This window comes from Neopsephotus bourkii, unplaced genomic scaffold (assembly GCF_033783945.1).
Source record: "Neopsephotus bourkii isolate Nb327-2 ecotype Australia unplaced genomic scaffold, CSIRO-AGI_Nbou_v1 NB_1825, whole genome shotgun sequence".
Taxonomy (NCBI): domain Eukaryota; kingdom Metazoa; phylum Chordata; class Aves; order Psittaciformes; family Psittacidae; genus Neopsephotus; species Neopsephotus bourkii.
The window spans coordinates 8,222,176-8,365,151 of NW_026902298.1; the positions used below are offsets into that span (position 1 = coordinate 8,222,176).

At 44.7% G+C, this 142,976-nt stretch overlaps 3 protein-coding genes across 3 annotated transcripts; 2 read left to right on the forward strand and 1 right to left on the reverse strand.

Annotated features, from left to right (window-relative positions):
- Nucleotides 1-402: 402 nt before the first annotated feature.
- FADD (Fas associated via death domain) lies at nt 403-1,596 on the reverse strand. The gene is made up of 2 exons (XM_061343517.1): nt 1,267-1,596; nt 403-828 (listed from the first exon to the last, which is right to left on the reverse strand). Exons 1-2 carry the CDS (start codon nt 1,565-1,567, stop codon nt 470-472), a joined length of 660 nt encoding a protein of 219 aa, XP_061199501.1. The 5' UTR covers nt 1,568-1,596; the 3' UTR covers nt 403-469.
- Nucleotides 1,597-15,460: 13,864 nt separating this feature from the next.
- API5 (apoptosis inhibitor 5) lies at nt 15,461-31,763 on the forward strand. Its single transcript, XM_061343717.1, has 14 exons — nt 15,461-15,679; nt 19,059-19,220; nt 20,379-20,472; nt 21,574-21,639; nt 21,972-22,123; nt 23,423-23,629; nt 24,167-24,271; nt 24,970-25,059; nt 25,637-25,818; nt 26,011-26,104; nt 26,598-26,654; nt 27,477-27,553; nt 27,915-28,051; nt 29,653-31,763. The coding sequence occupies exons 1-14, from the start codon at nt 15,611-15,613 to the stop codon at nt 29,730-29,732; spliced, it is 1,572 nt and encodes a 523-aa protein (XP_061199701.1). The 5' UTR covers nt 15,461-15,610; the 3' UTR covers nt 29,733-31,763.
- Nucleotides 31,764-33,083: 1,320 nt separating this feature from the next.
- TTC17 (tetratricopeptide repeat domain 17) lies at nt 33,084-94,360 on the forward strand. Its single transcript, XM_061343598.1, has 25 exons — nt 33,084-33,314; nt 48,061-48,150; nt 49,657-49,826; nt 50,824-50,935; nt 52,024-52,155; nt 52,669-52,778; nt 53,042-53,186; nt 53,473-53,612; nt 53,833-53,993; nt 54,295-54,407; nt 55,844-55,984; nt 56,123-56,238; nt 57,245-57,419; nt 58,247-58,324; nt 60,538-60,762; nt 63,164-63,350; nt 81,145-81,315; nt 81,943-82,193; nt 82,829-82,994; nt 85,267-85,387; nt 85,720-85,879; nt 87,025-87,108; nt 88,755-88,874; nt 91,144-91,287; nt 93,273-94,360. The coding sequence occupies exons 1-25, from the start codon at nt 33,099-33,101 to the stop codon at nt 93,402-93,404; spliced, it is 3,660 nt and encodes a 1,219-aa protein (XP_061199582.1). The 5' UTR covers nt 33,084-33,098; the 3' UTR covers nt 93,405-94,360.
- The last annotated feature ends 48,616 nt before the right edge of the window (nt 94,361-142,976 follow it).

Sequence of the window (142,976 nt, forward strand, 5' to 3'; positions counted from 1 at the left end):
GTTGTGGAGCCAAAGGTTACAGTGATCTTCGTATCCTTTTACAAAGAGCAAGTGTATTTGACAAATTATGGAAGACATTATCTTATGCTACTTAAAGAGAAAACCCAGTACAGAGCTAAGCTATTCCTTCCCCTTTTCATACTACAGTTGTAATAGGCCACAAAAAAAACAACCTCCCCATGAAATTTTAACTACAGCTGCCTCAGAAGTGTCCCATGGATGCATTTTCAGAGCAGACGCATCTGACAGTTACCAGCAGTCAAGCAGATCTTGTTTTCAGGTGAGTGGTAGAAGGAAAGTGTGAGAATTTCTACAACACACAGAGTTCAGGTCTTGTGAAAGTTCAAATCTCTTAAAGCATAAAATTACAAAGCATTACCTCAAAGTTATTTGGGTTCAGAAATCAACATATTAAGGCATGTAAATTATTAGCAGAAAAAGTAACTGAACCACCAATTCTGAGTTTGGTTCAGAAGAGTGGAAGGCACTCGGTACTTCTCTCATCCTCTCTGGGGGACGTGGGATTGTTTTGATGTTGATGTAAGCTGGTTCCAGCATCCAGTTGTGAGAGCTTCTGTTCAACTATGTCTGCCACCAAATTCTTATGGCAGCCCCGAAGGGCTTTCAGTAAGTCAGCCACCTTTGCATCTTTTCCCTTCCATTTCTGCCAGGCTCGCAGGGACTGAAACAACTGTTCATACAAGCTAAATGGATACTCTGCCACTATTCTGTCAATTTTCACTTCAGAAAGGCCCAGTTTTCGTGCCAGCATCTTCCAGTCCCTCCCGATGTTTTCACATATGACTTCAACAGCTGCGTTCTGAAGACCTGAAATAGCAGAAATGTGCTTAGTGATGGATTTACTGAGAAATAAAATACAACGTTTAAAAGTTGGTTGACGGTGCTTTTTGTTAGCAGAACACTACTACTCTTTCTGTCTCACACCAAGTTTTGGAAACCCACTGGATATACTCAGAATCCCAGGCACACAGCATTAACTGCAATGTACTGTTGTATGTATCACTTATTGCAAGTGACCGTTTGGTAAAAAAGGGAAGAAATTTCCACCCCAGAAAGCCGTTCGCAGCATCTGCTGCCCTCAAGGCCCATTTACAGGGTACAAAAGACTCCCAAGTACCAGCGGAAGCACCCTCAGCAGTGGGCGCAGCTACAGCCGCTGAGGGCAGCCGCATTCTGTGTTGCCTCTGAACACCCCATAACGGGGTTGCCTGGGGGGGTGTGTTAAAAACGAATAAATCCACCTACGTTTTTCATGCGCATCTGGTTCATTATCAGAAGCACTAACTTCTCCTTGCTCCACGAACTCCTTTAGTTCTGCGACCAAGTCATCTCTGTTAATAGCCTTAAACAAGCCGTCAAGCAACGCCGTCCGGTCGCTTGCGATCAGCTGTTGCTCGAGGAGTATGCTGAAGAGCTCCCCGCCGCTCTCGGCAGCCTCAAGCTTCCTTTTCCCGATCTCCCCCCTCAGGAGGAACTTGAGGGAAGAGAGCTCATCTTTCGACAGCCTCGAGGAGAAAGAGTGCAGCAGTATCAAAAACGGATCCATGGCGCCGAGGCCTGCGCCGCAGCCACCACCGTCCGCACCCTCCGGGAAGGAAACGCGTTCCTGTTACCACACAGCGGATTCCCGGGAGGAGGGGGAGCGCGGTCCCGAACCGGCAGAGATCAGATCGGATCGGACCCGGCGCGGCCCGGAGCCGGCAGCGCCGCAATGGCGGAACACTGCCCCGACCCCCAGCCCGCGCCTGCTCTTCTCGGAAGTGACGTAACGCCGCCGGCGGGTTTCCGCCACGCCACAAAATGGCGGCCGCGCGTCTGTTCTGTGGTGGTGTTGGGTTGTGCTCTTACTGAGGGTGAGTTTAGGGGTAGCTCGGTGCGGAAGAAGGCTTCGGAGGCGAACGGGCTTGTTTTGTAATGGGGGATACAGAACCGTGTGTCAGGGCGGAGCTCGGGCGGTCTCCTGCCGCAGGAGGAGCAGGGTCGGGTCCTGCCCCCTCAACCTGGCCAAACCTTAAGTTGGGGGAACTGGAGGTTCCCCGATTAATGGAGGATTGTTGGATTCTTGTGAGCACCTACACCTACAAAGGTTAGTTTTGCAAAAGGAGAACAGTATATACGGATGAAAGGATTTGCTCATTGAAGAGCAAGAAAGGTCACAGCAGAGCTCTGCTCCCAAAGAGGCACAGTCCCCATGGAGTCTCCCCAGAAAAGCTGCATCTGCCCTCTTTGCAGCCTCGGCTGCCCCCGAGAACTCCATCTTTCCCTGAAAACACAGGGCTGCAGCCTGGTCGTTGTTCCTGACGGAGATTGGTTGTGACATACACTAACTGCTGACCTTTAAAAGGGAGGAAACAGGGCACATCTGAAGTGCCTGGATTCCAAAGGCTATTTTTATACAAGCTGAAGGGTGAACTTCTCATAAATGGGAAAGATCAGGTTCGTGCCATTGTTTTGTAGGTCCCCAAAGCTCAGGCAAACCACGATGTTTTTTCTCCACATCACATGTAGGTAGTGCAGAGATCTCTCTGTTCCTGGTGACCACTGGCACGTTGATTCCCTAAGCTACCCCATTGCCAATAGTTTCCAGTGCATCCTTTAACTTATTATTACTGCCACACACAAATACACCCATGGTCCTTGTCATAAACAGATTGCAGTGTCAGGCACACAAGTGTAAGTGTTATCTTCCGCATCTCCAGTCTCACATTCCAAGCGAGGAACAACTCCTACTCCCAAAACACTTCCCTAACTCCCGTAGGCACAAGACCAAGGGACCCAATATATGGAGCTGGCTACGCTCATGGAGCCCATCTGTGCATCCTCAGCAGTGGGCATGAAGTAAGAAAATGTGTATTTCATATAGAATATAAGATTTGTTTCCCATATATTCCTCCCAGGATATATGAACATTGGGCTGCAATGTCTGCTCCAAGTATGCATTCCCTTAAAATCATTTCCTTTCCTATGTTATAGCATTAGCAATATTTTCTTTGATTTTTAGCTGGATAATCCTAAAATTCACAATAAATTTGGGGCTTCCAGCAGCCTCCTTCCCCCCCCCCCCCCCCGATGCTACTTATCCAGGAAAGGCAACAGGGTGTACCTAATGCCAACCTTGAAAAGCAGCCAACATGCATATTACTCTCAGTCTCCCAACCCTAATTATTCTATGATTCTTTGATTCTATTAAACCTGTTTAGAAGAGAGATCTTTTTTAGTCCCTAAATGCTGCAAATAAGAATCAAAGAATCATAGAATAGCTAGGGTTGGAAAGGACCTTAAGATCATCCAGTTCCAACCCCCTGCCATGGGCAGGGACACCTCACACTAAACCATGACACCCAAGGCTCTGTTCAACCTGGCCTTGAACACTGCCAGGGGTGGAGCATTCACAACTTCCCTGGGCAACCCATTCCAGTGCCTCACCACCCTCATAGTAAAAAACTTCTTCCTTATATCCAATCTAAACTTCCCCTGTTTAAGTTTTAACCTGTTACCCCTTGTCCTATCACTACAGTCCCTAGTGAAGAGTCCCTCCCCAGCATCCTTATAGGCCCCCTTCAGATACTGGAAGGCTGCTCTGTGGTCTCCACACAGACTTCTCTTCTCCAGGCTGAACAGCCCCAACTTTCTCAGCCTATCTTCATACAGGAGGTGCTCCAGTCCCCTGATCATCCTCGTGGCCTCCTCTGGACTTGTTCCAACAGTTCCATGTCCTTTTAATGTTGAGGACACCAGAACTGCACACAATACTCCAAGTAAGGAAATGAACCTATTGCAGGGTCTCATGGTAAAATAAATAGTGAAAGGAATTAGCACTAAGAATTTGTGCTGGGGTGAGATATGCCTGTTTTAAGAGATGTATTTTCCATCTGCAGCTCTGAATATACTTTAAGCTGAGGGAAAGAACATTAATTACAAGGGTAGTGTGAGGCCAAGGAGAATTTGCAGTGTGGGGCTTAATTTATAAAGCAGACGTAAGCCTTAGTAATGATCTAAGAAGTATAAAATCCAGTTGAATAAAATCTCATTTACATTTTGCCAAGGAAGGTGACTGCACAAAACAGGAGGAGCCAAATCCCATCGCGCATAGTTGCGCCTGGTGATGGCAGCCACCCAACTCAGAGACAAATCTACGTGAAGGAAGTCTAATCAGTGCCACTTATAGCTTTATTCTCTATCCCTTGAGATGCAGTTGAAAGCAACATCAACTGAGATTTTAACAGGTTCATATGAACTTAGCAGCCAGATTCTGCACTGAAGTACGAGGAGGTGTGAAAGCAATTCCACACAAGTGTAATTCTAAAGGTGTCTAAATTAGTAACAAAAATAGAAGTAAAAGACACAGATCACCATTTTATTAAGATATAAGTCATTGCTTCAAGGCTTTTAAACTCAATCCTAATGCCTGGCCTAGTGATTTAGTAGCCCCGTTTATTATGTGTGAATCTGACCTGTTAATGCTACTTTGACCCATTCACAGATGAAGGTACCCGAGCAAAGTGCTTTCCTCCAGTTATTTCCTTTGAAAGCAGTTCATGGGGCTTTAGGAAAGAAGGTATCTGCCAAGGTGAGCAGATCCTAACTGCTCCACATCAGAATAAAACTTAATAGAATTGATTTATTAGAGCAGCTCAGATTTCAGTGGAGGTTTCCCAGATATTGAAGTGCTATGAATGATCCAGCTCCTAACCAACGAATTCGGAGGTTTCTTGAGGTGAGATGATTCCTTACAAAATACTGCAGAGGGAGCTCGAAGCCTGGGAGTGTTTCAGACTGAGCTCTTTGACTTCATGGTGGAAGAGCAGGGTAAAGAGAGCAAGCATTGATTCATTTCTGCGGAGCTTTAGGTGATGTGACCAGGACATTCAGGCCACAAACACCCACTTAGAGACTGGGGACATGAAATGGTGAAGCCCGTGGCTGCCCTTGGCAGGGCCTGTGCACTGTCACACTGCATGAATAAACATGGCGTGGGTGGCAGGTTGATGGGGAGGGTTCATGGCTTATTAAACCGCTGCTTTAAAAAGCTGTGTATTAACCGTGTGCCCTGAGAAGTCAACGTTTTGGTACAATGTATGCAGCTGTACACAGGTGTGAACCACGGGTGACCAAGGTAAGTTTGCATGGAAACTCTGGAAGATGCTTTGTGTGTTCCAGCTGAGGGAGCCCACATTTCTGGCTGGCTCTTCGTTGCTCTGCTGCGGGGCTGTGGAGATGTCTGATGGTTCTAATCCCTCTGATGTAGTCTGATTTGCTGTTAGTGCTCATTAACAGGTATACGAGTTGCTAAATTCACTTTAGCATGTGAGGCAGTTATTCTGAGCAATTTCTTCCTGAAGATAAACCTATGCACAATATGATACAGAAATGCCAAATCTCATGCTAACTTACACCTCACACTTGTCTTCTGCCGTACCATACAGAGATACCAGTGTGGGTCTGAAGGCAAAATATCTCTTCAGGGTGAGGAAGAGCCATGGGACTTAAGTAATTTGTGAATCCAACACTTGCTTCAGCCCATTGACGCTCAAACCCGTAGTGGGCACCCATCGTGCAGTGATGGGCTCTCTGACTGGCTGAGAATGAAGCAACCAAAGTTAAGATAGGACTGGAAGGTGCTATTCATCCAGGGAAACAATCTAGCAGTTCTGGTTGCCAGGCTTGAAAGCTAATACTAACCAGTTTCTGAAGAGTGTATAGATTTGTTCTTTGTTTTTCGAGTTGCTGTATTGCTAGTTCCCAAGCCCAGTAAACACATGAGAAAGTACATACTTCCAACGTTAAGATTTATTTTCTTGGATACAAGATAAATGGAAGTGGTTTTCTGCAGTCTCCTTCTTTGCATTGGAAAATACAACATTCAGAGCAGCTATCAAAAAAGGTTAAGATAACTTAAAATTAATTATTTTGCAGGAAATGGATCCTTTTTGCACTAGTTTACATCATTTGGAAGTACAAGCATGCAAAGGTCTGTAAGTTCTATATTTGGAAGTAGAAGCCTGCAAATAGTTCTATACCACAGGACTTCATCTTCCCTTCCCTTACTGAGCACAGCAGTACTCAGTTGCCTGCTACACAGTATTGCTACACAGAGTGGCAGTGATTATTTTGTTGTGTCTGTGAATATTCCAGATCTAATCTCTTCTGCATTAACAGACTATGCTTTGGACCTGGTTGTTGTCACCAAAGAGAGGTGAAAACTGCAACCTTTCCCCAGCCATGCCTCTGCATCTGGCCTGCAGAATGGCCTCTTCTCAGACCAAAATATATCTTGGCCTCTAAAAGTCTCCCAGAGTTACTAAAATTTCACTTTAATAAATATAAATGAATGAATCTGGCCACACTTGCTTGATTTCTGGGTTAAACAGCTCACTACAGTGACTGGAGATAATGCAAGCTCAGAAAGGGGGAATACATTTCCTTAAAACAAGTATTACCTTACATACCTGTGCTTGGCAGTAGAATTACTCATTAGAGGAAAGATCAGTGGGTTTTTGTTCTTCCCCTCAGGAATGTGCCAATACAATATATTCTGGCTGGGGTATTACCTCACCGTCACTGAAGCTGGAAGGTGTAAGGGTTTTTCCAGATCTCAAAGAGAGGGAGTGCCTTGTCTGCTCAAACACAGCACAGTTATTATCCAGAGCGCTCATTCATTTCCTTTTAAAACATGAATAGTTTTATGCAACTAGTAAGTGACAGAGGGTATGAGTAGGTTAGTTACTCATAGGGGTTTTAGATATAATAAATAAGAAAGCATGTCTGGTTTTGTCATTGCCCTCTCTTGATGCTTGGGGAGGGAAGTATTGTTTTCTGCTCTCTAAGAGACACTTTAATTCGAGCTAGTCCACAGTTTTGTAGACAGAAGCAGATACAAGTTAGTCTTAAGCCACGATGTGGAGTTCATTTTCATACGTAAACAGAATGGACACCTATTGCATTTATTCCCAGAGATGAAAAGTCTAAGGAGGAGCTTGACTTAGAGAAGAATGGATTAATATAATACAATATATAAAATATTACAATAATACAACATATACAATAGAAGTAACGAAGTTGCACACACCACGGTTTTGTCTGTCTGCTCTCAAAAAATCACATACTACATTTTCCTTTTTATTGAGAAGCTCTTGTTTAGAGATACAACTGACACTAAATGACGTGTAAGCACAGATCAGACCCAGGCTCACCCTCTCATCTCTCAAATCTACATACAAGCATATGGGTTTGCTGTTATTCACCAATTCCTGAGTGAGGCTTTTCAAAGCAGAAGTAGCCTGTATTACATCTTTGTCAAGTACCTGAACCTGGAAGTGATTAACTGTCATTTCTTATCCCCAAGGAGACCCTGAGATGATTACCAGCTTAGCTCTACAGCTCTCTGGTCAGAGCTGAAAGAAAAGCACTGTAAAGAGGTAGAGAAATTTGGCTTCAGAAGTAAAGTTCAAACAGACAAAAGTGCAGAGGTTTAGTAGAATTTCAGAGCTGACTCTCACTTTTACTTCTTTCTGTCTTTGAAGCCAGGAAGAAGACCTAGCTGAAATTCACATTAATTTACTCTCAGGACTTTCACTGTTCCTTCCCTGTTCCTAAGTCCCTCCAACTCCTAATGGTGCCTGAGTGGAGTAAAATACCTCAGTAACTCTAGGAGTGTGGCCCTGAACCCAGCAGACTTCAGAGCTATTCTGTTTTGCACCCTGTCTCTTGCTCACCTGAGAGGTCGTGCAGGAAACCTGGAGTAGTGCAGCCTGCTAAGATTTATTACTTTCCTACTTGATGGTTAATTACTTGCAGTTACCTACCTTCTTTACCTGCAGATGTATTTGAAGATTAATACACTAAGAAATGTGAGCTGCTCATCTAATTACATGCTCCTAGCAGGACAGATGGGAGTTCCATGCTTGTGAGCACTTGCCACAGTGGCTCAGTGCTGCCATCTCAGTTTAAAACATCAGTTCAAGATCAGCTTGCACATCACCTTTGGGGCTTCAGAGACTTACCTACTACAGAAGCAAAGGCCTGGTACCAACTGGGACCCAACTGCAATGTTGGAAGCTGTGTGAGAGCTCATAAATTGTTCTGATCAACGTTAAAAATAAGTGTGTCCCTAGAAGAATCGTTTCTTTTTGATTGTCAAAGATCATGGTATTATTTGAAATTCATAGAATCCCAGAATCCCAGACTGGTTTGGGTTGGAAAGGATGTTAAAGCTCATACAGCTCCAACCCCCTGTCATGGGCAGGGGTGTCTTCCACTAGAGCAGGATGCTCCAAACCCTGTCCAACCTGGGCTTGAGCACTGCCAGGGATGGGGCAGCCTTCTCTGGGACCCTGTACCACTGCCTCAGCACGCTCACAAGGAAGAACTTCCTTATATATGATCTAAATCTCCCCACTGTCAGTTTAAAGCCATTTTCCCTTGTCCTATCACTTACATGCCCTTATAAAGTGCCTCCCCAGATTTCTTGTAGGTCCTTTTAAATTCAGTACAACAGTGGGAGAGGCACAGTCACCAAGCACTCACTGATGCCACAGAAGGACTTCTCTTTCTTACTCTGTTTTCAACCATTTCCTTACACAGGACCAAAGCCCTCCAGCTTCCATCTGAACGTAAGGCCAACAGTACTGCACTTCTCAGGAGGATGAACTGGCACATCACTACAAGAACATGCGCAGAGGCTACCTGATGATAGCCTCACCTCAGGAAGTGATTCTTTCTCCAGAAAAGCAACTTTTGTGGCTGATCTGCCAGCTAACTTGGGTCTGAAACCATCAGTCAAAAGCCTTTACTTCCTCCCTTCCCTATCTGCAACTTTTCCCTAGCCTCCATCTGTATATTTCAGCTGGAGAAGACAGCCACTCTTTTCATTTAGAAGTAAAAACTGGGAATAACCTTTTCTTCTGCTCTAAGGAGGATTCCTTAACCACCTGTATTTCACTCTTGCTTTGGAAAGCAGACTTTGTTACGCTTTTGAGTTTGTTCAGCACAAGCACTCTGATGAATATTATGTGTTTTGATTCTGTTTCTCATGAGCATCCAGATGGATCCATTTCCCATTTTGGCATGGATTTTCTCTCACAGGTGGCACTAAGCAAGATGAAAGCTGTGACCTCAAAACCTTCAAGCTTGTGTAACGAAGTTCATGTGACTGTGTCATGCCTTTGATTTTCTTGGTCTTTTACCTTGTGGAAACTAGCACAACAGCATGCTCACTGCTCACACAACCCATCTGAATCAATACATTTTGGCTTTACCTGACACTCTGGGTTACAAAAGTACTGTACAGTGTAATAAATTTCCATTGTAAGTTATCAATAAGCAATGCTTAGTCTCATGCAAAGTATGATGCTGAATAGCTCCTAAATAAACATTGCTGGGATGTATTTGAAGACACCATTTGCAATTCACATCTGATTTACTTTCTAATTGAACAGTGCTTACAGAAGTACCAATAATGAAATCCACGTAAAATCATCTAGTACAAATACCCAGAGTGATACATGTCTTCACATTCCCCACTTACATTCAGAGCATTTAGGAAATCCTGATCCTTCAGCAGCTTTCTTCATACTGTATTCAACTGAGGGATGGGGGAGTGAAACAACATTAATAGAATCATAGAATAGTTAGGGTTGGAAAAGACCTTAAGATCATCAAGTGGGACCTTGTGAAATTATTTTAGTAAATATAATTTTAAACAAAATTCAGAATTATTTTCTAATATAGAAAATACCTCTTTAAATGTCACATACACCTGCCAGAGTCAATCATTTGTCCAGAACTTATCCTGCTGATACTGCACACAACACGTAGGATAAAACTGCAGCTTTCATTTTAGGAACAGAAACTCAGGAAGTTGAAAGATGTGACCTTGCTGGGATTTGAATGTGCTCTGCAGCAGCTACATCATCCCCAGGGCCTGTGCATGGCAGTTGGCAGGAGTTCAATGGAACTTGGTTATTTTTTACACTAACCACAAAGCACAAGTGTTAATTATTATAAAGGTTTATGTCTACTAAGTGCAAATATCTTTTCTGATTTGCAGTTCATACATGAAACAAATACACTGAACAGACAGAACAAGCCAAACACAAAGTGTTGGACACACTTTGAATAAAGTCTGCCACTGATGCAAGCTGAGACAAATCATCACATCCCTTTCTAAGTGAGTGGTAAAATGGGGTGATTCTTACCCACCTTCTAAGGCACTGCAGTGGTAATCGTTCTGTGACTAGGAGGCTTAATTATTTGAACCACTCTGAGATGGAAGGTGCTCTGAAAGTCTGAAATGTTATCATTAATAATAAGAATGAAAACACAGAATATTAACACAGAACCACAGATCAGTTCCAATCTTGTGGGTTGTTAACACAGCATTTCTTCCCAAGGGCTGCAGTAGGATCTTCCCCCCCTTCATTCCTTTCAGCCACAGCTAGCTTCAGATTGCCTTTTAAATATTTAACAACTGCTTGGGACATTTTATTTATGGTAATTCCAGATCATGCATCCCTGGGCTTCTAAATTCAGGGCCAGGTTTTAGAACAAAAAAAGCCAGTTGAATCCTTTATGTGCAGATCACACAACCTTCCCTTGGCGTTTCCTGAAGGTCAAGTGAAACCTCCAAAGGAGGTTCTGTTATTTTTCACACCCTTCTTTCCACCCACCATCAAATCAAGCAAAACTTCTCTTTATCAGGTAGACAAAAAGTTACAGTGTGGAGCAGTGGGGCAGGATTTCACACTCCGTTTGCACAGTAACTCTGAGGGCTGCTGATGTGCTGTTTGCTTTTAGCAGGCATCTCTGCAGCCATCACCACAATGCATGTTGGTGGTGCTCCCAGGGCAGCTTAGCTATTTATGACAGCTTGTCTCAAGGTCCCTGAGATGTCCATGGCAATCTGCAAATTGACCTATCCATGTGGGATTTGACATGGAAAGAGCTTAATAATGCTGTAACTGAGAACAGAATCCAGCTTTATTTAGCACTGGTCAAAATTTCTTCATTGTAAATGTGTGTGCCAGTTGTGGGTGGTCCAACATCTCCAGAGTCTCTACCTGCACCACAGGATTCCTGTTCTCAGTACAGAACTAAAACTAATTTGAGGTTTCTGAAGCATCAGTATCCACCTGCTATCCCTGTACAGGAATCATTGCTCTCCAGCTGACCTTAGGCTTTCTCTTTCACAAATAAATGTGAGCCAGCAGCCTGTTTTCTCACCTTCTGCTCCACCTTCCTTCTGCTAATCTGTGAACGTACAGTAGGAAATCCAACATGAGAGAGCAATGCTAGAAACAGACTAACAAAGGGAAGTTCTGTGGAGGCTTTGAGAGTAAGCACCAGAATACAGGGCAAGTAACAAATGCTACAAGGTTCTGTGTCTAGGAGGAAGGAACGTGGCCAGGATGCACTGGATACCTCACCCCAGAGCCTGATTCACTCTAAAATGCCTGAAAGAACTTGCAGTTGTACAGCAGCTGTGATGCTCCCCGGACAGATGTCCTATAGCACAGCCCTCTTCCTGTCATTGTGTACATGCTGCTCTGCTATCCCGTTGTCTACCATGAGAGGATTTCTGTCGCATGTGGGAGCTGCATACCTGGAGTATCTTCTGGGTAAGGAGATGTTGGAGAGAGCCACTTGGAAATGATTTACCAGGTGCCTGCTTGATTTCAGGGCTAGCATGTGAATATTTTGTTTTGGTTGGTTGGTTGTGGAGGTTTTTTTGCCTAGCTGCTGGAAAAAATCATCTTATAAAAGAGAATGGAGCTTATTCAGCTTTGTGAAAATCCATTGACTTATGTTAAGAGATAGATTTGCCTCTCAGGACTCACAAGAAAGCAGTCAGAGCATTTTGGTATGAAAAGAATTGTGCCTGCTCCTAAAATCCTTCCTGGGGTAGAGCATATTCTTCTTCTCACCCACACAACTAGCAAGCTCTGCCAGCTGGTGCAGAGTAGGAAGCAGAACAATATCTCTGCATCTTCTCCCTCTCACCTTGCTTTTCTCCATCACCATCCCACCTGACTGCATGGGAGCTGCCCTGCTGAGTGTTGCTCAGCCCTTCCTATGATATATAGGAAGGAAACTCCTGTTCTTCCTCTGCTTTTTCCCTCAGACCCAGTTACCCACCACCTTTAGACTGTAAAACTGTAGAGGTCCTCCCAGATGACAGCGGCTGTGGAAACAGAACATCAATCTTAATGGCCTCCCATTGGCAGTCTCTGGTATCACCTTTTCCTGCCCACAAGCATTTACTGAGGTCAGTAAAACCGCCCTGATATTTATGAGTTGTTTGCAGAAGGAAAGGGGTGGGTAAAGACTGACACTGGGGGCTGAGTCTGTTGTATCAGGAGCTATTTGAAGAGTGCTGTTTGAAGAGTCAGACTAGATTTAGTGAGGGGCTTCAGGAGGGATCAACAAATCGACTTTATTTCATATAGTCTCAACTTGAGAGGCAGGATTCCTTCACCTGAAGTTGTTCTTGAGCTGTTTCTCAGCAGAATACAAGTGGATTTTATGCAACCTGCCCCATCTTCTCTCCTTAAAACCCTTTATGTGACACCTCAAAATTGCAGCCTTTGGGGATTCAGTACTTGACTTCTCTTTGATGCATCAGGGTGCACACAGAAGCCTGATAGCTGCAAAAAGCCCCAGAGCAACAGGAGCTCATCCATATACAATATTGAGTGTCACAGAATCTTCACCCTTTCACCGCAGTGGGTATAACGAGGAAGTGAGTGTCCTGTAACTACAAATGAGCACAACCCCCTGGCAGTACCAGGTGCTAACTGGCCTTCACTTGAATAAAGGAGTTTTTAGGTTGCTTATCCTATTCCGTGCTGTGCTGATTCTCCTCACCGTTACAAACACCATCAAAGTCTCACTGCCGGTGCCAGAACAGCAAATGAAGGCGAGGAAAGCAGTGCTGTGACCCTGAGGCAGCACTCACCATCGCAGGGGCTGCGCAGCAGGCCAGGGGATGAGCAGACAGGCACCGCTCCCATGAGGGATACGCGGCCAGATGTGAAAGCGCATCCCACGCGTAGTGCTTGACACGGAGGAGGGAGGGCAGAGAGCCCGCTGGAAGCTTGTAAAAGCCCCTCTCCAGGCTGCTAATGGCGGCAGACACCGCTCCAGCACACCCCGTCCCCTCACCTCAGGGCGGGCGCCTGGGCCCGTCACCGGGCTGCATCTGCGAGGGCAGAGCGCCGCCTGCTGGCGCGACGGGGAGCGGGGCCAGGGCCCGGGGACCTGGGCCGCGGCATCTGAGCGGCGGGGCCTGGGCTCAGGGGTTGGGGCCGCGGGGACGGGACCGACGGGCCTGAGCGGAGGCGTCTGAACTGCGGGACCTCCGCTGAGGGACCTGGGGCCGCGGGGCCTGGAGCAAAGGGGTCTGGGCTCAGGGGCCTGCGCTGCTTTTCCATGCACCTATTGCAGGGACTGATGCCCCTTGTGGGAAATAATCGAAGCAAAAATAAAATAAAAATATACAAAATATTAAACAATCTAAAAAAAAATTAGAAAGACAGCCTTCTCACAAGAGGAATTTTGCAGGAAAGTGACATTGCACTAGAAGGAATCTGGGGGATATTGCACATGGTTGAAGGCAGCCTTTAGATGCTTATAAGCACACAAGACAGCTTTAATGTGTGCCAGTGAAAGGCATCTCTGAACATTTGTATGCATTTACTGGATTCCCCACTGATGAGCAGAGATCTTTTTCTGAGAAACAGAGAAATTCTTAAGGTGGATGAGGGATAATTGCTGTATCCATTTGTAACGCTGGGCTCTGTTAGCAACTGGATTGGACAGAGTGAGAAACAGACCATAAGAAGGATTCAGGATCAACTGCTCCTCTGGCATAAAATGGACTCAATTTCAGACACTTTATTACCCCCTGGGTACTGAAGCAAGCACGCAGTGGACAATAAGGTACCTCCCAGGTTTGGTACCTGAGGGTTAAACCGCTGTTCCAGTGTGGGACTTTCATTGTGTCCTTACCTTCTGTCATAGTATCATAGAATTGTTTGGGTTGGAAAGGACCTTAAGATCATCCAGTTCCAACCCCCTGCCATGGGCAGGGACACCTCACACTAAACCATGGCACCCAAGGCTCTGTCCAACCTGGCCTTGAACACTGCCAGGGACGGAGCATTCACAGCTTCCTTGGGCAACCCATTCCAGTGCCTCACCACCCTTACAGGAAAGAACTTCTGCCTTATATCTAATCTAAACTTTCCCTGTTTAAGTTTTAACCCATCACCCCTTGTCCTGTCACTACAGTCCCTAATGAAGAGTCCCTCCCCAGCATCCCTATAGCCCCCCTTCAGATACTGGAAGGCTGCTATGAGGTCTTCAGGCTGAACAGCCCCAACTTTCTCAGTCTGTCTTCATACAGGAGGTGCTCCAGTCCCCTGATCATCCCTGTGGCCTCCTCTGGACTTGTTCCAACAGTTCCATGTCCTTTTTATGTTGAGGACATCAAAACTGCACACAATACTCCAAGTGCAGTCTTACGAGAGCAGAGTAAAGGGGCAGGATCACCTCTTTCAACCTGCTGGTCACACTCCTTTTGATGCAGCCCAGGATACGGTTGCTTTCTGGGCTGCGAGCACACACTGAAGCTGGCTCATGTTCATTTTCTCATTGACCAACACCCCAAGTCTTTCTCCTTGGGCTGCTCTAAATCTCTTCTCTGCCCAGCTTGCAGCTGTGCCTGGGATTGCTCCGACCCAGGTGTAGGACCTTGCACTTGGCATGGTCAAACTTCATGAGGTTGGCATCAGCCCACTTCCCAAGCGTGTCAAGGTCCCTCTGGATGGCATTCCTTCCCTCCAGCGTATCAACCGAACCGCACAGCTTGGTGCCATCGGCAAACTTGCTGAGGGCGCACTCAATGCTACGATACAGTATTTACCTAAATATGATATAATATATATGTGTTATGATACAATATATAAGAATATTCAATAAATTCATGCTATGATACAATATATATAAATATTATATATGTGTTATGGTGCAATATATATAAATATGATACATTCCAACCCCTGCCACAGGCAGGGACACCTTCCACTGGAGCAGCTTGCTCCAAGCCCCTGTGTCCAACCTGGCCTTGAACACCGCCAGGGATGGGGCAGCCACAGCTTCTCTGGGCACCCTGTGCCAGCGCCTCAGCACCCTCACAGGGAAGAGCTTCTTCCTTGTATCTGACCTAAATCTCCCCTGTTTAAGTTTTAACTCATTACCCGTGAAAACAGCCTCCTTCTGACACCAGGAGCTCAGTGCACCACACAGTGCTTGTATACAGGAGTCAAAAAGGGATAGAGGAAGGATTAGCTGGGGGGAAACAGCCATAGCTTCATAAACACATGCAGGGGGAGCTCCCGCCTTTATCCCTGCCCGCAGCTCCACCGCCCGCCGCCTGGGGGCGCTGTGCAGGCGCCGCCACACGGCCGCTCTGGGACTGCGGCCTCGTTGGTGCTGACGGCGGCGGCCCGAGCGGGGAGCAGCGGCCTGAGCGGTGGCGAAGTCAGCGGCGGCCTCGGTAGCAGCGGCGGTCGCGCCCGTTCCCCGCCGCACCATGCCCACCGTGGAGGAGCTCTACCGCAACTATGGCATCCTGGCGGACGCCACCGAGACCGTGAGCCAGGTGCGGAGTGCCTGCGGCCTACAAGGCCTCGCTAGGCCCGGGGCTTGAGTAATGCCGCGGCGCCGCCGCCACGAACGGCTCCAGGCTGGGCGGGCGGGACGGGGTCCTGCTGGACGGGATGCTCGGGCCGCAGGACACCCGGGCAGCCCCGCGGCTGTTATCCGCGTAGGTTCCCTCACGGGTGGGGGCGGGAAGCAATGAGCTTGGCGCTGGCGGCTCTGCAGGGTCGGCGGCAGCGTCTTTAGTCGCTTTTGCGGCATCTTCCTCCTCCCGTCCTATGGGCAGTTCTTTTAAACGTAGGCCCAAGGGCACTAGCTAGTTATTAGCTAGAATCAGGCTGCGTTTTGCATGGGAGCGGGGAGTTTCGCCTTAAAACACCCGTAGTTGTCCATGTTTGATTTGTGCACTTGCAGTTCCGGAGCGCTCTCCTGCTGAAAGGGTTGTTGGAGGAAGGTGAAGGCTGTTACGGTTTGATAATTGCCCGTAGCCCTTTTGTATTTTCCTAAGGCAAGCATGGAAGGTTGATCCTCACGGATAAAGGAGGTTTTTAGCTGAAAAATCTTGGAGGGATGTGCCAGTTTTCATAGCGTTACTGAATTAATCAAAGAAATGATGCCTTCATGTGTTACCAGTACAAAGTATTATGGTTACTTGAAGCTAGTTTTTGAATTGCATTGTGTGCTCATTTTACTGAGTGGCTGCCTGAAAAAGCAGATTATTTTGTAATTATTATTTTGTCATAATGTATGGTGTCCCTGCCTATGGCAGGGGGGTTGGAACTTGATGATCTTAAGGTCCTTTCCAATCCTAACTATTCTGTGTAAGTTGGAAAGTAGCTTTGCACATAGCTGGCAATGGGTTTTAAACGGGATACTACTATGCAAAGTCATTTGGAAAGTTCTTCAGGAGAACAAATAGTATAGTAAGTGGCTGGGTGTTGTGGTTTTGGGTTTTTTTTTAAGCTTTTAGATTCAAATCTGTTTGCTTTGCATGTGTAATTCTGCACTAGTGAAACAAAGCAGAATCCTTGCAGACAGTTCTTAAAAAACATCTCGGAGACAACCAAAATATACACAGAAAATGTTGGAAACGAGGGGGAGAGATGCAGAATAAAACAGGTGCTGTTACAGTGCTGCTCTATGCATACATAGTCCGCCATCATTTTGACAGTTGTGGGTAGCTTTTATAAGGCAGGGATGGATATCTCAGGAAGAACAAACTGCAGTGTAGTTAAGAAATGCAGCTTGTGCAGATGGGTAAGAAACCCCAAGGGTTCCAGCTTGTAGGATTATGGAGCCAGAGCTAGTGTATTTGTAATTACTAGGTCTTGCGAGATTCTTCTTCAGCAAACTTTTCTGATGCCATTTTTTAAACTGATATTTGTGGCATGCAGATGATCTGTGGCAAAATATTCCATTAGCCTTTGTGAAGAAGTTACCCCCTTTGAACTTGTCGTTTCATAATCTTAGTTGATGTCTCCAAGTTTTGCACTCTGGGAAGCCATGAGCAATTGTTCCTTATTCATCAGTTTTATCCCACTTATGCCTTTATTACCTCTGAAATTCATAAACATGATCTCTCACTACAAAAAAGTCAGTCACCCTGTCTCAAAAATGAAATCTTTTGAACACAACAAGAAGAGCAAGGGGACAAACAGAAGTATGACATTAAGAGAAGTCATTTAAAAGACTGGAAATGGTGAGCTTGTAAAAGTGTGTTTCAGCTGAGAAAGGGGCTCAGGTGTGATAAGTCTACTCAGGAGCGAAATGAAGGTGAGAACTTGGAAAAAACCTATTAGTAAGCAGGCTTTGAATAAAGAGGAAGTCAAACTTTTCTCCATAACACATTGTGCAACTTGTCACAGGATATTACAGAATTGGTTCAAGAAGTAATCTAGAGAAATTAATGTTCACTTGACAATTATTGATGCTGTCTCTGGTTTAAGATGTTCCTGTATAACAGATTGGGAGGAAGCATGGAATACTGAAGGATTACACTGCTTCTGCAGTTGCCTGCTCTTTTCTTGAGCATTGCAAGCTCCTGCCTGAGCTGCACTTTATATGAAGGCATATAAATTCATGGAACACAAGCTACTCTGTTCCACTGCTATATGTCTGCTATTTTAACATGTATTAAGTAATTTGTTCCGCAGAAAAGTTATTCTTAATGTGCAGTCTGAGAACCTGTGACTGTAATAATGTGTATCCCATTGTTAGTTTGTGCTGGCTCGTTCTGCCTTTGCTGTTGAGTGCACGGTGTTGGCACACCTGCAGAGCAGACTGGTGGGGATGTGGATCAGCTGAAAAGCAGTCATTTTATTCCTTGGTTGTTTTTCTTCCAGATCCATGTCCCAATCCAGTTCAGAATCTGGCACCAAGTACACCTATCAACAAGGTGTAGAGAGTGTTGAAGGAGCATTGGTACTCAGTGTTTAAACACAGCTTCCTTTAGAGAGAATTAATGCCCTGTGCTGCTTTGTAAATTAGGATCTGTTTGCTATGGGTGAACTTCTATGTGGTGTAAGAGTGACCATGTATGTGGCTCTGGGAGATTTAATGTAAATCAAGTGTCCTGTGCTGTTGTTGCTGTTAAAAGTTGCCCAAAACATTTTCATAACCATAAGGAAAATTAATGACTGAACTAATTTCTGCTGTTATCCTAATACTACTGACTTCTCTTTTTGCAAGCACATAGCTAACCACAGGAAAGACTTCAGTTTATTCTAAAGTTTCAGTCCTGCAGGCACAAAATTGGTATGTCTGTGTGATTCTAGTTGGAGCAGGTAGACAATATTCTATTCTGTTCCTGAAGTGTTTATTTCTATATTTCAGCTGGAGATTTACCATTTTTTTTTATATAGTCTCTATTCAACACATCTTTTAAGAGCCGTGCTTTATCTCAGGTTAACTGCTTGAATAGATGCCAAAGATGTTTTAGCCCTGTGTATGTTAAAAGTTATGTTATTTGTTTCATTGGCACGGTTTTTATGAGAAGTGGCCTCTCCTTGAGAGATGGTAAATAGGCAGAAGGTAGAAATCCCTTGAAAAACTGCCCAAGTTTAGTGAAGGTGACCATGTCATTCCTTGAGTCTGCACTAATGTAATAGCAAGAGCTGTTAGCCTTAGGGCTGGCAGTTTGAATGTAGGCATTTGATAGGCACTTGAACAAAGGAACCAGAGTAACAGTGAAAACCAGACAATAGAGGCAAATTTTAATAAACGGCACAGTTTTATAGTGGCCTAAGAGATAAATGTATTTCTTTGTATGAAGCTTGTATAATATAATTGACTTATATAGCTGAATAGTGAGAGAAAAAAAAATTCTTGTCTTGAGAATAAGCCAAGATTTCTCTAACTGTGTTCTGTTTCTCCTCTTCCAGCATAAGGATGCGTACCAGGTGATCTTGGATGGCGTGAAGGGAGGTGCCAAGGAGAAGAGACTCGCAGCCCAGTTTATTCCTAAGTTCTTCAAGCATTTTCCTGAGCTAGCTGACTCGGCTATCAATGCCCAGCTGGACCTCTGTGAGGATGAAGATGTTTCTGTAAGAATTAAGAACCTTGTAGCAAGTTGATACCTTGAATTTATATTTTTATTAGTCTTTTGGGAAGGGTAGACTTGATCTTTCCGAAGCTTAAGAATACTTAGTTATATTCCTGTTATATGATGGTATGGGGAAATACGTAAGTTTCCATTTGTCTTTTTCACTCAACTATTGATCAAAGGTATAGCTCTGTAGAAAGAAAAATAGAAAGAAACAGTTTATTTGCATATCTGTTACATTTTTTCTTTTCAAAAAGTGCTTTGTGGTAATTGATCCTAATAAAATACAGTAGGGAGGCAAGAAAACTTCCTTCACAACCAGGGGCCATGGGGATGTGATTCTGAATGTAGTATTCTCACAGAAGTCTTGGGATGCTTCATGCTGCTTTTGTACTGTTGCTAGAAGCTGTACCTTTGAAGTGTCTTTGATTGTACTTTGATTATTACTGTAGTGATAGGAGAAGGGGTAACGGGTTCAAACTTAAACAGGGGAAGTTTAGATTGCATATAAGGAAGAAGTTCTTTAGTATGAGGGTGGTGAGGAACTGGAATGGGTTGCCCCAGGAAGCTCTGAATGCTCCATCCCTGGCGATGTTCAAGGCCAGGTTGAACAGAGCCTTGCGTGACATGGTTTAGTGTGAGGTGTCCCTGCCCATGGCAGGGGGGTTGGAACTGGATGATCTTAAGGTCCTTTCCAACCCAAACCATTCTACGATTCTGTGATTATCACATGTTAAATGATTTGGGCAGATCATTCAAGGTTTTTTCAACCTAGAGTTCCCCTCTGCCATGTGCACCACTGAGAACTATCCTTCCTTTTAGCAAGTAAGACTCCACACTAACACAGATTCCAGCCCTTTATTTCGTTGGTTGAATGATTTTGTGAATAGAGGTGCTGCTTGAATTTGTTTTTTCTCCAGTGCTGCTTAGATCTGAGAAAAAGACATCATAATAGTTTCATAGCAAATAGGAAGTTTAAACTGCCATTAACGTCTGAAATTTGTATTTCACTTTCTGAATATGATACTCCTGTTAAAAGAATGTGGTTCATTTCTCAAATTTGACTGTTTTTTTGCTAAACTTGGTTAGTTTAATTGCCTGAATTATGGTTTATTATTATCTAAATTTATTAATTCCATAATACTGACAATTTTGGCAGATTCGGCGACAAGCGATCAAGGAATTGCCTCAGTTTGCCACTGGAGATAATCTTCCTCGGGTAGCAGACATACTGACCCAGCTCCTGCAGTCAGGTAGGAGACATTGGTAGTTTCCTGATTGATCTCCTTGTGGCATACCTAAAAATGTATACAGTTTTGTTCTAGAAAATGTTTTCTGTTGATTCATAATTGGTTACAAAGCAGTTTGCCCCAGTGCCGGTCATGGACTGCTCTTTCACCCCAACCCCTTTATATTTGCCGTACAGTTAGGCTGCTACTTCTGCTGAAAGGTCTCTCATTATCCTAATCTAAACTGAAAATCTTTCTTTAAAGTTGACCTTTTTTGGTTTTATTCAAGTTCTCTTAAAGTACCTGTAGAAAAAGGGAAAGGGAGGGGAGAGGGACACAACAACAAAATCCCTTCCAGTTACAGACTGGAACAAGTTGCCTTCTGAAAAAGTTATTGGGTTGCTAATCCACTCAGGAACTTTAAAAATCCTGAAGGCATATTCTTCCATACAGTGCATTTTTGGTACAAAATAAATCCCAAATGTAATATACAGTATGTATGGGTTTTTTTAACCTCAGTAAGTTACAGAGTGCTAAATACTAGATCTTGAAATTGATGTTAAAAATGCATGATCAATTCTCTTCTTACTGGAAGAGTTGGAGTTCTTTTAAGACTTAACTTGAACATTTCTCTAGTTCAGGAGGAAAATTGTTTCTTCCACCTAGAAATACTGCAGATGACTTAAGAATTTAAAAAGAAATAACTATTTAACCTTAATAAACAGGAGAAGTTTATTAGATGATCTTAACATCTTTTCCAACCCTAACTATTCTATGATTCTAATTTACTAGAAGTCAGCTTGTTTACTCATATGTTCCTTAAATTTACTAAACATATTTAATAATAACTGCCCTTCAAGTTTTCATTCCTATCAAGTTTGTGATGTTAAAGTTTTGGCAGGGAGGCTGAAGTGGCAAATAACGCCTTTGTTTCGCTTTCAGCTTTCATAATTGTGGCTTTCTACTTCCTCTGTCTAGTAGTCATTAAAAATACAAGTTATATTGTTTATAATCAAATGCTGAGGGTGGAATACTTCTTGTGTGATACCAGGGATCTTTCTTCGGTTTTCTGCTCTAATGTTTGCATTTCAAGGATATGCATATTGTTCTTTTTGCTCTCTTCAGATGATTCTGCAGAATTCAACTTGGTGAACAATGCTTTGCTCAGTATATTTAAGATGGATGCTAAAGGTAAAGGACATATCTTTTTGTAAGTGTATTTTAGTAATAGTTCCCAGTCTCTAGTAGCATGAGAACAGGACTCAGTTTTGTATCTTCTTAGTATCAGAAGTGAGACGCAAAGTCACCACTTGGTTTTTACAAAAGATACTGAATTTTTTAATGATTTTGTATTGTAATTGTACAACCCAAGGAAAAAAATGTGGATTCTTATGTCAATTACGATTTTTCATCGAAGTTAGTACAGCAGATGTTTCACAGAGTCTTAGAGGAGAAAAATTCTTTGCAGGGAAAGTTCAGCTCTTCTAGAATCGTTTGTGTTACCTGATTTATTCTCCATTCAGGGACTTTGGGTGGCTTATTCAGTCAAATTCTTCAGGGAGAGGATATTGTGAGAGAGCGAGCCATCAAGTTCCTCTCTACGAAGCTGAAAACCCTGCCTGAGGAGGTGATGACAAAGGAGGTAGAAGAGTTCATATTGACTGAATCAAAGAAGGTGAGTGTCTTTTTTCAGTACAACCATAAGGATTATTAAACCATTCCTTATCACTGGCATTGCTTTGCTTAAACCACATTTAGGGTTAAGCGTTGTACAAATGCTTCTAGTTATCCTATTCTGCTATGCTCCAAACTTTGCAGCAGTTTTTGTAGGAACATTAAAGTAGGCTCTTCTCATTTTGTAAGAGTGACTTCTATTAGAACCATAGAATCATTCACATGGTAAAGGGACTTTGGGAGATAGATGACCTCAGTGAATTGCACTCAGCTGGATTCAGATTGGATTTCTCAGTCCTTTGTCCAGTGGATTTTGAACGCCTCTAATATATACACCTCTTTATATACACCTCTATTACACCTCTTTATCCAGTTGAAGCTCCTATTTCAGTTTTGTATCATTGTGTCATTCTCACCCTGTCCACCTCAGTAAAGAACCTGGCTTCTATTCTTGGTGCCTTGCTCTTCATTACTGGGAGATGAGTGTTAGGTTGCCTCATCCCATTATGACATTTTTCCTTAAGGCTGAAAAAGCCCAGTTCCTTAAGCTTTCCTCACAGATCACGTGCTCCAGATATTGGTAACCTTGGTGGCTAGGCTTTCTGCAGCTTATCAGCTTCCTCATACAGAAAGACCCAACACTAGGTGCGGTATTCTAGGTTTGATCTAATAAGGGTATAGCAAAGGAGAATCCTCAGTCCCTTTGCTTCTCTGTCTACTGGCCATGCTCTTGTCATAGCGCAGGAACACAGTTCATCACCCAAGGAATGCTACTGACATATTTATCCTGCTGTCCCCCAGAACCCTCAGGGTCTTTTCAGCAGAGCAGTTCCCCAGCCACTCAGTCCCCAGCATGTGCTGATGCAGGAAGTTGGCTCATCCTTGGTGCAGGACTTTGCATTCGTCTATACTGAATTACATGAAATTCCTATAAATTCCACATGCTGTGAAAGATGCAAAAAGTACTAAAACAATTAATAAGGAGTAGATACTTACTTACTTTTTACTCTGCCTGAAGCGTACAACTTTGTTAGATAAGAAATTTATTCTTAAAATTAGAGTCCAAGAAAAATTATGTTTCTTATGCACAACTTGATGGTAGTTAACCTTGATTTGGGGGTGCATACACTTATACTGCATGTTTTCATGTGTTCCTTTAAACTTTTCTATCTTTGAATAACAAGAAGCTGAATTTAAATGCTTAATATTTGCCTACTTTACCTTTTCAAATCAGTTGAGTTTGACTTGGAGGTTTGCAAATTACCAACTTAACAGCTATGTTTTCTGGAATTCTCTTAAGGTGCTGGAAGATGTAACGGGTGAGGAATTTGTTCTGTTCATGAAGATATTGTCTGGATTAAAAAGCTTACAGACAGTAAGTGGGAGGCAACAACTAGTGGAGCTGGTGGCTGAACAAGCTGACCTGGAACAAACATTCAATCCATCTGACCCAGACTGTGTGGACAGACTTCTGCAGTGTACCCGACAGGCAGTGCCACTCTTTTCAGTATGTATTTGTTTGCTTTGCACGAGGAATATTGTGGAAAGTTAATGGCTGTAGTTACTCTTTGGTGTTGTCAATGATTATGTTAGAATGAGAGTGTATCAGTACCTCTCCACCTTCAGTTTCTAATGCATTAAAATGTTGGAAACATCCTTAAAGCCTCTGAATACAAAGAGTTTTTGTGTTATTCTCTGCTCTTGACCTTTTCTTTCAAATTTAAGGTGTTACAGTGAATTATGATAAAATTCTCACATTAAGTTCATACGTATATGAGGTTTAATTCATTTATATCTACTACCAGGCAATTGCAGTGTTTAAAGACCTGTTGGGTTGTAGACAGTTTTCAGCCCCTGTTGCAGACAGCCTCTGAGTTTAAGCTACTTGGAAGAGTTTATGTTGTAGGAGTTGCAGGGAATTCAGTAAAGCTTTAAGGTGTAGCTATGCGGTAGGCACTTATGTATAAGGTTGGTGGAGTGATGGGGAGAAACATTTAACTCCTTCAAACTCAGAGTAACCTGAATAATGTGTTGTTCTCTGCAGAAAAACGTTCATTCCACAAAATTTGTTACTTACTTCTGTGAGCATGTTCTGCCAAACCTCGGTTCTTTGACTACGCCAGTAGAGGGTCTTGATATCCAGTTAGAGGTAAGCCAAAGCTAAAATGTCTTTGAAATCATAGAAAAATACAGGCACCTTAGATGAAGACAGCCATTTACAAATTGAGAACTCCTTTCTTAGGGGGGTTTCAGTTCTTGGCTAGGAGAGAAGGCAGTTAAACTAGAGAAAAAGTTTGCTGTACTGAGGCATGGCTGAGCATTGCCTTTTAAAGCATGTGTCATTAGTCCCCAGCTTCGAGGCACGACTGGACTAAGTAGATTGGTATAATCATTTTTATATTGCTGTCAATCTTTTTTAAGCACATAGCAGTTACTGAATTGATTGTTGCATAAACTAGATGTGGCTTATGTTAATTCTGCCTCCTAAGGGAGTGGCTTCGTGTCTGTAATTCTGCTTACGTTAATCAGTGCTGCAGCTTCAGGTACATTTCGGAGTCTCACTTTGAAGGTGAGCTGCGTTGCAGACGTGGGACAGGAAGCTTTATTTACTTGTTGACTAATGATGCCTGTTGGGATTAGACACACAAACCTGTGTTTCTGTTTGAGGACATGAAAAACAGACCAGACATGTTCCTCCTTGTTGTCTTGCCTGATGATTGGGTTTCACTGTAATAGGTGACCTCTGCTCTGCAGCCTTAATGATGTGAGGTTTACACTTTTAGGTTTAAAGTTAAGCCTTTGTACTTTTCTGTTAACACACAAAAACCCAGCTGTCCTTACATGTAGGTTTTGAAGCTGCTTGCTGAAATGAGCTCATTTTGCGGCGATATGGAAAAGCTTGAATCAAATTTGAAGAAGCTGTTTGATAAATTACTGGTAAGACTCACTCAATTTTTACTGTTTTTAGTGCAAAACACTAAAAAAGTTCTCATCAAAACAAGTTATTTTTATCTCTTAATCTATTCATGCTTTTTCTGAAGCGGCTATTTCAAAGGTAGCTCTGTCCATGATAAAGGTCAAACATCATTTTGCAATTGAAAGCCTTTATAGGGAGCTGTTACCTGTATCATGTTTTTAATCCAGTAAACTCATGTGGTTTTGTTCTTAGTATTGTAATTATGAGAGACTCATGCTGATCTCATTAAAGGCTGTATCTGCACTGACAATTTCAAGCAAATTCAGTGCTGTTTCAGAAGCCCTGGTGTAGTACATTGTTGCTTCCTGTGGTAGCAGTGCTACTGTAATGTTTGCTCTTAGAGGTGTCAAGTCACATAAGTATAGGTAGACTACCTGCACCAAGACTTCATGCAGCAGTTCATCACATTAGTATAGGGATCAGGGATACTTCTTAAAATGTCAGCATAAATACATCCTCCAGTTTCATACACTGCAAAAGATCAGTCAGAGTGTGTAAATGTATCTCATGTATTTGGTTTTCCTTTCTGTTTGTTAGGAGTATATGCCCCTTCCTCCAGAGGAAGCGGAGAATGGGGAAAATGCTGGCAGTGAGGAGCCCAAGTTGCAGTTCAGTTATGTGGAGTGTTTGTTGTACAGCTTCCATCAGCTGGGACGTAAGCTTCCGGACTTCCTCACGGCCAAGCTGAATGCTGAGAAACTGAAAGACTTTAAAATCAGGTAATCATTGAGAGATATGTGTTAAGGGTTCTGTTACAAAATATGGATTATTACATGCTAAAGAAGCACAAATCAGATTGGTGAAAGACTTTGAGTGTTTTTCCTAAAGGGGAAAGAGATTCCAGCTTCCCTTTGCTTATGCTTCTATTTTATGGGAATATGTTATTAACAGATAGCTTTTAAATCTTTTAGGCTACAGTATTTTGCTCGAGGCTTGCAGGTGTATATTCGACAGCTTCGTCTCGCACTTCAAGGCAAAACAGGAGAAGCTTTGAAAACAGAGGAGGTAAGTATTGCTCGGGAATGCTGATTTTTCTAACTGAGCCTACCAGAGTAACCATTGGCACATATTAGTGGGCTGCAGTCTGTTGTAAGCGGGCAAACAGATGAAGGCTAACATCTATTGCAAATGGATCTTAACCAATGCTGAATTTTGCAAGCTACGGTGATATTTTAGTTTCTACTATCAGCTGCTCTATGCATCCCCATGTATTTGGTGTAACTGTGCTCTGGTTCTGTTTTGAAGGGGAAACCTTCATATATGGGGAGGGATTTAGTGGGAAGTACACTGGAACATGAAAAGCAACTAGTGTAAAACTGCAAGAAACCTAAAAATAGTTGTAATGAAAACTCAGAAGTGTACACACCTTTCACTATTACTATTGCTGTAGCAGTTCACTAGGAAGAGCAGTCAGTTTAATGGTGCAACTTCATCAAGTGCAGTTGATGTAATTTAAAGCTACTGGAATAGGTACTCAGTGGTGTTTCTTTTTTTACAGAACAAGATAAAAGTGGTTGCCTTGAAAATAACCAACAACATTAATGTTTTAATTAAGGTAAGTCCTCACATCCTGAAGGAGTAAATACACAGTAGAGTAACATGTACAAAGAAAAGGAACAGATTTTATCAAAGTTGTACTGTGTTAAATTAGTGTTTGCCAGCTCAGGGTTGCTGCTGCTTTACTGTGGTGAGACCCTTTTTTACAGCAGTAGTTGCCCCAGGAGCAGAAGACCTTGCTGTAGGGGTCTTTGGATTTTGGCCATGCCTTTTTTCCTTGCAGTTTCCCTTTCCTGCAGTGACAGGGACTGTAAGGAATAGTTTGAAGAAGTGCAGGAGATGTAAAGGAGGGAGGAGGCAAAGCAGGTGCCACACAGAACCTTTTTCTCCAGGGAGTCTAGGAGAGATGGGTTGCAGGAAGAGACTTCAATCCAGAGCGCTCAAAACCATTCTGATTCCTTCTAACCACCTTTTCTTCTCTTTCTTCACTTCCCATCTAACTTACCACAATGAACCAAAAACTCTGGCCACAGTATTGAGAGGCTTATCATTTACCATCATAGGGTTATCATAGGTTCCCTGCAGGAACCACTGTAGTTCATTATAAGGTGCTTGATGTGCAAAGGGAGAAAGAGAAAGCATATAACATCTGTATAAGATATTACTTTGTTAGTATAAATCTCATTTGAATTTCCTAGTGAAGTCTCAGGTAGCCAGATAAGGCAGTAAGGCACCTTCTCCCTCTGCCATGGGACTTCAGAAAGGATTTGAAATCACAGGAACATAACTGTTATTATGGTGTCTTAGTAGGTAGCTAAAGTTTTGAAGTGCAGTCAATGTGAATTTAACTGTAGAATAAACTCTGATTTTGCCTCCATAGGATCTCTTCCACATTCCTCCTTCCTACAAAAGTACAGTTACACTGTCCTGGAAACCAGTGCAGAAGGCAGATGCAAGGTGAGAGTTTTTCATTAAAAGAATGAAAACAGTGGTGTTAATTTTTGCTGTTTACAAAATAAAGATCCCAAGCTATATATATATATATGTAATCCATAACATGTGAGCTAAAAGTTTCACTATCCAAAATAACATCCGTCCTGGAAGGAGTTAAGGCTGTGGAGTGATAATCTTACTCTTCTGTTAGGGATATGATAGACCAAATCACCTGGAGACTACCTTATTTCCTCTTTTGAAGTGTTATTCAGGGCATCTTCATTAGCTGCTTCTAACTTCTAGTGGTTTATCTTTCAGGCTGAACTGCTATTCCTGCACTTGTCACCACAGGGGTATAATGATCTGTTTGTGTTTTTTCTGTCAGTCAAAAAAGAACAAGTGAAGATACAACCTCAAGTTCACCCCCAAAGAAAGCTTCGGCAGGACCAAAAAGGGATGCCAGGCAAATATATAATCCTCCCAGTGGAAAATACAGCAGTAACCTGGGTAGTTTTTCTTACGGTAAGTTAGGCAGCTTGGAAGCAACTTTGTGTAGTGACAGTTGTGCCTTGGGTGGGGGGAAAAAACAAATTAAGCCAAGTTACTGTCACATTCTTGTTAGATCAGATTGTGCTGTCATGTGGTTTTGCGTGTAATGGACTCTTTCTAGCTCATTGATTTATTAGTGTTTGAGTGTTACCAGCCTATAGACTTATGTCCTTTGTGTGTTTTAATACATACAGTTAGTAATTGAACTATTGTGTTCTTTGTTATGACATACAGCACTTGCACCCTAAATGTCCCATTGGACAGAGCAGTTGCTGCAAGTGGCAGAGCTGGGCCACTTTGTGTCATACAACTGGACTGGTGTTGAATTCCTATTATAGCCACTGCTGATGTTGCAGACCTGATCCAGAACTCCTAGGAGCTGCCAGGTTCACTGTGCATACACACAGTTATGTCCTCATGCTTCCAGAGTGACTCTTTCTCTCTGCAAGTCATTTCTGGGCAAAGCATGAGAGTAGTTGCAGACTGGATGAACAGGCCCGACAATGGCAGCACCGTATTCTTGTTGCCTTCCCTGTGGGCCCATTGGTCCTGCCTGTATCAGGTAAACAGTCTAAAAATCACCTGTGCCCATAGGCTGAAAAACTGATATAAAACACTGATTTTTATATGAAACAAAGTGAAAAGATGAAATCTATTGCAAATTTCTTACTGCATACTCCAGGTGATGCACCTGTGTCTTTTAAGATAAGCTTGTAGTCCTACAGTTATAAAAATCAGGTTTACAACCAAAAATGTTTTACTGCTTGCTGCTGTTTCTTGTTAGTGAGATGCTTAGGTCTCTGATCAGCTTTTGCTTTTTATACTCTTTAAAATAAGCACATAGTTCTCTTTCTAGATTAATATGAATTGCATTTTAAGACTCTGCATAAAGAGAAAGCATGGAGGGGAAATAAGATTTTGATATCAAACAAATCCAGGGAAACTTTAATAAAGTGGTGTTGGGGTTGCATTTGCTATGATCAGATTGTTCTTAGTGAAGGGAAAGGGGAAAACTTCTATAACATACAAATAGTTTGTGTAGTATCTATTTAGGTCTGAAATTTTTGATTACAGTTAAGGTATCAGCCCACCAAAAGAACTTCATTGTATTGCTCATAACTCAATGTTAAGGATAGAAAAGGACAGGCAGACTGGCAAAGGTGTGGTTTTCCATCATTTTATAAAGTCATGAGGAGCAAATCCTTTCAGACCGACACCTCATCGCAGACAGGGTGTTACTGGCCAGAAGGACAAGCTAAGTAACGTAATGAAGTTCCTTACAGATCAGTTTTCAATCCTGTGACAGTAGATTGGCCGAAGTATAAATAATGGAAGTTTTTTATCATAATGTCAGTATGCAAAGGGCTACATTTAATTTATAGAAGCCAATTCTCTTGGCCTCCTTTTCAAAATAGTGGTGTCCATTGTCCATCAAAGCATAACTCTGAAGTCTCATGGTGTTTAAGCAGGGTTAACCTCAGAGGCTTCAGTCAGCCCTTCAGTACCTCCAGTTATTGCTATTTAACCTGTATACGGCACAAAACCTGCATGAAAAGCTTTGACTTCTATTTCAGAGCAAAGAGGTGGTTTCCGGGGTGGCCGAGGAAGAGGCTGGGGAGGACGTGGCAATCGTAGCCGAGGAAGAATCTACTGAGTAAATCGCTGAAGTCTTCCATGCCCTGCAGGGGCTAAAATGAAAGTGCTACTCAGCAAGTTTGCCTGCAGTACTGCTTCCTTCAAGGACTGCCTTCCACTGAGACTGACTTAAGTGTTCTTTATACCTTTGTATGTATGATCTACTTTTCTAACGGACTACAACTTGTCCATAGTGAAACTACAACTGTATTTTTGGATGCTTCCAGTTAGCAGTTTTGGGTTCCTTATTTTTGAAGTGTCTTCAGGATTCAAAATTGGAAAAGAGTGTAGAATTTTATCAAAAGCTACATCTTGACAGTTTGTACATTAACCTAAAAATTAGCTAGTGCATAACTGAAACTATATAATTGAGTTTATTAAGTAATGGATAGGAAAGGCATGGCAACAGAGATACGTGTCAGATAAGCTTAGCAGCTGAACTAATCCTTTCCTCATCTGTATAACCACATTTTGCAATATGTGGAGAAGAGTACTGTTAAATTTGCTTTGGTTTTCTTTTTTTTTGTCAATTGACTTGAATGAGATCCATGCTGGTTTTATAAAGTTTGCAACAACTTTTGCCTGTAGCATGAAGCAGTCCTTTTACTTAGAGATGTGGAAAATTGTGGTGGCTTTTGGTTTGCACATCTTACTCTTCTCCGTGCATTGTAATGCAGAAAGTGATGTTTTGCAAATTCATTTTTAATGTTGAAAATAAATATGAGCATAGAGTTATGCCGTGAAATTTCACTCAATGAACAGGAAAACCAATAAATGACTAGAATTCTTATAGGAATGATTAAAGACTGATGCAGTGATTAAGCTTCATAGGTTGGAGCTGGACTGTAGCAATACCTGGCTCTTTTCTGTGTTCTGCAGGTTTCTGGATTAGTTGGCACTTGAGGGTTGGTTTTAGTCTTGGTTTGGTTTTGTGGGCTTTTTGATTTAATTTTTTAAACAATTCAGTTGCATTTAAAAATATATAAATAAAATCATATTTTGAGTAACACTGAAAAAATTCCAACTATGTAGTTCGATTCAGGTGGAAAAGCTAACAATTCCATGTTATGTTTTTGTCCATAGCAACTTGGGATTCTTATTTACTGGTGTGCACCCAGAAAATACAATGTAAGAGCACAATGCTTTGGGTTTTTTTTTATTCTCACCGCTCAAACTTTTACTTCTCAGGTCATTCAGCATTGTAAAGGAACTAGCAGATAGTAAAAAGAAGTTGAGACGGAGGAAAAGGATTTTGATAAGTGTTCCAGGGCGTGTTGATGTAAAATAGCTTAGACTTTAGAAGAATGAAGATTATTCCTCACCCTTTTCTTTTGTCCAGCCATTTGATATCTGCAGACAAATGCCTGAAAGTGATGTTTCCCCTCCTAGTTCCATTTGTGTTAGCTTGTGAATCTGACTTGGGTGTCTTCCTTAATACTCTTTGGTATTTATCACTACAGTCAGAAGGCCAGAATACCAGAAATATGACTAAGTTAAGAGACATTGATGCTGAATTAGAAGTCTGGTTTTGCTTAATTCTGGAGCAGGAGGCAGCAAACTTTGGACATTCCAGGCCATGTGAGCTGACTGTTTCTGATTACATGGCAGGTGTTAAACTCAAGATTAGTCCCTAAACCCAACAAACTTGGTGAAAAGCTTTCAAGGAAAATTTGTGAGGTCAAAATATCACTTTGAAAATAAGCACTAGATTAGTAATAAGCTTCCACTGGGGACAATACAGTTTGCACTTGTGGCTGTCATTTGTGTTTTGAAGGGCTTTAAAAGTGTAATCTCAAAGCCTAAACATAGCTTGTATTTAGACTAATAACCAGGTACTAGCAGCTTCCTCCTTTGAATTTCGAGTGAGTTTTCTTTAGGGGACTCCTGTTTTCAGAGGTGATGTGCAAAGTCCTTGTGGCCTCAGAAGTAGTTAATCCTCCCTTTCTCCTCCCAGTTTCATATTTCATTTCTTGTGGAGACACCTGTTTACCATCCTGTTGAATTGTACATGTTCCCTTATGCTTTTGGAATAAATTCATTTTGTAATTTTGTTTGGCTCACTGTTTGACAGTTACTCTGCAGCATTTTGTGTTGGCTTAGTAAAAGGGTACTGTGGTACCTTGTTGTAATGCCTTACTCCTTAGATTGCTGTAGATGTTTGCCACTAATGAATAGGTCTTAGTTGAAACAGATAATGTCATCTTGCTATTAAGCAGTTCAACTTGGGTTGTCTTGGGTGACATGGTTTAGTGTGTGGTGTCCCTGCCCATGGCAGGGAGTTGGATCTAGATGATCTTAAGGCTCTTTCCAACCCAAACCATTCTATGATTCTAACTTTTAAATGCTAAATTCTGGGTAGTGTTCAGCAAAAGCTACATGTCATAGATCTTATATAGGAATTATCATGTGAAAGGAGTCATTCATTGTCTCTATCTCCTAGATGTTGACAGTGCAGGAAAATTTGTTAGCATCTTATGGTAGAGCAAGAGTGGATTGGAGCAGCCTGTACGTGGTGGGATTTGTTTTGGGGTCTTTTGGGTGAACTCTGTAATATATATGATACGAACACTGGCATCAGTAATGAACTATTGTGGGAATATGTTCTTTATCCTGGAAGACGACTGAATGCCTTGCATTAGTTTAATCGCTGTGACCCCATTTGTAAGCATTTTTTCCTTACTTGTATTTATAGGTTTATATGTTATGTATGCTATATATGTTATATAGGTATATGTCAAATGTGAGTGTGTTACAGGCTCTGGGAAGTGGGGGTTTCTCAAAAAGCAAACTGATTGCAGCTTGCTTCCAAACTTCGAAAGGTGAGACAGACCAACACTCGAATGTAGTAGCTTTTAGAGCTCACCCAGGGCTGGGTAAGGAGACTGGTGCTGCTGGGTTCGTATTTACTGTTAACTGGCATAGGAAATGAAGAGTTCATCTAACTGTAACTGTAAAGCGTCAGGAGTGATGTGGTTCGGAGCTACCTTCACCCCGCTCCTTGGTGAGCCGGCGGGGTGGGCAGCCGCAGGCACGGTTCCGTTTGCTGTCTCCTCAGGCTGTTGTGACAGACGTTTTGGCGTGCACTAAATAGAAATTAATGGGTTTTTAATGAAAACGCTGGTCGTTTGCACAAGAGCTCCCGACTGCGACTCTGCCCGTTTGAAGTGCATAAAGGCTCACTAACCGGACTCAGCGTTACCAGACCGCGCTCAGCCCGGGCGGAGCCACTCCGTACGCGGTGCTGCCACACGGAGCCCCGCACCGGTGCCTGGTACCGCCGCCACCCGGCCGTGAAGCTCCCGGCGCCCGCTGAGGGAGCGCCCCGCGGCAGCCGCAGAGCCAACCCCGTCCTTCGAGAGCGGCGGCACCGCCCTCCCCTCCCAAAATGGCGGCGGCGGCGATTCCGGTTCCGGGTGGAGCGGGCAGGCCGGGATTGGGGAAGATGGCGGCGGCAGGAGCGCCCGGGCGGGGCGGGCTGGGGCGGGCGTGGGTCTTCTCCGGCTGGGCCCTGGGGCTGTGCTCGCTGCTGGCCTCGGGAACGCGGCCCACCGCTGCCACCACGCACTGGGTGGTCACCGAGGACGGCAAGATCCAACAGCAGGTGAGCGGGGCACGGGGAGCTGCGCTGCAGCGGGGAGAGCCCCTCTCTGCGGTGCCGTCCACCCCGCAGCCCCGGGCTTGGTGCTGCCGCGGGACGGGACCTGGTGCGGAGCGGTGCCTGTGTGGGAGCCACTGCATCCCCCCGAGAGGCGGTGGAGGGCGGCCCCGCACGGGGGTCCTGCCCCGGGGAGCCAGCGCCGCTCGGGAAACGTGGCTCGGTGTTGCTGGAGCCCCGGGGTGAGGCGGTGGCTGGCGGGTCCGGGCCAGCCGAGGGTGGGTCTTAGGTGGAACCGTGTTGCAAGCAGCGGTGCTCACCTGCAGCCTCCTCAGAGCCTCCGGCTCGTTAGGCCGCTGAGTAAGCGCGGAGCCGGGGTCCTGCTTTGGTCGGGCGCCGATGAGCCTGTCCCGGCTGGTCTGTGCCTTTGGGAGCGAGGAGGAGTGGAGTTAGTCAGAACGGCTTGTTTTGATACCGGCTGTGCCTCATGTGCAGTAACCGGCTGAAAGAGCCGGTATGTTTCTCGCGTTGGGGCTTGCACGCTTTGCTCCCCCTTTGTTGCAAGGGAAACAGCACCAGAAATCCACTTTCATGTCAGATCTGCTTCGGTTCTGAAGCAGAAGTGCCAGAGCGTTCTTCTCTACCCCAGAATCGCTGTAGCAAGCAGCAGTGTGCCCCTCGTAAAACCAGAGATGGGTGCCTGTTAACACCACTTTCTTGTGTGAGAACCTTTGGTCGGGTCTCCTGTCAGAAAGCATTAGGGTGGAACTGCAGGAAGCCTCTGCTGGCTTTATGGTTCCCAGGCACTTGAGGCTGCGTGGACCCTGGCTCTCACCCTGGTTTATCATAAATGAATGAATGACAGCACTATCTCACCTCCTTTCCTCGCAGGGAAGTAGTGAGAGCGTCTGGTAATGGTCTGGAAGCATCTCTGTGTGTGTATTGACTGTGTATTATCCAATTTGGGTTGCATGTGGGGTTTGGTTATTGCATGAAAAGCAGCTGTGACTGAGAATCTGATTAGCTGGAAACTGCTTGAAAACCTGATTAGCTGAATTCAGTACTGATGGCATTTTATGATGTCAGTTAACTGAGGATGTATGTCGAAGCTTCCACTGTACCATTGCTATGCAGTAACCTGTTCTATTCCAGTTACCAGTGCTTTCTAAGCAGAGGCATTCCCATGTTCTGGGTATAAAGCTCTCAAGGTTTATAGCTGAAGCGGTAAAATATTTGTGGAATAACTTCTCTTGCCTGTATGGTCAGAATCAATCCATCCATTTCCAGCAAGGGAACTCAAATTATAAATATGGTGTTACTTGGAATATGAGGGATTCTTCAGTAGCTGGGATGTAATGCTGCTAATTTGCCAGTGAGTTTTGTGTAATAAGATGTATTTCAGCCTCTGTTACTGTCATCTCTGTACCATTTTGTGGAAATGGTACTTAAATTTGTGGTTATTGCCATTGCCATCCCTGCAGAACACCTCTGAATTATATTTTCATAGAATCATAGAATGGTTTGGGTTGGAAAGGACCTTAATATCACCCAGTTCCAAGCCCCTTGCCATGGGAGGGACACCTCACACTAAACCATGTCACCCAAGGCTCTGTGCAACCTGGCCTTGAACACTTGCCAGGGATGGAGCATTCACAACTTCCTTGGGCAACCCATTCCAGTGCCTCACCACCCTAACAGGAACGAATTCCTTCCTTATATCAAGTCCAAACTTCCCCTGTTTAAATTTGAACCTGTTACCACTTATTTGTATTTTGGGCAATGGAGAATAGTGGATGTTTTCTGGAGTGAACTTGGATGTTGTTTTAAAAGCCAAAATGTAATTGTGAATCAGTAGTCAGCAACGAACCTCCATTGTCCAGCAATAAGAAGGAACTGTCCCACTCTACACTGCACTGGTGCATCCTCACCTCGACTACTCTGTGCAGTCTGGGGCTCCTCAGTGTAAGGACATCAAACGAATGGGCTGTGTCCAGAGATGACCAGGATGGTAGAAGGCCCTCAGGATAAGACTTCTGAGAAGTGGCTGAGGTCACTTGGTTTGTTCAGTTTGGAGAAGGGAAGGCTGAAGGGTGACCTCGTCTTCCTCAAGGGAGGCAGTGGAGGGGAAGGTGCTGATCTCTTCTCTTGGTGACCAGCAAGAGGACATGAGGAAATGGAATGAAGCTGCACCAGGGGAAGTTCAGACTGGACGTTAGGAGCAGGCTCTTCACTGAGAGGTGGTGGGTTATGGAACAGGCTCCCCATAGAAGTGGTCACAACACCAACTCTGTCAGAGTTCAGGCACTGTCCTGACGATGCTCTTAGTTATATGGTTTAGTTTTATGTAGTCCTGCAAGGAGCAGGGGGCCTGGATTCAATCCTTGTGTCCCTTCCAACTTATGATAGTCTGCCATTAATTGGCAGTGGGGTGATTCGTAACTGATTTATTAATTCACTGGTAGAACCACAACATTCCCAAATATTTGAGCTATCCATCTCCTAATACTAAGGTGCAGGTACTTATTAACAAGACATAAGCCTAAAATTTCCCTGCAGAGCATCCCTTTGCTTTAATTGTTCAGTCTATCTTTAAGTTTATGTTTATCGTTAGAACCTGTATTTTTACCAGTACACTTCTCCATTCAATCCTTCTTTCCAGTTATTTTGTGCATTTTCAGTGGGACTTTGTCCACATTTATCTCATGAACACTTTGCCTGTGCAGCTTCTTGTGTTTCTCTGCAGTGTTTGCTATTTCAGCTTCTCAGCTGAAGAATTGTTTGGGATGGAAAGGACCTTAAGATCATCCAGTTCCAACCCCCCTGCCATGGGCAGGGACCCCTCACACTAAACCATGTCACCCAAGGCTCTGTCCAGCCTGGCCTTGAACACTGCCAGGGATGGAGCATTCACAACTTCCCTGGGCAACCCATTCCAGTGCCTCACCACCCTCACAGTAAAGAACTTCTTCCTTAGATCCAATCTAAACTTCCCCTGTTTCAGTTTGAACCCATCACCCTTGTCCTATCACTACAGTCCCTGATGAAGAGTCCCTCTCTGGTGTCCTTGTAGGCCCCCATCAGAGATGCCCCTTGTCACCAGCTTTTCTACTAGTTCTAATTAATGTGCTCTTGTAGAAAAATGTTGCACTGGGTTTTCCATGGTACTGTAGACTTCTCCTTTGAACATCCAAGTATTGATCCACTCTGCTAGTTCTTGGTGCTTGCGCAGAAGCCCACGTTTGAATTTCAGAGCTTACCGAGGGCCTTGCCAGTCTGCATTTTGTGTCCGTGGATGTGATTCGGCAGCCTGGCTGGGCACCTGGTCCTATGGTCACCTGCCTTAAGTGTGAATTCTTTGTCATCTTTTCTAACTAGAATTTCCTGTGTAGCAACAGATGTCTGATGCCTCTCACTGTCACACCCCAAGAAGAGTCTCCCTTCATCTTATAGAATCATAGAATAGTTTACATAGAATACATCTTCTCTGTACCCTGCCTTTAGGAAGCTGACAACAGCAGCAGTATCCCCTTGCAGCTGAGCTAGCCTGCTTCTCTCAGATGCCCTCTATATTATGTGCACCAGGCCACCTTGAATGGGCTTTGCTGGCCTTGAAACCGGGGACAGAAATGTGAAGGATGTGTGTTCTCATGGTGGAGGGGGATAGCCACATCGCTTGCCCTGCTGGCTCCAACCTTGCTGCTGCAGCTCAGGATGCAGTTGGCTGCCTCAGCTGCAAGGGCTCATTGCCATCTTTTTCCCCACCAGAGCCCGAACATCCTTTTCTGCAAAGCTGTTTTCTGTTCAGCCCAGTCTTTCCTACTCAATGGGGCTATTGCATCCCAGGCACTGGGTTTGCTCCTGCTGTTGACTTTATGAGGTCCCACCATGGGTGTCCTCACCCTGTGTTTGCAGAGGACGCCAAGCTTGCTGAGGTTCTTTTCCTCCTGTCATTAGTAAAGACATTAGTGTTGGTCCCAGTATTGATCCCTGAAGATGCTGCTGGTGATCAGCCCCTTTTGGCCTTTGCACCATTGATCACAACACTTCCAGCACAGCAGCCTCTAACTGAAAGTGGTTGATCTTGTCTGGTGGCTTGAGAGTGGTGGTGCTAATTGGCATCTGTATTATTTGATCTTGGAAATATTAGCATTCTCAAACAGTCTGAAATCCATTTTCAAAGATTGTCACCATTTTTACAGAGGGACAGGGTTAATCTTCACAGGGACTACCTCATTTCATCTGAATGAAGCCCATTCATTCAGTGGGCAAAATATAAGTGCTAGTAAGACCCAAACATTCCCCCTGCTAAATGAGCCACTATCTGTGGCTGTCCAGATAAGCACCAGTGACAAGTGATTGCCCTGTAACTTCTAGTTTGCTACTGTGAGCCTTGGTTTCTGTGTTACCAAAGTGTGCTATGGATGAGATGCTGAAAGCAGAAGTTACAGATCATGGCCAATATACAAAATGTAATATCTGGGGGAAGAAGGGTGAAACCAGTTTATGTTGTTGCTGTAAAATCTCTGTTAGCTGTTTTTCCTTGTAGCACAGCAAGGGTGTGAGCCTTTAATATGAGACTACATTCAAGTGAGATTGATTTTCCTGTGCTATAAGACCACTAGCAGTACCCTGAGACTCTCGCTGCAGTTCCTAGTGCTGTAACAACCTGACGGGGATGGCAAAATGAATGCAAACTGAACAATTCTCTATCAGCAGCATCTCATCTAGTAAATGGGAGCACTCGCTAAGTAGGCCCTGCTGTTCCAGTTTCTAGTGAGCATTTCTGAATGATGAAACAAATTAATTCCCAGCAGCGCATGTAACATTTCGTTGTCTCAGTAAGCCATCAAGAGAAAAGCCATCAAGCTGTATCTGCTGCTCTAGTAGCCTGTTTTCAGGTCAGATACATCATTCTCTGGATCAGTTTGTATTTTTCTTTTAGTCTGAGCCCACCTTCAGATGTGTGTTCCTGCAAAGCCAGGAGCTGAGTAATTGTCTCTCTTTAATGAGATTATATCTGCTCAGTGCACATGTTTATAAACCTTGTCATTTCACAACTCGGGGTATAAAGTTCAGGCTAATATATAACTGATTTTCGACTGTGCTTGCCTGCCAGTAGGGAAGCTACAGAAACACAAGTGTACTTCAAAGGGAGAGTAGAACTTGTTCATGGAGAGGATGAACAGTTGACAGATTAAATGCGATGCAGGAAACAATTTCAGTAGTTATTCATGGCTCTACTGATGGGGACCAACTGCTATCATCTCTCAGAGACCTGACATAGCAGAACTGCAGCGAGGTCTTTCTAAAGAGCCCTTGATGGAGGCAATTAAAGCCAAGCAAGCTTGCGGGGACTCAAAGGGCTGTCTTTATGTGGACTAATGTAACCGTTGAAGTTAGTTCTGAGCAACCAAACTAAAAGAAGCGAAGAAGCCTCCCAGGCAGATGGTCCAGAGCAGGACTGGGGAAGTGCTGCCAGGAGCAGAGAGCCTCTGGCAAGGAATCTGAGTTGGCAAAAAGTCGTTTTCTTTCTAATGTGCTGTCATGTGTCTTGAAGTTTGTTAGAAATGATCTGGAGAGGAGGGTGAACAAGCAGCGCTGGTCGGCCTGTTCAGGGCTAAGAAGACGTCTGAATTTCATGTAGTGCAGTAGTGTGCTTAATTCTGTCTTAGTAAGTATAGAGGGGAGATAATTACCTAACAGTTGTTCGATGGGTTGTGGGTTTGAATGCAAGTGTGCCTCAAGTTGCAGCAAGGCAACATGGCTCATGGATGGCTTCAGAGTTGGTTAATGCATTACTGATGTCTGTCATCTGACTGCATGTGTATGCAGACAGGTTGAGATGAAGGCAGTGGTCCAGATGCTGAAGACTATAGAATAGCAACCATTCAAACCGAAGGAAAGCTGAAAATCGATTGCAGCCAAATAAAAAGCTGTTTGCTCTGTACAAAAGCATCTTCTGTGTTATATGAAGTAGTCACTCAGACCTACCTTGACAATGACAGCTGGATGTTTGCTTTGTGCTTTCTCTAAGGGTTAGTTTGCTTGGCTGTATGACCTCTTTATTCATTGCATTTCTTATCCTTCCGAGTGTGTTATCTGCTAAACAAAACAACACCAACCAAACAAAAAACTCCACATGGTTTGTTCTTACTGAAGTGTGTAAGGTAGCATGCCTTCCCCAAAACTGTTACCAGTGCCTCTGTATGAATGACTGCAAACAGACCTAGGCTGGAGGTTGATGTGAGTCTGCTGCAGTCCATTAGCTGTCATCCAGCCCCAGGGTAATGAGTTGAAGCATGATGGTTTTGAAGCATAGGTCAGCTCATCCTCAGGAAAAGGGAAACTTGCTGTGTTTTAAAGCTTGCCAGTTGATCACCAAAAGACTGTGGGATTCAGGCCTTCCTCTGATGTAAAAAATAATAATTTTTAAAGTTTCCTTCACTTTAAATTTTCTGCTTTTTCTTAAGTATGTTTGAAAAGTTGGAACCTGAACATCTTGTGTTGCGACTGGCTGAGACACTCAACGTCCTTGTCCCCAGTGTGGTGTTGCCGACCTAGAACCTGCCTGCTCGCAGGGGACCGCAGCCTCCATCTGTATCGCTGTGAAGGTCATGGCTAGACCTGAATTTGATAAAAATAGGTCTTGTGGTAGCCTGTGTGTGGAGTGCAGTCAGAAATGCAAATGTTCTGCTCTTTGGGGCAGCGGTGGGGACGTAGATTTCACTATTCTCAGCTCAGCAGTGAAAGATTTGCATCTGAGGCGGAGGAGCAAAGAGGCAGAACTGAAGAGCTGCTGAAATAAGGCTGCTGGTGTCATGCCCCTCATGCCTGCTGCAGTCTATGCCAGGTTTTGTATGCTGACAGCAAAGCTTTTATACAAAAACATCTGGATTTAGCTTTGCATAGTAATATATGTCAATGTGTTCAGTGCGTGAGTCCAGAAGGCCCCAGCAGTGGCTGGTAGCACCACGTTATAGAATCATAGAATGGTTGGAGCTGGAAAGGACCTTAAGATTATCCAGTTCCACCCCCCCTGCCATGGACAGGGACACCTTGCACTAAACCATGTCACCCAAGGCCTCATCCAACCTGGCCTTGAACAATGCCAGGGATGGAGCATTTACAACGTCCCTGGGCAACCCATTCCAGTGCCTCACCACCCTCAGCGAAGAACTTCTTCCTTAGATCCAATCTAAACTTCCCCTGTTTCAGTTTAAACCCAAGCCGAATTGGTCACTCCTTCACTCCAGGTGTTTCTGTACAGCCTGTGTCCCCTGGGCACAGGGTGGCTCCCAGGTCATGTTCCTCTTAGCATCTTCACGCTTTGATTTCCTTGGCCTCTCATCCTGTTTTCAGTGTCTTTTCAGAGCAGGGTGGGACAAACTGACAAGATGATACAAATGAGCTGTTCAAACCTGGTTAATCTGTGGTAAAGGCTGTGGTTGGTACCTGGCATGGCTTCCCCGTATTTTGAGCTTCACAGCACAAGGATAGTCTAGAAGTGGCCCTATCATGTTTGCATGAAGGCCCCCATCAAAGCCCAAAAGAGCAAAGTTAGCAAGACTGAAATCCACTGTTACTTCATGTAGCTGAACTCTTCTTTTAACATTTAAAGCTGAATCCCTACCTAATTATTACCTATTCCAATGAGGAAATGAGAACCCTGGCATAAAGTGCCTGCCCTAAAAAAACATCACTGGATAAAGTAATTTCCCTTAAAGTTTAACCAGAAAAAAACTAATGGGTTGTCTGCTGCTCCATTTGCTGAAGAAATCACTGCTTAGGGTTGACCTTTTATAGGTGTCTTGTAAGTCTAATTAGTGGTGTTCCTTTTCTGTTCTTTCAACTTTAGAACACAATATTTTTAGGATTTGGCAGGGAGCAGGCAGCAGGAATCCGTCTGTCTTTATGAAAACAAGTACTTGTTCATTACTGATGTATATGAAATCCATCTGCGAGTCCTGAAGGAGCTGGAGAATGAAACTGTTAAGCCATTGTCCATCATATTTGAAAAATCATGGCAGTCAGGTGAAGTTCCTGATGACTGGAAAAAGGGAAATATAACGCCCATTTTCAAGAAGGGGAAAATGGATGACCCAGGGAATTACAGACCAGTCAGTCTCACCTCTGTGCCTGGCAAAATCTTGGAGCAGATTCTCCTGGAAGGCACGCTAAGGCACATGGAAAACAACAAGGTGCTTGGTGACAGCCAGCATGGCTTCATCAAGGGGAAATCCTTCCTGACCAATTTGGTGGCCTTCTATGATGGGGCTACAGAACTGATGGACAGGGGTAGAGCAGTTGATGTCATCTACCTGGATTTGTGTAAAGCGTTCAACACTGTCCCACAGGACATTCTTGTCTCAAAATTGGAGACATCAATTTGATGAATGGACCACTCGGTGGATAAAGAACTGGCTGGATGGCCACACACAGAGAGTTGTGGTCAATGGCTCAATATCCGGCTGGAGACCAGTAACGAGTGGGGTCCCTCAGGGATCAGTGTTGGGACTGGTCTTGTTTAACATCTTTGTCGCTGACATGGACAGTGGGATTGAGTGCGCCCTCAGAAAGTTTGCCGATGACACCAAGCTGTGTGGTTCGGTTGATACGCTGAAGGGAAGGAATGCCATCCAGAGGGACCTTGACACGCTTGTGAGGTGGGCTGATGCCAACCTCATGAAGTTTAACCATGCTAAGTGCAAGGTCCTACACCTGGGTCAGAGCAGTCCCAGGCACAGCTACAGGCTGGGCAGAGAAGAGATTCAGAGCAGCCCTGCAGAGAAGGACTTGGGGGTGCTGGTCGATGAGAAAATGAACATGAGCTGGCTTCAGTGTACGCTCACAGCCCAGAAAGCCAACCGTATCCTGGGCTGCATCAAAAGGAGCGTGACCAGCAGGTCGAAGGAGGTGATCCTGTCCCTCTACTCTGCTCTTGTTAGACCTCACCTGGAGTATTGTGTGCAGTTCTGGTGTCCTCAACATAAAAAGGACATGGAACTGTTGGAACAAGTCCAGAGGAGGCCACGAGGATGATCCAGGGACTGGAGCACCTCCTGTATGAAGATAGGCTGAGAAAGTTGGGGCTGTTCAGCTTGGAGAAGAGAAGGCTGCGTGGAGACCTCAGAGCAGCCTTCCGTATCTGAAGGGGGGCTATAAGGATGCTGAGGAGGGACTCCTCATTAGGGTCTGTAGTGATAGGAGAAGGGGTAATGGGTTCAAACTGAAACAGGGGAAGTTCAGATTGGATCTAAGGAAGAAGTTCTTTCCTGTGAGGGTGGTGAGGCACTGGAATGGGTTGCCCAGGGAGGTTGTGAATGCTCCAATCCCTGGCAGTGTTCAAGGCCAGGTTGGACAGAGCCTTGGGTGTTATGGTTTAGTGTGAGGTGTCCCTGCCCATGGGAGGGGGTTGGAACTGGATGATCTTAAGGTCCTTTCCATCCCTAACTATTCTATGATTCTGTATTAGTGATCTCTCCATTTCTTGTTTTGATTCAACAGTGTGTATAGCTGGCATTTGTTTTGCTACTGTAGAATATAAACCTCAGTGAGAGTAGGACCAAAGACATGTTGCAGACTAGTGGTTTTACAAAGTGTTGTTTTCCTTTGTATTTAGATCTGTTATCTATGGTACTTGTAGCTTGTGTCCTCTGTGGAAGTGATCTAAGTTGAGCACACCTATTCAAATAATACTGCGACTTGGTTAGGTTTTAGGCTTGAAGCGCTACAAGTGTTTAAATCTTCTGTTTTTCCTGTAGTACATCTACTCTAAGTAATATCCAAACACCTAATGCTGTTTGTTAACAGATTCTGCAGCTGTAAGCTTTGAAATGGCTCAATACTCATAAAAACTCAATTCCACATTGTTCTTCTGTGTGAAGTTTTCATTGACACCCCTTGGAACAAGTGTCTTCTGACACTCCCTGTTCATCATTTGGATAAGCCAACACTTGTCTTGCACTGAAACGTATACAGGTTTTTTGGTAGCTTTTTCAGGAATGCTGTGTTGGAATATAGAGTATCTCAAGATAGCAAGAATATACCCAACAGCAAACATCAGTTTTTAGATGCTTCACTGCCACTTGAGACTGCAAGCAGTTCCAGCCTATTTCAGTGGGAATTGCCTTCATTTTCCAAGCATGGTGACAAAAGATCCACTACCTGTAAGACAAGTTTATAAAAGAACTACAAGGAGCCATTTATCTGTACACCATCATTTGATACAGTATTTTTTCCAGCTTCTTTCTGTCATAATCTGCCTTCTGCGTGTAGTAGAATGCCTTTAGGAGATGCAGAGGCAGTGATTTTTGGTGTTCCTGTGCCATGGTTAATGGTGGGATTTCCACAGTACTTTAAAAAGAAGTTGTCTTGCCTGCAAATAGTTGACTGAGGCATTCATTGGCCCTCATTTATAACAGAATTGTGGGGGAAAATATGCCAAAAGGTTTGGCAAAACTTACACAAGTGTAGTTATTCAATGACTTTGATATATTCAGGTAACACAGGAGGTGCTCCAAAACTTCATGGTTTAATGCAACTCTGATGTCTTGTGCTATTTTGTTACACAAATCCTATGTGTTTCTTGCTGAGTCAGGTTCTTGGTGTACTTTGTGATGGTGAATAAATTTGAACTGTGCTTTATAAAGAAACTTTCACCTTTGGGCTAAGTTGAACAGAGAACACTTATTCTAGAAGTGGTTTGCTGGCAGGCTTTCTGCAGTGTAGCTGTAAGAGCTGCCAGGGGTTCAAGGAAAGCTTGCTAGCACTGTTGTTTTTCCCTGTTTACTGTGTTTGAATTGAAGTCAGATTCTTGCATTTCAAGCGCTTCATCTTGAATGTCACCGTTTCAGCAGTTTGGAAGAAGAGTAAGTGAATGTGGTGCTTTGGCATCGGCCTAATGCTTTGAGTTAGTCAGAACAAGCATCTGTTGTGGCATAGGCATCTCTCATCACCATGAAGCTGTAGGTGCTGTGCAGGTTGATGTCTGTTCTGCTTCATCCCAGCAGAGCCTTACAGGGAGTTGTTTACATCACAACATCCATCTGTGTTTCGCTCCCCTGATCAGATGATGAGGTGCAACAGACTTTGAATGGAACAGGTTGCCCAAAGAACGTAGTGAATGCTCCATCCCTGGTGGTGTTCAGGGTCAGGTTGCACAGAGCCTTGGGTGAGATGGTTTAGTGTGACGTGTCCCTGCCCATGGCAGGGGATTGGAACTGGATGATCTTAAGGTCCTTTCCAACCCAAACCATTCTATGATTCTATGAAGGGTGAAGAATCTGTAGTAGGCCACTGTCATGAAAGTGAAGCTACCATTTCTAATGCAATTTGAATTTATGGTAGCATCCCAGCTCCTGTCTGAAGCATGACAGGAAGCATCAAATATGAAGTGTTTTTCAACACTATGTGTGTGTATCTTCAGCCTTCTGTGTGGCAAGGAAGAGGGCATAACACTCTGAAGTGAGACCAAGTCCTGCCTGGCAGTAGATTCAATCCTAAGGTAACAAGAAGCATCTGAGAACACCTTGATATTTGATTCTAGCTCTTACAGTGTTAAAATAACACCTGCCCTCTAATAAGGTTTTAACTGAAGTGAGACCTATGCTAGTTTCCAGAGCTAAGTTTTGTGCTGTTTTCCTTACTAGTATAAAAACTGACTTTAAATGCAAATGCTGTACCAGGCACATCTTCAGCAGTACTCAGAACAAATACAAACCTTAATTCATCCCAGCAGTCCCAGGACTGTATCATCAGCAAATCTAGTGATGCTTAGTAAATGGAGGCCACATACACCCTTTATTTCATGGCATGGGGGTTTTAATGCATAATTATTTGCAAATGCATGAGCTGTCATAAAAGAGGGGAGCCATAGCAATGAGCTGATGAATGTACACTTTTACCGTAAGATCTTATGCAGTTGTAGGTACAACATGCTCTTTCCTCAACATGATCCAGTACCGTTCATGTTCCTTACTGTTTTCTGTCCAAAGAAGTACTTTCTGCAGTGGATGCCATGAAGATGCAGAACTACTTTGATGGAACCAGCTGCTTCTTGTTTTGGTTTAGGTACTTTCTTGAAACTGGAGGCGTTTCCATAACCTGATCAGTCTCTGGATGACTGTTAAGTAGAGGTTGGGAGTGCCTGTAGGAGCAAAAGCATGACTTGAGACTGAATGAAACCAGTATCTTCTAAAACCTAGAGGCCTTAAGGTATCCTTCTTGTGGGAAGGAAGGAATGTAATCCAGAACAGTCTCCAGGTATCCACCAAGTTAGTTTTATTTGGACTAGTGCATTTCTCGATGCCAAATGTAGTATTGGTACTCTTCACAACTCTGTAGGTCAGCTTTGCCATCTTCCAGCTCTGGAAATGGCTGGCACTGTAAAAGAAAACATGTTTAATCTGGAGAGGGATGTTGTAAGTGGTGAATAATGGACCACAAGGCTTGACAGCATTGCTGGCTGGATGAGAGGAACAGGTTGAAGTTCATGAGCCCCATGGCTCTTGCTATAGAGAGGAGGATGATGAAGTGCTCACCTGAGGTCAGTTCAGACTCATCTACTGATGTGGCTGAAAACTAATTGTTCGATCTATTATTTTTCAGCTGGTCTGTTTCTCAGTGGAACTATAGGATTACAGGTAGTAGGAAAAGGGAGAATTCCCCTGCTTGGCTCCTTTTCCCTTGTGGATCAGTGTAACCAGTTCAGGAAATTGCACTTTAAATGCTATGAAATTCTTAAGTTTGAGCACCATCATGCTCCAAACTCATGCCTGTTGAGGGCCAAGTTGGCATTGTTTTCTCCATTTGCAGGCATGATATCATAAGATCTCCTGTGGTTTTCAATTAAAAATCTGTTTCCTTTGTCTCTGTTTGTGTTATATAGCGTTTTCTTGTAGCTCTGAATGCTTTTTTTTTGTTCAGTTCTCATTCTGTGATGCCTTTATATTGTAAATGTATAAATGAAGAGTATGAAGACTGATACAGTATATTCATCTCACTTCTACAAGCTGTCAAAAACGCTCTGAATGCATTGGATATGCTGGCTTAAGTTGCTTTTGCAAACCTTGTGTGATTGTCCAATGTAGTTGCTTATCTTTTCCATTCACATGCAGTTATTACACCTAAAATGGAGCTAATAATAGTCTTTACTGTGAAAGTTTCTTGCTGTGGAAATCTTAAACTTTCAGAGTGAGAAGAAAATCAGACGTAAATAAATGTCAGGTTGGATTTAGTAGTAAAGTTTTGGGTTTAAAGATTTTATTTACACACCACTAGGGTTATTTAGTAATAGAATCATACAAACATGAGCTAATGAAATTATATAGTAATAGAATTATAGAAATATTAACTTTCTACTAGGTTGAAGGGGTTTACTATCAGGAGAAAACATTACTATGATTACTATCATGTATCATTTGCTGGTGATAAATTGAGGTCAGATCCAGAAGTGAAAATCTGAAGAGCAAAGAAAAATACCATGCATACTGTTTGAGTTGATTTCCTGGTGGATTGCCATAACTTTATGAATGAATTCAGTGAGATTGCTGTTTGATTGTTGTCACTTTGATTGCTGCTGCCATGTCATAGTTGATATGAATCTGGTACTTGTTGCATTGCTTTTCTGTCAGCTGGTGCATGCTGGATTGGTAGCATCCCACTCCAAATTCCCAATCCCGAAATTCAGACCTAACTCTCATGAGACTGTTTTATCAGAAGTTCAGAACAGAAGCTGCCCCTGAGCATCATTCTGTTTCTGAATGAATGATAAGCCAAGTTCCTTCATCTTTCAGAATAAAGCTTTCTAAATGGTGATGCCTGCATAACGTTCCCCAAAAAATTGCTCCCCAGACACAGTTTGTCACTGAAAGTAGAGCTGAAGCTTGACTTTGCTCTCAGTGACTTGTGTAGTATCATGCAAGCAGTGCAATTTAGGAATGGGTCATAAGTGCTTTAAACACAGTAAAACTTTCCCTTGTTTTCTTTGCAAATTCATATCTCATTCACTTGTACATGCCGCAGTAGCCTCCCTAGCAAATGAGGCGTAACAAGTGCTACATTCAGTACATAACTCTTGCATTTGTGTGCAACCAGTTCAAAGTGAGGTGGGGCCCACAGGAGGAAATATGGAGCATGTATTGAAATGTGTGCATTCCAATATGTATATTGAAATATAAATATATGTAACTAAAATGCTGTAGGCTTTAATGCTTCAGTAACAGCATCAATATGGTATCAATACTGATACAGTATTTTCTGTTCTTCTCTGGATCATCGGGGGTACTTGGTATCTAAAATTATGGCAGTAGCTAGAATCATAGAATCATAGAACAGTTTGGGTTGGAAAGGACCTTAAGATCATCCAGTTCCAACCCCCCTGCCATGGCCAGGGACACCTCACACTAAACCATGTCACCCAAGACTGTCCAACCTGGCTTTGAACACTGCCAGGGATGGAAACAGGTACTCTTAGTAACGTCTGTTATGAGAAGCTTGCTTGCCTCTTATGCTTAGAAGTTGTGTGCCTGAATAAACTAAAATAGGGTTAAAATTAAAGCCTGGTTTGAATTGGATTCTGAAATAACAGTGCTGTTTGAAGTACAGATTTAAGTTACGGACATATTATGATGCTGAATGAACAGAAAACCTCTGAATGGACAAACTGTAGTTGAATGAACATAACTTCTTACCCTTTAAAATCGATCTTTTTAGGAGAATGTCTTACGTGATGGGCTGTTGAAATATCTTGCAGGTGGATTCACCAATGAACTTGAGGAACCCACACGATTTGGTAATACTAATGAGACAAGAAACAACCGTTAACTACCTCAAAGAACTGGAGGTAAAGCATTAATGTTAAGTACTAACTAATTTCTGAAAATACTGTTTGTTTTTTTTCCATAGGCTTTTTAGGGATAGCTTTAGATAGGGAACAGAAGTTATGTGCATAATTCTGCTTCAGTGAAAGGATGAATAATTCTTTAGATCTCAAGAATTTTGTGCCTTAAGTTTGCTAAACAGGTTATTATTGTCTAGGTTATCATTGTCCAGGTTATCAGTTCTGCCATTCCTTGTTGTTATCCATAAATCCTAACATTTTTAAGTAAAATCATTTAGGTACTGGATTCTGTTGCTGTATTCCAGAAGAGTACAGAGAAGGTCACTTGTTTTTCTTCAAGCCCATTTATAGTTGAAAAAGGGTCTGAGAACACCCTTCTGAAAAGGGCTCTAATGAACTTCGAACTGGTGAAGTTTAAACATAGCATGGGCTGGGCAAGTGAACAGGTCACAGCCTTTCTTCTGTCCACGCTCTCCTTTCTCTGTGTCAGCTTTGGTTTTGTCAGATTGGCATAACTAGCTAACTGGGAAGTTAGATGAGCACCAGAGGTAGCTTTAGGTGAATGGGAGAAGTGGAAGGGAGGAGAAAGAAGTAGGACTGCCTATTATGTGACTGTATTCAGCCAGCCTTTCTCTTCGAGGTGTGCTTATTTTTGTGGCAGTGGGCAACTTTACCTGTGGATGGAACAATAGTTACAAGCTTTTCAGGACATGGGTTGTGGGCTTGGAAATTACTAATCTACAGTCTGTGGCATACAGATGACTTTCAGCAGAAGTTATCATTCAGATCTACAAGCTGCTACTGCTGTATATATCTCTGGTATTGCATAGTATTGTGTAATTATGGGTTTAATTAAAAATGCAAATTTTCTTATATCACACATACAAATCCTGATGATATTTAATGAGTTTGCAATTTGCAGATCTAGTGAGACTGAAATACAACTTACTGTGCTGTGACAGGTCATTAGTCTGTTCACTGCTTTTGCTAATCAATACCTATGAGCTTTATGGGGCAACAGGTAGCTCCTAAGGCACATCATAAGCTCATCTATATAAATTAGTCTCAATTCTTGCATTAACCTACCACCTCAGTTGTACTTAGCATGCTGAGTGATTAAGAAGCTCATTTTGTTTAAAATCTCCATTATTTCCATGAGTTCTTACACTGAAGAAGGGCCAATTGAAAAGTTGATGTACTGTTAACAACTATTTCTTCCTTTTCTGAACGGCCTACCATAAATCTGAAATGCTATTAGCCCTCTTTTTAGGTACAGCAGGAGAGATAATGTCCTATTCAAGTTGTGTATCTCTAATTAAAGTATTTATATTCCATCTAAATAAAAAAATGTCCTATAGATGTTATAAAGTACAGGAAAATATTCCCAAAATTTAAAGAGACCTTTTAGATTTTCTTCAGATGGACTTTAAAGTTGGACTGTTCAACTTGTAGCACCTGTAGAGTTTGCTCTCGTGTGTATACTTTCTTCTTTTTGTTTTATTCCTACAGAAACAGTTAGTTGCTCAAAAGATTCATATAGAGGAAAACGAGGACAGAGACACAGGGCTAGAACAAAGGCATAATAAAGAGGATCCGGACTGCATTAAAGCCAAGGTGCCCTTGGGGGACCTAGATCTTTACGATGGCACGTACATCACCTTGGAGAGCAAAGATATCCGGTAATAAGATGCTTACATTTTAAAGTTTTTACTGAACAAAAAAAAGGATCAACAAAACCTCTAAAAGCAAGTAAACAGAAAAATGCTATCACTGCCTCTCCTTCTGATGACAGTTTTATTTTGTGTTAGTGTGGAATGAAACAACCTCTGCCACTGATTAGGAAAGGGTGCAACACAGAAATGCTGTCTCTCGCTAACTGTCCATGTTAGCCATGCCCTAAAACTTCTCCATTCTATTCCCAGGCTCCCAGTCAGTTCTGCCACTGTAACTCTGCACTGATACAACCAAACATGAATTAAACTGATGTGCATCATGTAGAAGAGGGTTGAATTTGCTGGAGTGTGCTCTGGATGTTTTGAGCTAGATACAAGGCTTGTAGTGGGAACTGGCTTGATTTAAATGTGTATGAAATGCTTTTGATTACCAAGCAGTTGAACCTTCTGGTCATATTTCATCCCTTGTGTTTAGCAAGCGAGGGATGCATGGACAGTCAGCTTGACATTCAGCTTCACTGGCAATTCATCTTCAGGGCTGACTGGTTTGGTTTTGTAGTTTGAATAGTAACGTAATCAGATGAGTACTTGAAGTGGGAAAAGATTAATTTTATCTGAAGATACCTTTGTTTGGGCTTCTTGCTAATACTGAGGGTTTGTTTGTTTCGGTTGAACAGACTTCTGCATGCGTTGCCATTTGCCTGGCAGATAGATCATTAATCATAGTAGTCATACACTAGATTTACACTGATATATTTTGGAGTTTATCCAAATGCTGATGTTCTGTCTAAAGCAGACAGAAATTTGTTTGCTTTATCCTATAGGGGTGACATTCTGATACAACTGAAATCTGGGAAGGCATCAGACATGGTCTGATGTGCTCACAACCAGGGTTTTTGTAACAGTCAGATTGGAATATTGTGTCTGTCAACTGCAATACTGTCTCTTATGAACTTTAGCAGCATTTTAATCTGAAGTCTACTGTATTACGTTATGTCCTCAGCCCTGAAGACTATATAGACACAAAGTCACCAGTCCCTCCAGACCTGCAGCAGCCAGACTGTACAAAAGTTCTAGATCTTCCATACAGTATTCATGCTTTTCAGCACTTAAGGGTAAGTGAGTAAACGCAAGTATGGCTTTTTTTCCTCTATCATGAAGAGGAAAACTCTTTCTGGCAGTTCTCAGTGAAGGTTGAAAGATACTGTAATCTTTCAAGACAGTTTCAGACTTCTTTTGTGCCCTGCTTATAGGAAGACAGTTCCATCAGATACACAGGTCCTGATTATTTTTTGGTATTCTTTGCCTTATTTTAGAGGGTGTTTTTAGGAAAACGGAGTCTTTTCTTTTATAACACACATTTCATTAGTAAAATGGTGGCTTTCATTAGAGATGCTTTGAACTTGTGAATTGTTACAGTTGAAATCGGAAAGTGCGCAACAGGATCATTAAACTGCATGAAAATTGAGGGTCAGAAAATTATTTGCAGGCTTGTAGGTAGCTTCTCACATACTTGACTGTCTCTTTGGTGTCTGAATGTCAAGCCCTGACCTACAAGATGAGATAATTGTTCTTTACTAATATGAAGTTCGTATGCTTGAGAAAGGTTACAATAGAAGTGTGGTGTATTAAAAAACCTGGTTTTGTCAACAGTATCATATGAGCAAATTTTCTAATGCAGATGCTGCTGTAGTGCTTCTGTCTTGGTACTTTATTATAAGTCTTTTTATCTACAAATAAGGATTTTCGTACAGACAAAACAGGAACTGAAGTATTTTAGCTCTGTTCCTGGGTCTGGATGTACTTTTGAAAGGAGTATGTTGTTGCGGAAGGAAGCAAGAGATGTAGGGATGCTTTCAGAGTGTGCCTGTAATCTGTTAAACATGAGTTAAGTGCTTCAGTGATCATTACTGAAATCAATAGCTGCCAGATACAGTGCTACCAGAAATAAATACTTCTGTAGCATTCACAGGCAGAGGCTGCTTTTGGATGCTCCTGGTATTTGCCTATCTATAATGATATGTATTATTCATGTGTCAAAGGTGGCATTATCCTATCAAGTTGCTAAGATCTTGATATGAAAGGACGATAGGAATGTAAAGTACCCAAGCTCTATGTTTTCCTGGGGGTCATGCTTTTGTTATCTGTTTTTCTGCTTTTAGTTGAAGTGTTAGCAAATACCTATATTTAATTTTTATTTTAGGGTGTCCAAGAAAGAGTTAATCTTTCCGCACCCTTGTTACCTAAAGAAGATCCAATCTTCACATACTTATCACGGAGGCTGGGAAGAAGTATAGAGGAAATAGGTCATCGTATTTATGACGGGCTAATGAAGGTATGAAACTGTAATCTTACTGTATGCCCCAAAAGAAGGTACTGGCTGTCATCTTTAATAACCATGTATTCTGTGGTCTGCCAAACCACATTCATTGCTTTGTCAAGGTAATAAGTAAAAGCTTTGAAACAAAAATGTGTAAACTTTTAAACCAAAACTTGAAAAACAAAGGAATAGTACTGAAATGTGTATGGTCTTACTGAATGCTTTCCTGCAAGATATAAGAACCCTCACTCAATGCCAGCTAAGCTGCTGCTGATTGAACTACTGCCACTTCATTTAATCTCATCTTGAATTTTTACCTGTTTGAAAGGCAGGAGTTTCTTTACTACATTTATATGCCAGCTCATTCTTCCTGAACATTCACAGCTATTGCCAAATGGCAGCTTTCCAAAGGAAGGGGATAACTGAAAGCAGGTTTGGTGCTCAGCTTTCTAGCCCATCGTAATTAAAGACCTGATTAACCTTTTAGTTTATGTCTTAGTGCAGTTAACGTGTTTCTCTTTACTGCAGAACTCTTCTTCCTGGGTACTTTATAATATGGCTTCTTTTTATTGGCGAATAAAGAATGAGCCATACCAAGTAGTAGAATGTGCCATGCGTGCCCTTCATTTTTCTTCAAGGTAAGAATTGCCATAAAGATTTATTTCAGATTGCTTTCCTGGTTATCCTAATTAGTTAAACAGATTCTAGTTTCCAAGACTGTATCCTAAGGAATAAGCCATGTTACTTGTTCTTATTCTTTATATGCTGTACTAGGTACATATGTAGTTTAGACATTTTTCTATCAAATTACATATTTAATATATGACTAATGAATGAATGATTCTTAGACAGCTGGATCTTCTTTTAATATCTGGTTTTTCTTTTTCTTCTCTTCTTGTAGGCAAAATAAAGATATTGCACTGGTGAATCTGGCAAATATTCTGCACCGGGCTCACTTCTCTGCAGATGCAGCTATCGTGGTCCATGCAGCTCTGGATTACAGTGACTTCTTTACCAGCTATTACACTTTGGGAAATATATATGCAGTAAATACTATCTTTATTTTTCAAGATTCGTAGAAAACCAAATAATCTTATTTGGCTTGATAAAGCTGTACTGCTTAACAGTGTCTTGTGTTTCACATGCATTTCATATCCCAGGGATATTCTCCTGCAGCCTTTCTTTAGTAGATAGAGTGGTTTGAGTTTCAGAAATGACAGGCTGCTCGTTACCACAAATTAAAATCTGAGTTAATGACTTCTTTAGAAATGGAATATTTTTAACGAAACATCACCAGTCAGTGGCTAATTCTTTCTGTCTCTCCTTCTTCAGATGCTTGGAGAGTACAACCACTCAGTCCTGTGTTACGATCATGCTCTCCAAGCCAAACCAGGGTTTGAGCAAGCGGTAAAAAGGAAGCATGCCGTCCTATGTCAGCAAAAACTTGAGCAAAAACTGGAAGCCCAGCATAGGTAACTAAGGAAGCATCCTACTTGCAGTTCGTACAGTCTTATTTTATTGTTCTATTTGAGCAGTTATTTACTTTTCAAATAGAATAATGGTTTTCAACTGTATTTCTTTGTGCAGTAAAATTATGCATAAGAATACTTTAAGAAATGTGCAGTAATGTAGGAAAAGCTGATACTTTAAAAAGCCTTCAAAGTAAACCTTTTCTGCTGTTGAATTTTCAAGATCACTTCAGCGAACATTAAATGAATTGAAGGAATATCAGAAGCAGCATGACCATTACCTTAGGCAACAAGATGTCTTGGACAAGTACAAGCTTATCCAGGAGGAACAAATCTTGAGGAACATCATTCACGAGACACAGATGGCAAAAGAAGCTCAATTAGGTACAACTCTTTAGAGTTCATGCTCGTTATAGCAATGAATTGCACGTGTTCAGATTAATGTCAGGACATAACTTCTTTATACAGATGGCCCTGAGTGGCTGTTGTGTTTTGCTTATTAAAGTGAGGGATTGCAATATGTTCTTGAATATGTTGCATCTTTCTAAGAATATGGAATTTCCTCTTTGCTGATTAAATAAATAAAAAGGGTTGACCAAGTTGGGGCTGGAGGGGTTGACTGTTTGCTGTGTTTGTCTCCTCAGAAAGCTCACTTTTGTAGTAGACATTGTGTTGTGCTCTGCAGGGAACCATCAGATCTGTAGACTGGGCAGTCAGCAGCATAGCTTGCACTGCCAGTGGGACCAGCCTGTTCGTTATCACCGTGGGGACATTTTTGAGAATGTGGAATATGTGCAGGTTTGTCTGTGAATTGATACCACTGCTCTAAGTTGCATCTCATTTGCATTGTTAGCAAAATATTCCCTCTTTGTTTTGAGGCTTGACAAAGGGGGCACTTTTTGAGTGTGGTAATTGGAGTGAGAAATCATTCAGTCTCTTTTCCAGACTGTGAAGCATTTAGTGCTAGTTTTTGCTGGTAATACAAGCTGAGATCATCTGTGAATTATAGAAACTTAGAGGTTTTACTGTGTAAGACTTTGTTTAACTTGGAGAAGAGAACTATTAGAATTATTTAAGTTTTTAAAGATTATTTTAGTCCAAAGTCTTAGTTTCCTATGAGTTATCAACCAGCTCTATATTGACTCCTTTACTTTTTCAAACTGCATAGAATAACCAAATTATTTCCTTATAGGAAGTACAGCTTTCTCTTACGTAAATATACTGCAAGAGCAAAATGTGTTTAATTTTCTGGTTTAGTTTCCTTCAGAGAAGCCAGGAAAAAGCAATAGGCAGCTAATGTTAAAGAAGAGGCAAAGTTTTTCTAAGGAGTGAGTTTTCTGATGTTCATGTGCTATATGGAACAAGAATTACTCCTTAGTGGAAAGAGTATTTCAACATAACAGCGTAAAAGTGTGCTTAAAATATTGTATTGATCTCTATCTCCACAGCCTTAAAATGGATCATAGTTTCTTTAGTTTAATACACTGTTGTATGACTCAAGCTATGCAGCTTTTGCATGCTCCTTCTAGTTTAGTCTTTTTTTCTTACCAGGAACACAAAACCACCTTAAGCAATTAGCAAATGGAGGAGCAGAGGTCAATGGTGTTGAATCTAGTGACCCCCAAAATAAGGTGTTAGACTGGGTTTGTGAGTATTTGCTGATTGTGTATCTTGAATGAAACAGTGCACCGAGGAAACCTGGTAGAGGAATATTGAGAAGTGTTGGAAGCAAGGTGTGTACCAGTACTGAAGATCTGGAAAGTCAGCCACCCAAGGAACACTGCTGCTGTGTTAGGACTCCAATTAAAGATTGTGGTTTCATGTATTTTGTAATGTGGAATGTGTTCTGGAGTTTCCACTTAACTAGTTCAGGAAACAGCCCTAATTGTCAAGGTAATTTTGCAAGTCATCAGCCTTAGTAACCCTGACTTGTACTAGAGCTATGCAGTCAAGATAAGTAGGTTTTGGTTGTGGTCTACTAGAAGTGTTTGCTTGGTACCTTTTAGCACTTTTTCTTAATTTGCACTTATGTTTTCATTGTTAACTCATTTACAACATAAATATTACTTTTCACTTTGTGAGTGGATCAAGGGGGTTGGATTTTTCCCCTGCTACCCAAATTTCAGCTCATCAGTGAGGCTTAACTACACAAATGGCAGGGAAAAATAATGTGCAGCAATTCAGCCAGTAATATATCATCTCTTTATTAAGTACTGTTTTTCTGTTATTTCTAGTTTGGTGAAGACTCTTCAACTTCTAGTATGACATCTGTGAACTTGGATCTTCATGCAAACCAAAGTGACCACGGCCAGTCACTGCAGTCTTCCCCTGTTGCACGCTCGATTGTTTCGGTGTGGAATGTAGAATCCAGTAGAGTGAGTGAAGAGCATAAGCTTTGCCCTTTTAAAGAGGAGTTGTGAAAGAGTGAATCTTTCCTTGTTTATGTGAAAGAAGTTAATTAGAATATTAAAAACATTGAGAAATTAATAAGAAAACATTCCTTTCCCCATTAGGACAAACAGCATATTCTGTGGCCTCAACGATCAGAGTGCATGAAATCTTTCCCCAAAATTCCTGATCCAGAAGAGCTGCCAACTTACTTCTTGCCCCCAGAAAACAGGGGATTCAGGCAAGTGTTGATTACTAAAAGTTATATTAGTAAATTCGCACGCTAATGTCTCAATGAGTATTTTCTTTCTGGAGAGGATGGATGCAGTTAGTAACCAACAGCACAGATGTGCTCACACCTTCTTTTCTGCCTGTTCCACAGGAGGAGGGTGTTTTTCTTTGTTGTTGTCTTTGCTGTAACTGTAGCAGATCTAATTTCTTGGTGATTCTTCCCTGTTAGTACAGGGTGAATGCATGAAATACCTACAGTATTACTAAAGGAATTAGGATTTAAGTATGAATCTGAATGTCTTGTAGAGTATATTTAAATTAAAAGGAACTTGAGAGAGAAAATGATGTATCTATTTAATAACTACAGTTAGCTGTTGTACACTGCATACATCCTCTTAGCTTTAGTTATGATAACAGAAAATTACAAAGACCAGAAAAATACTAAAAAGGATTAGGAGTTGAAAGCCCTGGCTTATTCCTTTGGGGCAGAGGTAACAAACCATCTTAATTGTGGAGTAGTCAGTAATATTTATTATTACATAGGATAAAAATAAGTGTGTCTCCATTGCAATAGCTACTTTACATAGATCAATGCAATTTTATAATATTGTACTCAGTGTTAATCATAGTGATAGTAAAGAAGCTTTCTTCTCATAGTGGGTTTAATTCTAGTACTGAGTATGTGTTAAAGCAAAGGTTCCCATCCACTTGTCTATTTAATCACTGTATGAAGTTTAGGATTATTATTATTATAATGAGAAAACCTTCTGTGTCTTATTTCTGCTGCATTGTCCAGTATTTACAGGTATTCTGTGCTTAAAAATAGAATGTAAAGCCCTTATTTATGAGTGACATTTCAAGGAAAGGGTGGTCCTTGAATTCTCCTGGTTTGCAGCTCATGTCTTGTGGCAGTCTACAGTAGGAGGCTTGTCAGCTGACATAGCTGATTCTTATGTTTATAGATCAGTGACATGCAGCACATGGTATTGATTTCTCTTGGTTCTCCTTACTGCTAGAGTCCAGCCAGTCCTGAGTATCCTGAGAGATACTGTTGGGCATGGGGAAACCCAGGCACCAGACTGTTCTTCCATTACTGATGCTCGTAACAATGAATCTCTAAACATACTGGTCAAGGAGCTAGACAGTAATCTAGATTTGAAATTCAAGATGCCGGATGATCAAGCAAGACAAGTAAGAGATGTTTTCTTTTTGGTTCTTTTCTTTATTGCCTTAAAAATCTTACTCTGAGCATGAAAGATTCTGATACTTAAAAGATTGCTTGATATCACAAGCCAATTGGTACTTCCAAAAAAAGAAGAACAAGTACTTTCTGTAAGGCTGGAGAAAGGGAAAACTTGGCATTCAGCATGAGGGACTCTACATCAGGGACTGTAGTGGTAGGACAAGAGGTAATGGGTTCAAACTAAAACAGGGGAAGTTCAGGTTAGATATAAGGAAGAAGTTCTTTACTGTGAGGGTGGTGTGGCATTGGAATGAGTTGCCAAAAAAAGTTGTGAATGCGCCATCCTTGCAGTGTTCAAGGCCAGACTGAATGGAGTCTTGTGTGACATGGTCTAGTATGGGGTGTCCCTGTGGGTGGCAGGGGGGGTTGGAACTGGATGATCTTAAGGTCCCTTCCAACCCTAACTGTTCTGTGGTTCTATGATTTCTTTCAGGTGCTAACCAAACGCACACAGAATAGAAAATGTGATTTACTGTGTGAAATTCCTGCTTTCTTTTAAAACTTCTAACAGACACTTCACACAGTTCACCTTCTTGGGTTTCCAGTAACTACTGTATTCTACCCAGTTGGTAACTATAGGCTGAGATCAGTCTTTCACATTGCTTTCTGGAGATCGGCTGCTTTAATCATTATATGTTCTTATCATCTGTTTAAAACAGTATTTTTTTTTCCCCCTCTTTATTAAAGGGAAGACTTAGGGAAATGAGAGTTGCATGGCTGATGTATCATGTAAAATGCATTCAGTTGTTTAAAAATATAAATCTTTGTTGTTCAGGTTTTGAATTCTCGTGTCAACAATCAGACTATTTCACAGGCGAAGATAGGAGCATTTCTAGATCATGCCATGAAAAAGGTATGTCAAAAACTGTAGCATAAGTTCATAGTTCTTATTTGAGGCTCTTTCTTATACTTCTAAAGAAGTCAGTGATGTGCAAGAAAGAAGCTTATTTGCTGCCAGTAACTGAGATAAAACTAACTTAAAAATACATATTTACAAATAAAGCACAAACACAGAGAGAAATAGCCATTTAATTTAGCTTAATGTGCCCTGTAGTTACTTGTTCTTGCTGTGACTGCAGGACATGGAGCAGCAATACATAAGCTAATCCTTGCAGCTGTTTGCTTAACTGAGAGAAATAGCTTGGAACTACTCCATCTTCGCCCCTCCCTACATGCCTGTCTTCTGCTGTTCCTTCTCCTTCCCACTACCCTGCCTTCCCCTCTTCCCCCCTCCAAAGGAACCAACTATCTGTCAATCTTCTGTCAGGATAATTAGCACTCTGGGGCAAAGATTGTACATCCCTATAGCACCCTGTGGAATGCCACCTCCATCATGTGTGGGGCCTTTGAGAACCATCACAAGTAAATGACAGGAAGCATTGCGATGGAGGTTGACTCTTTTTGATGTGTCAAGCTGATACTTCTCAAATTAACTCTCTTGTACAAGTCATGTCAAGGCGGTGTATGTATGTATTGTTTTTAGTCTAAAATCAGTACCATTTACTATGTGCACCTGTCTTACCCAGAAGAAGAACTAAATAGTAGGAGTTGATTCCTATTACTATGCTGTTCAGAACAGTCCTGTACATGTCTAATGTCTTACTGTTGCTGTGCATAGGTATTTTGGTTTTACCTGAGTAGTCTGTTGCCTTCATGTTAAAGTCTGAACTTCCTGGTCATTTAGATGCTGATGTAAGAACACTGTTGTGTCATGCCTGTTCTGCTAATGATAAAATTTCTAGAGCAGGAGTGCCACAGTTGCTATCTTTGTATTGGGAAAGACAAAGTGCTAATAACTTGCTGAGAATTTAGTTAAACAAAGGTCATTGAGATCTGAATTGTAGTTCAGTGACGAGTGTAATTCAGTCAGGAGTTTGGCATGAGTAGCATGCAAGTAATATTATGTAAACGCATTGCAAAATAGGGGGGGTAAATACTCTTAGACTTATAGATTATGTAAGGTACTCAGAACAAAGAGGTAATACATCCAATTAATTTCTTCCAGTTCATCTTGAACCATAGGTAGAATCCTCCTGTGTGAGGCTGGTTTTAAAATCTGGAAGAAAATCTTTGTGCTGGTTAACCTTCTCAACACAGTATTACTGTAATGGCAGCTCTATTGGGTTAACACAATACTGCTGTAAAGATCTGTATCTGTTTAACTTTAATCCTAGCTGCTTATTTCCTTCTCATTCATTTGGGCTTTAGACCCGTAGGTTAGATTGGACTTCAATTTCTGTTGTCACATTCATCTTCAAACTGTGTGGAATTGGGTACCATGGAATGCTGGAAGTATTAAAACTAAAATGTAAATGTTTCTAAACCATTTCAAACTGCTCATTCTGAAAGTGGATGTTTTACACTGCTCTGTCCATTTGTGTTAAAGTTTCCTATTTTCTCCTCTAGGATGAGTGGTTGCTCATTCTGTTATAGGTGAAAGAAAGGGAAGGAGCATTCAAGGTGTATTTGACACTTCTTCCATTCTTCCATATGCCCTTAACTTCTTGCCTGCTATTTTATAATCTTTAAACAGTATCTAATGTGTGTCACTTGTCAACTTTCAGAAGACAAATTGATACCTAAATCTAAGAAAACCACCAACTCTGAAACCTTAAATTGACAAGAAACCTCAATGTTGGATATAGACCTGGAAGCACATCTAACTGCAATTTAAAAGCTGCATGCCCTTCAAATTGTAACATTTATACCTAGATCAGTATTAATGTAATTTTAAGACAAAGTGGCTCACAAATGTTGTTTCCTGAAGCAAGCTAACTTATCACTGGTATATTTTAAGGGATTTTGTGGTCACGATTTAAGGCAGTCATATGAGTAGAGTGTGAGGAACAGCTGCCACTAAATTACAGTTCAGACTGTAAATCGCATAAATTTGAGTAGAGCAGATTGAATCATCTGCTAGCAATCACAGCAAAGTGTAATTTGTCTCTAGTTAATAAGGTAGTATGCGGTGGTGAGGTTTGTTTCTTACCAAAAGAGCAGGCAATTCTGTCTTCCTTAAACACCTCTTTGCGGGTGTTTTCATTCTTCTCTCTGACTCTCTTATAGCTGGAAGGTCCTCTATGGCTTGTGCTTAATGAAGCTGGATTGTACTGGCGTGCAGTTGGAAATGGCACCTTTGCTGTCACCTGTTTGCAAAAAGCATTTAATTTGGCTCCACATGAGTATCAGGACATCCCTCTTGTCAATCTTGCTAACCTCTTGATTCATTATGGTCTTCATTTGGATGCCAGCAGGCTTCTGTTGAGGGCTTTGGCCATCAATGCCTCCGAGGTAAGATGATAGTTTTTTGTGTTCATTCAGCAGTGAATGTCTTTTCCTTCATTATTTTCCAAATACATGTTATTTACTTGTGCTTACCTGTACATACAGTTCAAATTCCAGGTTGTGATTTGCAACAGGTCCTTGATTGTACTGGAGGTGATGCTGGTTGCTGAGAACATGAACCTGTAGAGCAGAAGTTCTTCTAAACTGGATGACAGACCTTTTATTTCCCAAACCTATATTATCAGCAGTGCTTCTAAGGAATCTAATCCTAGTGTTTTGGCAACACTTTCTTGTAAAAGAGAGATCTGTAATGCTGTCAGTATTGTATCTTGATTTTTAAAAGCTTGAAGTAGCACATAAGTTACCAAGTCTTTGGCTGTAGAGACATCTTTCTATGCCACTTGGCTTTTATCTGTACTCTTTTATTTATCCTTAGATTTTGTCTGTATACCTAGAGGAAAGGCTGTGTTCTAGTTGTTGGGTGACTTTACTTTCAACCACAGATTCAAAACAGGTTTTTGTACTTCGGAATGTTAATATTATAAACATTCAGTAGGGTGTTACCTATGACACGCAGAAAGTTTCTATATAAACTGTTTAAAGTACTGGGCTGGCCAGAAGAGTTATGACAAGGAAAGGGAAGGAGGGTTGGCAGGAAGACGCCTTTTCTCTAACGAGTACTTTTTGGTGTTACATTTGAGATGCTTCACTAAGAAGTTCATGTGACATTTTCCCTCTGCTTCTACCTCTGTAGAAGGGACAGTCCCTAATGAAGAGTCCCTCCCCAGCACCCCTACAGGCCCCCTTCAGATACTGGAAGGCTGCTCTGAGGTCTCCACGCAGCCTTCTCTTCTCCAGGCTGAACAGCCCCAACTTTCTCAGCCTATCTTCATACAGGAGGTGCTCCAGCCCCTGATCAGCCTCGTGGCCTCCTCTGGACTTGTTCCAACAGTTCCATGTCCTTTTTATGTTGAGGACACCAGAACTGCACACAAGACTCATGAGAGGTCTCATGAGAGCAGAATAGAGGGGCAGGATCACCTCCTTCGACCTGCTGGTCACACTCCTGATGTAGCCCAGGATACAGTTGGCTTTCTGGGCCGTGAGCGCACACTGAAGCCGGCTCATGTTCATTTTCTCATCAACCAACACCCCCAAGTTCTTCTCCACAGGGATGCTCTGAATGTGCCTTAAGAAGAACACTTGAAAGCACAGCCTTGGAGGGGAGGAGCTGAGGGGTCCTGAGGGCCATGCTGTGTAAATAGGGCTTTTCAGAAATATTGGCAGGTCCTATCTTGTTACAATAATGCCTGTTCCTAGTTTTTCAGGCATTTTCAGTCGTCTAGTACCTATAGTATCAAAAAACCTTGCAGGCGAATTTGTACTTGAATAGTATTTCCTGGAGTATAATAGAAAGTAAATATAAATAAAAATGAATTGTAGCTACAGGGAGTGAAGGATGTGCTACATCAGCAAAAGCTTGTGCCTTTTTCTGATTGGCATTTAATAATACAAGCTAAAAGGAGTTGGAAAAATCCTGTGCTGCTGATCAGTCTCCACGCATTCAGATAATGAATGTAAAATTATTGCAGTGGAAAAAAATGATTTGTAAATTACAATATTACAGTCATTATTCTAGCATTATGCTGTTAATTGCAGCAAATTACTTTCTCTGAGCGAAAGTCTTTTCAGTTAACAAAGAAAATGTAACGCTTTACTCTGTGCCTATATTTAAGCGTTAATTCAATTCTGCCCAGTGAAAAAGGTGTTTAATTTGGTCTTTGTAAAAAATACCTGGTTTAGGGAGGCTGGCTAAAAGCAGTGGACAAAAATATTAAGTTTTATAAAGAATTAAAAGTAAACATAAATGTATACTCCTAAGCTAGTGTGACATTGGTGTTTTGAGTAACCTAGTTCTGCTCAAGTAAATCCTGAACACTCCTGACAAATGCAGTGCATCTGTCCCACTAGACAGTAGCAATACTTCTGTGGATTTGCTGACTCTTAATCATTCTAGAATGTCTTCAAGCATTTCAGTTTAGTTCTTTGCTACTCTGTGCAATAGGCACTGTGTTCATGATGGGTTATAAGTAAGCATTTAATGCTTCATTTCAGCTTGTGTGTATTTAACAGCTGCTTTTCATCGTAGGATGATGGAATCCTGAACACAACCTTATGTCAAAACAGCTTTTGTTTAGCACCAGTGCATCAAGCTGTTAGTTCTCCATTCTAAGAATAGGCAGACCCTGTTTTAGAAGTTTTCTAAATTCTATCCAGACAAATTTGGGAGGCTGTGGGTTGACAGGGGTTTTCCTAGTTGGCTTCAGCTTGAAACAGTGAACATACTTATGCTGGGATATGTTCTATGATTCTGTGATTCTATTCTATGTTACTTTTCTCTTTGCAGCCGCTGACATTCTTGAGCCTAGGAAATGCATATCTGGCTCTGAACAACATTAGTGGAGCCCTGCAGGCCTTCAGACATGCACTGGATTTGACGACCAAATGCTTGGAGTGTGAAAGCAGCCTGAAGATGATCCGCTGTCTGCAGTTCTATCCCTTTCTGTACAACATCACCTCTTCTATGTGCAGTGGTAAGCAACTGCTGAAAGATGGACCACAAGTGAAATAGTGTCTATTTGCCTTGGGTGTTTCACCTGAAATTCATGATGACTTCTTTTTTCCAAGGATCCTCCCTTTATAGTGCTTTCTCCATGTAAGGGCCAAGGTTGAGGCACTGCTTTTAATGGAAAAGTTACAGTCCACTAAGAAGTGTTTGGGGATAACTTCTTAAATATTAGAGGGCTACCACTGAGTGCAAATAACTTCCTGAGTGTGTCAGTAATACCTTAACAGCGTCACCAATATCTCTTACTTGGTAAATTGGTAATGCTGGATTCAGTATTTATGGAAATGCCCAGCTGCTACTGCTAGGCTACTCAACAGACCCACTGTACATCCCTTCAAACTTTACAGCCAGACAGATGTGATTTCTTAAAGCTGAAGAATGTGGTAAATAGCAGTTTAGTTTTAATTCATATCCTTTCAGTGTGTTCAGTACTTTGGATGTCATTTTCTAGTGTTCAGTCTTTACAGAACAGACTGTGTTCTGTCAATGTAATTTTGTTTATATGGGGTATGTGGTCACTGCTCTTAACCCTCCAAATATTTGAGATAGAATGCTTTATTGTTCTTACTGGCTACTTTTGTTTAAAAAAAGCCTGTTAATACTGTGTTTTGGAGATGGATTCTTTCATTTCAATCAGTCCCACTGAATATTTCAAGTACTTGGTCTGTACATGCATATGGCTAAAATGCTGCTCATGAGCAATCTTGAAGGACGTTTATGAATGTACTTGACAATCCCTTCTCTAAAACTGTTACTAAGGTATCTCTCCATATAATCTTGTTTTTAAATTCAAACCTTATATGGGAGGAATGCTCTTGATTTTCAGTAGTGCTAGAACTTCCTCTGAATTACTGGTTTTTAATTCCCTCTCCAGTGGAAAGTCATGGAGAAATGTCTGATTTAGCATCTAGAATTAAACTTTCTAAGCAGGTGAGAGGCCATTGTATCTCCTGGTACAATATGGATGATGCCATTGTAGGTGAAATTCCAGGACTCTGCCATTAGAATAATGCTATCTTTTATGGTCTTACCTATTTTTGCTGTGATTCACAGTACATAGTTGTGCAGAGAAATTAATGCTGTTTGGCTAACTGCAGTGCATTAAGTGGTATACTATGGGCCAGCTGATGGATCTGTTACTGACTTGTATAATGGTACCACACTGGTACCTTTCATTGAATCTCTTTAATGTCAGATTGCCCCTTCTTCTAGAACTCCTGCCATACTGTAAGCAGTAGTGAAACCTGCGCCTTTCATCACAAGAGACACTTCCACTGTTCTGGAAATAAAATTCAATGTTTGCTTTTTATTAAGATCTTCTTCTAAATATGGCTGTAACTCACAAGGTTAAAGTTGATCCAATCAAACCTTAATGACAGCCACTCTATTTTGAAGTTAAGCAGAAGGTAACTTAAAATTATACTGACAGGACTGAGATAGCAAGGAGCAATGGCTCTGTCTGAACCCCAGAATGATCTTTCACATCTTTCTTTTCTTCGGTATGCTTTTCCTCCTTAAACTTGCCATATTACTTAAAAATATGCTGCTCTAGTTTGGCTAAGTCTTGGCTGCTGTTTGCATTGATTCATGATCCAGGATATTCATTCTGAGGTCAACTATTACTCTATATGCTGTTTAGGAAGTTTGAGGAAAAAACCCGTATCAAAAGTGCTTCTTTCCTTTCTTGCTCACTTGGCCGCAGGTTAACAAAGTGAGCATGAATATGTTCATCTGGCACATTGGAATTGGTCTGGTTTGTTAAGGAGCTTGTGAGGCTGCTAAATCACGAGAGAGCTGAATATGCCTTAGCATGTTAATTCTTCTCACTGAATTTCAGTATTCCAGTATTTAAGTATTTTATTCTCTATTTTTGCCTTTTTCTGGGACTTTTCCTGTCTTAATCTTTCTTTCTTTTTCATTTCTATTTCTAATATCCCTTAGGTCGTCTTTTGTCTGAGTGCAAGAAACCTGAAAATATGAACCTGACAAGTAGTGTAAATGTTCTTTGTACATTCTTATGCAGAGTGTAAAATAAACACATTTGTTAATTCAACCTTGATGATGATTTGTGGTTTAAGTCAAAACTCATCTCAAAAATGGACGCGTAGATTTGCCTGTCTTATTTTCATAAGGTTTGGGGAAATACTTTTTTCCCCACTGTAAACTTCAACTGACTCGAGAGGAACCTTTACAGGCTGTGTGTAAGGGAGGTTAAGCCTCCAAAACCAGAATTGTTACAAGAATACATACCCAGAAATCCCACTTCACGTTTACAAGTATCCTGAAATATTGGGAGTCTCCTGTTCATCCTTCAGTCCAAAGAAAACAATTGAAAGGAGATTGTAAGTTTGAATTTTCCTTACATACAGTTACTCAACCACTACATAGAACCTTAAAAATGCAAACTGTATTCAGATGCTAATATTTCATATTACTTATTGCACTTACAGCATTTATTAAAACATTAATATCATATAGCCTTCATAATCTGCTCTTGTTTGGCTCCATGACAGACTGGGAGGCATGTTTTGATGATGAGATGCGAACTGAACACTTCTTTCACACACCTTTCTGGATTAGACTTCAAGTATAGAGCTAATGCAGCACATTTGTAAATACATGGAGAAGTGCTCATTCACTATATCTGAAAGTAACAGCAGTAGGGCTGCCTGTGCCCTGGGTTGTAGGCCCACGTGACAGCTGTGGTTTTGTTTTGCCTGTCTGAAGCATCTTTCCACAAGAACTGAACTAACTACTAAGTCATGGGGCTACTTGCTCTGCTACCATGAGCTGTTGGCAGAATCCAGCAAATGGTCAGTGAGAGTTATATGCTAGTATGGGATGGCTTATGGGATCAAAAGTCTGAATGTATAGTCTGATTTTTGATGACACTATGTGCCTGGTGTATAGGTGAAGTAGGAATTTACTCCAGCATGTTGGGACATTTGCTGTTAGCACAGGACTTGGTTGCTTGCTTATATGCTCTCGTCTGTATTGCTGCCTGGTACATTTTTCTCTTCCCTAACTTACCTCTGTTCTAGATATAAACTTGTATTTCAAATCCAGCTCACTTCATGCATGTGAGAAGAGGAATTAAAAACCTCAGACCAATGCTTTTTTATTGACAGTGTTAAGGGTGTTGCTGCTGCGTGATCAAGTGTTCTGTTACTGGCAAGGCAGTTCCTAAAGCATGTTAAATAGCAGAAACTTTATTTTGCTTGACATATAACTTGAGCGGCCACATATCTGGCACACAAGTAACGGGACCAAGAGACTTGCATAACAAGTGTAAAAACTTTAATGTGAAAAACAGGGTTAACTCTGGAGGAGTGATATACTTTGTCTTTGTGCTGCTCATTAAGCTAATAGAGAAAGCCATCGTTATTTTTGACTGGTAGTGAAATGGTGCATTTCCAGGGTTTGTTCTGCACACCTTTATGACTTAAAAATCTGTAAGGAGCTTTTAGCATGTGGTAAGGTCTGTAGAAGAATATCCAGCTAAAGCCTAAGGGATTGATCCTGTGGCATGTTATTGGCTGGTGTGACCATTCAGATGTTGTCAAGCCTTATTAAAATGGTTATAATGTACCTGAGGCATGTTTTTACTGTGATGGTCAGCTGTCCTTTGAAGCATCTATTAATCGCTGTTGTGTAGGACTTTTCCTTACGTGTATAAAGAGAATTGCTGCTTGGACAAGTAGAAGTCATTTGTACTCAGAACACTTTTGTCTGACAGTAAGCATTTGCCTCTGACTGACAGTTCCAATTCATTATGAGCTCATGCACTTCAGATTCTTTTAGAGAAGATCAAAATTCAGTCTTAAACTTTAGTAGTAATAAACTGATGGTATTTCAAACATGAAGCACAACTTGTTTCAAGCTTTAGGTTTCTTTAGGCTCACTGTCTTTTGTTGGAAGTAGAGGCAGTGTGAGTACATTATGAATGTATGTGCATGCCATTAAGATATCCAGGTGCTTTTATACAGTGAGTATGTATGGTTGAGAAAGCAGTGGATGCTTCTGAATTTAGGACTTTGTAACAGCAGTAGCTTAATCATCTGCTTTAAGTATGGGCTTAGTGCCCTCTTGTGGTACAAATACCCTATACCATTTGAAAACAAGTGTCTTGTCTATTTCATCTCCCTCTTAAAATAAAATATGGGGAAAAGGTATTTGATCTTTTAAATGTGTAGATTTTTCCTTTTCTTTTTTCTCCAGCACTTAAGTTCTTACAAAGTTAATAAGCTTAGACCTTTAAGCAGGTTGACCTGTAGAGGAGAGATTGACCTGAAAAGAGAAACTCTGCTTGAAACTCTTAATAGTAAGCTTATGGACAGATTAAATAACTTGCTTAAATCTGCATCACAGTTTAAGCCTCTGACAGCTGCAGTCGCTTCGAGTTCCCTATAGCGATTTCATATACACAAACAATAAGCAAAAGCATCACATATGTTTCCTTTACAATACTATGTTAAAACATAGAGCTGTGGAATACTTTGCATTTCCAAATGCACCTTTCACTTGCTCAGTGACCCCTACAAGCTATGACTGTCTTGATAGTCCCATCAAGGGGCTGCTACATTTTATTTACATTTGCTGTAGCATGAGGGCCTTTTAGACATATTTATCATAATACCATTATAGTTTCCTCCTTCTCAAGCTGCTGTATCTTGTGCCTTCAAGTAATGCTCATCGCTTGGAGTGTTACTAGGTAAAAAGAGAGGATGTTTAATTCTTGGGGCGAAGGATGTTGAGCTTAGCTCAGAATTTAATCTTATTTTAGTTGAAGGAGGCCAGAATCTGAGAGCTCTCAGAAACACATCATGGTAAATGTTTGCATTGTCACTTGATAGCATAAAGAGGGTTCTGTCTTAAACAGAAGCAGTTCTAAAATCAGTGTCACCATTTGAAGTTAAATACTCAGTTTCCTGTTTCTGTCCTCCATGCACACACATGCACCCTCCTGCCTGTTGTTCACCCTGCAAGTTCCACCTATGATTTGAAAATGCTTTTTGCTACCCGATTTAGTGCCTGCTGTATAGGTCGGATCTTTCCTTGAAAAGTCTTTGCTTAGCATCACTTGAGTGGCTGAAGGAAGTTGAAAGTGAAGGACTTCGAACTGATAGTGCCATGCCAAGCTCACTTTGAAACTTGTCTGTCCTTCTGAAGCTGCATGTATTTTGATTCTCAAAACTATGCAGAGATGTGTAGGTTGAGATTCTTAAGTTTAAAAGTCATGGTACCTGATTTTTACATGGTACTCCGTTAAAGGTGGCATTTATAGCTATGCCAGTATCCAAAGACTGTACCCACCACTCACACATGTTGTTTCCAAGCTGCTGCTTGCTACAAAGTCGTGCACATTAGAGGTTTCTCTAACCAGCAAAGTGAGCTGTCTTAAGTATACCTCTGTTGTATTTGTTAAACGTTAATGGGTGAATTTGGTCTGCAGCTTCTTTTTGTGCTAGCATTAGGTGATATCTTTGCATGATGCAAAGTCTGTCTTGCAAGCTTATGTAGTTACTCTGCTTATTTACAGCATGACAGTGTACCTAACAACCTCTCACAACAGTCAGCAATCTCACTTAGCACCATGCTCTGTTAAGAATGGCATGCCTGCAATATTTAGTGTTCTGTATTCACTCTCTCTTTTCCCAGGATCAGAAGGCCACAGGCTGGCTGAGAATGGAGCAGTCATGGCCTCAGCTGCAGGAGTAACTATGGAAGTGGAAATAACACAATGGGAGGGAATTTAGAATTGTAGGGCAGTTCAGTGGGAGTTTACTGATGCAAAACTATTAATATATGAAGAAAAAGCAGTACAGTATTAAACTAAATATAATGTGACATTTCCCATTTATATCTGCCTTTATAGTGCAAATGATTCTTCATGCTATGTTATTTGCACCCTTCAGTTACTTCAGCATAACTACGCACTCATGTAGTAGGAGGATTGTCAAGGGTTAGAGTGGAAGGGAAGAGGTTCTCCTAATTAAATTTTTCAGGACCTGATACCTTCAGTTATTAGAGGTATTATTACTCTTCTGCAATGTTTGTGGTGCGCTTTTTTTGTGATAGGAATATGAAGAAAAGGAGACATTTGCTACTGCCTTTGTCTTCATCTCATTTTAGGAAGCTGCATTTGCCAGTGGCAGTTTCTTGCATGTAGCTGCTAGAAATTCTTAAGTGACCCTGAGAGTCACTAGTTTTTAAAAAGGCCCAACAATTGCATATGGTTAAGAGCTTTTTGGGAATTACCCAAAGCATTAATTCTCCAGCTACATCTCCAGGAAGATAAGAGTTGCACAAACAACTTCCTAGTAAAGCTGTACAGACCAAATCAGTGAGTTAAAGCATGTTTGGAAGAGAAAGGACATGTGGTCCCCACATATGGGAGATCTGGTAGTGCATAATTAACATTACATGCCAAGACCTTGAAGGCTGTAGTCACTTGGCTTAAATCTGTGAACTTGTAAAAAGGTGAAGTGTAGCCTCAGCCTGTAATGAGTCATGTTGAGATTGTCTCAAAGCAGCATGCAGTGCCATGTGCTCAGATTAAAATGAGCACTGCATGCTGAGCCATGGAGTGCCAGGCACTTAACTACCCCTGATCTGTCTACTTTATTGATTTGGTTTTTCCTTTTAAGGTTGGTTGCCAGGTTCATGTGAGTTTGTGTTGTGCTCTGACTGTCCTCAGAGCTTTCAATCTGTCCTATGTTATGGCTACTAGTGACTGAAACTAGGACAGTTCAGTTTCCCTAGAGGAAAAGATTGATGCTTCTTCAATGCAGCAGTTTCAGGGAGAACGGACATTCTTCCAATAATTCCTAGTCTTTCTGCAGGTACTGTTCTATAGATCTGTACTGTTCTGGCAGTGGGAGGAGAGTATTGTCCTGTTAAATCCTAAACTAAGGTGGTTGGCAGTATTCTTGTCAAACAGCCTTCTGCAGGTATTCCTTACCTGGACTCAAGGAAAGGCTAATCCAATTCTTGGTCATCACTCTCAAAACCAGGATTGATTTACTTTTTCTCTGCTGCTTCATGGAATTTTGTAAAATGTGACCTGTCAGGCAAACTGCTAAGCACTTAAGAGCTATCTTAGATTAATAAGGGGTATACCTACCAGCACATTGTTTTACTATTCGAGTGTGTCCATGTTTTGTCTTTGATCTCCAGTTAGGAGAAAGATTGCACTGATACCTATCCCAAACAGATCTATAAATTGTCATGGATCAAGTCCCACTAGTGGAACACAATCACAAACTGGTTTGGGTTGGAAGGGACTTTAAGATCATCTAGTTCCAACCCCCTGCCATGGGCAGGGACACCTCACACTAGACCAGGTTGCTCAAGGCCTGTGTATTAATCTGTTGAGCAGTATAACCCAGTGAAGAGATACAACAAAAATACAGCCCATCAGAAGTACTCTCTTACAAAAAAAAAGGTTCCTGTGGGATACTGTTTAAGTACCAATATATGGTGCACACCTTACAGACAGAGTGGTAGTGAAAAGAAACACACTTAAAGCCATTATTGGGTTTTATAGTGTCAACCACACATGTTGGGAGAAGCAGAAAGCTAACAGTAGCTCACAGTGGGGTTAGTTAACAGTGTACAGCTTAACTACAGGATGCCATTTCTCATCAGTGGGTTAAAGTCCCTTTTAAATTTGAGTTCATGGGTACCACAGGGTCTAATATTTAATGTTCAGCATAAGAAGAGGTACGTTTACAATATAGAGGACAGATTAGAAAGAGAGCAAAACAGAGGCCACTGTTGTCTTTGCTTATGCTAGTGATCCTTAAACTAAGAATTTCTGTGGCTTCATCAGAGCCAGATTTCAGAAGTGTGTTTTGTGCAGGGGGCCAAGCATTAGTCATTCGATATTCATAGCATGCATTATGCTGTGATCTGCTGTGGGTGAGTGTTTATCGTTAAGGAATTAATAAGGAACTATTTTCTTATCTGACAGGAGGAGAAAATTCTGGCACATAGGAGATGTCACTGAGGACAAGCCTTTGCCTTCAGAACTTACATGTGCTTGTTTCTCTTGCTTTTCCCTTTTTCCCCAGAGCAAACCAACAACCAAAACCTTGCTATTCTGGAGGCACAGGCTGAAAGTCACACCACAGTTCTAGTTGCCTTCCTCCTCTGTATGCAGGGGCAGAAAGGCACCCTGAAAGAGACATTTTCCAGTCTTTTTTATCCACTGACAGGATTGGAGCATTTAAATTTAGGTGTTGGTATTGGGATCAGCGCTGGTCAATATCTTTGCCAGTGACATGGATGGTGGGATCGAGTGCACTCTCAGCAAGTTTCCTGATTAACACCAGGCTGTGTGGTGCAGGAAGAGATGGGATCCAGAGGGACCTTGACACGCTTGAGAGGTGGGCCAGTGCCAACCTCATGAAGTTCAACAAAACAAAGTGCAAAATCCTACACCCAGGTTGGGGCAATCCCAGGCACAAATACAGGTTGGGTGGAGATTGAGAGCAGCCTTAAGAAGAAGGACTTGGGGGTGTTGATTGGCGACCTGGTAGTGTGCACTTGTGGCCCAGAAACCAGACGTGTGCTGGGCTGTATCAAAAGGAATGTGGCCAGCAGGTCAAGGGAGAGGATTCTCCCTCCCTACTCCACTTTTGTGAGACCCCTCTCTGAGTCCTGTGTCCAGCTGTGGGGAAACAATACAGGGGGGATGTGGAGCTGTTGGAGCGAGTCCAGAGGAGGCCATGGAGATGCTGTGCAGGCTGGAGCAGCTCTGCTCTGGAGCCAGACTGAGAGAGCTGGGCTGGGGCAGCCTGGAGAAAGGTCTGGGGAGACCTGATAGCAGCTTTCCGTAATCTGAAGCAGACCACAGGAAATCTGGAGAGGGGCTTTTTACAAGTGCATGTAAAGGGTGCCCAGAGAAGCTGTGGCTGCCCCATCCCTGGCAGTGTTCAAGGCCAGGTTGGACACAGGGGCTTGGAGCAACCTGCTCTAGTGGAAGGGGTCCCTGCCCAGGGCAGGGGTTGGAACTAGTTTAAGGTCTTTTCCAACCCAGACTATTCTATGATTCTATTTTAGGCCCATAGAACAAGCTTTGCTTCTACGTGTGTGTCATAAAAACCAAACAAGGCCTATTTTATTGGGTATAGAGGAAGGAGGAGAATTCAAGCCTTAGGTAATCAACCTCTTTTATTTTGCCCTCCCTGTTTTTAACCATGGAAGAGGTGTTGTGAGGGTGGGTTGATGTTTTCTACTCTGTTATAAGGTAGTCTACTGAATTCTTCAGGATGTTTAGCATGCATGTTTCCTGTTAAATTGCATCATGTTTTAACTTAAATAGGTTTGTTTCCTCTTTAATTTTTTTTTTGCCATGTTTATTTTATCACTTCTTTATATTTCATAAGGAGGATTTGTGTGTCTGTTCATCAGGGACTGGTGTGTTACGCAATGGTGAGGTATTTCACTTAGTGTGAACAAGAAATCTGCTTATGTATTGTTGGCATTTGTATGTTTTGAAAGGTTTAATCAGAACCGCTGTAATGAGACAAATAGATAATCTTTAAATCTATAGCTAAGCCAATTTAGAGGCATCTTTTGGCTACAAATTAGGTTTAAAAACTATTTCCTTATGAGTGAGAGCAGTTGTTTTATGACATAATCCTCTTAATTGAAAACCTGTTGTTGGAATAAATGATAAGAAAGAACCAACTTTTGTATGCTTCCTTTTGTGTGCCTGAGTCTTTGATCACATAAATCATCATCCTGTTTGCTGTGCATCAAACCAAAGCTTCTTATGTAGCACGCTCTTCTTACTGCTCCATTTTGAGCATGCCCCTCATCAGAAGGGCCGTCTAAGGGAGAAACTTAGAGAAGAGGTAGGAATTTATGAAAATCAACTTGTAAAATGCTGTATGTTGCTTTTTCCTTATTTGTTCTCTATAGTTAGCCTTTATTTTTCAGTTAGCAGAATGTCCTGTTCTTTGAAAATGTGTATTTTTGTCCTGTAACTTCAGTGTTGCAAAGAAGGGTTTATATTAAAGGAAAATCTAAAAATGAACTTTGTTTCTGTGTGGGGAGAAAACACATCAAAACTTAGTCTATATTTTGGGCACTACACCCGTCGTTCTCTGCCATTACCCATACTGGTGCTTAACTTGAAATACTTGACCATCAGAGACTGTAGTGGTGGGACAAGGGGTGATGGGTTCAAACTGAAACAGGGGAAGTTCAGGTTAGATATAAGGAGGAAGTTCTTTACTGTGAGGGTGCTGAAGCCCTGGCACAGGGTGCCCAAAGAGGTGGTAAATGCCCCATCCTTGGCAGCGTTCAAGGCCAGGTTGGACAGAGCGTTGGATGACATGGTCTAGTGTGAGGTGTCCCTGCCCATGGCAGGGGATTGGAAATGGATGATCTTAAGGTCCTTTCCAACCCAAATGTTTCTATGATTCAATGACCAGAGAAGGAATTTGCTGTCTTATAGTAATAACTTACTGTTATCTCTTCATTATTGCAGAATAGTAGCTATGATGATGTGTGGGTAGTAGATACATTTCTTAGTGTTGGGATATTACAATTGTAAAAGGTACTGGAGGTACATGTGTGTTACTCTTCTGGAGCCTAGTCATGCCTTGCTGAGACCAGCAGTGATGCTTTTGGGTTTAGGGAGAGCAAGACTGACTGCTGGGTGGGCTGTTGGGCTTTCTGAGTCTGTGACAGGGCTTCAGACAATTTTATGCTGCTTCAGATTGAAAACCTTTGGTAGGTTACCCATCTGCTTTGTATTTTTCCTGGGTCCTATAGTGCACAGTGAGCAGTGGGACTTCTCTTCAGTTAAATATAGACATACCAGACATTCACAGGTCAGCATTGCATAGCTGGGTAATTGTATTAAGAACTTTTCTTCTCCATCTACTTCCCTTCTCTGACTAAAAATGAACTGAAAATGCTTTGGTTACATATTCTTTTATGCTTGTGTGTGTGGAAAGCCCCAGATTTTCTTTGGTATTGCGTCTGGAGCACAGTGCTGTCTTGCAGCAGTTATGGCTTGTGACCTTTCCATAATGTTTTTGATGGCAATCCTGTCCAGTCATAAGTGGTTTGCAGTTTCTGCTTTCAGAGCTCAATCATGGGATTCATTTTGAAGTGTAAATATGTGTTTTTTCCAGGAAAACAGTCAGAAAAGGAACGCATGAGTTTTAGAGCTGCATCTTAATAGAACAGTGTTCATTTATAATTAAGGTGAGCAGAGCACTAGATGCTAAAGATAGGTCTCGTCTCTAGTTACTGCTCATCCTATTGCTTTTAATACTCATCTCAAAATAACTGGCATGGATTTTTTTCCCCTTAACAAATGTTCTGCAGTCAAACGTCTGTTCATGTGTGACTGGAATAACATAGCTGCTTTTAAGGGCTCACAAGATCTTTAGAAATTTACCATGTTCACCTTGAAACATCAAGGTAATTCAGGTATGCAGCGTGTTTTAACAGCGCTATGAAAGTCATAGCTCATGCTTTCTGTGTTGTGTGAAAGGGTGGTCTCTCAAAGAGCACTTCCCCATAACACTACCCTGACTTCTTAGTGTCATACTGCAGTGAAGTCACCATGGTGCAGAAAGTAGGACAGTTCTTCAGGTGCTAGTTTGGCCCTGATTTTGATGACTGAGATCCCAGTAGTTGTAGCGTTCTGGTAGGTGAGTTCATTCATTCCAGATTATTCTTGTAAACTCTGGTAAATCGAACCATCTGGTAAATGGGTTTAAACTTAAACAGGGGATGTTTAGGTTGAATATAAGGAAGAAGTTCTTTCCTGTGAGGGTGGCAAGCTGCTGGAACAGTTTGCCCAGAGAAGTGATAAATGCCCCATCCCTGGCAGTGTTCAAGGCCAGGCAGGACAGAGCCTTGGGTGCCATGGTCTAGTGTGAGCTGTCCTTGCCCATGGCAGGGGGTTGGAACTGGATGGTCTTAAGGTCCTTTCCAACACAAACCATTCTATGCTTCTATATTGCATGTGACATAAAGCAGTGAACAAGACTTGTTCTATGAAAGTGTTGGGTGACAATATGCTGGGCTTCAGTTTGATTTCTATTTTATCCTAATTCTACATATGAAGCGTCACCCAAGCTGTGAGCACTCCTAAAGTTTTTACATCACCAAAGAACAGCATTAATTGTTAATGCATTTTCATGTGTAAGGTGGCAGTGTACCCATCCCTTTGTAAGCAGTAACTAGCAAAAGTCAAAGACAGCTTATTGATGTCCTGCTCCAGAAATGTCTGTAGATGAGACCTTTTGTTAGCATGCAGGGATTAAAGCCTATTTCCATTAAGCTCAGTGACATGTCATTCATGCTATAAAAAAAGAGAACTACCTTTACTTCAGTTTCACTGTAGGGAATACCAGTTTTGAGCTTGCATCAAAAAGTATGGAGTTAACTCCTGTTAGTAGGTTGGTTTCAGTCTGTTCTGTGCTCTGACAACTTGAGTATTAGGCTGACAATATATGTATTAAGTAGAGTTCTTTCTTTGCATTGTTTAAATGCAAAGGGGCACATCATTTAAGTGACACTTATCGCTATTTAACTTGCATTTTGTGTAATCTAATGCAAGTCACTGACTGCAGCAATAGTCACTTGACTCTTGTAATCATTCAAGAGATAATCCAGCACTGCTTATTCCAAGTGGTATGAAAAATAGCAGTACATAAATTTGAAATTACTTTTAATTTTGAGGCATTATTCTGCCATAGTAATTTTAAAGTGTGTTCCAAAAAATCTAAGGAAATCTGTTTGTCTTGTCATAAGAAGTTAGGAGCCAACACTTTTCTTAAACCTATTATGTTGGAACATAGATGGTAGTGTTAGGAATGCCGTATTTCACAAGCTCTGCGCTGACAAGCTGAGAAGAACAAGTCCAGAGGAGGCCACGAGGAAGATCAGGGGCTGGAGCACCTCCAGTGTTAAGATAGGCTGAGAAAGTTGGGGCTGTTCAGCCTGGAGAAGAGAAGGCTGCGTGGAGACCTCAGAGCAGCCTTCCAGTATCTGAAAGGGGGCTATAGGGATGCTGAGGAGGGACTCTTCATTAGGGACTGTAGTGATAGGACAAGGGGTAACGGGTTAAAACTGAAACAGGGGAAGTTCAGACTGGATCTAAGGAAGAAGTTCTTTACTGTGAGGGTGGTGAGGCACTGGAATGGGATACCCAAGGAAACTGTGAATACTCCAATCCCTGGCGGTGTTCAAGGCCAGGTTGGACAGAGCCTTGGGTGAGATGGTTTAGTGTGAGGTGTCCCTGCCCATGGGAGGGGGTTGGAACTGGATGATCTTAAGGTCCTTTCCAACCCAAACCATTCTATGATTCTATAAGAAAAAGTCAGTAAAAACTGTGCAAGCCAAAGATATTTAGAGATATTTTACTTCTGATGCCCAATGCTGTTGATGTCACCAGATCATCCATCTTGGTATATAGGAGTCAAACAGTGACAGTATTTAGGGAGACCTCATTCTCTCTGCCGGATGTACCACAAGACACAAGGAGCTGCAGTGGCAGTTCATTTAGAGCTTTAAAACAATCAATGCCTTCTTTAATGGTGAAGTTTGATTACTTTGGGGACCTTCATCAAGGTGCAGCACTTCATGTGATACATTGAGGGTGCTGATTGCTCATCTTTCCTCTTCTTCATACTTTTCACTTTTCTTTCCTTGCTTTAGGTAAGAAGCTTTGAGTCTAAGTCACCAAAATTGACAGAATTGGAGTCACCAAAATTGACAGAAGTTTGCTCTTTATCAAACAAAATGCCCCACGTAGTACCAGAAATATGTATGTAAATATATGTAATATATATAAGGAAATTTCATGATTGCTTCCAAGTGTCTTTCCTGAGAAATGTGGCAATATGAAGTATGGTTCAGAATAAATATTTATTATCCCTTTATAGGTGGAATAAGTCTTCAATGTCAGTTATTGCATAGAATCATAGAATAGTTAGGGTTGGAAAGGACCTTTAGATCATTCAGTTCCACCCCCCCTGCCATGGGCAGGGACACCTCACACTAAACCATCTCACCCAAGGCTCTGTCCAACTTGGCCTTGAACATCACCAGGGATGAAGCATTCACAACCTCCCCGGGCAACCCATTCCAGTGCCTCACCACCCTAACAGTAAAGAACTTCTTCCTTATATCCAATCTAAACTTCCCCTGTTTGTTTGAACCCATTACCCCTTGTCCTATCACTGCAGTCCCTAATGAAGAGTCCCTCCCCAGCATCCGTATAGCATCCATCACTTCTCCTTCCTGCTGCTTTTCCTTCCTGGCTACAGATGTCAACACCGCTTGTTTCTTTCCTTACACGACGTGGCTTTCAGCTTAAGAGTTTGCAATCATCCAATTCCTAAACAGGAACTGAAGTCTGACTTTTTGCTGGGGGATTTTTAGCCATACCAACTGTAGTAGGTACCACAGCTTGGGTGACATTTGAGAGGGGTCCTGAAAATCAGGAGGGTGGTTAATATTAGGTGGGATGGATGGTTTAGCAGATCTTTTGTCTATTTAAAATGTGTGTTATGCTAGTGCTCTACAAGTGCATTCACTTTGGCTCCCAAAAGTTACAAACTAGAATATGAGAAATAGAGACTTTTAATATGTAATACTGTGTTCTGCTTTTAATGTCCAAAGTCTCAGTTTAGAGTTTGTGTTTACTTTTTCCCTCCAGTGGATTTGCTTAATAATTTACAACACTGGAACAGGCTGCCCAAGGAAGTTGTGAATGCGCCGTCCCCTGAGAGTGTTCAAGGTCAGGTTGGACAGGGTTTGGAGCAACCTGCTCTAGTGGAAGGTGTCCCTGCCTGTAGGACAGGGTTGGAACTGGATGAGCTTTAAGGTCCCTTCCAACCCAACCCATTCCATGGTTCTGTTCTCTTTCTTTTCCTGCCAATTTCTACATTAATCTCGCACAATCAGACTAGTTATTTGTGTTATTTCTAACACCTCAATGAGGACCCAGACACTTGTTTTGTGTCATCTCTATAGCATCTTTGTTTCACTGCCCAGAACATAGTAACCAGGTCTCATAATACAGACGGTAGGATATGTACTTTCTTCTCTTTCTTAGTTCTGCAGAATCAATAGGAAAAGTGGCTCTCATAAAATTAAATGAGCATGGAAGTGCTCCTTCTATAGTAGGTTTTCAGGATGGAGTAAGCTGAATTGATCAAGTGCTACAAAGTAATTTTAGACTTAAAGTTTTGTAGCTGCAGCATCACTGTGTGTGGACTTCACACCTAAACTTCACATGGGCTTATTTAGACATCCAGAATGTATGTGCAATGTTAATAATACATAGCTGACCATAGGGTGGCAGTCACTTCTGTCCTTCACACGGCTAAGATGCTGTAAGTACTGCAGTGATACAGCTCATGTCCTACAGCCAGTGAGTGTGCCTGGAGTTTGGGGCTGTGCTGCTCCCTTGCTGGTCTCGCACTTTTACCTGGTGGTCTTCCCCGTTGGTCTGCAGGCATCTGGATGATAGGAGCTGTGAAGTTCTTGCCACCAGCTTCACGCTCATCACAGATCTTAAACTTCCACTGGTTTTTCAACCAGTGACGTTAGACAACTGAATGCAACAACTTGAAGAGGTAGGCCACTCAGGTTTCTATATATAGCAGCTGTCAGATCCCAAGGAAGCCACTGTTCATTGAGTCTGGGTTTCTAAATTAATATTAACAGAGTTCCTCTTAAGTAGAATTTTAAGTGGTTTTTCTTTTCCTTTTGCTTTTTTTCCCCCTCTCTTTTTGCTGTTTTTAGTTCAATTGGAAACAGTGGTCTCTTTTCCAGCCCTTTTGCTTTTGTTCTTTACATGAATGATGAGTTGACCTTCAGCAAAGGGAGTTGTGGTCACCGCATTACTGAGACACACCTGACTTGCATCAAAATCAGGCTGGTTTGGTGGCAGCCAGGGGGGACTGGGTTCAGCTTGTGGGTTTCAGTGCATACCATCTCTCATAAATTAAACATGAGGATCTCTATAGGGTGAAGGGATTTTTTTGTTTGTTTTGATGAAACCAATTAATTTTCTATTGACTGCATGGAGGAAGTGAGGAGGGGATTAAAGAAAGAGTCAATGACTGCTAGAGAAGGAAAGGCAGAGCATAGCTATGGCAGATGCTAGAAGAGTTTATGAAGTTAACTGCTTCTGGGTTGAATATTTACTCATAAAATACATTGTTTGACTTCTATACAGCAGAAAAGGTACGGCTGGAAATAGTTTTCTCAGAGGGTTTATGAGTATAGTTTTATTTGATATTTGGTGATACCACCATACACCCCTAGAAAACTGTTCTGTTTCTCCTCCAAGCATGCCACCAGAGTGTTCACAGATGCAAAAGTAGAGAGCATCCAGCAAACAGCTATGCTTTCACTTTGCTGAGAAGTGATGGACCAGGTTATCCCTACACAAGAGTTAGAACCACTCTCCTGTCCTGCTGGCCTGATAAGAGTGAGACTCTGAAGTACTCTTTTGTAACATAGGATCATTGCATGGAGAAGAAAGGAGGCACTGATCTAATTTCTTCACATTCTCATATTTTATGCTGCCAGCTTAAAAAAATAATGTTTTTCATATGCATGGAGCAGTGCAATTTGCATTCATGAGGGTAGAATGGGGAACATACTTGAGAATCTTGCATTTAATTTAAGCTTTCTTTGATTCACTATGTGCTTCTTAATTCATTTGTGTATGTATGCTATTTTCACTCACAAGTGATTGAAAGGAAGGTTTGAGAGCAGCAGCTTTGTACACAGAATATGTTTCTCTCTGTGGGGACATGCTTCCCATGTGATAAGAGGCAGGTACCCTGGTCCATGTCTCAGCCCCACAGTGGGGTTTGGGGCAGCTTCTCCACATATGAAGAATCCTGTCTCTTGCTTGTTCAACTCTGGGGGTCATGGCAGCAGCTCTCTGAGCGTCTCTTCTCAAACACTGGCAAGTAATTGCTGTTAGAAGCTCTCAGATCTTCAGTTAACATGTATTAAAGATAAAATATATTGCCACAAAGTTGCAGGTGGTTACCCTTTAAGCTTAACAGTATCTCACTGAAGGATGCTCCAATGCTTGTTTTGCAAGTTTGTTCTTTTTTACCTGCTTATTACTGGCTGCATTTGGCTTTTTCCAGTGTTATTCCTAGACCTTTACATTTGGTGGAACATGACCACAGAATTATAGATGTTAAATTTTCAGCTGAATAAACTGGGTTTTGGCACAGATTAATATTTGTAGCTTTTGTCTGTCTGTCTAATATCTTACCTATGTCCTGCCTGTTGCTGGCTGAGGTCAGAGCTTGGCAATCATAGGTCAGTCTGCCCTGGCCATTTTTCTTGTGCATGGGAACATTATGGTGTCTTAGGGAAGCTCATGGCAGGCAACCCCCACATGTGGTGCATTGTCACTAAAAATATATCTTGGGAATGCTCATTGGGGTGGCCACCACCACACACTTGTTTCCTATGTACTGTGTAACCTTCCCTCAAAAGATAACTGACTTTTCCTTCTTTAGTACTGCATTGTGTATGCCTATTAACATAGTTTCCTGTAACTGTTTTAGGTGGTCTGCCTTTTCAAGAGGCACATTAGCTTTTTAATCACTGAATGAAGTCTTTGATACCTTGTAGAGTTACTCTGCTAGTCCATACGTAGAAAACTGTAGCTTCTGCAGTACAGCTTCTGTGCTTGTAGCCTTGAGGAGCAGGCTTACGTGGTGTATCAGTGAATATCTCTCTTTCAGGCCACTGTCATGAAAAAAACCCAGATGGCAGTCACGACAAAGAGAAATACTTTGAAGACCACTATGAGTCAGTTACTGCAGTGGCAGAAGGACGCTCAGAGGGAGGTACCAAAGATCCAGAAGTCCTTACACAGAGTTCAGCAAGGGATCCCTCCTTCTTGAGACTGGAGAGTAAGTTCAACCTCACAAAATCAGTGCCACCAGATGAATCAGGTTCTAGAGCTGTCTTCCTTCCTTCAAAAAAGCTACTTTTTGCCCTCCCTAAAGCAAAAAGTAACCCTTAAACCAGTTTTATTCTGCTCACTGTTGTTCTTGTGCAAGCTAAGCATCAAAATGCATTCAATAAAACAAATGTTTAGACATTTTCCAAGCTAAAGGACGTAGGTTTTTGCGAGAGTTTACGAACATGTTGGTTGTACCTCGGTGAATTCAGCTATGCCAGACAGAAGGGAAGAAAAACGGCATCTATGGTTAAGGTAGAGAGAGCGTTCATCAGTATTTAATGCATATATGTAGGGAAGAGACACTACCCATTTACTCCCCCAAACAGGCAGACTTCTGGTTTGGAAAGGAAACTGATGTAAGTGGTCTAGAGGTGCTGATTTTGAAGCTGTAGATGATGCTTATTTGTAGCAGGGAAATCCGCGTTTTCCAGGCCCCCTCTCCATTTGAAGTGTGTAGTGAGCAGTCGGTGACACTTGGTTTGTGCAAGTGGAAAAGTCAGCTCACAGAAAATAGATCTTTTTTGATGTGATTTTTGGAAGTACCAGGAAAAGCTTTTATGGTATTCCCTCTTAGACACAGTCACTGCAGAAAGCAACGGTTCGGAAGGGATGGAGGATTTAGAAGATGATCAGATGTCTGAAGAGATGCTGGCTTTGGTGGATGAGTTTGAAAACTCTTGGCCTCAGGAAGCTTTTGAAGGGGCACTGGAGGTAAAAGGTCGTCGGATGGACTTGCAAGGAATCCGAGTCCTAAAGAAGGGATCTCAGGATGGACTGGCTAGCTCCTGTTTTGGGGACTGTGGTGATGATGATGAAGCTGAATGGGTAAGTTTGGATGGGTTTAGTTAAGTCTTGTACCAACTTATAGTAGTATAAGGGGAGGAGAGAAAGACGAGGACAGGCCAGGTGTTTAACACTAGGAAATGTCCTATGGGTCTCAAAGAGCTGGTTCATGGCTTGTGTGAAATGAACAGCTAGTTTCAATCCATCTTCTAATGGAAGGGCCTCTGCATCACTAAACCTGACATTAAAAGCCTTGAGTATCAGCTGCAAGAGCTTAGGTGTTGAATGATGCTGCGTGCCCTCAAACTTCTTGATCACAATTAGAAGGAGAAAAGTCTCTAACCAAAAGTTCTATCTAGCATTAGAAAATGAAATACCTGAATGATCATGTTACAAACAAAATACATAATGAAAAATGCCTTTCATTTCTGAACAGTTAAGTTGCTTTTCTCCTTTGTCCTTTGATTTGGAGTTGTGTACTTTGTTTGCATAGTGTGATGCGGTGAGAGTGGGCAGACCGCAGAGAGTGGGTTGGCATGGAGTTGGGAGGGAGGGAAAGCTATCATCTGTAACATCTTTGAATTTGAATCTTTGGGTTAAAACAGCTATTGTATTGGAGCTGATAACATTCATGGTGTTTCATACTGTTAACCTTGCTAATACTGTTCTTTTGATAGATCACTTTTCAGGTCAAACGTTTAAAGAAACCAAAAGCTGAAAGCTTGGATCTCCAGGAGCCAGCTGGGAGAAATGAGGAAGAAGGGACTAATGGAGACAATGAAAACTTTTACCAAACTGCCCTGGAGATCAGTGGACCAAAGATACCTTCTCCTGGACCAATAGGTACCCTGCTGATTCCTTTGGATGAATTCTCTTCCATCTGCACCTTTAGCATGAAGTACAGCATAACTGTCTCCTGAATTAAAACTTTCTAGTTAATTCCCAGATCTTCAGGGGATGAGGTGATAGGAGTGGAGAATGAAAGAGGTAGATATAGAAGTAGTAAAGGAGAGAGGGGGTGAGTAGTCAAAGAAGTTAGTTTATCAGATGAGACACAGCAGGGACAAACGCAGGATGAGAGCTTGAACTGGTTGCTTACTAAACAGAAGACACAACTCAAAAAAGAACACAGAAAGCTTGATCTCAAAACCAAAACACATCTTAAAAATGAAGTGGCCTGTTGTGATTGGCTTGGTGATGATATAAGAGAAAACATAGAGGCTCTCTTCCAGAACACTGGAGCTACAGAACAGTAGAGTTTTGCACCAATGTAGATGAGGAGGTTTAGAGAGGGAGGTGGAGCTTTTGCTAGTTGAGTAAGAGGCTTTGGAGAGTGGTCTGTTGATACGGTGCAAGCTGGTTCCACTGCTACATTCAGGTGGGCAGAATGGTTGTATGGGATGAAATTTCATGTTGCTGGAACCTAATGTGCCCAGAGAGGAGAACCAAAGGAGCTGGGTCTCATACTTTTTGTTTTACGCTCATTTCAGTGGAGCTAAAATCTTAATGTCATAGAGCTGACATGTAAGCAAAGATGTGTTCTCCAATACATTTTAGTCCTTGAGGATTTGATGACCTGGAAAGTGGTTTCACATTTTGAAGGCTTTTACGTTAAATCTTTAACAAGCTCCTTTTTTAGCAACTGTCTAACGTAAGTTATGAAATTAAAAATGTAAATAGGGGGAAAGGGATCATCATTCGTGAGCACACTTGGCATTTCCTCCGTCTATCTTCTCTCCCTCTGAGCTACTTTTGTGGCTTAATTACATAGCATCCCTCAGTTATAAAGTAGTTACCTTCCTAATGCTCCTGTGTGGCAGGCTCTGCTGTCATCCTCTTTTTTTGGACAAAAATTTAAGTAACATATTTGAGGTCACTTGGGTTATTCCTGATAGAGCAGGGAAATGATGGTAGCTGTCCTCTGTTTGGCTACTGAACTGGCTCTGTGTAGCACTTCCATACCTCTCACTATCTTTTGCTGTTTGTGCAGGTCAGAACTCACAAGCAGATAGATCACAGTGGTGGTGATCAGAACTGATCATTCCCTTCTGAAGTTCCCCAGTGTTTCTCAAAGCTAATTTTCGTTTAGTCAGAATAGGAAAAGACATGGTCTTTAGGAAAGACATGGTCATGGTCTTACAGACTTACTCGTTACTTTACAAAATTATGGTAAAGCAGTTTACTATGCCTTGGATGGGAAATAGGATTTGCATCCAAATGGGCAAAATTTCAGGTAACTAGAAATAACTATTGAAGCACTGTCTGCATAGCTGGTGCAATAGACTGGCACGTTGTTAAACTTGGCTTCCCACTGTGCAAATTTACGTCTACAATGAATTCCTCTTACATTTCAAACAGTTGGATGTTTCTCAAATGAGAGGAAAATGTTTCCTAACAGTTAACACAAGCTGGATTCCTAGGACTTGGTACAGTATCCACCAAGTGTAAGGGAAAGATTTCAGCGTGAGTTGGTTTAAATGTAAAGATTGGGTTCTTGTTTTTCCCAGTGATCTATTTGTTAATGTAAAGCAAGTTATTTAACCTTTCCCTGCCTTGGTTAACGTCTCTACAGAATGGGAGGACTGATGTGTAGTTGCTTAATAGTTTCAGAAGTGTTTCTATGTCAAACGTAAGAATGCGGTAAAAGCCAATCTCTGTCTTAAACAATACTCATTGAAAAGAAACAGCAGTATTTTTCACCTGGGGTTGTCAGAAGATGGAGCAATCAGTTTTTATTAGTTTTTACCATAGCTGTAGAACATAAGTGATGCCTCACTTACAAACTTTCTTTAAGGACATTTAAGTAGCGACACTGCCTGTAAACAAGAGTGGCAGTTGTTCTTCATCTGTAGCTGTTGAATAAGTGTAATGAAATGGTATTTAAAACTCCACCTCCTAATCTGTCTTGTGTAGGATCCAGTTCTGTCTTTGGATCCCACCAGTTCCAGTCCATTTAGGTTCAGGAATGTTCCTAAAGAAATCTGACTGCAGGACCATGACTTTTATACCATAGGGGATATACCCACTGCTGTGTTCTGTAAATCACTGTAGGGAAGTAGGATGTCCTCCTGCTTCCAGACAGTTTCTTCTCTATATATTTTTTTCCTTTCTCAAGGAAAGAGACGTGACTATCGTAGCCTTGGCTGGCCAAGTCCTGATGAATGCCTGAAACTCCGTAGGGTAGAGCTTACAACTGTAGCCAGCACATGGCTTGCTGTTTCTGCTAAAAACATTGAGTAAGTATCTTGTATATGAGCCTTCAATAAGCTACTCCCACAAAGCAAGACAGTTACATGGCCTTCAGTGTGCATAAACTGAAGACTTCAGTGTTCTTTAAAGTAAGAAAGAACTGTCAGGATTTCAAAGAAGTTTGGAAACATGGTACTTCATCGATAGATTTGAAAAGGAAAGTGGAAGTACAGATAGGAAATCCGGTTTCTCTTGCTTCTTGAGCTACTCAAATTAGATTCAGCCAGGTTATGGACAATTTATACTCACTAGAGGACTTTGTAAGGACTATTGTGTTTTCTTCTTCTGACTGATTCAACTTGTTTTATGACCTTTGTAGCATTACAGAGCACATTGATTTTGCCACTCAGCTGCAAGAACCAGCCATGGAGCCCCTCTGTAACCCGAATCTACCAGCCAGCATGCATACTTTGGACCACTTGCAAGGTGTCTCTAGCCGGGGCAGTTTGCATTACACTGGAGAAAGTCAATTGAAAGAGGTATGTCAGAGTTGAAGGCTGTCACACAAAAATGACCATAGCATGGCGGATTCAAGATGCATTTAGATCAGTGCCCTGTCTCCAGAAGTGACCTTCAGTGAGTGAATGCCTGGATAAAACTAAGAAAAGTGCAGGTTGAAAGCTATATTTTACCAGAATGTTTTCCCAGCCCACTATGATCTGGCCTCAGGGAAATCCTAAACCACTGTTGGTGTCTTTGTATTTATGTCTTGATGGGTGAATTACTGAAAGAAAAGTCGAACTGAGCAAACATAAAACTTCTCAGTATTCTTAGTATTCAGTGCCATGGAGTTATAACACAAAGTGATAATATGGATAGTATTTACTCAAGATAGACACTGATGTTGTGGGTGTTGGTTGATGAGAAAATGAACATGAGCCGGCAGTGCACGCTCGCAGCCCAGAAAGCCAACTGCATCCTGGGCTGCACCAAAAGGAGCGTGACCAGCAGGTTGAAGGAGGTGATCCTGCCCCTCTGCTCTCGTGAGACCTCACTTGGAGTATTGTGTGCAGTTCTGGTGTCCTCAACATAAAAAGGACATGGAACTGTTGGAACAAGTCCAGAGGAGGCCACGAGGATGATCAGGGGACTGGAGCACCTCCCATATGAAGATCGTCTGAGAAAGTTGGGGCTGTTCAGCCTGGAGAAGAGGAGGCTGCATGGAGACCTCAGAGCAGCCTTCCAGTATCTGAAGGGGGCCTATAGCGATGCTGGGAGGGACTCTTCATTAGGGACTGTAGTGATAGGACAAGGGGTGATGGGTTAAAACTGAAACAGGGGAAGTTTAGATTGGATATAAAGAGGAAATTCTTTCCTGTGAGGGTGGTGAGGCACTGGAATGGATTGCCCAGGGAAGTTGTGAATGCTCCATCCCTGTCAGTGTTCAAGGCCAGGTTGGACAGGGCCTTGGGTGCCATGATTTAGTGTGAGGTGTCCCTGCCCATGGCAGGGGGGTTGGAACTGGATGATCCTAAGGTCCTTTCTAACCCTAACTATTCTATGATTCTATGTTTAGGTTGGAACAGGTTACAGCATTTGTGAAAGGCTGGGGATATAAGCAACCAACAAGTGAGGGATGTCTCTTACCACGTTCCAGCTATAGCCTGTTCTCTGTCTTCCACAGGTGCTACAAAATCTTGGCAAAGACCAATACTCCCCACAGTCATTAGAACAAGTTGGTACTCGAATAGCAAAAGCTTTGGAAAAGGTATGTGTACATGAGAAAAATAAGGAGTCTGGGCTCACTGCTCATGACTGACACAGTGGTCGATCCAGTCCTGAACCGTTTGTCTGAAATCCCAGTCAAGGAGTGAATTAGTACTTGGACTAGGGATTTGTGTCTGTTCAGCGTCTGTAATGCCCTCACAGGTATTTTGTTAAGCTCTATCCTGTGCTTCAGCTGTCAAGCATCTTGCATAGCTCTCTAGTAAACTTAAGCTTGTCAGATTTGCCAGTGTTTCCAGCCCTGTAGTGAGCAGTATTGCTGGTTGTTGGCTATGTATTAAACTATTTCAATGGTTCTCAGCCCTCCTCTTTCTTTCTTTTTCTGTGCTGCATTGACTTGGAGCTGGTGGAAAGTTTCCTATCCAGTCATGATCCTGGCATGCAGTGGTCAGACAGCTTTTACTTCTTAACTTCCTTTTACCTTATGCAGTGTTGGGCTGAAATGTCAGATGTGTTCAGGTAGAGGTACGGCACCATATGCAAGGCTGCACTAGCTGTTCTCCCCAGAGAAAGCCCAGCTTCCAAGCTAGGTTAAGGCTGTTAAGGACCTCAGCTGAGGGCCTTGGGAGGAGATGGTTAGGGACATCATTTTCTCAGGATCTACAAGGTGGATAAGAATATGGGGATTATTGTTATATGTTTACTACTAGTGGGGAGGAGATCCCAAGCTACTATACAAGAGAGAGCTCAGCCAAAACAGTTTGGTGCCCTTAGCCTGTTCTACCAAAAGCCATCTGAGGAGCTTATTGTGCTTTGAAACTAAAGCATGTATTTGTCATTCCCAGAAAGTAAAGATATTATGGTCATGTTACAGGGCTTAGTTTCTTTATACTTCAGATGTATACTAACTCTTTCTCTTACATGCTACAGATTCCCCTGCAGGCAGCAAGCTTTATCCACATAAGCTGAAAATCGAGTGCTGAGAGCAGAAAAGGCATTCTCAGTAAAGCTAGCTGTGTTGGAAATGCAGTACAGTTCTTGTGTCTACCAGTCTCATTCAGTATTCACAAGAGCTAATCAAACAAATCAAGATGGCTACTTATCTAATTGCATATGTGAGCATAAACATTCATTTACTGTGTCTGAGTCCATAGAATTCAAGCACATAGTATTTTGCTTCTAACACGTGACATGGGAGTCAGCCAGCTTTAGGCACCAAACTTAATCAGCTAATCTTGTCAGGCTTCTGCTCTGAGCTGCGTCCCAGAGCATCCTTCCTTCTTCCAGAGGAAAAGGGCAAAAGAGAGCCCAGTCAGCTAACTTAGCCGGGTTTGTTGCTTTATGTTGGGTGATACATATACACATCTAGATGCTCAGCTTCAGACCGCTGGTTAGAAGCTGTTGTGGCTGCTGAAACTTTTGTTGCTGTTTAAAGCTATTTAGCTGCTATTCCTTTCTTAAGAAAGTGATGCTGCACTTGGAATCTGTTTCATTTGGCAGTCTCATTTACCTGACTATTACATATATGTTGTTAGATAAGAAACTTTTTGCTGCTTTGAAATAGTTTAACGCTATTTTTAAGTGTAACACCCTCTACCTCAATATATAAATAAATTGGAAGAGTCCAAGACAGGAAGACTTTACTAGAGGTGTTTACATGACTGTTTTTTTGTGTTCTTCTTTTGCCAGAATCAGACTTCATGGGTCCTCTCTAGCATGGCAGCTCTTTACTGGAGAGTGAAAGGCCAAGGAAAGAAGGCAATCGATTGCTTACGGCAAGCACTGCACTATGCACCCCATCACATGAAGGTGTGTATGCATGTGCCCACTACTCAGATGAAACAGTGTTTTGCTAGTCACTATAAAGCTTTCACAGACTACTGTTAAGACCAGTATTGTGTGTATCAGTGTCTATAATGTGTGAGGTATGAGCTAGTTGTGGTGAAACCTTACAACTGTCACCACATGTTTAGTGTGAAGGGTCTCTCCTTAAAAAGAATAAGAGAAAGGACAATTGCAAAACGGGTTCTGTGGGATTTTCTGCACGTCAGTGGGTTTGACACCTCTGGGCAATGTAGGCTTAACCTTCCTCCTGTTATGTAGGACTTGGAATGTTCATCAGCCTTTGACTGGACAAGTCTTCTGAGATGTGGGGTATATATTTTCTGGTTATGTGTTTAAAGAGGGGAGGAGGTGAGGTCTAAAGGAGTAACTTAAATGCTTATCTGAAATGTTTGGGCTGTGAATCTCAGCTGGGCACTAGTGCCTTTGTACAGCAGTTGTGCTTTACTCCAAGAAAGGCAGGACTTTGGACATAATCTTCTGTTAATGTTTTAGTTGACTGAAGTGCTTTGTACCCTTCATCTTGCCACATATAATGCTGAGTGTTACGACATCTATCCTTATACGCCAGGCCCTCCCTTTCAAACTGATAAATGCAATATAGACTCCTCGCTCAACATTGCAGATTTCACTCTGGAACCTGAACAACAAAGCGGGGCAGGACGGTGAAATGTGTACTCCTTTTTTTGAACCTTGGTCTTAAATCCTTCTCTGAGAATCAGGAGACAAAGTAATTTACACTCTCAGTGTATTGTTAGGAGGATTTAGCCATTAGCAGTAGAAATGCCTCAGCTAAGAAATGCACATTCCCCCTGCTTGTCCTGTGTATCTATGTCTCTCTCCTGTAATTCTGTCTCTTGGCACTTGTCCTTTTAACACAAAGCTGGAACCAAGATCTAACACAAGTTCTTGCTTGTTTTCCTATCTTTCTCTGTAACTGGGGATGGTTCCTCAGAAATGGAGCCCTTGGCTGTGTGACTTGTGAGGATCAGAGTATAGATTGTAAACTACAGGATGGCAAGATCATGGTTTAGTAATGTTGTTTTCTAGAAATGTGATGTAATGTTCCCTGGGACTGGCTGACTCCGAATTTGTGCCTTGGTTTTGCCCTCCATACTGAAGCTGCCTCCAGAGAAAACCTTGGATCTTGTTTGTAAAGATCCAGCTGCAGCTTGAACTCAGTGAGAGTTAGCACTGAATTAACAGCTATTTACTCTTTTGTTTCATCCTCCTCTTCGATTTTCTGCACTCTGGCTACTCTCTGGTGCCTTTTCTCATGTAAATAAAAGGTAATTAATTTTTCTGTGGGCATCTTTTGGGATTTTGACTTCCATAAGATCTGCTTTGCAAATGTGAATGACTTATCCAGCAAAGGTACTCCTTGCCTTGTGGAGGTTGAGGAGGCAGGGATCAAATACATCCAGAATTGTTTATTGTCCTGCTGAGGGCACCTAAGACCTGCTCTTTCGCAGTATTCTGTCCTTTGAATCCCAGCACTCAGAGAGTCTGTTATGGCTGCCAGGGCTTAACAGTTTTGTCAGACAAGATCACAGTCTGGAAATCCAGGAAATAAAAACCGTACCATCAGTGACTAACTGGGAAAATGTATTTCTAGCTCTTATCCAGCATCATATAGGAATTCTGTGGCAGGATATAAACCACTGCGTCAGCTGCAGACCCCTTTTTCACTTCCCTGCTGTCCCTTTTTGTTCATATTCCTTCCCCTTTTATGCAAGAGCTGAAGAAATGTGGTCAAAGAAAAGAGCTTCTCTTGTCTCTTGAGGATGCATCTCATCTTTGGAGAGAAAACCAGTGTAAGGTCATCTGAAAAGTAATGTACATCCTAGGACACTTCTGTGATTTAATTTTGTGAGTTATCTATGCCACAGTGGTGGTTGTTACTATTGCGAGCAGATGTGTGTAGGTGAAGTTTTCTTCTTAATCATAGAATCATAGAATAGTTAGGGTTGGAAAGGACCTTAAGATCATCAAGTTCCAACCCCCCTGCCATGGGCAGGGACACCTCGCTCTAAAAATGGTTCTTTGTAACCCATGTCTAAATGCCCTTTCATAGTAAAATAAATCTGGCTCATCACTTTCAAAGGCACCAGATAGTGAAGTGGGAAGTAACCAGGTAAGAGTGGCCAAGTGGTGGAGTCTTCCATTGGTCTTGTTGATCCTGAGACAGTTCCAATACAAAGAACCTCACTGTTTATCACTTGCTCTTCTCTTCCAGGATGTACCACTAATAAGCCTAGCAAACATCTTCCACAATGCAAAACTCTGGAACGATGCCATCATTGTGGCTACGATGGCAGTGGAAATAGCACCACACTTTGTGGTTAATCATTTTACGTTGGCAAATGTCTATGTAGCAATGGTGAGTGTGCTGTCACCCACTTACATCTGTCTTTGGTACAGTATCTAGACATGAAATACACAAATCTTATTCTCATAAATCAGTTTGAAGGAGCAACATTCAAGAAGTTGGGGTAAGATCAACAAGAAAGAATATTTTTGAATGCCAGAACTCTTATTACTCATTTTACTCTTTTATTCATTTAATACTTGAAGGCAAACATTTCTGTAAGCTGGCTTCAGAATGCTGTCTGCAAAGCTTTAAGACAGTAGTAAACAATTGGTAATTCAGGTTGGCTGCTTCTACAAACACAGGGTATTTTTATAATACCAGACGTTAATGATAAATTGGATCTCTATCCTGAAGAGCTTTGCTTCGTACAATAAAATCCCAGCTCATTGTGGTGGTGAACAAACACAAGGCAAGTTTAGTTTCAACATCTGGATTATCAACACCAAAATGATTTATAAATTGAACTCAAATTTCTTCATGCTGTCTATATATTCTAATCTGCGATTTAGCTTTCAGTGTTTACTTTGAACACAAAATGTTCCTTTTATCTTATTAGTGCTGGGTTTGTTCTTGTGTATTTCATCCCTATCATTAACAGGGCCAGTACATGTGAAGGGTAAAAGAGGCACGGTTAGATTGCGACATAATTGATCTATAATGTCTGTGTCAAAAGTGTTTTCAATTACACATTACTGAGTATCACTGCCAGTTTTCATCACTTGTCATAGATTTGTCTTTAATGTTTTGCTCCTGTGGTTGAGAGGATCACACAGATAACAGGGCGAGTTGGGCAGGTGCTCATATATTATGGCTATCAAGGTTGAGAAGAGTTGAAATGCACAGTGGAAGCAAACTGAAGCAAGGCATGACTTGTTTCTGTTAAGGTGTTCTGACAATTGCTTGGAAGAAATTAAGTATAAGTTTGATGCTTGTCTTGCCAATATCTTTTTCAAGTTAGCACAGTGCCTAAGGATAACTTCATTTTCCCTGGATCTAAAAGTTTTCTCAATGAAGCTCTATATTCATTATAAGAAATGACTGTAGCAACGAGACAAAATTCATCTTCTGGATTAAATTATACTAACATAAAGACAAGTTAGTTTATTTACATCATTTTACATCATAGATGCTTTTGAAACTATTGGAATCTAAAGGAACATCTTAATAGTATCAGATCACAGCAAATGTAAAATGTATAATGTAAATTATAACGTCTAAAAATGGAAAGGACTGATTCTTGTTTCCATTGCTGTGTCAGTGCTCCCACAAACTAATGTGGGATTCTCTATGTAATTCCATATTGAAACTGTATTAAAGTACACTTTTTAAAAGAATCAAGACTTTACAACTCACAGTGATTTAGTCAGTGTTTATAATGTGGCCAGAAATTAGTATTATCTCTATTGTATAAATAGATTCACCGAGACAAAGAACTTAAGAGAACAAAACCAGCGTTGAAAGTAACTTAAAACCCCAGAATGTTGTGGATCTTTTCCTCTCTCCTTCTTCCAATACACTGTTGGATGTTGGTGTGCTTTCCTAGCTAATAGGAAAGTGGGTGCTGTAGGTAATTAGATTTCAGCTATATAAAAATAGGTGTTATTTCAGCATGGTGCTCCCTTGTTGGATTTTCAGTATAGTTGATGATTTTGCATTGTCCAAGATGTTAAAACCTTGATCGATGTAAATTTCGACCGAAACCTGTTTTAAAAGTTACTTTAACAGCAAGAATGCTAAGATCTACTATTAAAAGGAAAACGTGAGAACAATAATTGCTCAGCAGTGACTTGACTCCCTTCCATAGATTATACAGAACTGGGTATTTAATCCAAGAAAATATCAGTTATCTGGGGGAGAGGGAAGGACCACTCTTCCCTTAGGTTCAGTTACTTTTGTGCATACCGTACACAACTACTTAAGACAAGAAAGGTGAAGAAAGTGTGTTTGGTGTTTTTAGAATCTGACTCTTTGCAATCTTCTCTCTTTCTTTACAGGAAGAGTTTGAAAAGGCAATGAAATGGTATGAGTCAACACTAAAACTTCAGCCGGAGTTTGCCCCAGCAAAGAATCGAATCCACACCATTCAGTGTCATTTACTCCTGAAGAAAGAGCGACGGTCTCCTTAGAGATCAGCATCTTTCTCTTTCTTTTTTACACCAATGTCATTACTCTATTCTGCTTTTAAGTGTGCTGAGAGAAATCGGTGAATCAAAATTTTTAACAAGACTTATAAAAAGAGATGGGCTTTGGATCAAGGGGTGGTTTTTTTGTTGTTGTTTTTCTCAAATGTAAGAACATCTTTGGAAAATATATTTCACAGACCATAATTTGAAAACATCCGTGTAAATAATTAAACCAAGAAACTTCCATGAGTCCATGACCACCTGTACCAGGACCCTGGCACTGTTAGTTTTTCCTTAATGCTCAGATTGGCATCAGCATCCAAAATAACTTGCTTCATATCTTACAGTCAATGGAAATGCAAAGCACACACCCATACCAAATAGTAAGAAGAGATAATCAGAAGTTCATCCATGTGAAATCCATGCTTTGTCCGGTCTTGTTCACTCCATACCACATCACCTGCTGTTTTTGGAAGGAGAGGGACAAGATTTTAAGTACTTGTAAAAAAAATACCCATTAGGAACATCAAGTATTTTTGGTGTTGTTTCTTTCTGTTGGTGGATGAGGAGGAGGGAACAGCAGGACACTGAAATGCAAGTGGTTTCGCATCTTCCTTGCAGAAAAGAGCATTGGTAAAAATCCCAATAAGATGTTTTATGTTTGTCTGTATATTCATAGCCCTCTGCCTCCCTGAGTGGCTGATCCACTAATTCTTTGTTGACTATATTTCTAGCTGTTTCGGAATAAGGTGCAAGTTTATGCTCACTCTGAGCTATACTTTGAGCTTCCAAGGACGAAAAGGAGGGAGGCGGTGTCCAGGTATCATCAGCAACTAAGTCAGGTGGAGGATTTCCAGATCAGTTGTGTGTTTGGTTGGTGGAAGACATGATTCTCCAGACATCCGTGAGGAATCAACAAGGGCACATATTTGAAATAAAATAAACTGTTTACGAACAAATCCCAGCTTCTCTTCCAGTGTTTTCCATGCGCCGGTTCCAAGAGTCTAGGCTTGGGGATCCTCAGGAGCAGACAGAGCTGGGGAGGTAGGAAAGCCTTTAACATTCCTGATTAGACAGTGATTTTCTGCCTGTCGTGGACAATTCCCTGCACCTCTGTGCCTGACTCTTTTTCCATGGAAGGAAATAGGGAAAGTTAACTCGATCAGCTGCTGTCATGTAACCTGCCCTCCAGCTTCTTGTGTTAAACACACTGCCTAGTGATTCCTTTTAAGGAACCAACAGTGTTCATGACATTCCAATCTTTTCTCCCTTTCAGGGGTGCAAATTAAGACCAAGTGTGGCAGCAGTGGAAACTATGACATCAACATAGTTTGTTTTAATACTGTAACTTTTTACTTTGGGAAAGGATCCTGAATGTTTTTCTGTGTAATTGAAGATGAGCAGTTGGAATGCAAATTTTACCTCTGTTTTATTGCAAGTAATTTTTGTTCATCTAAAAAAGCCTGACAGAGGTATGAGCAAGTGCTACCGTTGGGTAGGTTTTTATTAAAAATGGGGGAATGTGATAAATTTTTGTCAACAGAGCCAACAGTGTGTCAAATTTTATTCCCTTCCCAAGGCTACTTGGAGGCTGGATGCTGTGGACTGGAGGCAGGCGTAGCTGTATCTATGTAAACTCCAAGAGGAAGATCCCTTTCTGGAAGGTCTGATACACCATCGTGAGGATTGTGGACTGGGACAGTGAATTGCAGAGATTTCTTACATTAGAGGTGTGGGAGGGAAAACTGGTAAGGTGGGTACAAGGAAATGGAAAGAAGTTCTATTTGAGCTAGAAAAGAAGAGCAAAGCCTTTTCCTCAAACTAAAGCAATGTGCAGAATAGCTGCTTTTGTTCAGTTTTGTTGACTGAGCTGCTTTACTTTCATAGGGGTTGATAAATACTTGGGAGTCACTTAAATATCGTGGGCAAATCTCCCATTTCATGTGCTAGCTTCAAAATGTAGTATGCAAAAACTCCTCTTGGTACAGAGGATCCACTGTATTGTTTAGTTTCCTGATGTGTCATATGGTCACATCCAAGTGATTGCTGCATGCTGAACTCTTCTACTGCATCTGTCTTGCTGATGATGGGAGATGTTGGGATTAAGTGAAGGGTAAGGCTGGTCCTTAAGAACCTAAAGCAGCAATATGCAGAGAACAGATGGTCATCCTTGGCTTTGACTAAAGATGGGATTAAAATAGACCATTTTTGGACCACCAGGGGTTATGCGCATAGACAGAACTGATGAGCAATTAAAGTTAGCCATTAATACCCGTGTCAGTTTACATCTTGCTTACTGCAGTATTTATGTATTTTTTATTAGGCAATGCAGCAAGGTGCACCATACAAACACCATACAAAAGGCAGGAAAACTACGTTTGTGTGCATGACCATGCCATAGGTTGGTATTGCCACCAAGAGCAGGCCACTGCTCCTCTTGATCTGTTTGCTTCTCCAAGGAACTTGCACCTTACAAATGGTTCTTGAAAACTGCAGTAAATCTGATTTCATGTGATTTTTCTCTCCCTGAATCTTAGTGTAGTACTTTAAGGGAGTGTGTACTGCCTTACTCTCATTAAATTTGTATGTACAGCTCTTCATTTGCTACTTGGCTGCTGTATGCTGTAGCTGCCATACAACTAATGGTAAAATAGCTTCCTGCAGCTGTATTTTCAGAAGTTTGAGGTAATTCCTTTTTATTTGTGCACTGCATAAGCAGTACATAAAGCTGAAGCAAAGAAGCAAAAAGACCTACTTGAAAGCATAAACTTGACCTAATGCTTGCAATAGCGTGTGTGTCTAAATCACCTACTGATGAATCTACTGGGGAATGCTGGCCCCTGCCTTTGGAGAAGGTCAATAGAAGACTTCCCTTTTTTGTCTCCGTGTCTTCAACTCTTCTGTGTAAGTGCAAAGAGTGGTGGGTTCGAGTGGTTTGGCTGTGTTCTAATGTCAGTCAAAGAAAAACTCTGCTGAGCTGATGAACAAGTTGGGCAGCACGTTGAAAGGGAGGACAGTGAATTTAATGGAGCAATGGTGCAATTCCCTGCGGGATGAGCTAGCTATTTAAGGATGACATTCATCTCCTTCCATTTAAGATACTTTAAAATAAGCTAAGGTAGTTGTCTAGGCTCTATCTTCAGTAAATGGAAAGGATTATTACCTTGAGAGGGTGATCCACCCTCCCTATTGTAGAGCGTGACAAACTGCCTGTTCGAACTGCCTGTTCCTTTCCATTGACTGTTAAGGTACCTTTGACCAGCTGAACTTCAATATGATTTTTAATAATGAGACTTAGTAACTCATTTCATATTGACTGGCTCTGCTAAATATATCACCAAAATAGTCTAATTTAGGGATGACATAGAATCATAGAATAGTTTGGGTTGGAAGGGACCTTAAAGATCATTTAGTTCCAACCTGAGATTATCCAGTTCCAACCTGACAACCACAGGTAAATGGCAAAACCCTCTCTTCTCCAAAAAAAAACCTTTTTTTCTCAGAAATCAAATATAAATGGGGTATAAAATTCTCAGTGCAGATAGCATCATGGTCCTGATATGCAGGGGCTTTTGAGGGCAAAAGCTAGGTGAAGAAAATCAGTCAACTTCTGTCTGTGGAGTGGTGGTTTAGATTCAACATTGATTGGACTGGTCAGGGCTGCACTCATGCCATACAAAAAAGAAACCCCAATATACCACACTGGCACCTGATGTGACCCTAGCATCACATTCAAACCACAGACGTTGCAATGCACTGGAGGCTGGGATCTTAATTTCCATTGCTTGTGGACACCTTGCATAACCTATGATGGCCAATTTTCATAACAGACAATATTAACCAGAAGAGTTTTCTGATGGAGCTTTCAAACTCTTTTCCCTACTCTCTAATGCTCCCTCCTTCCCTCTTACAAGAAAAGGATTTAAACCAAACAAAAGCCCCATAACCTCTCTTTATGTATTAGCTCTATCACAGTATTGTGATGCTTCTGCTCCCTGTGATTGCCATGGACTTGTCTGACTAGCAATGTAGAGCCTCCTGGGCTTAGACCTGCTTCAGGAATAGTAACGTTCCTCCCGTTGTTGCTGTCCTCCTGTATGACTTCAGGCAAGGCATTTCCCCTCCTCACTGTACCTCTCTTCCTCCCACACATTGTCTGATGTCTTCCTAGAACATATGGGGGATTTTGGAGCTGGAATCGCTGTTTATGTCTTTGTAGGAGAAACAGTTGTAGTGCCAGAGAACACAAACAGTAGCAACGCAAATTAAGAACAACTGTGTGGAGACCCATGAAGCAGGGAGCATGAAGAGTTTAATAGTCTCTGTATCAGCACTGAAAGAGTGGAAATGCTTTAGGAGAACTTCCCTTGGCATTCAGAAAATGCAGGCTCCTTCACCAGAGCTACTGGATGGGTGGTCTTCCCACCTCAGCATCACTTAGAGGTATCCTTCTGCAGTAATGTAGATTGCCTTGATGTCTTAGAGGACCAGCTGCCCACGTTTGAGTCAGTGAGACTCTCTTGAAAGAGATGTCCCCATAGAGTAAGCTCTGTCACTTGTGGGATTGCTTTTATTGATTCTTTTTCCCCCTCTTGGTTGGCTGAACATACTCAAGTGAGCCAGTATTGATCCAAACAAAGCAAATGGGTCTATGAGCACTGAAGCTTATGAAACTTTCCTATCAGTCTGTGGTGGTCTTGCAGTGTCTGATGGCTGGTCACCTGTGAGAGCCAACAGAAGGTTGTCCTGCAAGTGACTACCAGGACAGGACAAGCAGTTTAAAGGCAATTTGTTTTTACTATTATTTTAAGGGAATTTATATATTCTGTACATAAATAAGTCTGAATTTAAGGGTGAAGGTGCTCATACTTGAAGCTTTTCTCATTTCTAAGTATTGAAAAGCTCAGGATTGGCTAGGAACAGTGTTTTGTTAAGGCTGACTGCTTAAAAAGGCAGCTCCTTGAACTTTACCACTTACTTGGTTTCTTTGAACCTTTTAAACCTGATGATCTGCTGCTGGATTCCAGAGCAAAACCAATAGTAACCGAGTTCAGCAGTCCCAGAGGAGGTGCAATCACAGTGCCACACAAGGAACAGTTTCCAATACAGGTGAGTGTGAGTTGGCTTAGTGGTATTTATAATCCAGGGGGATGGTCTCAAGGCAGGTGTTTGGATTTGTTTTCTCTTTGATCCACTTCCAGGCTGCTCCTGCCATGTTCAGCCCTTCAGAATGGGGTTATTACCGATCTAACAAGAGTTTTGCTGTTTGTATGTGTTTGTGCCCATGGCATGCAGCTGTTCCCCAGACAGGCATATCCCTGCTCGGAAGGGCACACAGCCCCAGACACCAGCCCACAGTAGCTTTCCAGTGGTTCCAGACTTTGTGGAGCTCATTCTGTGGTCAGAATCAGACTGTTGTTCAGTCAAACCATCTGGCTGCTCTCCTTCCACAGTACCACCACTGCTGGTGTTAAAATCCACATCTCTACCAAAGCAAGCTGTTATCGGTTTAGTACCATTTAATGGAAGACTTTCAACCTGAATTTTGGCTGGTTTTTTATCTTAATCCAATCTTGTTTTCTCTCTATAATTGTCTAATTCTAATGGTTTTTAAAAAAATAAGTTATTTCCCAGTGCTGCAGGTGTTACAGGTCACAGAATGATAGCTTCAGTTACCAGTATGTCTTATGAGTGCCATTTGCTGTCTTGCCTTGTGATCCATATGCTGAGGAACAAAGAGGTATTTAAAAGTCATTAAGAGGCATTAACCTGTAGGCAGATGCAATCCAAACAGTATAAATGAATGGAGAGAGCCCGTTCTATCCAACTGCCTGGCTGGGAGCTAAGGTAGGACATCATGTTCTTTAGGAAAAGGGAAGAGAAACCAGGCTTTAGTGGTGAGAGTCTCAGAGGAGGAGAGAAAGCTCCAGGTGAAAGGAGGACCAAGGGTCCTGCTTTTGTAGCATCAGAGACTGTTTCTGACTGCAGGGCCAGAGGAGGTGAAAAGTACAAAGAGGGGGCTTGAATGAATGGTTTCTTCTGGTTGTCTGGGAAGGTCAGAGAAGAAGGAGGACGGATGAGGCTGTGAGCTGATGCTGCAGACAGTGGTGCCACTGACACGTAGAACTCTGCATGTTCAGATGTGCTGTATGTTCTCATAGTCTTTGGAGGATGAAGCTGCTCACTCCCACCAGCAAGTGCAGGTGTTTGTGCCAAGGGATGAGCATAAGCATGGAAACATCCCCTGGGTGATGGGACAGAAGCTCCCAGAGCATCTTCTCAACTCCCAGCTCCAAAGTAGGTCCTTGGAGGAGCCCAGGGCAGTGTGCTCTGCAACCACACCAGCACCTCCTCTGCTCTGCCTTACAACACCAACACCTCGGTGCGCTGCCATCCCTCCCTTTGGATGCAGTCATGTAATTCTGTGGAGTTTTCCCCCATGACTTTATCAGTCCATTTGCTAAATTGTAGACACCTTAGATCCATACTCGCCTATGGTCGGGAGATCAAGAGTTCAGTTTAGTTTCTGATGAAGAAGCATCTGTTTGTGTTGAACCTGCTAGTTTCGTGTGATGCTTCCTACTTCTTGTATTAGAAGAGACCATGAACAGTTGTTCTTTACCTTTTCTATTTGATGCTTATCTAAGACATGCCTTTTTGACTAATCCAAAACCTGACTATACTTGGTTTGGGTTTTAGGTTAACTCATTTGGGAAGGTAGAATACTTGCTTAAAGGTGAGGGGCTTTCTAATAAGGAGACTGTTCAGTATCTGCAGTCTGCTTTTTCTCTGACTTCTCCACCTGTATTGCAAGTACTGCTGGAAAAGAAAGGTTGGGACGTGACTCAGGTAAGTGAGGTGTTAACACTGAGGTGGCCAAGCTATAGCCCATACACCAGATGCATCTTCTGGCCCCCTTGCTCTTTCCTGGGGCCCTGCAGGTGCAGTGAGGTCTGTGTTGGTGGCACAGGGACATGTCTGCCTCTGGGGAAATCTGAGGAAGAGTTGTATATACAAGCGGATGGCATCATGGCAAGTGTGTATGTCCCCAGGCAAGGAGGGATGTGCACATCCGCGTAACAAGAAGTGCTTGGCACATGCCTTGCCATGTCAGGTAACAGGAGTAGGACACTCCTTTGCTGATCATTTGGTGATCACTCCTCTGGCCAGACAAGCTCAGTGGGGTCACAAAACATGCTTTTGTAAAGACTTTGTACTAGAAGGCCAGGTTGGATGGGGCTTGGAGCAGCCTGCTCTGCTGGAAGGTGTCCCTGCCCATGGCAGGGGGTTGGAACTGGATGAGCTTTAAGGTCCCTTCCAACACAAACCAGGCTGTGATTCTATGGCATTGTCTGCCCTACCACACTGGTATGTCTTTGCATACCAGCCTATGAATGCATGGGAAACAACCCTGGGGTTAATTGTAACCATGGGGTATAAAATGAACCACCAATTAATTCACTAAGCTAGTTCTGTTAACTATTAGACTGCCATAATGAAAACTGGACCTAAAACCTTTGTCATCTGTGTCACCTGTTGAATACAGCAGTGCTTTACAGTCTTTTTCAGTGAGTTGAATGATCTTCCAAACCCCAATTAATTCCTGGCTGTCATCATGAGGCAGTTTTAGCTATTTGGAGTGGCTTGGTGAGCACATCTGCTTGCAAGGGTTCTTATCCTCATCACTATAGGTTTACATGGGACTTCCTTTAGATTTCTATAGGGAAACCCCCTTGCAGATATGCAAGAACCATCCCTAGCAGGAGCTCCACTAACAGCTACAACCTGACTGAAGCCCCCTCCAGCACAGGCAGGAAGGAGAGCATTCCCTCTGAAGCCGATCAGACCAATGCAGGTATCCTGACAAAGAGCCCCATGTGTCCCCTTTCATAAGCAGGGTATTCTCTGCTTTTGGAAACCCAGTGTTTCTTAGGAACTACTTTTCCTAATACATTTCCAAGGCATTTTGACCAGGGGAGCAGACAGTTGAGCAGGTTTTAGTGCGTTCAAGGCTTTTTTTCCTTCCAACTGGAGCACCTGCAAGAGTAAGAGAAGGGGAAGTGAAGGGAATCTGGGTGGGAGTTTCCTTAGAAACTCTTCCTCAGAGAAGCTGAGACAAACCCCTTCTCGTGCTGTAGTTCCAACCTTCCTCAGTGTGAGGTGGAGCGGAGCCTTCCTATGTGAACCCAGGGACAGGGCTTTTATTCTCGTTCCTTCTTTTTACTTCTTGGCTTAGCCCTGAGCTTTCTCTGTTGCCTTTTCCTGCCCTGAGTGGCAGCTGTATTCCCTCGCTCTGGATAGCGTGTCCCATCACATCAGCTCACTGTGAGCTGTCTGTTCAACACATCAGCCCTTCAGGTTAGTGAAAAAGGAGAGCAAGGTTTTCTAATACTCCCAGTGTGGCACCAGGAGGTTCGAGAGGGGAATGGGAGCTGTGGGTGAATTCACAGGGGTAGTTAAGAAGCTGATGTTCACCACCATAGCGGCTAAGGTGGGAATGAATTCATCCCTGTGACTGTCTTCTAAGTGCTACCTGCAACCCTTGGTTACCACCTCATTCCCTTGCTTGCACGCTACCCCTGAGGTCTTCAGCAGAACGGATCCTGGCTGGCACAGGTTTTGGGGGGGTACCAATGAGTTTTACTCTTTTTATGTTCTTTTATTGGTTTCATCCTGTGAAGATCCTCCCTTATTGCAGCAAAGTGGTTTCCTAGGGCTGCGGTGACCAGCTTTATCCCCTGAGCACCCACATCTCTCTGCACCCCACTTGCACATCACACAGCTCGACCACCTCTGTGAGCACAGCACAGAGCAAATGGAGGAGACAGAGAAGGTCGGAGGAAGATGGGGCTCTGGAAAGCAACCAGGCAGTAGCAGCTGTCAGCCTCCAAGTGCTTCCCCTGTTCCTTACAGTCTCCTCCAGCCTCTTAGAGCTGCTGTGTGGGAGGAAAGAGCAGCACCAGCAGCTGGAGGAAGGTGGGAGGAGTGGGAGGAAGAAGAGGGAAAAGCACCTGGGGGCTGAGAGCCAGGCTCGCTGCCTGCTCCTTGTGCAGCCCCTCCAGCTGTGCTGCTCTCACCCACCCAGGAGCCAAAGGGGATGAGGAGCAGGCAGTGGCGTGAGCAGTGGCTTGTGGGGCACCCCCCCCCCTCACCCTCACCGTGTTTCTGCCTCCTTCCATGCCAGGAAAAGAGACATTACTGGTACTGAGCCTCCCCAGCACTGCCACTGCCTTATTCCCTGTACCTCTGTGTTAATGAATGGGCACCTGAAGCAAAGGAGTGTCTAAGGACAAAACTGTTACTGCCTCCCCTCTGGACATATTTGGACTTGGATTGATGGTCTGTCCTACCAGGAGCAGGTAAGAACTGTCCCATCCCAGTACACCTGTCCTATGCCACAGACCGTCCCAGTATCTTCCCTGGGGAATCCATGCGGTGTGAGGGCCTCAGGTCTGTTTGAGGCTGGAAGCACCATGTTTCCTGAATGGCCCCTCCTCTGCACCATGCTCTTGGTCTCCACTGGCAGAATTGGGTTTGGGGTCCCACTTGCTGCCTGTCTTTGTGTGCCAGCCTTGGCCCTGTGCTTCCTGAGAGCACAGGCTTGTGCCCTGCAGCACTGGAGCATCCCAGATACCCACACAAACCCTCCCTTGCCCGTCCATGGAGGGAGCCGCGTTGAGCTGGTTGATGGCACCTCTCTGTCTGTCTGTTCCATGTGTTTCTTCCCGGGACGGTTTTGCCACTGGGGCAATGTACTTGGGTACCACTTTAGGGGCAAACCCCTCTCCTGGGCAGGACTTGGGGGGGGGGGTAGGGGGGTGGGGTGTCGTGTCGCGATTGCCCCGCTCTGCCCCAGCCATGGGGTGAGAGCCGGGGATGCGGGGTTGGGGGGAACCATCTCCTCTCTCCGGCAGAGCCAGAAGCTGCCCCCGCAGCCCCGGTCCCGGCGGCGGGGGGAGCCCGGGGTCGGGCTGGGGATGCGCTTTCCCCCCGCGCTGCCTGCAGGTGGCAGCCGGAGCCCAGCTTGCGGCGGCGGAGCCGGGGGAGCGGGGCCGGGCGGGGCAGCGCTTGGCAGCCGGGCACGGCACCGCTTGGACCGGACCGGGCGCCCCGTTGGGTCCCCGCTGCCGGGTCCAGTCCCGTTAGGGCAGCGGGACCCCCATCCCGGGGGCACTGACGGGGAGCAGTGCGCGCTTGGAGCAGGAGCTCGGCTGCCGTCGGTGTGTCCGTCGGTGTGTGTCTGCCTGCGTGCCCTGCACATGGGGCTTCCCCGCAGTCTGGCTCATGGGTCCTTACAGGGTTCGAAACGTCACCAGCCCCCAGGGTGGGCTCCAGGCTCGGTGTCCGCCACCCGCACCGAAGTACGGGCCCCACAGGCCCGGTGGTGCCACCCGCTTGGTCCCCTCGGCCCGAAACAGAGCCGGGGGAGCGCTGCCCACAGAGGGTGGCAGCGGGCGGCCCCGCTGCCTCTGTTACCGGGGTGCTGCCGCCCGTGGGGTGCACAGCTCGGCCCGGCTTCGCCACCTCGAATGTCGGGGGTCTATTGCGTTGTCGGCTCTTTTGGAGACGGAAAACCCCGCGGCACCGCTGCGGGAAACCCGGGCTTTGTTGGGGGGTTCTGAATCTCACCCTGCCTGGGGCTGCACGGCCCTTTCTCCCTCCCCTTCCCCGTGGGTCAGGATGAGCAGCATCAGCCTGGGGTCCCTGCAGGGTGCAAAACGCGTCGGCCCCTCTGCCCGGCGCAGAGGGAGGGACCGGACGGGACGGGCGAGGGGCGCAGGGGGCTGGAGGGGACCTTCTCCTGCCCACACCGCCGGGAAACCGCAGCTCTTTAAGGGAGGGATGCGGGACCCGGGGTGCGGGATTCCCGGACATCCCCTCCAGGGCAGGCGGTGCCCGCAATGTGTTGCTGCGGGATTCACCCCCTTCAGCTCCCCTCAGCCCATCCTCGCAGCCACCGAGCCCGCTGCTCTGTGCAGCCTCCCGCCGATCCGCCCTGGGGCTGAGCTGTGCAATTCCCTCGCCTTTCACCGTGGGTTGTTGTTTTGGCCCGAACCTTAGTCACATCCCTATGGATGGCACGATTTGCACGATTCTTCCTTTCAAGTTGACCCTTCCCAGCTCCTTCAGCAGCTCAGCCCCTCACCTCTGCGTGCCCTCCGGCTTCCACAGCAGCATCCCTCCCCAGCCTGTTGGCGGGGAGTTCCCTGCTCACCTTCCCTCCTCTGGAGAAGGCAGAGGCGTTATCCAGCACTGCCTCTGTCCTGAATTGTCTGTACTTCAGACCAGAAGCCACCTCAGGCTCTGTCAGCTTCAAGCCTTTGGGGCTGGATTCCTACTCGGAGAACAACGACACCGCTTGCTTACAAAACTGATGGAAATGCAGTCAAAAACAGCAAAGAGAAGAGTCACGCTCAGGACCTGGCAGTGGAAACATCGGGGCTTCTCCTCTGTTTGCCACCAGACCTGCTGAGACAGACAGCAGCTGCCGGTTTGGACACCCAGCAGGGCAGGGCTGGTGAGGTGCTGCAAGCATCCCCACCTCATGTCCCATCACCATTCCCTCCTCCCTGCTCAGCCCCGTGGAAGGTGGTGGGAGATAAACTGGGGCTTTCCCCTTCAGGGTGAGGCGCAGGAGCTATGGTCGTGGTGGGGACCTGTCCTGCCTGTGTCTATGATGTTCTTTAATACCTTAGGAAACGTAGGGGACTGCAGTCTGCAGGGATCCCAGTCTGTCCCCCCCTCCCCATTTGCCAGCTAGGAATGCTCTTTAAAATGTATTAAAGGGGGAAAAAAATATCCAAGCTCTATTAAATGCAAAGAAATCATGAAAAACAACAAGGAACAAAAGCTCTCAATCCTAGCTGAGCACTGCACAGACAGGAACCTGCTCTGACGTACATGAGCACCCCATAGGGATTAACTCTCTCCTGCCCAACAAAGCCAGCCTCCTAGTTTCTACTTTGCAGCACATTTTGTGTGCTATAAATGTATTTAATCTGGCCAGATAGGGAGATTAAAAGGTACAGGCTTAGTGCCTACCTGCAGCTGCCTCCACCCAAAACAGTCCCACAACCCTGGTCCAGGATTTCCCTGCCTGTGTGACAGATCCGAAGAAATTCCCCTTGTGAGGCAGACACAAGAAACAGGCAGCAGAAGCCTGAAGCAGAACGAAAAGGGGAAGCTTTTGGAGTCATTTCCCCCTTTGCTTTCCTGTAGTAAATACACAGAAGGGAGGTTCGTGCATGTCTACTACCAACCAGTTAATATTCCGCCATCCCTCACCCCTTAACTGAGGTTCCTAAAGCCCTTTGCAGCCACTGCTACCTTCAGTCACCGGTACCCCCATTTAGGAGGTGGTTGGTGTGATTAACCCCTTTGTACAAAGAGGGGCAGTGAGCTATGGAGGGGACTTGTGTAAAGGACCTTACAGGCAGTACCCGGAACAGAAATTAGGAGGTGGGATTCTCAGGTTTTACTTGAATCATTCAGGAGTCTTCCTTTCCCCAAACCTGCAGTGCCAGACCACTGCAGCATCAAACACACCACAGCATCCTCCATCTTCCTGCCACCTTTGGTACCACATCGGGGTGAAGGGATGTGGAGCCTGCAAGCCTCCAGACCCTCACCTGCCCTTCTAGGGACTGCCATTTAGAAAGCTGGATTGGGAGATTCACACTTTTGGCTATCATCTGCATTGTCCTTCGTTTCTATAATAGAGCATCATCACCGAGGAGGGAATTACATGGAAATGACTTGCTTCAGGTACTGTGTCACTCCATCTGTCCCATGTTTAAGCACAGTGAGAAGGTCTGGTGTTTTTCCTGATGTACCACGTATTCCTATTCCATTTCCTTTCCTTGCATCTGTGGGCAATTCAAAGTCTCACCACGGGACCACCTGCACAAGGATGCAAATCTCAGCTGTGGCTACAGCAAGAAGAAGTGGGAACAGTGGAGAAGAATTCCACTGCCATGACAATGAAGGGAGAGCATTGCCTAAATGAGCTCGTATCCCACCATATTCATCACATTCTGGGTTCTCTCTTTCATTTTACTTTCAGGTCTGACTGGACAACACCAGCTTCCTGGTATCTGCATGGGAGATGTGTAGCCATCAGCTCTCTGTGTCCCTGATAACCAGTGATCATGGTACATCACGGGATCTGAGCAAGAGGCTCCATAGCATCTAAGACAGCAGTGAAACTCCTGTGACAGAGGGGAGATCCTTGAGCACAGGTAGGTCATCATGGGAATGATGTTTTCCTTGAGAAAGCCAAGTGTAAAATAATCCCTAGTTTTCACTCTACTGCAAGAAAATCACAAAAAAAAAGAAGAAACTGAAACTTCTCCCTCAAAAGAAAGGGGGGAAATGGCTTCTTGGGAAGAAGGGATTTGTGGCAGGGAATTCCTCATGTCTGCACATCTGTTCTAGGAAAGGAAATGTTCACGAGTTGCACCCATTTCCCAAAACATCACATCTACTTTTCTTAATTCAATGCTGGTGTCATGCTGGATCTATGCTTTGAGCTCATCCTCAGATGAGATAACGCTAGGCTGAGGATGCCTTGTTAGCATTGCAGCAATGTGGTATGAGACATTCAGGTGTTGCATGCTATGAAAAGCATGGTGGACCAATACTGAATTCAAAGCAAGGTTCTGGCTGATCTTGCTAATCCATTTGCCTGGTGTTTAATGTGTTTGTGCTCTCCACGTGCCAGTGCAGTGTAGAAGTGTTGGGGGCAAGCACCACAGGTGACATCCTTGACTTTTCTGAGCCTCTTCCTCTCAACTGTACCTAAAGCCCTTGCCCTCTACAAGGATCTGTCTAGGAGCAAGTGCCACGTTGGAGAGAGGTCTCAGAGTGTTGTCTATGAGATGGGGGAGATAAGAGGGAGGAAGAGGCAGGTGACAATCGGAATGTGAACAAAACCCCATGCTAATTTCAGGTTTGTGTTGCTCAAAAGCTTCTGTTCAGTGGCATTTGACCAGAAATTGGAACTTCTCAGCTAAGATCAGGCAGACATCAGTGTGGTTCAGTGTTACTGAACGCTATGGAGGAAGGCTTAAAATCCCTTTAGTGCTCCTAATTGCTTAGCATTCATCTACCTCTAGAAAGCCCAGCAAAGACTTGTTTTCATGTTGGTTTAAGTGTCCCAAAACTTGGGCTTGAAACCTAAAACCTTCCTCATCCGTAGCTTTCTTTCTAGCGATGAGACCAGAGCATCACAGATCCTCTTAAGGATCTTAAGTTAAACCCTCTTTCTTCCAGTGTTGCTCTTCTTGTCTCCATTTGCTAATTGTGAACATGGAAACTTGATAGCCTCATGCTAGAGCCTTACAGGTCCCCAGATTATGCAGCAATAATTAAATTGAGGAGAGCAGAGGGAAAGGAATTAATATGAAAAAGAAAAGAAGAAAACAATGCCCAGGAACGTGACAATGCCTTTAAATGTGTGGTGTGTGGCCAGTGACATATGAGTCACTTGAGCCTATCTTTATAAGAGTATGAATAAAACACCCAGCTGGCCTCGTGCCACTGTCCCTGTACATATAGGAGAGCATATCAGCAGCCTCCATTGTCAGCTGGAAGCTTATTGTCATCAAGGCAAGTAGACATCTTAGTCCTTGTGCTGGGGTAAGAGTCACCCTGCGCCTCAGACTCCTATTGCAAGTCTTCCTCAGAGCTGTGCTCCCTAGATGTATTTCTCTTCCTTGCCTTTATGTTCCCATTTGGCTTTCATGATCCCAAGGGAGTTTTCAGAAGTAATAGTAGGTATCTGCGTGTCTTCCTCTCATACTGCCCACAGCTCTTGCAGCTCTGCAGCACAGGTTCAATCTACACTTAGAATCAGTGGGGCTGGAAAAGACCTTTAAGCTCATCCAGTCCAACCATTCCCCAGTACTGCCAAGGCCACCACTAACCCATGGCACTGAGGGCCTCATCTACACGGTGTGTGAACACTTGCAGGGATGGTGACTGCACCACTTCCTTGGGCAGCCTATCAAGTTTCTTCACTTGACATGAATGTGGTCAATGCTGAATCGTTGCACTTATTCTCTGCAGCAAGGAGAGGTCCTCTGTGAAATGGAGGTTGTGGTGTAATTGATACTGGTAAACCCTTTAAGAAAGTTGTTTTGACATCTGTCAGGAACAACGCTGGTTATGGTTGACCCTGCTCTAGACAGCAGGATAGATTAGATAAGCAATACAGGTGCCCTGCTCCGCTGCTTTGTGACAAACCCCTTGGAGAAGTTTCCATCACCATTAGCTTGATGAACCTTCACAGCCAAAATGTAAAGAGGAGCCAAGAGCCTTTTACATAGAATCCCAGACTGGTTTGGGTTGGAAGGGACCTTAGAGCTCATCCAGTTCCAACCCCTTACACCAGAGCAGGTTGCTCCAAGCCCCTGTGTCCAACCTGGCCTTGAACACTGCCAGGGATGGGGCATTTACGACTTCTTTGGGCAACCTCTTACAGTGCCTCACCACTGTCATAGCAAAGAACTTCTTCCTAATACCTCATCTTAATCTTCCCTCTTTCAGCTTAAAGCCATTTTCACTTTGGGAAGAGAGCTTGCAGTAAATCAGTGTACTTCCAAACCTCTGACTGTGCAGATACAGATACATCACAACCGCAGATGTTGGTACCCTGTCATAACAGAGACCAGGGTCCATCTTACCCCACCCTCTGTTGGCAAGGAGCAGACTACAGGGAGGTTATGAGCATAGCATAGCATAAATGCTAACTCAGCCCCACCTCCTGCCCAGGTGAAGCAGCCACTTCCCTTGGGGATGAAAGCCCAGAAAGAGGGAAGAGGGATGGTCCCAGAAGGATGGTGGGAGCACAAGGCCGATGTCACTGCAGCCGCACTCTACAGCCCTTGATCCCCCCAGAATAAGGTGTCTTCTAAGTGGCTCTAAATGGGAGTAACACATGAATTCCCAAATGAGAGGGAATTATGCAACTGTGAGGCAACCGATCTCATGTTCCTAGCGCTGGGAAGGAGAGGAGCCCTCCCCCGCTCCTTACCCGAGCAGACAGTGAGTGGGGTTTCCCTAATGGGAATCCCTCCGCTGCCTTCTCCCCCAAATCCCTGGCTCGTGCGGGTGGGGTGTGCTGCATCAGGCAGAGGAGCGAGGCTTGTTTTCCATTCAGAGGTTCAGCTGAAGACAGATTTGAACTCCACTCTATATTTAAAGGGAAGTGTATTTAAAGGGAGGTACTACTCCTGTAGTAGGCTTAGCCTAAAATGCCCACCTCGATCCGCTCCTCCCGCTTCAGGGAAAGGAGGCAGCTTGGTTCTGCTGCCTCTCACTGTGTCTGTTTGTAAGGAAGTTGTGAGGGAAAAGCTCCGCTATGTGGGCTGAGCACTCCAAGATAGAACAAACCCAAAACCCCACAGAGATCCTCACGACTGAGCTGACAGCCCTCACGTTGGTAAGGATCAGTTGAAGAAGGGGAAGGGCTTTGTCTGCTCCTAACAACCTGGTGCATGTTTGTGCAAGAAAGCCTCTAGCTGGGAGCTCCCCCACATTCCCAGGCTCTTCAGCATCTTCCATCACCTCACTTTAGCATTTACAAGTCATTGATTAACCTCACCCCATGGTTTCCCCAGCTACTCCTGCTCTGTCCTGCTGGGTAAGGCTGCATGGCTTACCCAGGTCAGCCCATGGCAGAATGGAGAGGAAGCCTGAGGAGCATCTGCTCCCAGCTCTTTCCTACCTGTCGGGCCATGTCTGTTCTCTCTGCATGGGAGTGTGGGGAAAACTTGGTGCCTGAATGGGTTTAGGCAGGAGGGAGGGGTGTTATTTGCATGTCAGGATGTGATAGTCCTGGTGAAGGATATCTCCCCCCTAGGAGGCCACAGAGGAATATGAACATCCGCATCTGGTGTGGCTAAGGAGTGGGGCTGAGCCCTGACTGGGAAGTGGGGATGGAGGACAGGTCCTGTCCCTTCAGGTTTGGATTTCCCCAGTGTTGCCAGGACACCACTAAGGGGGAAAAGCTAAAGCCCCCCATGCCAGGAACCTCCTCTGCCCTCACCTCCCAGGGTGCAAGAGACCTTTGGGCTAGGGATGGCTCCAGCCTGTGAAAGAGCTAAGGAGCATCTAGGAGACAAAAAGCAGAAGCATCTTCTCAATAACAGGAAGGGCATTGTGCCAGGATGGAAAAGCTGGCTTTGCATCCCAGCAATGCCATAGACTCCTTCTATAGCCTTGAGTGAATCACCCACCTTTCATTTAGATATAAAGTAAGTGTAAAGGGCTTTTCCCTTTTGTCTTTATTCTTTCCTTCTTCTTTTTCTCTTCACATATTGAGCTTCTTGGGCAGTCTCTTAGTACTGGGCACATACAGCTCCTAGCATTTGATCGTGCAGATCATATTAGCTTGTTTACCTCCTCCCTCAACATAAAGGAAAACTCCCCATTAAAATCCCTGTAGGAATACAGAGCCTGGGAGAGGTTATTTTGAGAAGGACAGAATGGATGGAGGGAGGGGGAGAAAGGATTTTGTTATAATGCAGGCACTGCCCTTCCTAAGCCAGGCTGAGTTTGCCTCCTAGAACTGGGTGATAAACGCTACTTTGCTGTGTGGCCACCCCTGCTTTCAGCCGTTCTGAGCTCAATCTTCCTGCTGCAGCGCATGTGCTGCCCTCAATTAAAGAGGGAAAGCCACAGCATGAAAGAACCCCCTGATATCCTGATTCTTCTCCCACTGCCTTGAGTCTCCATAGCAGGGAACTGTGAGCAACCCCCCATTGCAAACAGCACCCCCCCCAGTGTAAAAATAGCAGCACAGACATAAACTTCAGGGCAATCACTGCTTGGTTTCAAAATATTTGCTCTGCTCCTGCCCTGGCCTTTATCTCTCAGGCCTCCCTATGTCACTGAAGCAACATTCAACAGCTCCTCACCGGGTCTGCCCGCTCCAATGTGCTCCACCATTATTAATGGAAACAGTCTCCATCTCCCAGCCTTTAAAAAGACACCCTTTGCTAAATATAGGCGATCTGCGCGTGCCGAGCTACTACAGGGCAGAGGGAGAGGGACCAAAATATTGACATGCACTGGGTGTGTATAATTTGTTTTGATTCCTGCTCTATCTCTTCCCTCCCCTCCTTCCCCAGTGCCAATCTGTGCATAACCCACACACCTTGATGGAAAAGCTGCTGTTATTCAGCAGGAGGAATGCGGCTGCTGCTCGCAGCCTGGCTCCAAAGGAGTTTCCTTTGTTTATTTTTCCATCCTCTGTCCAAACGGTGTCAATGAGAGCGGAGCTTACGGAGCTATTTATAGCCTCTCGCCACACTAGGCTGCACCTTGCCAGCAGCAGCAGCAGCAGCAGCAGCTGCCCAGGGGGGGCTGGATGGGGCAGGCCATGGGGCAGGCTATGGGGAAGGGCACCCAGGCAAGGACAGAAGGGAGGGATAAGCATGGAAGGCAAGGAGGGAAAGCAGAGGAGGTATGCAAATCTGGGGACATGGTATGGAAGGGGCCAAGGGGAGCTGTCTCTGATGTTCAGCAGGGGATGGAAGCTGGAAGAATCAAAGATTGTATTGGGAGAGATTTGAGGAGGGAGGTGGGAGGCAGCTATTCCCCTGGTCAGGATGGATGCTTTGAATGAAACCATCTTGGGGAAACCCTTGCCTGGGAGCTGGTCAGAGCGGGACCTGCCTCTTGGGAAGTGTGTTTGGGGGATGCAGAAACATCCCATCTCACCCGGTACAGAGGGAGAGCTCAAAAAAAGAGCAGTTCTGGAATCTATCCCGTGGGGAGGGGGCGATTGGTCCAACGAGAGCTGTAACTGGGACAGGGGGACGCTAGGGGACACTGGGCTTTGTGCAGCCCATTGCCACAGGGGAATGGGTGCAGGGTGTGCTCCTCACCCCTTTCCCCAGCATCTCCCTGGTTTGGGATGCTGGGCTCTGCCCTTTGCTGGAGCAGAGGAGCAGAGCACGTGTGCAGCATCCCCCCAGGAGGGGCTGGGTTCCTCCTCCCCAGCCCCTCCGCTCTCATTGAGCTGAGCCTTGGCTCCCCCCGGGGGTCCTGCCTGCTTCCTGCACCCCACTGGGGACATTTCCCCTCCCTGCCCGTGGGTGGGTTTGATTCGTGCCTGGCTTTCTGTGCACACGTGTGCCGGGGGCAGGCTCCTAAGCGCGGGTGAGGGTACCCTACCCAGTAACCAGGCAGGCTCTGAGGCTCGGTTGGCATCTGTGTGTTGTTGTTGTTAGCATTAATAAGCTTGCCCTTGGTGCAGTCTGCAGGGCTCGAGGTGCTGACTAAGGCGCAAAAATCCTGGGAAGGGGGCGGGGGGGGGGGGGGAGCGGGAAAGGGAGCTCACATTTGGGATTGTGTATGAGTACATGCCTTCCCCCCCCGAGTACGTGTCCAGAGTCGAGGGCCACCCTGTTTTTCCTAATGGAGTGCAGGCAAAAAGCTGCAGTTTCTGCTTGAGGTATTGCTTGAGCTGGCAGGGAGAGCTGGGCTGGCCAGATGGAGGGATGAGAGGGAGGCAGGGAGAGAGAAGCAGGCAGGGATGGGAGGGGGGGAGAAGGGAGCTAGACACCTACGCAAACACAGAGTGAGAGGAGATCCTTGGATGCAAACACAGACACAGGCGTCCTCCTCCTCCTCACATGCCCCTGATTCATTTCCACATGCCATACACGTGACATGCTAATTCAGGGCTACTACAGAACTCCAGGGCGAGAGAGGAACAGGAGAGAGAAATAAAACCCAGTAAGACACCAAACTGCAGACTGTTAAAGGGGATTCGGTGCCGCTCCTCCAGACCCCAGCCCCAGGCTCCCTCCGGGCGCCCCGAGCCTCATGCCCCCACGCACCACCAGCACCATGCGGGAGCGGTTCCACGTGTCCCTGCACAGACAACCAGCACGGTGCCAGCACAAATCCCACCCTTCCCCAGGACCGGGGTTACATCAGCCGCACGCTCCCCTCCACATCCCTGCGGCACGGCGCAGGCTGGGGCAGAGCGAGCCTCTGCTTTCCGCCCTGAAACCGGGGGCTCGGTGAGCTGGAGTCTATATTTAAACACAGGCACATAAGCCCTACGTGCTGGGCGGGGGGGAATAAGCTCCAAACAACCTCGTTACAAGCCCCGGAGATCCTCAAGGTAAATGGAGTGATCCCGCAGCAGGGCAGGGAATGGTCCCGACTGCAGCCCCCCCTACGCTTCAGGCTGCTTTCCCCACCTCCATCCCCAGGGCTTGGTCCCCCAGCCTGCCCCCATTTCCAAGCCATGGCAGGCCACCTCCTCTGCCTGATTCCAACAGTCGCATCCCCACTGTGACAGGGAGCTGAAAAGGAAGGGAGGAAGAATCCCAAATACAGCTCCGGCTGTGGGTGGGCTGGTGTAGCTGTGGCACTATGGCTGTTCCGACCCCACTGGGGTTTACACCAAGGTAATAGCACAGGTTTATTCTCTGTACTTGTACCTTTGCCCAGGTTATGCAGCTCTTTCTTACCATCCACTCTTCCAGTGCTGGGTCCAAAATGAATGAACCACCTGGATGCATCATTTCTATCATGCAGACATAATACCAGCACAGAGCCCTGCAGCCCATCGCCAGCCAGCTTCCTCCCACCCCCTGTTTAAGGCTGCATTCATGCAAAGACCTGGAGAGCTTCACCCTCTCAGGCACTACCAGGTGTGCCAGAGACAAGGGCAAGGGAAAGCAGATTCCCTCTTCAGAGCACCGTTGTTTCAGTGCGGGGGAGGCAAGGACTCCTACCTCATGGTGGAGGAGCCAAAGAGGGGACCAGATCCCTGGTTCACAGCAGAGCAAACGTGATGAGCAAGGGTGAGAAACCAACCCTCTGAAGTGTGCTTGGGAGTGGGGGGGGGGGCTGCCAGCAGCAGCAGGGTTAGACCTGTCCCCAGCAAACAACCAGCGTTGGTGGGGGCTTCCAGCACCCTTTGGGGTTAGCCTTGAGCCCCCCAGCTCCCGCTGCAGCAGTCAGTGTGATGAGGACTGAGGCCTGCACAGAACATCCAGCTGGAGAGATGCTCTTCCTTTCAAAGGGGCAGGTTGTTACACTCTGGCCAACAGAGGGGCAAATCCCTAAACCTCTCTCCTACACCCCCATTTCTGCTGGAAAACAAGACAGGGAAAGGGGCCAGCAACGTCAGGGAAAAGCTGTATCTCAGCAGAGGCATCTTTGTATTAATTTCTTCCTTGATTTACTGGGCATGAGACAAGGAACTTGGTGGGGTTGATCCCTCTGTAGCATGGAACACTAAAGATATTTTGGGCCCTATCAAATCCTTAGGATGCTCTTGCTAACTGGAGTAACCCTCCAGACGTCTCTAACAGGAGCACAAATCCAGCATGGCAAAGCCAGTCTTCTCCTGGATAGCATCTTGTGCGTCGTGCCTTTGAAAAGCAGAGAGGGAAAACTTGGGCTGCAGCCCTGATAATGTTCTCCTGTGAACAGGTGGCAGCTCCAGTTCTTGATCCAAGTGCTGATCCTTCCTCTTTTGGGGAACCAGGGGAGCTGGCCCCTGGCCCCAAGAAAGACGCCTCAGCAAGCTGCCTCCTCCTTCTGCATTCCCAAAGAGGAAAGAGCTGATCTGGTTTACTGCTTGCTCTGCACCTCCCCATGTGTGAAGGGGCTTTCTCTGCAAGACTGAATACCTTGAACAAAGACCTGTGAAGGAGAGCACGCATCAATCCCAGATTTGGCTGCCATCGTTTTTATTAGAGACACCCTGCTCGCTCAGGAGGAGAAACCTGTGTCAGTTCATGCAAAGAGTGAGAGGAGAAGGTGGAAAGCACTCATGTTAAATATTCCACCTGGGTATTTTAAGCTGACAGGCACACGAAGTCAAAAAACCCCACAAGCTATAGAAGGCTGTGTAAGGCTCACTGAAAAACAAGGCTTTCTGTCTAAGGCAGAAGAAACAAAGGTCACTTGGAACACCCACTACCGTATGTATTTTTAAGCTCTTATTATGTCTGTTCTCAGAAGCCCTAATCATGATTGAGGTCCTTGTGTGTACAGATGTAAAGGTAAGGTGCCAACCCCAAAATACTTCTAATGATGTGGACACAGAGGGGGCCACGAATACACACATGCACAAGTGTGTGTGTGTATCTTATGTGTGGCATCCTTGCTCTTCAGATATTGCCCAGTGCCAGACAGAATCATAGAATAGTTAGGGTTGGAAAGGACCTTAAGATCATCCAGTTCCAACCCCCCTGCTATGGGCAGGGACACCTCACACTAAACCATGGCACCCAAGGCCTCATCCAACCTGGCCTTGAACACTGCCAGGGATGGAGCATTTACAACCTCCCTGGGCGACCCATTCCAGTGCCTCACCACCCTCACAGTAAACAACTTCCTCCTTATATCCAATCTAAACTTCCCCACTTGAACCCGTTACCCCTTGTCCTATCACTACAGTCCCTAATGAAGAGTCCCTCCCCAGCATCCCTATAGCCCCCCTTCAGATACTGGAAGGCTGCTCTGAGGTCTCCACGCAGCCTTCTCTTCTCCAGGCTGAACAGCCCCAACTTTCTCAGCCTGTCTCCATACAGGAGGTGCTCCAGCCCCTGATCATCCTCGTGGCCTCCTCTGGACTTGTTCCAACAGTTCCATGTCCTTTTTATGTTGAGGACACCAGAACTGCACACAATGCTCCAGGTGAGGTCTCACGAGAGCAAAGGGACAGGATCACCTCCTCCAACCTGCTGGTCACGCTCCTTTTGATGCAGCCCAGGATACGGTTGGCTTTCTGGGCTGCAAGCACACACTGAAGCCGGCTCATGTTCATTTTCTCATCAACCAGCACCCCCAAGTCCCTCTCCGCAGGGCTGCTCTGAATCTCTTCTCTGCCCAAATGATACTCCCCCAAAAAGCAATGAGGAAATCCCTGACCGAAGAGCATGCAACCACAATTTCTGAGGGCTTAGGCTGAGCTTAACAAGCTGCCACATGCACGTTGCAGGCTGGGAATCCTGCCTCTCCGTGTCTCCGGTAACCATGAGACTGCACTCCTTCCCATGTCGGCAGGAACAAAGGTTTTCTTCTTTGTAATTACATTAATACCTGTTCTTCCCTCATGCTGGCAATTTGGTTGATTTCTTGTTTATTGCTTTTCACCTTCCACCATCAATAATTCAGCCACATAGCCCCCAGGAGGTGGAGAACTAACTACTCATTTTACAGAGACTTGCCTAGAAAAGGAGTGATGTGCTAGCTGGGATCAGAGCCCCGGCATTCCCAGTTCCTAACCCCAGCCACAATCCTGGAGACAGCAATCCCACGACCTGCAATGCCAGGGCTGTCACTAGCTCTGGGAGGTTTATTCCAGCTTCTGTCTCCTCGGGTTTTGCCATGAATAACAACTGCAGGATGTGACCCTAATTGTAAATGAGGTCTATGGGCAGGTTCTGTGCTGTTGGTGTTGCTGCTTTGCCTCTGGTAGGTGCATTTTGTCTTGTATTTCCCAAATCAAAGTGTCGCACCCAGGTCTTCCCAAGGAGTCCCCCTGTGGATAAGGTCTATGGGGTTTATTTTGGTTCTCAGTAAAAAGAGGTGCTCATAATTAAACTGCTGCTGTAGCCAACGCCAGAAAATCCCATATTATGAACTGGAAGGGGTGAGGAGAGAAAAGCCTGCAAAGAATCAGCTCCACTTGTGCTCTCTAGCGAGTGTCTGAGCCATATAGGTCAGGCAGAAGCCATTTGCTTTGCTGTACCTGCTCCAGGGATGAGCATGGGGGCTGCATTCTGCATATGTGTCAGCCGCCTTGCTTTTCAGTTCGCTTCAATTAGCTAAACCCTCCTCAGAACCCTGTGGAAACGCATATCCCTTAAATATCCCTTTACTCCTCGAGCAACGGCGGGGGGGTTGGGGTGTGCGCGCTTTTATATCCGTTCCCTTTGCGTGCTGCCCTTTCAGCTCATCATTCCCAATCTCCGGCCATCACTTCGGCTGCCGTGGGCTGCGTTTTAACCCCTCCGGTTCCCTCCCCCCCCCTTCTATGCGCCGCTGAGCCCCCCGCCGGGGTGCGGCGCGGGAGCAGTTCCCACGCTTGGCCACCAGGGGGAGCGAGCTCCTGTGATTCATAAAATGTGCCTCCATTGACAAAAAAGCGGCGGGCGATCGTGAATGGCGAGTGCGGGAGTTCCCGCTGCCGCCGAGCGCACGGGCAGGGAAGGGCCGGGGCTGGCCCTGGGGTTGGTGCGCAGGGATACGGGGATCCCAGGGGGCTTCTCTGGGCCTTGATCCCACTGAAGTCAGTGAGTTCGGGGGGAGGAGGGGGGGGGGGATGGTGCCAGGGAGCACAGTTCTGCTCCCAAACTCCGCTGAAAGTAGTGGCAGCGGCAGCACCGAATTCAGGAGGTGGTGGTGTCACGGGCTCCAGCCCACGCTGGCTCTGGGGATGCTTTGTGCGTTCCTATGAGGTTTTGCAGTACATGTGGTCAGCTGCCAAACGTTTTTAGTTAAGGGGAGAGGAGGCTGATGGCTAAGAAGGATGTTTACACACAGAATGTTTAAGCAAACTCGACGTCCATCTCCATCTCCCAACCTGGTGTGACCGAACCCATCCTCACCGTGGTAAGTTCCCTGGTTTCTGCTATTCCTCACCTACAGCACTGCAGTGGGGTTTGGGGGGGTTGCATCAAAGGGCAACCAGAGGGAAGAGAGTGGGGCTGAGCACTGAACCCGGGGATGCTTTAGCCCAGTTCTGCTATGGTCTTATCAGGTGTCTGAGAGTGCTCTGATTAATTAAAGGCCTAGGAATTGCCAATGGCCGCTGCAAACTCTTGCTTTCAAACATTTCCCAATGCAATGGATAGAAGAAAATACGAGATGGGTGTTTATGGCTGGGCATCTCACAGTAAACAGTAGCTTCAGTGGCTTTTTAGAGTTCTATCTTCACAATCCAAAATGGAGCCAGGTGTGCTGGGAGTCAGTTTATAACTTTGCAGGATATGAGTCAAAATGTGCAGCTCGGGGCCAGTAACTCCAGTGACTGCAGTGGAGTTCAGCCAAGGATGGCAAAGCGAAGTGGTCAAGGTGGTCCTAAACAATATGAGATAAGGGAAAGCAATCCTCACTTCTGCTTGCCCTCCAGCCTATGCCTGTCTGCTGCAACCCCTCTCCAACAGCGAGACCTTCACCCACTGTGGGCTGGAGCCAGTTGAGGGCTGTTCCAGCGGCTGTTCCAGACTGCCTTGCAATAAGGGAAAGGGTTGCAAAGAACAAGTCTGACCCCACTCTCTGAATTGTTTCCTTCCTCCCTTTCCTCTCTTTGATGGCAAAGGGGAGGGAAGGAGCAAGGCAGAAAGAATAAGTGCCACAGCATGCAGAGGGGAGATACTGGACTGCTCCATAGTGACAAGCCAGTGCGTCACAGAGAGCACCTCCTCCAGTAACCACGCAGGGGAGGACCAGGCCTATAGCCACCCTTACTTAGCTTCAGTGATTCAGCCTTAAAGCCCCTTCGCCTCACTTATAAAAGGCAGAAAGCCCCTACCGTGCAGTTCAGAAGGTAACCTTCCCCTCTGTCTCCATCTTCCCCCCTGCACAGGTACAAGCAGGACACAGATGCTGCAAGGTTTTATGCAAAAAAGGCATAGGAGGAGCAGACTGGGCTCACCTGTGGTATGAAACAGATTTAGCTCTTGAACGAGTTTGCCCAAAATGGTCTCTCTGAGACTTTGAGTTACAGTGCAGTGGAGGTAGAAGTAAGCCTGCAAAGGGCTTTCCACCTTGAATGATGCTCTGGTGCAACAGTGATGTGCATGTATGACAAAACCACTGGGAGATCAGCAGAAACCAACCCAGCCTGAAGTATTCCGTACCCTGAACCATCACCTCTGAGTCTGTTGCATAGGGGTCTCTTGTCAGAAACTGTGTGACCATTTCATGATGCTGACCCATGGCATGGGCAAAGCTTTGGGAAGTCCAGTTCACCCCTGGGACATGTCTGGTTAGGCAGGATGCAGAATGGATGCCTTTCACTGTGTTACCAGTTTGCCAGGGTTTTGGTAGTGCCAGAGATGATTGTGATTTTGCTTTTGTTAAATTCCAGATGAATTCCCATCCCTCAGTGTCCTTGCACTCTGTGCAGATCAGAAACTCCCCTTTGGACCTCAAGGGTAGGCAGCCCTCCACCCCACGGGAAAAATGACATCTTCCTTTGACCTGGCGCTGGACACAGCCACTTACATATGTGCTCTGATGCCTGTGCAGCCTTGCAGCCTCTAACACCCCTAAACCCATGTGCCATGCAGCCTATCCAGACTGTGAATCTCCTGGTTTTCCTTCCAGGAAACCTTCTGCAGTAAATCACAGGAGTCTTTAAACACAGGATACCAATTTGATTAAAAAGGTGAAAACAGCAAGATGGGTCTGACCCACCTACAGTTACATTTGGTCACCTACCTTGTCCATCCTCCCTCCCCTTTTCTAATCCTTCTTTGTGTGGTTCCTATCGTGTTCCTCAGTTACAGGTCCCCATTTAGCATGTCATCTCCTTGTGTACAGGGTGCTCTCCTCTACTTCACCATCAAGCACTGTGTGCACTGCACTGCCTTCCCTCACCATTATTTAGTGCTCACAACGTTTGCTGCTGCATAGGTAGCGTGGTGTCTCCCTGCTCTTCTAGAAAACTCTGATATTCGCAGGACTGCAATGCCTGAGAAGTCAGCAACAAAACACTAAGAGAAATATCCCTCCCCAGCACAACCCTCACCGCGTCCTGCTGGCATTAGCTCCTGGGAATGGCACAGCAAAAAGTGAGAAGCCTAACAAATAGACCTGAGACACTCTCTTTGGGTGTGCTATTATTAGAATCACAGGCAACACATTGGAAACCCAGCATTTGTCTGCATCTATTCCGAGTGTATTAACTGTGTTGACTGTAGCTGTATTGATTAGCTGCTGGAGCAGCCTGGAAAAGCTGATATCATGGTACAGTGCAAGGTCTATGTCGAGAGTTGGAGTGTAGGTTATTTGGTTTTGCCCATGTGCCCGTAGTCATCTCTTGTGCAGATATCATAGAATAGTTAGGGTTGGAAAGGACCTTAAGATCATCCAGTTCCAACCCCCCTGCCATGGACAGGGACACCTCACACTAAACCATGACACCCAAGGCCCTGTCCAACCTGGCCTTGAACACTGCCAGGGATGGAGCATTCCCAGCCTCTCTGGGCAACCGATTCCAGTGCCTCACCACCCTCACAGGAAAGAACTTGTTCCTTAGATCCAATCTAAACTTCCCCTGTTTCAGTTTGAACCCATTACCCCTTGTCCTATCACTACAGTCCCTAATGAAGAGTCCCTCCCCAGCATCCCTATAGGCCCCCTTCAGATACTGGAAGGCTGCTCTGAGGTCTCCACGCAGCCTTCTCTTCTCCAGGCTGAACAGCCCCCACTTTCTCAGCCTGTCTTCATACAGGAGGTGCTCCAGTCCCCTGATCATCCATGTGGCCTCCTCTGGACTTGTTCCAACAGTTCCATGTCCTTCATCCATAGCTCAGTGGTGTACATCAGTGGCTGTTGGGAGAGGTGGGGGGATGAGCAAAGCCATCTCATGGAAGGAATCTATAGAGAAAGGGAAAAGCCATCATGACTTCTAGTGTGATGTATGTAGGCTCAGCACTTGAACATAGGCCAAGACTAACTTGTGCCTGTTTGCTGTGTGTGACCTTCCCCTGTGTTTTGCCACACCATGGGAGGTGTTAGACTTTGTCCAGGAGCTCTCCATGCTCATTCCCAGCACTGCAGTGGTGGATGAGGGAGGGTGCCGGTGTGCAGGTGAGGGCCCTGCTGTGGCACAGCGCCCAGAGGGCAGAGTTGAAGCCACATTACAAACAGCAGCTTGTGTGCAACACAGTTCTCTATCCCCAGGGCTCCCATGTGCTTTCAGCCACTCTCTGCCTCCCTGCTTCCTGACAGGAAAAGAAGGAAATTTAATTCCCTCTAAGCAAAGTTTTGGAACATCCAATTTTCTTCAGTTCACACACACCCACAATACACAACCTTCTCCATGTCCAGGGCCCAGATCCCCACACTGTATTGCACACTGCTTCCCTCTCCCTTATGGTCCTGTGTTTGCAGGTACCAGCATGGTGCCTTGAAGAGGAGCTAGGGAAGGACTGGAGAATGGCTTGGGATGACTGAACACATTTGAGATGTGAAAGGAGCAGATATGATGACCAGAAGACCTGGAACAGAGCACTCTGGAGCCCCATGAGGTAAGGATACACTGGCACAGGGTGCCCAGAGAAGCTGTGGCTGCCCCATCCCTGGCAGTGCTCAAGGCCAGGTTGGACACAGGGGCTTGGAGCAAGCTGCTCTAGTGGAAGGGGTCCATGCCCATGGCAAGGGCTGGAACTGGATGAGCTTTAGGGTCCCTTCCAACACAAACCATTCCTTGATTCTATGATTCTGTGTTGGTTGTGAAGTCTGTGAAGCCCAACTGCTCGGCTTCTCCCATTCCTCTCCACTGCTTTCACCCACCATGTTCCTTCTGTCTCTTTTTACTCCCCTATGGTGCTTCAGCTGCTCTGAAAACTCCCCCATTACACCCATACTTTGTACCTCTATTCTTCTGACACCCTGCTCTTTCTCTCCATGCATGCACTGCTTGCTTGCAGCTCTCGCTCTTTTCCTCCTATGTGTCCATCTCAGCTTTACCCTTCTCCTTCCCACCCCACACCTGTGAGATGGATGCATGGCAGTGCTGTGAGACATGATGTACCAGGCTCAGGGTGGCAGGACAGGGAACGAGACCCAAGGTCCAGCACCAGGCTGCTCCTGGTGCATCGGGAAGGAGGTTGGCAGCCCTGGGAATTCAGAGGTTCATTCTTGGTGGAAGAAAAGTGCTGCATGAAGGAAAACACTGTCTGCACAGCTCCGAGCGGCTCCGGCCAGAGACGGGCTCGGTGCCCAGCAGTAGGGCAGTGAGATGGATGCAGATTCCACCCTAACACATTCTGCTTACACAGCAGAAGGGAGAGGGTTTCTAACCTAGCTGGCCTTCATCCTCCACCAAGCCCCTCATCACAATTCTGGGTTAGAGTAACAGCTCTAGTCCCTTGCCTTTTGTTTCCTTTCACCTTTTAACCCCCTTCTTATAATGGCTTTTTCCTTACCAGAGTCCTATTCTCTCCTTCCCGTGCTTTCCTCCAGCCCCTTCTTCTTGCTGCATCCAACCAACCCACCCTGCCCCTCTTCAGTCAACACACATGCCCCAAAGCCTTCCCTCTGTTCATCACCACTCCCCCCAGAACCATACAAAACTCAGAAACCTCTAGAACAGTTTGTGCTGAAGGGATTTTCTATCAGTGCCTTATCGGGGCAGACGACCAAGTCGTTTGTTTTTCTTTGGCTGCGTTCACTTTCCTTGCTCCAGGTAACCTAATCCTGTTTTTTCCTTCCCCGGCTTCTATCTTCCCTCAGTTAGTCATTGCTGATTTTCCCCTGACTACTTACGTCTCTAAAACAACATTGGATTGTTTATTTTCGAGCTCTCACAAATGTTGTTTTTAAAGCTGAGATTGTGGGGTTTGGATGAAAGGCAGCCTCGCAAAACGCAAGCAGCGCGTACATCGCTCTGCTCCCGAAAGCCATCAGGAGGAGAAGTCACCTGCACGGTGCAGGGGTGCAGCTCGGGTTCAGCCAACACCCGGTGTCACCTGGAATCATTGAGTTGTTTTGCCAGCAAGATGCCTGGGAAGCTTCTTGCTCGGCACATGTCTTACAGCTCATGTGCACTCCCTTTGACTCGATCTTCTGCCACGAGCTGCTGTGGGGACTCGAGCTCAAAGGTTTTGCCCTTTTGCAGTCCAGTGTCATCAAGGGGTGCTGGGTCCAGTGAAATGAATACCAAAGGATGGTCCAGTCTGCACAGGACCACACCACCTTTTGCAAAGTAGTGATAACACCAACGGTAACACAAAGATGAATGAGGGCATGAATGAATGATTCACATCATGGCCGTGCTTTCATTCTTCCCCTTGATTCTCCCCTCAGAGCTAAGGGTGGAGCCTCTGCGCACACCGATGCTAAACTTGGAGTAGTCAGCAGTCTGCAGATCCTCTTGCAGCCATAGCCCGTGTGTAGCCATGACATGAAAAACAGGGACACGTGAGATGCTCATCTCAAGCAGGCTGCGCAGCCACAGCTTCTTGCTTAAATGACTCCAAATTTGCCTCAAGAGATATTAGCCAGGGCCTCGGGGAGGCTGGTGAGCATCACAAAAATCAGATTGAGCATAGGAATATCAAGGTGTGTTGCATACTTCTTCGTTAAGCAGAATATGATGCTTGTTCTTCCTTACAGCAGAGCAATGCACGCTCCCTGGGTTGGATCAGAGCGTGTACAGTACTCAAGTACTGTAGGTAATAAACGGTGTACCCACTAGTGCCGGGCTGCAGCGGTGATTAATCATTTAGGCCCTGATCCTGCAAACATGCATGAGTTTAATGTTACTACTATGAGTAATCCCCTTGATTTCAAATTAGATTAGTCACAGTCTTAACACTTGGCACGTGAATAAATGTTTGCAGGGTGAGAGCCCTATTTATGGCCTGATCTTGCAAATTATTGCTGTCTAGCACAATGCCTCTGCTCCTGAATAGTTTCACGGATGAAACAAAAAAAAACCCACAGGAGAAAAGGTTCAAACGCTCCCTTGAATTGTGAAGGTTGCAGGTTGAGATCTGCTGTGTGGTACCTGTGCACAGCTCTGCATAGCTCAGGTCATGGGTGGATCAAGCTGTATCTTGCCATGGGTGTGTGCCTGCTGAAAGCTCTGATGCAAAGCACTTGGAAGGCGATCACCAGCAGTGTTTTTTACTGTCCTTTACCCCTGGTTCTAAGATTTGGGTCTCCCATCTCCAGTGTTAAATGGAATTTTTCTCCTATTTCCTTTTATACGAACGAACGAGAGAGCAATGCCACCGGCTCTGCTGCGTTCAGGTGAAGACAATAAGGAACCCAATAAGCAGCTTGCGAATTTAAATCGTGGCTCTAATCAAATTCCTCTGGGCTGCCGTGTCCTTTCTGTGAAATCAACCTGCATTGAAGGGACTGGGCTGCTGTTTGTGAATGTACCATCTCTGCAAATTACCGCTGCTCCGTTGCATTGTGTTTGTATGAATGGGGGTGACATGTGCTTGCCCACAGGTCCACGTGAGAGAGGTGGGGTGAGGAAGGAAGGATATTTTTAAAGTGAATCTAGAGGGAGAAAGTGGAAGCTGCGGCTTCAGAGAATGTGAATGGTATCCTAAAATAACCCCTGTCATCTGCCCACCCACCCTCTGCCAAAAACCAAGGTGCGGCTATTTGGTTTCAGATTAATTCTTGGCCCCAGAGGGTATCGATAGATCAATATCTTGTGCCTCTGATCTCTTGCGGGCCACCCTTCGATGGCTCATGCAAAGGCTAAAAACAGAAAGATGCAACACAAAAGATACCGCAGTCAGCTCAAGCAAGGGGGATATTTTTAGATCAGAAAAGGGAAAGGAGGGGAGAGGGAAAGAGAAAGGAAAGAGAGGGAGAGAGGCTGGTCTAGGGTTTGCAATCTAATTTGGTCTCTCTCTCTCCCCCCCCCTTCTCCTTTTTTATTCCATCGGTGGTATTTTCCATACAATCTGATTTCTGCCCATTTGGCTGGGGGGGGGATTGGGGGGGGGGGGGAGGCAGCACAGCAAAGCCAGGCTGAAGATTCTGGAGTTTTATGGCTCATTCCAGCTAGTGGCTTCTCTCTGCCAGTTGAATTAATTTGATACTATTTTTGAAAGTCAGTGTTTCTAAGGGAGACCTAATGACGCAATGACGTCAATGCAGGTCAATAGCACACACTGGAGGAACTGACTGTGCTACCGGGAGCCAAGGGCTGGGAGCCTGCTCCAACACCCCAGCTCCCGCACACGAACCCCACCACCATTCCCACCCTAATCCCCCCCACCCCAATAATAAATAACTAATAAATGTTAATGGGGGGGGGGGAGGAGGGGGGGAGGAGAAATCACACATCTATATGTACAGATAGACATTTATCCATATATCCATCCATCCATCCATCCATCCCCCCTCGCTACCTGCCAAAGGCAGCGCTCCCGCCGCGGTGCACGCACACGGAGCACGCAGGGACACGCGTGTGCCCGGCCGGCGGCCGCTGCGCTATAAATAGCGGCGGGGGCGAAGGGAATGGATTGGGGGGGGACAGGGGGGGGATATCGGGAAGGGGGGGGACCGGGAGATAGGGAAAAGGAGGAGGAGGAAGGGTGTGGAGGGGGTGATGCCACCCCGGAGGTGCCGGGCTCGGCGGTGCGGGGGCGTTGCGGGGGCGGCTGTGGGGGGGAGGAGGAGGAGGAGGAGGGATGGAGGAGGAGGAGGGATGGAGGAGGAAGGGGGGGGCTGCTCCTCGCTGTCTCCAAGTCAGGCTCTGAACACGAACCTGCGCTTTTCCCTTTTTTTTTTTTTCCTCCCCTTTTCCCTGTGTTTTTTTTCCCCTCCCCGTTGCCGCTCTCCCGGCAGAGCGCGGGCACACACATTACGCGAAACCCACAGCCTTCCGCGACACACAGCTCCAAACGCTCCAGTTTATTTATACAGCCCCTCCACCCTCGGCTCTTCCCAACCCGTCCCCAAATTCCCTAGAAATCCAGCTAAGGCGTGGGGAAGAAGGGAAAAGCGGTCTCGGAGGGGAGGGAAGTGATTTATTTTTGTTCCGTTTAGGGATGGTTTTGCTTTGGTTTGGTTTTTTTTCTTTCGTTTTTTTTTCCTTTGCGTACAAAAAATAAGTGAAGAAGATTTGGCAAGGTAGGTTTCTGTGTGCGTGTGCGTGTGTGTGTGTGTGTGTGTGTGTGCAGGTGGTTTCGCCTTTCTTTTGCAAAGTTTCCTGATTTCAAGTTGTTGCGATGCTTTGACAAGAAGTAGACTTCTCTGATTTGTTCTGCTGCCTGCCTTTGGAGCAAAGAAAGACTGGACAACATTGCATTCCTTCCCCCCTCCCTTTGCAAAGAGTTCTCGAGGCTGTCGTGTCGTGTGTCCTGTGTGTTTGATGTTCCTGCAGGAAAGCATGCTAGTTTTGTGAGCTCCGACTGCAGGCAGGGAGCTCTGGATTGAAGATCCCCCCCCCCCCTCCTCAACCACTACTTTTTGCAGAGGCTGCAACTTTCACTTTGACACATTTTGGGGTGGAAGGGGGGGGCGGGGGGGGGGAGAGAACGGAACCATGGACTCACCCCGGTAACGAGCTTGCAAATGCAATTTTAATTGCAGAAAGAGTCCAAGTCAGCAGCGTTAAAGCTTAAGGAGGATGGGAGGAAGCTGACATTTCTTGCATAGAGAATTTGCTACCATTGGGAATAGACTGAAAGCTCGGGGGGGGGGGGGGGGAAGAGAGGCAAGATAATAGGAAAATAAATCATGAGACAAAATACTAATTAAAGTGATGCAGGAAAAGTGAGAGGCTGTTACAAGCTCTAACCACCTGTAGAGGGAAATCTTTATACATAGTAATTTCTGATAGCTGATCTATAGAGAAACTAAAGGGAATTGCATGTTCCAAACTTTGCTGCTCTGCAATGTGCAAGCCGAGATGCCAAGCTGCTCGCTTAATTCTCGGGGGCTTGAGAGCTGCAGAAGCCTCTTAGCTTGGGAGAAACCAGGGTTTAGCAGCTACTGAGCCTCAGTCTCCACCTTGGCTGCAGCCATCTGTGGTGCATGTCCTGGTTTTCTTTACTGCTGCTGCACTCAACGTGGTTATCAACAGATGTCTGGCTTGAGAAGAGTGGGTTTGTTTTATTGCTGATTTCAGGCAGGTTTCTTAATGGTGAAAAGTTGGATGAAGGGAACTGTCTAAAGGGAAGGTTTCCAAAGCAGCTGCTCTAACCAGTGGAAAGCCTTTTCCCCTTAGAGAATCCTGCTCAACTTGTGTGTCACCAAAAGAGTCATAACTAATACTTTGTCACAAGTGACACGGGGCACGATGTGAATCATGTGCCATACCTTGTGCAGTGCTTTTGCTTCTCAGGAGCCTCAGGGCATGCAGTGGAACAAGGAAGCAGCCTGACCCAACATGCAGCTGCAGGGTGATAGCCAAATGCCTTAGAAGCACGAGGTGGCACTGGAAGTCAAGGATGTGGCAGGTGGTGCAAAAAGCCTACAGTGAGGTGGTTTGGAGGCATTCTTGCTTGTTCATGCCCTATTTTCACCCACTGTTGTGAAGTGCAGATGTGTCAGGTGATGGGCTGGGGGTTACAAAGCTCTCACCTTGTAATTCTCCAGCCTGTTGCACCATTGGTCCCACCTCCCTGCGGAAATATGGAGATCTTGAGTTAGTTTGGCCTTGAATCACCGGTACTGCCATCTGTTCACCCCTCATCTGTCATTTGCCTATCCAGCTGGGAAAAGGTAGAAATCCTGTGGTTTATTGCTGTGAATCTTGATGTGCACAGCATCGGGGTCATCTGGTTAGTGAGAACTGCAGGAGGTGAAACACCGTGGGGTTTCTTTCCTCTGCATGGTGTTACAACAGCTGGAGTCCATCACCCCGGGGGTGCTGGTTTAGGTCCAGCCTGTGCCTTCGTAATACACATTAGTGCCTCTGGTTTCTGGTTCAATGGCCTGTATCACGTCCAGCCAAAAAAATGCAAGTTGTTCCCAATCCTCACTTTCTGAGGTTTGGGCTTCACCTGTTTTCTTTACCCTGCTCATCACCCCAAACCCCCAAATCTTTGACCAATGAGGATATCTTGAGTGTTTTGAAAGGCCACCAGGTTTAAGCACCTTCAGGAGCTCCTCGCTTGCCACATCAAGAAAGCTGTCTGTGACACGATGACTCTTTGCAATGAGTTTTCATTAACTCCTTTCACTTCCCCTTCCCTGGGAACTTCTGAGGTCCTCCACATGGTCTTCTCAGTACAAACTCTCTTTAACCCAGATATTCTCACATCCACTTCACCTATGAGTCACTGCACTTTCTAGCCTACAATTACATTTGCATAGCTTGTGCAATAGGGGGAATTCTCCAGCTTGCACACAGCTCATCTACCTTCCTGCAGCAGTTGCTGTGTCTTTTCATGACAGCTTTAGGATTCTCTGTGTTGAAAGAGTGAACCACTACCTTTTTTTCTGCTGGGTCCTTTCTCTCTGCTTCCTAGTCCAACAATGAACAGGACTGCATCAACACAGGATCTTATCCTCAAAGTGCTTATCCAGGTTTAGATGTTTGTGATGAAGGATATTCCTCATTAAGGCTCTTCCAGCTTCACATGTTCTTCTGCTACTCTTCATTTTCTCATGTCAAACTATGTCTTGTGGTGCCACTTATCATGAGGAGGCCACATAAACTAGTTCTAACACGAAGCTTTTATTCAAGATCATGGCAGCATAGGCCACAATGCAACACATTAAGAGTGAGAGGTGGCCAGCCATGAAGATGAAAATCCTGTATTTCTTCTCACAGTCCCTCTCTGAATTGTCTTAATAATAACTGCATCATACTATTAGAGATCTAGATACAGTTGTCTTCATAGAAAATGGGCAACTAAATAGTACTTTCTTACAGAAGAAACCTTCAAAGAGGCAATCCCACACTGCCTTATATACTTTAGGAATAAGAAGCAAAACTCTTCTGCTCAACTACATATGTAGTAGAAGGACTGGACAAGAAGTAAGTGCTGGTGAGGTAGAACAATATTTTCTTCTTTCATCAGACATTTTATGCTACTTTATGTTCATTGATCAATCAGGCTTCAATTGTGCTAAATACTGTACTTAATGAATGGATAAGTGGAAGAACAAAACAGTTTCTTGCTTGGGCTAATCTTTAATTGATAGAAAAATGAAGAAGAGGGCACAAGTCCACAAACTGCCTGGCAGAAGTATTACCCTCTCTCAATGTTATCGCAGACCTCTCTGAAAGACACTCCAGACTTCATTGACACCCATGTGCAGTCTCAGCACCAGGTTTATTCCCCTCTACTTTCTCATTTGAAAAACTAGTATCAAGCCAAGAAGAGTGGCTCGACTCATCCACAATACTCCAATGAGGATTTTCGGTACTTCGTGGTATTTTTCCCCTCAAAACACCAGGATCACAAGTAAGGTTGTAAGATTGTCTCACCCCTGACATTTGCCTTATTGCAATGCATTCCTGCAAATTCTTGTTGCATAGAAGCTTCAGTTTATTCCATCTTCCCATTGACTCCCACCATGAGTGTGAGGCCGTGCATCTTGCTCTTGCCACTTGTGACATTGCACTCCTCTTTGCTCTACACAAGATCTTCTTCCTATCAACCTGTCTTCTTACTGCGATCATACCAAAATGGTCTGTGTAGCTGGAATATCTTCCTGCAAAATTCAGCTTTACCTTGTCTCTTCCAAAATACAAAACCATGCTGGGACACGAGTCATCTTCTGTTCTCCATGCCCTTCCATTTGGATTGTAACCTCCTGGGGTACGTACTGTATCTTGTTCATTATTTGGCACAGTACCCACCCCCCCATGGGTGTTTAGGTAACAATGACATAATCTGTCGTTATCTTCCTTTTCCTCCCCAGTGAATAAGGATCAGCTTTACTTTAGTGCCTCAACCTCTGTTTCCAGGTAGTGGCTCCCAGCTAGAATGTTCCCTGCTCGAATGCTCCATCCCTGGCTGTGTTCAAGGCCAGGCTGAACAAAGTCTTGGGTGACACCGTTTAGTGTGAGGCGTCCCTGCCCACGGCAGGGGAGTTGGAACTAGATGATCTTAAGGTCCTTTCCAACCCAAACCATGGTTAGTCTTTGATTCTGTGCTTGCACGGCATCCAATAGAACGGGAACTTAAACTGTGCTTGCCAATATGTAGCAATAAGGCTCAGTGTTTGAAAGTGTAACTTGTGACATGTGTTGCTAATGTAAGGAGCAATCAACTGATACCATATTAAAGTAAAAAAAAAAGAATTAACACATTTCTAAATTTAGCTAAGTGCTCATTGTCAGTCTTGAACAACAGCTCAGGATAGCTTTTATATGCAAACCTTGAACCACTCAGAAAATCATTACATGGAATATCATTCAGACTTTGTATGTCTCTTCATATAGTCCTACAATAATGGCAATTACTGCAAAAGCAGCACCAAAATGATGATTTGTGAGGGATTTGCAGAAGTATATGTGCTTCATCAGCTGGCTCTGCAGCAGGCATTTAAAGCAGTATGATAATAGCCTGCACTTCTCTGTTGCTCACCCACAGATCTTCAGATAGTCTACTAATACTCAGTAAGTTATGTATGATACTCACTTCCCCATCCGGTTCACATCATGAGCGGGGTAAGTATTAATACACATCTCCTGATGTTAAGAGAATGCGAATGTAGCCACAGCAAGGAACAGACACAGCTGCTACCCACCCTTTGCTTTGGTGGGTCTGCTGCTGAGGGTACAAATAGAGGGAACTACTGTGGCTCCACTGCATGCCTTTGGTCATGCATTGGCTGATGGTAGTGGTGTGATCAGGTGTATGCAATGCAGTGGTGTTTTTTGAAGCCTGTTTTAAGGGCCTATACTCTTTTGAGTATTGAAGTGTGTCCTTCTTCCTGTTAATTTCATGGCATGCCTTGTCTCCTCAGTGCTAGCAGTTAGTCCAGTAGCTGCCACAGGGGAACTTAAGCGTGTCGGAACAGTAAAAACTTGTAGATGTTTCCACTCCCATGCCCAGTGACATGAATTACCTCCTTCCGATCCATGGTCAAATAGCACCACGTACCAATAGCCATAGTCATTTATTTGGCAAAGGGAAAGGACATGAAGTGTTTTAAGTTTCTATAGAGAAGATTCAGCAGCTGGGAAAATAGAAGCCATTGCTGCTTGGCCAGCTGGTCCTCCTGGGACTTCCACGAGTTCTATACACACTGATAGTTTGCCAGTCACAGTCAGGGAACCAGTGGCTTAATTTGTAAACTGTGCATAGCAAAGACAGCTTGGATCCAAGCAGAAACAGCTTGGATCTTGGAGCCATTTATAGGGTTGAACTTGCTATCAGCACGCAGTGCATAAATGTTAACTGGTGATAAAAATAGATGTTCAGACAAAAAGTCATATGTGATCTAGATCTTGTGCTCCATTCATGTTTTAATGTTCCCTGATGTTATTGGAAACCACTTTGCCAGATGTTTCTGCCCTACTGAATGTGGATTTCTGGAATTTTGGGCTCTAGGTAGATAGGAATGCCAGAATTACTGAATGGTGTGAATTTGAGATGATTTTACCACAAAAGGTAAGTAGAGAAGTGACTGCCTGAATTGCCATCCTATCCTTGTTTGAATATCCATTGGACTTTTCTGGCTGAGTGGCAATTCTATGTTGTCATTTTTGATAGCCAGACTGAACTATGTTATAAGGAAGAGCAAACCAGAGGCAACAGACTAGAAAAGCAGAGTGTTACAGGAGCATCATAGGTCAGGATAAGAGCTCACAAGGCCGTGTCTCCATAACCCTAGGCATCTCACCTTGTGTTTCACCTCACCATCTATGAAATGCAGCTAAATGAATGTATTTTCTTTTTCCACCCCACTGTCTTCTTCCTCGAGAAAACTTGTTTTTTTTTCCCTTTGATTAGATCCTTTGGCTTCATGTTCTATTACCCCAGTAAACAAAGTCTTCCTAAATGACTTTAATATCACCCCACTCCATATCCCATTCTGTTCCACTGGTTATAATACTTGCTAGCTTGAGGTAAAGACTTCATCACTGCCTTCTCTTTTTTCCTACCAGTACAAGATCCTGCGTAATGCACCTCGAAGTGTTGTCTTATCCTTTTTTTCTTGTTTATAACTCTTTCTTTAAGGTGGTTGCCAGATATATGTGCACGTTATGTTAAAGGTCATGGGTCTTATTCATGAAAGTTCCATTTTAAAGGCTAATGAAAATCAAATTTTAAAGGCTCATCAAATTTGTAGCAGGATTCCTCAAAGGTTATGCTCCTATATCTGAAGTATGATGCCTATTCACTGTATTTCTTCCATAGGTTCAACTTCCATTAAAAAGTGGTACGATTTTCTTTTGATATCATCTTCAATATTGAGACCTCAGTACTCTTTTCCACAAGCTTCGTTGTATTAATGGTTTTCTTCTTTTCATCCCTGTTGCACAGAAGTATGTCTCTAGGGTCTGACTTTGCAACCACTGAAGAAGATCCAGTTCCTATCCTCTTCCATGTTAGAGCCATGATATATCTCTATAGTGTAAAGAGAAAAGCTAAAGATAACAAAGCAATCCAGGTATAGTGGCAATTCAACCCCAAACTGTTCAAAGTGTTTATTAATGCAATCTGTGTGAGATGACATTAGCACATGAGTTGTCGACTTTGTTGGTTTCCTGCTCTATGCATCCAGCTTCTCCAAAAATTCCATATATTGAAGTCTTACTAAGTCCTTGATCTTCTGACACAGGTGAGATTTTCTTTACTAACATATGCATAGCCTCTTGTTCTGATGTTGGAGGAAAAGCATTCTTTTCCTCCTCGTGATTCCTTGTATGCTCTTGATCTCTCTGATTATTTATAATATTGCTGTCTTCTTACTGATGACTTTTATTGATTATCTCAATGCTATAGATATCTTCAAGAACATCCTGGTTAGGTAAGTAGGTATTGTCTTGTCTTCATTTCATGGGAGGATACACCAAGCATAAATCAAGGGGCACTTCACCTGAAAATTGAGGAGAACCTCAAAATACCCATGGAAAAAGCCTTTCAGTGAGAAATTTCAGACCAACACTTGTTGCAGCAAAATTTGTATATCCAAGAGGAATATCTAGATCCTAATCCCCTGCTTTAGGACTCTTCTTCAGGTCCTTTCACTAACTTATGCCTTTTTTTTGAGGGCTCCTGGTATATCTTGGTGGCACTTGACTGTTTCTGGTTGTCTTCTGCTCTCCCTGTGTTTGGAACATACCATGTGTCATTCAGCTGCCCAGGTGAACAAAGCCAAGAGCAGGCTCTAACTGTCTGTGGGAGTAAGACTGGGTTAGGAGAATCTTTTATAGCAATTACATTAATGACTGGCTCCCAGGTTAGCAGAACTCCCAGGGTCTGAGGAGGTACCTCTCAAACTACAGCAAAACATTGTCAGGCTATTTCCCCCTTGTTTTATAGTGTTCATCCATGTCTTGAAGAGAGAAGATGAAATCCGTCTTCTAGGCCAAAATGAGAAAGAGGTGGCGCCTTGCACTTGCTGGATCAAAAGCCCAAAGAAGTAAGGAATCCTGCTCAAATAGCTTTACTTGCAAACTGAACTACTTTGTAAGTGACAGATCATAGTTGTTTTGAGCAGCAAATGTTGTACAGGCTAATATTTTACTACTAATAATAGCAGTATCCTGATGTGTACCACTGGGGCAGAGTTTGGAAGGGAAATTCCAAGGGTGAGGACAGGCTGATATGCAGATTGTATGCGTTGGAGACTGGGCTGTTACCTTTGGCATCTCAAGTACATCTAAGTGAAAGGCCACATACCCGCAGCTGATGGGGTACTTTGATGCTTCAGCCAGTATCAGTGGTATTACTTTTCAGTGGAGGAAAAAGTACAGGATCCATTGCTTTCATTAGGATTTCAGTGGTAGGGAGGCTTAATTGTTTGGAAACAAGCAGGTTGCTGATAACTAAAATACCAAGATAGAAGATAAATTTTCCTTTTAGAGCTCCTAATGATGAGGAGAAGTGGAACTGCTGTTTGGTACATGACCGCCTGCCAAACATTCTTTCCAGTTTGGATGGTTTCCATGTCTTTTTTAAAGCCAGAGATTCCCTGGGCACTGGACGTTGTTTCGACCAAGCCTTTAGCGGCAGGCAGGCAGGACAGGAGATTGTTCTGCTGAGCTGGAGATGACACATTTGGGTGGAGAAGCAGAGGAGAGCCAAGAAGGAGGCGGGCTGCTTTTGTGAAATTGAGGCTGAAAGATGGTACCAGAAGAACATGGCAAACCCTTTGGTACAAAGATTTAGCTCTTTCACTAAGATTAGAGAGCTTAGGAAAGCGAATAAACACCCACAGGACTGCACGGAGCTGCTCAGGATGGGAAGCAGGGAGGGAATTCCAGGCATCTGCCCAGCCTGAAGTCCAGGAGCTGCAGAGCTCACTCCCAGCCTGTCACTGAGACCATCCTTTACACAGCCATGTTGATGCCTTTCCTTCACAATACATAAAACCTAAAGCTGACCAGCTTTCCCCTGTTCACATGCACAGAGAAATCACTACAGAGAAATGCAAAGCTCCTAGGGTATATGTGCGTGGGGGAAGACAGAAGATGACCATCCCCTCCTTCCACAGTAGTCTATGGGCTGTCTGAACACTCCTGGGTCTGAGTGGCAGAAGATAGTTTAGGTGTGAACATCTTCACCCTTAAACTCCTGTGTAGCCTAATGTTTTTGTTCATCCAGGATGAGCTTCGTTACAACTTCTCGGAGAAGGTATGTTTTATGGCTGGCTCTTTGTCTGGGGTCTTGAGGTGACGAGACAAGATAAGGTGTTTCCCTACTGTGGTGTTTCTTTGTGTCTTGCCTTTTGGGCTACTACTGCTGTAAAGGCTGGTTTTGCAGATGTATCTGGTGAAAACATGGTTTAGGCTGGGTTCTCCTTCTGGATCTGAAGCACAGCATTGCTCCCAGTCCTGGGAAGATGGGTTTGTGGTGTGTGGAGATGTGCTAATGACACTGCATCTGCTCGCTTCTACCAGAGAGAAGAGTGTGTGTAAAGAGTGTGCAGTCATTTTAAATGCCTCATCCATCTCCCCGAGCCTGGCAGTGCCTACGATGTGATCTCATATAGGTGTGTGGTGCCCCCTCCCTGTATCAGTAGCAGTAGTTGGCAATGGCATTGTCTGGCTAAGAGAGAGAGGGAGAAGCAGCCTTACCTCATTGATTGCAGTTTATTGACATTAGGAAATTCATTGTCTGCGAAAGAAGTTGGTAATAATTAAGTGAGTTAATAAATAAGGAATGTGTGTGTACAGATTAGACAGTAAATAACTTACCGGCTTCTTGATTGCCCCTGCATTTTGCTTCTCTCTCATGCAAGGTGTGAGGTGGGCTGATGGTGGGCAGAGCACGGTGGGGACTTCTTCATACTCAACCTGGGCATGCGATGCTCCCATAAACCTTGGCTTTCCCTCGGGTGCTGGTGTGTGTGTCTGAGCCTCTCTCCCGGGGGGGAGGCTCTTTAATGCTTTTGGTGCCATTTTCCAACAAGTGTGAGGTGTGTTTAAAAATAGCAACAGCCCTTTGCGCTTGCCTATTTTTTAGGCATTTTGAGAAAGAGCTGCGCCCCTTTCTGTGGGAGACAGGGAAGATGACCTGGGCTTCAAGGTCCTCACTAGCTCCCCTGGGACCGAGGAAGGGCTTCTGGCAGCCTCCTCCCCTCCCTCCAGGCGCCGTGTGTTAATCGTCCCCTCCTCACACACTTGGTGGCAAGCGAGGTCGTTTCAGAGATGTGTTTTGCTCAATGGGAGCTGGGCAAGGTGTGGTGCATAAAGGAAATACCTCTCCTGGCCAGATAAACCCCCGCACTTGTCAGCAAGACAATTCTCTTTTGTCTGGTTGCTGTTGCTCGCCTGGGTTTGGGGCAGGGGGGTTTGGGGAGGGGACACACACACACAGGGGTGCGTGTCTCCAAGTGCAAGCTCAGGTTTAGCCATTTGCGTACAGGCTATAGCAGCATTATAGTTTTTAATTGCAATTTCATTTGATATTTTCTCCCTTTCCCCCACCCCTCTCCCTCTGTATAATCTGGATCATTGCTCTCTGTAGCTGATTCCGTGGGAGACCAAGCAGAGTGCGTGGGTGCAGAATATAGAAAGCCAGAGCCATAGAATCTGTTATTTGCGTCATTCTAGGAGACGGGGCTGTTTGCCTGACAAATATACAGGATTAATCCTGGTTTTATCAATATCTGTCTTTTGCTACAGTAGCCAAATACAAGTGTAAGGTGGTAGGGGGACTAGCTGCTGCCGTTGGTCTTACTGGGGTGGGGGAATAAGGGGGGTAAAAGGGGGAGAAAGGATGCTGAAATACATTCACCACCACCACCCCCATGCTGTTTGCCTTACAAATATTCAAACCCTGCTATTTTTATCCAAATTGCTTTTGGTTAAAATTGCTAACCACGAGAAGGGGATGGATGGGGGGGGAAGGGGGGGGGGGAAGATGTTCTTGCAAGGTCTGGCTATGCAGATTGCTCTCCCTGTCCTTCTGCATGGGATATGTGTGTGTGTTTTTAAGAGCTAGCTCCCTGTCCCCAGTGCATATTATATCCCCCCCCTCCCCTTACAAACACACACCCCTGAGGATTTTTGTGCAACTGTCCAGAAGGCTGCACAGCCCAAAACATGGGGCTTGCTAATGAACTCTTTTCCTCGAATTGAAGTGCCTTACTGCAAGCACAAAGCTCCAAGCACAGACATCTTTTATGATGAACTAGAGCCTCTGAAGAGGAGAATCTGAACGTGACGTCAATAGCTGATAACTGACGCAGCCTTGCAAAGGAGTCTCAGGCTGGCTCCTTGCAGCCTGCAAGCCCTAATGATTCTATTTTTTCCCCAGTCCCCCCCTTGTAGTGAATTACTAGAACGCAAACACACACACACCCTTTTTTTGTTCAGATATGTATTTATAGATCCTTTATTCTCCAAACAAAGGATTTTTTTAAGGGGGGGAAAGCACTGGGCGGGGAGGAGAGGGTTTTTTTTCCCCCTAAAAAAAACAACCCTTCTTTGTGCTGGGTGCAGTTCACTACATGAAAACCCTCTCTGCCTCTCGGCAAAGCAAGCATCCCTGCCTGAAATCCACATTTGTGCATGATGGCAAACTGGTGCATGGTGGTTGTTGTGGTTTGTTTTTTTTTCTCCCAAGCCCACTTTAGAAAGACACGGCAAGAAGACAGCCACAATAATGCTTGCAAGGCAACAGGCAGAAAGGCACAGAGACAGACCCAACACAACTATGGATTAGGGGGTTGTGCAGTAGGACAGCATGGAAGGCGGTCAGTTTGGGTTGTTTGGTGTGGTTTTGGTGGTTGTTTTTGTGGTGGTGTTTTTTCTGACTCCTCTGCAATGATGCACCTAAAGCAACTGTAGATGGTGGTGCAGAAAGAAGCTGGGGTAGAGGGGTGCATGGTTGGGGTGCTTGTGTTGTAGGGGGGCAGACTTAATGCACATTTAATGTTTTGGACGTAGCGTTCCAGCGAAATGCCTTTGTGTGTGGATTTTTTTCCCTAGTACCTGCTAAAAATAGCATCAGGGTTTTGATCGCGTTCCAGAAATAGACAGAGGGTTGCACTTGTATAAAAAGCGAGCGCGGGTGGAAGAAAACCTGGACATCACCGCAGTATTTTTTTTCCAACTCCTGTCTGGAAATTAATTGTTGGATTCCCCCCCCCCCCCCTTTCCTCGCCCCCTCCTCTCCCCCCTCCCCTAACCGAGGAGTTCCCGTTTGGGTAAGTAGTGATCTTTCCTGTGCATGGTGCAGAGACTGGCTGTGAGTCTTGTCTTTCTTTTATGCATGCCTGGATTATATTTTGGTTTATCCTTCCTTTCTCCTTTGCATCTAAAAAGAGAGAGGGGTACGCTCGTCTGCATAATGAATTTGGTGCATGCACGGAGCCCAGAGACAGGGAATTCTTGCAGAAGGGGGAATCACCCTGACGGTAAATCTCTGAATCAATAGCGAGCTGCAACTCTCTCTGTCTCTCTGTCGGCGCTATTGAGCCCCTCTCCCTTCCCGCCCCCCTCCCTATTTTCACCCTCCGAAAGGGGAGGGGGCGAGGCCGGGCCGGGGCCGGGCGCTCCCCGCGGGGCGGCCGCCGGGAGCTGTCCGCGCCCCGGTGCTGAACCCGCCGCCGCAGCTCCGCTCCGCTCCGCCGCCGCGGGAGGGGGTCGGTTCCGGCCCCGGCCCCGTTCGTCGCCGTTCCCATCGCCGCTGCCCTTCGGGCTGGGGCCGGCCGAGAGCGCTTCTGCCCGCCGAGGTTTCCCCGCCGCCGCCGCCGCTTCTCCGCCCGCCCGGCGCCGCCTGCCCTTCCCGCCCGTGCGTTTGAAAGAGCCTGCACCTGATGATGGTGCTCCGCAAAATAAGAGGCTATAGGTTGCTTTATTTGGACTCACCCCTTCTCCTCCCACCTCATTTTCCCCCTCCGAGTGCTCACACCTTCTGCAGATCGTGTGTGTGCGAGTGCCTGTTTTTATTATTGCCCGTCCTTCGCGTCCTTAGTCATATCCTCACCAGATGAGTTGGTGGAATGACTGAATTAGAGGCGAAGCAGTGGGGGGATTGTTGTGGTGTGTGCAGAGTAGCGATGTAAGGTTACCTCGGTGCTGCAAGCGCCCGTCATCCCCTCACCGCTCCTGGGAGCCGGGGAAGTTCTTGCTAGGCTATGAGCATGCAGGTTCACGGGCATTCCGGCTAGCAAAGACATGTCAGTCAGCACATAGCATTAAAAGAGCCGCGGAACCACCGGCCGGCGCTCGCACGCAGCACCCCGCTATCCCTCACCGTGGTATCCCTCCGGAGCCGCCGTGGCGGGGGCTCAGCCGCAGACCCAGACCTGCAAGGGGTAGCCGCGGCACACGGCAGACAATAGCCGGGGAAGCAGCTTTCCCCTCAGCACGTTTAGCCACAGCCGCCCAGCAAAAGCAAGCTTAGAAAATGGTGCACCTACCACACAAAGCCCAGCAACAATTGCGGATCCTGCAGACAATGACATGATGCAGCCATGAGCATCAGGGTACCCCAGCACATTGGGATGGGGGGGTGTGAGAGCACCTCCTGGCCAAGCCCGCATGCAGTGGCTCTAATCTAGGCATACAAAAGACATCATTTCTTGCAATTAGTCAAACACCAGCGCCTGAATCCACAGCACGGTACTCCACCCACGGCTGCCCTTAATGCCTAAACCGTCCCTTCCCCGAGCTTGCGTGGTCGTATTTACAAGCGGACCCGATCTCTAGTTTGTTTGTTTGGCTTTTTAAAGGAAAAGGAGGGAAAAAAAATCCCCTTACAACACGTGTAGCCAATCATCGCAACTCTTAATATATCTCTATAAAACAGTCATTAGAAAGAAGAAATGCCCTCCTTCCTCGCCCCCTCCCTCGCCTCCCCAGCCCTCCCCTCCTAGAGCGTTGCCTCTCTTGGCACAATGCATAAGATTACCCTTAACTGGATCCTATTAAATAATTCAATGGTGGCGGTGTAATTTTGGTTGGAAACTGCACGGATTTCCAAGTCGTGACTGTAAAAGTGAGTAATGTGCTCTGGCTGCGTCATGGCTCCAGTCACAGATGGTTCCAAACTGAGGAGAAATCGTGACTTCGACTTGAGACGTCCCCTCTCCATGAAAAGACCATCCAATCGCAGCGGCGCCGGGGGCAGCCGGACTCCTCGGGGCTGGCGACGGCCCCGTCCTCCCGCCCGTGTGTGTGCGGTGCGTGTCCGTGTGTCCGTCCGTCCCTCTGTGTGTGTGTGTGCGTGTGTGTGCCTGCCCGTGCCTGCGCGCCTGTGTGTATAAAATCCTCAACAAGTTGCAGAAGGGGAAGGGAGAGGAGGGGTTAATCCTGGGGAATCTTCTGCACCTAGTGAGATCGTGACCCTCCCACACAGTACAGTAACTTATATACATACCTGGAGGAAGGGACGCTTTGCTTTGGGGCTTTCTAAAAAAAACCAACAAACCCAACCCAACAAACCCCAAAACAACCCAAACCCAACCCAAACACTCGTGGTGATGCTTGCACCCGCGCGGGACCCCCGGAGCGGCCAGGGACGCGCCCCGCCAGGTAAGTGCTGGGGGTTTTCAAACTTGTGTGCTGCCTGCGCTGCCCGGCCGCCCCTGCCCGCGCTGCCCGCCCTGCCCGTGCTCCGCTCTGCCGCGCCGCTGCTGCTGCTGGGGCTCGCCGGGGTTCGGGATGCGGGAAGCTTCGGTGCGGGATGGCACTGGCGCGGAGGCGTCTCGCGTGGGTTTCTCTCGCTCTGTGGACTTGGAAGTTCTGGAGTTTGGGCCGAGGTCCGTGTCGCCCCCTGCGGTTCCCCCCCCGTGGGGTTCCCTGTCCCGACACGGTTGGGACGCGGCGTTGGACGGGTGTTTTTTTTGCCTTTGCTCCTGCTGCTGCCGGGTGCGGGCGGGGCCGCCGGTTCCCCGCAAGGGTTTTGGTGGAAGAGCCTCTGGAGTTCAGTGACAGGTCCTGGAAACTTTCTACCAAGCGGGTGTCCCCGCCGCCGGCCGTGGCCCGGGTGGCGCAGCGCCCACGACGGTGCCACGGCGCTGGGGAGCAGCGGAGCGGACGGGGCGTCCCGCCGCCCCCGGAGGCTCGGTGTCCCCTCGGGGCTTCCCGTTCTTAGAGAGGGAGGGGGGACACGGGGCAGCGGGTCCCCCTGTCCCCATCTGCCCGCCAGGAGGTGGCGGGCGGCCCAGGGCACCCCCGGCGGGGTGTGTGCGTGTATGTGTGTGGGGAGGGGAGTAGCGGCTCCGCGCCCGGGGGGCCTCGACGTCGGGGCGGGCCTTTAGCTTAACGGCACCGCTTCGGTAGCCAGATAGCTGGAGAAGGGCGAGCAAGGGTCTGGGGTGGCCCGGCCGTGCTCTCGGACGTGCTTGTGTCGCGGATTTGGTGATTAATTGAACGTGAAGAGGGTTTTGGGGGGATTTTTTTCCCTTTTTATTTTTTTCCATTTTTTTCCCCATTTTTCCCCCTTCTTTTTCCCCTTCCCCCCTTCATTCCTTCCTTCCTTCCCTCCCGTTTTCCCCTCTTTTCCTCTCCTCTCTTTTCCCTTCCCTCTCCTCTCCTCCTCTCCCTCTTTCGGGAAAAAAAAAAATGGGGAAAAAAAAAAAAAGGGAAAAAAAAAAAGGGAAAAAAAAAAAGCGATCGAGGCGCTGGGCGGCGCCTCCTGATTGGTGGGTGACGATTTTAGCCCGCACCAATGAGCTGCCCGCCTGCCCTCTATTTATTTAGCGCTCAGGGGGGAGAGTTTTCTCTTTACGCAGCGCCCGTGCCCAGCGCCGGAGCCTCCGCGCGGAGCGGGGCCGCGGACACGCCGCGCTCCGACACGCTCCCGCGGCCCCGCACCGCCGGCCCGGCTGCGGGGGGGGGGGGTGGTTGGTGGTGGTGGTGCTGGAGGAGGAGGAGGGGGGCAGCGGGGCATCCCCCCCACCTCCTCCTCCTTCAACCACCACGACCTCCCCCCGACCCCCCCCTTCCGCCGCCTCGCCCCGGAGGGGTCCCGGGTTTTCGGAGCGGGACTTGGTGGGGATGGGGGGGTGGGGACCCGGCGTGTCGGGGGATGGCGGAGCCGATCGCCCGTGGGTCCTTGTGGATGTTGTGGTGGCAGCCGGATGGATGGATGTAGGAAGCCGCGGGAGACTTTGTCCTTCGCGAATCTTTTTGCGGTCTGGGCTTGCTGTACATAACTACCTACCCGGGAAGCCCTTACCCCAAAAAGCATTCGCGGAGGGCGCATTCGCCGAAGGAGCAGCAGCTGCGATCGCCGAGCCTTGGACTTATCTAGACTCTGTGGGCTTCTATTATTAATTCCTGGCACCTTTCCCTTTCCCCCGTCTAGACCCCCCCCCTTCCCTCCCCCCCCCATGCTGTGAGTGTATATATGTGTCTCCCTAGATATATATGTAGTGAGAGAAATAAACACCCTTCCTTCCCCCCCCCCCCCCCCTTCCTACTCCGCTTGGTCCCTCAGACGTTCAAATATTCACCGTCGCCTACTAGCTTAACTTTTTAATCGACTTTTGCCTATCGGAGCAGATCCCACGTTTATTCGGATAAATGTATGGTGGTTTTGATTTAATTAATGGAAAAATAAAAATAGAATAAAACTTCCTAAAAGTTCTCCTACCCTCACCGTGGGGGCCCCCCCCCCCCCCCTTTCCTAGGACATAGCCGTGTTTTAAGAAATATGGGTGTCCTAGCTGATCGAGATTAATTCATAAAAAAAAATCTTCGGAGCGATTCATTAAATGCTCTGTAATCGGGAGCCTCGGCTTATTTCGAGGTGGGGAGGGTGGGATTTACTGGGATCACCCCATAAATAATAGGGAGGGAGGAGGAGGGGGAGGCGCGCCGAGCCGCCGCGGTTTGGGGGAGACCCCAGTTAGCAGGAGATGCACCATGGAAGCGCTTGCCAAAGGCGCCTCCCTCCCCCCTGCCCACTTCCAACCCGATTTTAAGCAAGTTGCAGTCCAGCGATCTCTCCGATCACTCTTTTCCCAAAAGCTAGTGCCCCCGAAAAGAGTAAAAAAGGCAGAATCCGGGGGAAAACCCAGCCGAGGCGATGCTTTTGGACGAGGTGATTGCAAGCGAGCAAAGCAGCATCAGCACCAGCTCTCTGGTTCTGAAACTGCCTTGTGCATGCACACAGCACTGAGAGCATCTCAGGCAGGAGTTGGGGAAGCTGCATTTTCCCTCTCTTTGCAGTAATTACCAGCCCGGATTCCGTGGGCAAGAAATAAATAGCAGAGAGAAATCCTCCCTGCTTGCCGCCCCCCAAAAGAAGGAGCGGTGAAGAGCAGATCTGTCCGTGCAGATCAGCCTCGTGAAAGAGACAA

Excerpts from the sequence above, each read along its gene's own strand:
- TTC17 (XM_061343598.1), top strand. The coding sequence starts at position 33,099 with ATGGCGGCGGCGGCGATTCCGGTTCCGGGTGGAGCGGGCAGGCCGGGA. Across the intron at positions 58,325-60,537 it reads TAGATCATGCCATGAAAAAG|CTGGAAGGTCCTCTATGGCT; the intron begins GTATGTCAAAAA and ends ACTCTCTTATAG. Across the intron at positions 88,875-91,143 it reads ATGCACCCCATCACATGAAG|GATGTACCACTAATAAGCCT; the intron begins GTGTGTATGCAT and ends CTTCTCTTCCAG.
- API5 (XM_061343717.1), top strand. The coding sequence starts at position 15,611 with ATGCCCACCGTGGAGGAGCTCTACCGCAACTATGGCATCCTGGCGGAC. Across the intron at positions 25,060-25,636 it reads AGCTGTTTGATAAATTACTG|GAGTATATGCCCCTTCCTCC; the intron begins GTAAGACTCACT and ends TCTGTTTGTTAG. Across the intron at positions 26,655-27,476 it reads ACATTAATGTTTTAATTAAG|GATCTCTTCCACATTCCTCC; the intron begins GTAAGTCCTCAC and ends TTGCCTCCATAG.
- FADD (XM_061343517.1), bottom strand. The coding sequence starts at position 1,567 with ATGGATCCGTTTTTGATACTGCTGCACTCTTTCTCCTCGAGGCTGTCG. Across the intron at positions 829-1,266 it reads ACCAGATGCGCATGAAAAAC|GTCTTCAGAACGCAGCTGTT; the intron begins GTAGGTGGATTT and ends CTGCTATTTCAG.